General features: G+C 38.4%; 7 protein-coding genes, 3 long non-coding RNA genes and 3 pseudogenes across 13 annotated transcripts in view; 9 read left to right on the top strand and 4 right to left on the bottom strand.

Moving 5' to 3' along the window:
- LOC126600894 (mediator of RNA polymerase II transcription subunit 7a-like) overlaps positions 1-1,057 on the top strand; it is a 4,489-nt gene extending 3,432 nt beyond the window's left edge. For both annotated transcript variants that reach the window (XM_050267597.1, XM_050267598.1), the window contains 3 exons: positions 24-190; positions 277-350; positions 690-1,057. In XM_050267597.1, coding sequence (XP_050123554.1) covers positions 24-190; positions 277-350; positions 690-771 — 323 coding nt within the window. In that variant the 3' untranslated portion in view covers positions 772-1,057. The remainder of the gene's footprint in view (positions 1-23; positions 191-276; positions 351-689) is intronic.
- Positions 1,058-10,383: 9,326 nt separating this feature from the next.
- On the top strand, positions 10,384-20,914 carry LOC126600895 (pre-mRNA-splicing factor RSE1). Its single transcript, XM_050267599.1, has 15 exons — positions 10,384-10,693; positions 10,868-11,002; positions 11,098-11,177; positions 11,583-11,666; positions 12,335-12,422; positions 12,609-12,766; positions 12,891-14,814; positions 15,851-16,161; positions 16,373-16,688; positions 16,820-16,975; positions 17,142-17,283; positions 17,935-18,011; positions 18,826-18,956; positions 19,626-19,734; positions 20,332-20,914. Exons 1-15 carry the CDS (start codon positions 10,520-10,522, stop codon positions 20,527-20,529), a joined length of 4,083 nt encoding a protein of 1,360 aa, XP_050123556.1. The 5' UTR covers positions 10,384-10,519; the 3' UTR covers positions 20,530-20,914.
- Positions 20,915-32,233: 11,319 nt separating this feature from the next.
- LOC126600450 (uncharacterized) lies at positions 32,234-33,756 on the top strand (annotated as a pseudogene).
- Positions 33,757-34,214: 458 nt separating this feature from the next.
- Positions 34,215-35,288, top strand: LOC126600451 (F-box/kelch-repeat protein At3g23880-like; annotated as a pseudogene).
- Positions 35,289-43,380: 8,092 nt separating this feature from the next.
- Positions 43,381-45,601, top strand: LOC126600897 (uncharacterized). The gene is made up of 2 exons (XR_007615619.1): positions 43,381-43,499; positions 44,046-45,601. It is a non-coding gene; the product is annotated as an uncharacterized LOC126600897 (long non-coding RNA).
- An 830-nt stretch (positions 45,602-46,431) lies between these two features.
- On the top strand, positions 46,432-48,624 carry LOC126600898 (probable strigolactone esterase DAD2). The gene is made up of 2 exons (XM_050267600.1): positions 46,432-46,865; positions 48,015-48,624. Exons 1-2 carry the CDS (start codon positions 46,528-46,530, stop codon positions 48,445-48,447), a joined length of 771 nt encoding a protein of 256 aa, XP_050123557.1. The 5' UTR covers positions 46,432-46,527; the 3' UTR covers positions 48,448-48,624.
- Positions 48,625-51,934: 3,310 nt separating this feature from the next.
- On the bottom strand, positions 51,935-86,408 carry LOC126600452 (rRNA biogenesis protein RRP5-like; annotated as a pseudogene).
- LOC126600899 (uncharacterized) lies at positions 69,900-75,339 on the bottom strand. The gene is made up of 2 exons (XM_050267601.1): positions 74,436-75,339; positions 69,900-70,280 (listed from the first exon to the last, which is right to left on the bottom strand). Exons 1-2 carry the CDS (start codon positions 74,869-74,871, stop codon positions 69,970-69,972), a joined length of 747 nt encoding a protein of 248 aa, XP_050123558.1. The 5' UTR covers positions 74,872-75,339; the 3' UTR covers positions 69,900-69,969.
- Positions 86,409-92,078: 5,670 nt separating the features above from the next.
- Positions 92,079-95,134, top strand: LOC126599909 (serine/arginine-rich SC35-like splicing factor SCL33). 3 transcript variants are annotated; one of them, XM_050266375.1, is made up of 6 exons: positions 92,079-92,199; positions 92,387-92,545; positions 93,250-93,327; positions 94,051-94,215; positions 94,489-94,611; positions 94,727-95,134. In XM_050266375.1, exons 2-6 carry the CDS (start codon positions 92,397-92,399, stop codon positions 94,830-94,832), a joined length of 621 nt encoding a protein of 206 aa, XP_050122332.1. In that variant the 5' UTR covers positions 92,079-92,199; positions 92,387-92,396; the 3' UTR covers positions 94,833-95,134. The 3 variants fall into 3 exon arrangements, with proteins under 3 accessions (XP_050122332.1, XP_050122334.1, XP_050122333.1); XM_050266376.1 differs by having other exon boundaries at positions 92,131-92,199; positions 92,328-92,545; XM_050266377.1 differs by lacking the exon at positions 93,250-93,327.
- A 1,604-nt stretch (positions 95,135-96,738) lies between these two features.
- Positions 96,739-98,072, bottom strand: LOC126599908 (F-box/kelch-repeat protein At2g44130-like). The gene has a single exon (XM_050266374.1). The coding sequence runs from the start codon at positions 97,954-97,956 to the stop codon at positions 96,925-96,927; it is 1,032 nt and encodes a 343-aa protein (XP_050122331.1). The 5' UTR covers positions 97,957-98,072; the 3' UTR covers positions 96,739-96,924.
- Positions 98,073-118,002: 19,930 nt separating this feature from the next.
- LOC126600058 (uncharacterized) lies at positions 118,003-119,426 on the top strand. Its single transcript, XR_007615341.1, has 4 exons — positions 118,003-118,031; positions 118,115-118,212; positions 118,569-119,225; positions 119,339-119,426. It is a non-coding gene; the product is annotated as an uncharacterized LOC126600058 (long non-coding RNA).
- Positions 119,427-136,954: 17,528 nt separating this feature from the next.
- On the bottom strand, positions 136,955-139,023 carry LOC126600049 (4-coumarate--CoA ligase-like 6). The gene is made up of 2 exons (XM_050266555.1): positions 138,879-139,023; positions 136,955-138,844 (listed from the first exon to the last, which is right to left on the bottom strand). The coding sequence occupies exon 2, from the start codon at positions 138,841-138,843 to the stop codon at positions 137,128-137,130; it is 1,716 nt and encodes a 571-aa protein (XP_050122512.1). The 5' UTR covers position 138,844; positions 138,879-139,023; the 3' UTR covers positions 136,955-137,127.
- LOC126600059 (uncharacterized) lies at positions 138,720-139,231 on the top strand. Its single transcript, XR_007615342.1, has 2 exons — positions 138,720-138,844; positions 138,879-139,231. It is a non-coding gene; the product is annotated as an uncharacterized LOC126600059 (long non-coding RNA).
- Positions 139,232-144,179: the final 4,948 nt, after the last annotated feature.

Consider the following 144,179-nt stretch of genomic DNA (forward strand, 5'->3'; position numbering starts at 1 on the left):
ACATGAATGGCTGTCCTTTTTAGACTTTAAGAAGGAACTAAGGTCACTTAACAGAGAATTGCAGCTGCACATTTTGGAGCTGGCTGATATTCTTGTAGAGAGGCCATCACAATATGCAAGGAGAGTGGAAGAGATATCTCTTATCTTCAAGAACTTGCATCATCTTCTCAACTCATTGCGGCCCCATCAGGTAAGTTTCTTTTGAGTGTTAGAATGTGATTTATTGTTTTATCTTTTGAAGAACTATGTTAGTTTGTAATGTCCTTTATTATATAGGCTAGAGCAACACTAATTCACATTCTAGAACTTCAGATACAACGTCGTAAACAAGCTGTGGAGGATATAAAGAGGTATGCTTTAATCAATTACTGAAAATCTGGTGACATCTGATGCTGAAATATTCTCTTTGTTTCTTGTTCTTGCTTTTTTATTTTGCCTGTTGTGGGTTTTGCGATCAACCCCTTTTATGATCACTTTTTTTTTATTTATGTGCATTTTCCGTCATCGATCACCTACTCACCCCGATTTACTTTGAGCTAAATGTCCAAGATAAAAAAAGCGTTTGATTCATTTTACTTCCTAACTTCGTTTTTAATCTGCATGGTGTCATTAGTAGTGCGACTGTTAACATGACACGCGGATTGCATTTTGTAATTGCTTATGGCCGTTTGCTTAACTTTCTTGTTTAGGAGGAGAGAAGAAGCACAGAGACTTCTCAAGGAGTCTATTGGAACGTTGGAGGACAATGGTACATCTTTTGCTCTAAAGTAGGGAGTGTTCTCGTGTTTGTTCTACCACCGATAAAGGCCTCTTTGACAGTTGCATCTAATTAATCCATTAGAAAATTCACCTTGTACTATGCTTAATTCCGGCCTCTTGTGTGTTCCGGTAAAAAGGATAGGCGATTTAGTTCTCTTTGTAAACCGAGTAAAAACTATTGAATGTTGGTGGTGCATGATAGTATTCTTTCTGGTTCTACTGCTCTGCAATTTTTCTGTATATTAGCAAACAAGGAAACATAACTTTGACAAATTCAAGTGCTCGTCTACAAGAACAATGTGTGGTTATTGCATACGACTATGTTTAAGAACGGATTTGTAGACTGGGTAGTAATCATGAAGAAGAAAATGATGCACCGCCGGTACTGCCTCTAACTTTTTTCCGGCTATTAAACGGAATATCGAGTTGCCATCAATAATAGAACGTCAATTGTTTTATATGGAAGGAATGAGATCCACTCTTGATTTTTGTGTCCGAAGCTCGTGGACTTAGAAATCCGGACAATTTAATTTCAATCCTCTAGTTCTTTAATGGCCATTCCCCTACCCCCTTCACAACACCCAAAAACATGAACGGCACAGATCTCTCTATCTTTTGAACGATCCGGATCTCTTGGTCTGTAGTAGATCTCCATTCTATACAGAAAAATTGGGTAACGCTTGTTTCGCATGAATGAAGCTTTCCCATTCCATGTGATGAAATCTCACAATTTTTCCAAACACTACAAAATTGCTTTACATTCTTAGGTCCTTAAGAAGGAAATAGTTTTAATAAATTTTCTTTCCTATCACCAAACATAACGACAGATAGAGACATTCCAAGAAAATTTTCCATCAATTTTATTTTTAAGATAAAATTACATTAAACAACAAAAATCTTGAGGGCAATCGGTTACAGATTGTCTAAAAGGATGTCCTGACTAGCTATAGTGATTTTATCACTAAAAAAATTGCGATTTTAGCCATCAACTTTGAATATTTTGTGAAATCTTTTGCACTCATCATGCGAGAAGCGCAATACATTTAAATTTTTTTATTTACCTAACTATATTTAAATTATGAATATTTTGACCAAACCACAATAGTTAAGGGCCAGTTTGGAAGTGCTGTATTAAAAAAAAATTGTTTCTACTACAAGAATATCAATTGTAAATAAAGCAGCTGAGCGTTTGATAAACTATATTTTAAAGGGTAAATTACATTTTACCCCCTTAGGTTTGAGGTTGATTTCAATTCCTTACAACATATTTAAAACATTTCAATTTCATACATTTACTTATCATTTTATTTCAATTTCATACATCTGTTAGAAAATATGTTAAGTAAACCGTTAAGTGATGATGTGGCAAATATGGGGTCCCCATTTGTGCTGACGTGGCTGCCACATATGTGCCACGTGGCTAAAAACTTAATAAAAATTTTAAAATATTAAAATAATTATCCAGACCCAGATCCCCTTCTTCCTCAGAATCCCCACTAGTGCCCACCCTCCCACCCCCCATTATTCACCCCTTCCCCCATCCCCCATCACCCACTTCTTGGATGCAGCCGTACAATTTCCAGCAAATTCTGCCGCGATTGAGCTCCCCAAGTTCCGAGAAGCACCTGCATTCCGCAATGGACGAGCATGCCCCCGAACCGCATGGTCCTCGTTGGACCAAAACTCCCACAACGACCCCTCCATCATCCACATCGCCATGATATTGGACACCATCTACCTCCGCGGCTCCGTTGCTGACCTTTTCTCCGTCCTCCGTCATGCTACCTGCCCCGAAAACATAGTCTTCCACTTCATCGCTGCCTCTCACCGCAATTGCCACTCTTCCGACCTCCACCACATCATCACCTCCACCTTCATTTACCTCACTTTCCACCTCTACCACTTTGACTCCAACCTCGTCCGTGGCAAGATCTCATACTTCATCCACTGCGCCCTTGATCAGCCCCTGACGGGGTAGCAGGGTGAGGCTTCATGAAGGTCAATTGGGCCTTGGGGGGGGTTTATATGCGGGGCCATTTTCTTCCAGGCATCAGTGAAAGTCGAATTCGCTGGGATAGTCTAAGAGACATCGGTGGAGAAAGGCCAGGCCCTGAGGGAAATCGTGGATCGAGTCAAGAGGGTGATGGCTCGGCGAAACATGGTGGCGGAGTGAGGGGTTGCTCGGGTTTCGCAGGGTCAGAGAAAGATGATGGGAGGTTGGGGGAGGTGAAGAGAGTGGAGGCTCGGGAGGGAGAAGAGGTTGCGGGGGAAGTGGGGGGTGAGGTTCTGCGTTTTCATTTTTTTTTTTAGAAGATTTAGGTTTTTTTTTAAATTAAAGAATTATTTTTTTTGCCTTATGGCACAAATGTGGTAGCCACTTCAGCTCTTATCGGATAGTACTTAAGGTATGAAATTGAAATGTTTTAAAATGTTGTAAGAAATTGAAATCGACTACAAACTTGAGGTGGTAAAATGTAATTTACCCTATTTTAAAAGTATTGTGAGAATGAAAAATAGTGTAAAAACATTTGGTAAAATTTAAAGGAAAACTAATGAAAAGGGCTTGAAAACTTTGAGTTTTAATCAAAACACAAAAAGGTGTTGTAAGTAAATAGTATCAGGAGTGATTTTTTAGAATAAAAACTTCATTTTTGTTAAAAGTGAACAATACTGGGAGTGTTTTGTTAAAACTTTCAAAATTTAATGCTACAGTGACATAATTGTATATAATTACAAAAATGGACATGGTAGAGGGTGGTGGAGACAACAATAGTGGTGGTGGTGGGGGATGGTGTGATGATGACAGTTGTAATGGTGAAGGTATGCTTGTGGTGCCAATAGTGGTGACGGTGGCAAAGGTGGCCATTGTGGTGGTGGTGGCGGTGGTGGAGGTGGCCATTATGGTGGTGGTGGTGGTGGCGGTGGCAGAGGTAACCATTGTGGTGGTGGCGGCGGTAGAGGTGACCATTGCGGTGGTGGTGACAACAATGGTGATGATAGTGGTGTTGGTGGTATAAGGTTAGTGTTTATAGTGGTAAGTAATGGAAGTTACTTTATTGTCCAAAAAAGAATAAAATTTGTGTAAAAAAGTAAATAATGTTATTTTAAAAAACTCATGACTATATGAATTGAAAATATTCATTAAAAGCTCAATTCTGCGCTTTATTAAAGCTGATGTCTAAAGTTAATTATTTTTAAAATAAGCAGAATATTTATTTTTATCAAGCACTTTTTATTGTTGTATTTTGAAGTGAAGCAATTTTTTGCAAAAAAAAAAAATACAATACCTGTTGTAAAATCGACGGCGTGTGCAGTGGAATAAATAAACAAGACACAAAATTTATGAGGTTCCTTTACAGTCAATGTGACTGAAGTACGTCCTCGGAGCAACAGTGGTGCTTTCATAATAATCTGAAACAATAAGAATACAAAGATAACTCTCTCTATTATATCATCTCATCTTCCTCTCTTTTCTCTCTTTCTTTTCCTTCCTCTCTTTCCCGTGAGTCCCTCACATTCATATCCAATTCTTCTTCTTTTTATCACCCCTTTTGAACACTTGTAATGCTCTATTTATAGAGCAAACAAAACACTATTAAACTTGTGAAATGTTTACCATGTGCATGTGGGTTTACTATGTGCATGTGGGCATACATACTCACTATTTACAACACTTCCCCTTGGATGCCCACATAAGTCTTCAATTGACTCATTAAGATCTTGATCTGTTTTGGATGCTCCCCCTGATGAGTATCTCCCCCTAATTTCAAATCATTTAGGCTGATCGTTGATCATTCTGCTTCAGTCTCTTAGTAAGACGAGTTGCCGAAAGAGGTGTTTTATATATTGTTAACTTTCCACAAGCTTGTTCTTGAACTGGGCTGGAGGGCCTTCTGCTAGACTTGCTTCAAAAGTTTGAATTTACTCTTTTTATCTGGAGCAGAATTTGATTCAAAGGTGGTGGACACTTGATCTTGAATCGGACTTGTGATTTCTTCAAGGGCTTCGAGGTTTGATCTTGAATGAAATTGGACCATGAGGAGCTTCACGTGGCAAGTGATCTTCGGTTTTGTCGGGGATGAATCAGCATGTGTTTGTTGCACTTGTCTCCACATGCTTCAATGTATCATTTTCACTTGCCTTACTTGCTCCCCTTGCTTAAGTAGTATTTTCCCTGGTTTTTCCCCATGCATGTGTGACATATTCTCCTGCAGTATTTGCCCTCTGATGCAAGAGTGGAATGCAACCCTTGCATTTGGATGGTTCATCACTTCTTGGTGACTTGAGACCCAGCTCCAACAACACTTGAAGATGGCTACTCGAGAGCAATACTAGGTAAGCAATCAAGAAAGGTTTCAGGCAGTCGGTTCCTTACCGGGAGTTTGAGTGAAGGTTCCGACATATTGCTTTATTTATCCTTGTCTTTGCAGGTAAGAACAATGACAAAGGAAAGGACAGGGAGATTGCATGATATGAGATACTCTTGCTCTCGTCCTTGATAATATGAGATAATCTTGCTCTGGTGTGACTTGTTTTGAAGAGGTATTCTCGGATATGAAGAAAACTGAGTATTTTGAGATGCTGTGTGAAAGATGCATTCTCAGAGATGAGGAAGAGTTGGACATTCTTGCAAGTCTGCCTTGTTATGGAGAACAGATGTCGACATATATAGAGATTTCCTAATAGTAAGTGGTGGTGTTGTGCCTTTATTTTTGTCAGCAACTGTGGTGTAATTAGAACAGTAAGATTTATGCGTTTTCAACTTTGTCAAAGATGTTTGACAAAGTTGCACGCGATATCAGAAAAAGCTGAGATTGCGTCTGAGAAATTCCAACGAACTTTATTCAGGAAAATCTAGCTTTTGAAATTCGGAGAGCGGTGCATCTTCGATCTCTGAACAAGTGGCTATGTTGCCTCTTCTTTTATAGAGACATTAATTGTGTTTAAGAGTATGTTTAGAAAGTTGCTGCCTGTATAAATTTCCTCCTTCTTACACTTCTGAAATTTTACTTGACCTCATTTTTCCTTCATCATTTCTGAAAATGACTTGCTCATCTAACATTTGTTTAGATTTGAGTCTTATGAGTGATACAGACGAGCAGCGTCAGGATAATATATGACACCCGTCCTTCTTATCTTCTAATGGTCATCTTACGGTTGGGGACTCTGTGATGAAGAATAACATACCTGCTACTGTGGTAGCTAGGAATCTTCTCATTCCAAAGGATAACATGATCCTTTCAAAACGGTCTGATGAGTCGACTGTTCAAGACTCATTAGTTCTCAGTGTTCAGTGTGCGGGCTTTGTATCCAATATGGGCCAACGCCTACTTGCTCAAACTCGCCAAGTTGAATCATTGATGGCTGAGGTGACAAGTCTTAAACAAGAGATCAGATGGCTCAAGCACGAGAATATAGTGTTACACGTGCTTGCAAATAATTACTCGACGAGCATGAAAAGAAAGCTCGACCAGCTGCAGGAATCCGAAAGTCAGATTCAAAGTGATCACCAGAGGTTCGTTGTTAGATTCCAAAAGTAACTGATGCCTTCCCCTTCTGGTGTTTTGCCAAGTACTGGGGTGCCACATAATCAATCTCTAATGCATCCCTCTTCTGGGGTATTTCCGAGTACTGAGGCTTCACATGAGCAACCTTTGTGAAGACTCCATCTTGTTTGTTTATTTTAACTCTTGTGTATGCACATATCTGTAATTTCTCAGAGATATTAATATATAAGTTTTATTTCATTCAGTGTATTGTGCCAAATACAATAAAGTATATACTTCACTAAGATGTGGTACTTCTAGACCAAACATTAATTTATCTTTACTCTCATGAAGATAAATGATCTTTCTATATCATTTGAGTATTCAACTCATAATCTTCAATCCATATGGTTCTTTTAATATCATAGACATCATGGATAAAATTTGTGTTGGTAGATTGTTCGATCTGCAGCTCGAGACAATATTTCTCTCAACACTTTATTATCTTTCTTGACTCTTCAGGAGTCCTAATTTAATATCATCAACTCTTCAGGATTTCTAATTTAATGTCATTGACTCTTGCAAGAGATTTTAGTATATTGGAACAATATCATAATGATAGTACTCACTAAGGCAATTTATACCATCCATTGGTATTGAGTACATATTTTATGCTTTACCCTTTACCCTTCTGGGGTTTACTTCAAGCAATTTGAATCCTTCAAGGATTTTCTACACTTCATGACACATTTTCTTTTGGAATTTATACAAAGTAATTTGCTCCCATGTATACTTGAGGGATTTACTTATGAAGATATGATGTGGATGACTCACAACCCTTCGTATATAATTCTCCATTCATATGAACTCGTTTACAAGAATATAATTTCAGGTTTCAATACCTTGTGTCATATCATGTGAGTGTATTTTACTGTATTACAAATGCCCAATGTAACCTCCTTGGTTCAACATCTTTTGGCTATTTGTATTATGTTCAAATATATAGGTCCATTTTTCCACGTTCTTACAAAATTGTCATGGAATTGACTTTCTCCATTTTTGGCCAATAATTTTGTTGACGAAAAAGAACGGTACTCAATATCAACACAGCTCATTGATGAATTTAGTAGCTACTTGTAAAAACCAAAATTATCATTGGTTATCATCAATCCGTGATCCCATATTCTTATGTGCATGCGCATGCATAAAAGTTTTTCATTTCTTTGGATATCCATTGCCTCTTCAAGGGCATTATACTATCTCTTCCAGGATAGTCGTAAGTTAGAGAATGCAGATCATAACCTCTTATAGAGTGTTATAGAGCTTGGATTTTAATCTCCACTTCCGGGAGTTAAGTCATTAGAACCTATATGTCTATCATGCTCCATGCATGAGACATCAACATTCCCATGTCTGCGGATTGTCCTTTCTGGGACGTATATCCATGCGGCAACTGTTATGCTTCTGGCATGCAACAGTTATGCTTCTGGAATGTAATAGTTTAGTAGTGTCATATTCTTCTTTTTTCGAATGAATGAACCTTTTGAGTCTAAGAGTCTGCCACGCTTCAGGCGTACAACAGATAAATTATTTACTACATCATAATTTTGTCCAACAGGGACATCAATTCTTGTAGGCACATTTGCAGCAAGTGTATATGATTTCATCACTTTCGTTACATCATTCAATTATTCTTATTTCATTTTCTCATTGATTACTTCGTGAATCATAAGACAAATTCTCTTTGTTCTTCTGGAACGATCTTTTCTCATCATTCTTCTGGAATGATATTTTCTCATCGTTCTTTTGAACGATATTTTCTCCCCCTAACGACGGGAAAATTGTCTTATCAAAATGACAGTCCGCAAACCACGCGGTAAACATATCCCTAGTCAAGGGTTCCAAATATTGAATGATAGATGGTAATCAACATCAATGCCCAATCAGCGATGATGCCTCATTTCAGTACGTTGTGGCAGTGCAATAGGCACATAGATAACACAACCAAAAACTCGTAAATGTGTAATGTTTGGCTGGTGCCTAAACACAAGTTGTACTGAGAAATATCGATGGTTGGTAACTGGTCTCAACCAAACTTAATAGTGAATTATGTAAAATGACATGTCCACATGTAAAAAACTTGCAATTTCGTTTTCATGAGCAGAGCGCGGGTAATCAATTTTATCTGCTTAATAAATGCTTCTGCTAAACCATTTTGAGTATGGACATAAGGAACTTCTGGTCCTTATTAAATAGTCTGTGGATTGAGACTTTTATTTCCTTTATTACAATTAAGTTGAGGCACTACGACACTTCAAACTTACGATACTCATCAAGGAATTTCATGTCCTGATTTTCAGGATCAAGGGACTTTATACCTGATCTTTTTGCGTGATGGAACTTCCAATCATTTTATATGATGAGGATCAAGAAACTTCAGGTTCTGATCTGATCAAGGAAGTTTAGGCCCTATATATATTTATCGTAACAAAAGGTAAGTACAATAAATAAATTAAAGCAATATGCGGTAATTCCAGCCACAGTAAATCAATTGAATTTAAGTAAATAAAGCTTGTGACAAGGGCTTTAATTCAGCACCATTCACATAAATCAAAACTTAAAGCAGTAGGCAGTAAAACCGTCCATGATAAATAAATTGTTTTTAAGTAAATAAAGCTTGTGACAAAGACTTTGATTCAACACCATTCTCATAAATATCAAAGCTTTAAATCAAAGGGTAATAATTCTACCCACTGTAAATAAATTGCTTTAAATAAATATAACTTGTGACATGGACTTTAAACCAACATCATGCACATAAATATGCCAAAACAAAAAATACAATGATTAAGTCCTCATCTTTTGCTTTTTCTTTTTCTTGGTTTGCCACTTCTTTTGTCTGATTCCTTTTATTTTTATTTTTATTTCACAGTTCTGAAGTCATTTTGGTTACTCAGTAAATAATAGTAACAGTAAGTTCCAATTGGTGTTTCTCCTCCGGTGAGTTTGGAAAAAGTCGAAACGGTTCTCATAAGTTTTAGAGTTAAGAGCGTCTGCAACTTATGAAAAGATCAAACCATTAGATTTAGTTCAAATTTTAGAATGATATGGATAAGAGGATACTGAACAACTTTTGTGAAGAAACAATTTCGATTTGAGCTACCGAAATGGAGTTTTGGTACTCATAAGGTGGCTGTCCAATTTTCTGCGGAAATTGGAAACTAGTTTGGTATTTCAAACATCTGCGACGATCGCACCATTAAAGTTTTCTGAAATTTAGATATGTTGTAGATACTGAACGGACGAACAACTTTCAAGAAGAACGTATTTCAATCCGAGGTCCGCAAGTTAGAGTTCCGAGGTTGTTTACATGGCTGTCAAATTCTCTACGAATTTTGAGTCTGTACTCTTTTGCTTCTGCAAAGAATGATATACAGTCATGCAACAACATATATACATATATATATATTTGCTTAAGGAAAATCAGTAGTATAAAGATTTTAAGATGAAATGAAAAGATTTTTTTATCTGTGAGATTCCAGCTGAAGGAGGTGAACAGGATTTGTGGCGTTGTGCTTTTCCATTGGCACGAGAACTTCTCGTGCTGATAACGTATTGTAAAATCGACGGTGTGTGCAGTGGAATAAATAAACAAGACACAAAATTTACGAGGTTCCTCTACAGTCAGTGTGACTAGAGTACGTCCTCGGGACAACAGTGGTGCTTTCATAATAATTTAGAATAATAAGAGTACAAAGATAACTTTCTCTATTATCTCATCTCCTCTTCCTCTCTTTTCTCTCTTTCTTTTCCTTCCTCTCTCTCCTGTGAGTCCCTCACATTCATATCCAATTCTTCATTTTTTTATCACCCCTTTTGAACAGTTGTAATGCTCTATTTATAGAGCAAATAAAACATTATTAAACTTGTGAAATGTTTATTATGTGTATATGGGTTTACTATGTGCATGTGGGCATACATACCCACTATTTTTAACAATACCAAACGAGAACTAAGTATCAAACAAACACTATATTTACGTCTCATAAACTTATGAATTATAAAATCGTTTGAAAAAAAAATTAGATAAGGATTAGTTGAATAATTAATTAAGTAATCATAAACTCTCTCCCTATACAGGGACACCTGTGGGGTTTGCATACCATGACATACTTCTGACTTCAAAGTTGTCGGAAAACCAGAGAGCGTTAAGTTTTATCGGGAAACAAACAGAAACCCTAGCTTTTGAAAATTCCTCATAGCCATCGTCATCAATGGCTGTCTCAGAGGAAGAGTGTTCCTCCGCCAAGTCTCGATCGTCTTCGTCGGCCTCCTCCTCCAGCAGCTCTCACTACCTCGCCAAGTGCGTCCTCCGCGGAAGCGTCGTACTTCAGGTCCTCTACGGTCACATCCGCTTCCCCACCACTTACGACGTCGTCTTCGGCAAGGTCATTTCTCTCTTTCTCTCTATTTTCTGCAGCTTTTTTTAGCAGTAGGGTAGTTTTGGGGTCAAATGATTAATCTCCTCGTGTTTGATTGTAATTTTGTTGGGACTTAGGAACAAAGATAATATGCTGTTCCGAAAAGCTTAATCGGAGTGTTGAATTTTGGGTAAATTTCAGGAGACTTCAATAGAGTTGGTAATAATTGGGGAAGATGGAATTGTACAATCTATATGTGAGCAGCCTGTGTTTGGTACCATTAAAGACATTTCCATTCTACCCTGGAATGACAAATTCTGCACGCAAAACCCGCAGGTATTTCGTTCGCTTTCAAGAATCGTTTCTTCTTTCTTGTTGTTTTCGAGAATTATCTAAATTGTATTCAGTGAAATAAGTACTTCTTGTTGTAGATGGTGGGTAAAGACCTTTTGGTTGTTATTTCTGATTCCGGGAAGCTCTCGTTTCTCTCGTTTTGCAATGAAATGCACAGGTAAAGTTACGTTTTAGCTGTGTTCAATTTTTCAGTATTGGTTACTACTTTATGAGCAGTGCAATAAAATTAGTAAGCCTCTCCAGAGACCGGCAAAAGGTTTTGATAGTAAATGCTAGATTCTACGAAGTATAGAAATTGAACCTAACAATAAAGGTCGTACCCAGTGCACAAGGCTCCCGCTTTACGCAGGGTCTGGGAGAGGTAAATGTCGGCTAGCCTTACCCCCATTTATGGAGAGGCTGCTCCCAAGTCTCGAACCCGAGACCTACCGCTCATGGGCGAAGGCACTTGCCATTGAACCTAACAATACATGCTCCAAAATTTTATCTTCCAAATTGTCAACACTAATAATCGACCCTTCTTCTGCCGGTACTCTTATCTAACTTGGAAATGCTTACCTAGGTTTTTTCCTGTGACACAAGTTCAACTTTCTAATCCTGGAAATTCAAGGAATCAGCTTGGAAGAATGCTAGCAATCGATTCAAGGTAATTTTCCATTGTAATTTGAAATTTTGAAAAAGAATATGCATTCCGGCATAGTATGTGTTCCGTATTCCTTCTCATCTCCTTTCAGTTTCCATAATGAAATTTCTTTTTGAGGTGTATCTTTGCCCCTGGTCATTATTTGAAGTAGCCGTGTGATTGCATGTTATTGGAGAATGAGAAGGCTTAGGAATAATTATTACTTTTCAGTGAATTTTGATAAGTTGACTTGTTATGGTTTCCATTTCTTTGTCTTTCTCTTGTGAACTTCTTCATTTTTGTTGCCTTTGTGGTGCTATGTCTTCTTTTACGCCAGCGTACATTCTTTAATTCATGGATGTGCAGCCTGAAATAGTTGTGACAATAAATAGGTATCTTTGTTTGTTTACTAAATGTCTTGTTGTCTTCCTGGAAAATTTTGGATATTGCTTGAGAATATTAATTTTAGACTTTTTAGTTTAATTTCTCTTGCATGTTCTTATGTGGTAGAAAAGTGTAATTTTAAAATATTGTTGAATAAAACAATTAAAGTTAGTTTTTCTTTTGGTAGTTGGGGAGGGGGAGAGAATAAAACAAGAAAGAAATGAAGAATATGTGAAAATAAGCTGTTGGTATTCTAATTGTTTTTTCTGCAGTCCTAAACTCCTGATTAATCTTTTTATTTTTTGCAGTGGCTGTTTCATTGCTGCTAGTGCTTATGAAAACCGTTTGGCTATGTTCTCTGTTTCATTGTCTGGAGGCAGTGACATTATTGATAAGGTTGAGCTGCTTTCCCCCCTTCCTGTGATATGTTCTATGCTAATGTGTGTGCTAGAGAAAATTACGTATGAATTGTTTGTTTATAATGAAAAAAAAAATTAACATATCAAGCTGCTTTATTTAATTTTGGGATACCAATATATTCATGCAAAGTTATTGAGGTGTTCTGTTGTGGATCAATTTCAGAAAATACTATTTCCCCCAGAAAATGAAGTAGATGGGAGTGCTGCCAGAGTCCAGAAAAACAGTATTCACGGTACCATATGGAGCATGAGCTTTATTTCAAAGGATCCTAGTCAATCAAGTAAGGAGCATAGTCCTGTACTTGCCATTATTCTAAATAGGTATGATTATCATGTGTACTTGGAGATTCCAAAAAAGTGTGATTTCAATGCTTACATGGTTTGAGGATAGAAGTCATTTTTCTGTTCTATTTTTTGATGAACCTATATACAATTGGAATTGCAGGAGAGATGCAGTCCTTAATGAATTGCTGTTACTGGGATGGAATATTAGGGATCAGGATATATATGTTATTTCTACATACGTTGAAGATGGACCATTAGCACATAGTATTGTTGAAGTTCCTCATTCTCATGGATTTGCTTTTATGTTTAGGGAGGGTGATGCTCTCCTAATGGATCTTAGAGATGCACACAACCCCTTCTGTGTCTGTAGAACAAGCTCAAATTTCTTATCCAATGTGGTTGATGAGGCAAATTTTGTTCAAGAGTCATCTAGAGGATGTGATCTGTCTAGAGTACTTCAGGTTGATGATGAAGGAGGTTTATTCAATGTAGCTGCTTGTGCTTTACTAGAACTGAGCGATTTAGATCCAATGTGCATAGACGGTGATAAATACAATGTGAATGTGACTTACAAACATGTGTGTTCATGGACTTGGGAACTGGGGAATGTAAAAAATCCTAGAATGATCGTTTGTGCAGATACAGGAGAATATTTCATGATCGAAATTATCTTTGGTCCTGATGGCCCCAAGGTTCAAGAATCTGAATGTCTTTACCAAGGTTCACCATCCAAGGCACTTCTGTGGGCTGAAGGCGGGTTTCTTGCTGCACTAGTAGACATGGGGGATGGAATGGTCTTGAAAATGGAAAATGGAATGCTTCTTTACACAAGTCCTATTCAAAATATTGCCCCAGTGTTGGATATGTCAGTTGTTGATTACCATGATGAAAAACATGATCAAATGTTTGCCTGTTGTGGAGTGGCACCTGAGGGATCATTAAGGCTTATTAGAAGTGGTATCAGTGTGGAAAAGCTACTAAGGACTGCGCCTATTTATCAAGGAATTACTGGTACTTGGACATTACGAATGAAAGTAATTGATTCTTACCATTCTTTTCTTGTGCTATCATTTGTAGAGGAGACCAGGGTATTATCAGTTGGTTTAAGCTTTACTGATGTGACGGATTCAGTTGGTTTTCAGCCTGATGTTAGTACTTTGGCTTGTGGTATTGTAAATGATGGGTTGCTGGTTCAGATTCACAAAAATGCAGTTAGGGTCTGTTTGCCCACCAAGGCTGCCCATTCTGAAGGTATTCCACTTCCTTCTCCTGTTTTCACATCTTGGTTCCCAGAAAATATGAGTATCAGTTTGGGGGCTGTTGGGCATAATCTCATTGTTGTTTCTTCATCTAATCCATGCTTTTTATTCATTCTTGGGGTCAGAGTGCTTTCGTCACATCAGTATGAAATTTATGAGATGCAACATTTGAGCTTGCAAAATGAATTATCATGTGTTTCTATTCCTCATAAACGTTTTGGGCAAACCAATAATTCTCTCCCATTTGGAGTCGACGTAAGTAATACCTTTGTTATTGGCACACACAAGCCCTCAGTGGAAGTTTTGTCTTATGGGCCTAATGAAGGCGTGACAATTCTTGCTTCTGGGATGATCTCATTAACAAATACTTTAGGAACAGCTATTAGTGGCTGCATTCCTCAAGATGTAAGGCTTGTATTAGTTGACAGATTGTATGTCCTTGCGGGATTGAGGAATGGAATGCTACTTCGTTTTGAATGGCCTGCTGCCTCTGCAATGCCTCTGTCTGTTTTAACCAGTCAGAGTCTTGTTGGCCGACAAATATATGATAAGTTATATGAGAAGACAAAGGACTATTATCCTGTTGAGCTGCAGTTGATTGCCACTCGTCGCATTGGCATCACTCCAGTTTTCTTGGTTCCTTTGAGTGACTCGATAGATGGTGATATAGTTGTTCTCAGTGATAGGCCTTGGTTGTTACATACTGCAAGGCACAGTATCTCGTACACTTCTATCTCATTTCAATCTTCAACACATGTCACTCCTGTATGTTATGTCGAATGCCCTAAGGGAATTTTATTTGTTGCAGAGAACTGTCTACATTTGGTGAGAATTCTATCCATATTGTCATGTGCTCTTGTTGGTCTATAGCTTTCATTTTGTCGAATCTAGTCTTATATAAGAAAAATTGTTTGTTTGTAGTTATACTTTTGTCATCTTGTAATTGATATATTATCATATTAACTCTTCTCAGAAAATATTATCATATTAACTGGAGCTGCTTCATCTAAAGAATTAAGATTTAATTTTCACAGATTTCTAGATTTTCATGGTTTCATATCTAAGAGAAGGGTACATTAATTTGGGAACTGTAGATATTTTGGTCCATTTACTGGTACTTCTTGTAGCGTTGATTATTGGTAATGGCATGAGATGGGTTTTGAAGGGAAAACAGAAAAAAGTGGAATTTTTTTAGTATTACTGGGTGGCTTTGGGTACATAGGATTATGGGAATTATGTGATTAAAATTGGACTGAGGTTTGTTGCATAAATCATAATCCTATAGAAACGTCTCTTTAGTTCCCTAATATATAATTGTATGCTCACTTATGCTTTATGTGTTTGCCTGATAAACTAAGTGTCATCAAAATGGAAATCAAAATATTTGAAAAAAGACTGATGACTGCAAGTGGCCAGATCTGCGAGGTTGATTTGCTTCTAATTTATTGATTGCATGATTTATCCAAAAGTGATAAGGTGCAGTAAATAAACTAACACTTTCCTAGTAAAGTTCATATTAGTGTCTGTTTTAGGTGCTAGGTGGCTTTGCTTGTGAGGTCATTTGGCATCATTGAAGGACATGACATTGAGTTCTGCCTTCGCCACATTTGTGAGAATTTGAGACCTTCAATGGACCAAATCAACGAATTGCAAGTCTTAGTATGTTTGGATTACATGTATGTTATGTACTAGCTTATATGAGTGCTTGTGTGTAAAGCATAAAAGCTCCCAAGTCTGGGGGACTTGTGTTAGTAATGATATTATTTTTCCTAAGATTTTCTAACTAAAAGATAAATTTTTTCACTAAATTATCTTGAAGTCGGATGTATTGATTCAAGTCCATGTTAAATGATGATTCTAGGTAGAGATGGTGCACAGCAATAGGCTTAATGTGCAGAAGTTTCATCTTGGAGGCACTCCGAGAGAGGTCCTTTATCATAGTGAAAGCAGGCTATTGCTTGTGATGAGGACTGATTTGATTGATGATACATGCTCATCAGATATATGTTTCGTTGATCCTCTAAGTGGGTCTGTGCTGTCATCCTTCAAACTTGAACCTGGTGAAACAGGAAAATCAATGGAGTTAGTGAGGGTTGGAAATGAACAAGTTCTTGTGGTTGGGACGAGCTTATCTTCTGGTCCAGCCATAATGCCCAGTGGTGAGGCTGAGAGGTAAAGCATGTGTCTTTGTATTTATTTCCTCTCTGTGTCACTCGCTTTCTACTTCTCTCTGACTAAAGTTCACACTGCCTAAGTTTAAAAGGTTCAGCTGTAAACGGAAGTTTTCAAGACATAAATGTTAATTACCTTCAGGGCATTGATGGTCACTCTCAATTTCTTCAGTTTCATAGACCTGCCAATCTAACTGGATTCTTATTGGCAGTACCAAGGGCCGTCTTATTGTTCTTTGTCTTGAACACATGCAAAATTCAGACAGTGGCTCAATGACATTCTGCTCAAAGGCAGGGTCATCTTCTCAACGAGCATCTCCGTTTCATGAAATTGTTGGATATGCCACAGAACAGCTTTCTAGCAGTAGTCTCTGCAGTAGTCCAGATGACACTAGCTGTGATGGAATTAAACTTGAAGAAACTGAAGCATGGCAGTTTCGATTCGCTTATTCATCCACATGGTCTGGAATGGTACTTGCAATCTGCTCTTATCTTGATCGTTACTTCTTGGCTTCTGCTGGCAATGCTGTAAGTGTTAAATTATCTTTATTCTTCTGTTCTTTCTTTTACATGTATATTGTTCCATAAGCATGTTTTAAAAGGTAAATATGGTTAGTGCATGACAATTGTTGACAGAGATTTTGCTCTTCTTTTCTCAGTTTTATGTATGTGGTTTCCCCAATGACAACCCACAAAGAGTGAGAAAGTTTAATGTGGCAAGGACACGTTTTATGATTACATCATTGACTGCACATTTCACTACAATTGCTGTTGGTGATTGTCGTGATGGTGTCCTTTTCTATGCTTATCATGAGGTAAGCATTATGGATTTCTGTCAGTCATTTTCATGTTGTCTCTCTCTCTCTCTCTCTCATTTTACATTCGACTTGCATTAGAAGTGACATGTGATTTATATTTTTGAAGTAGCAGGAACATACCCATTATTTATATTATCTGTCTTGATATTGTCTTGTGTGGCAGGATTCCAAAAAGCTGCAGCAACTGTACTTTGATCCATGTCAGAGATTAGTTGCTGATTGCATTCTTATGGATGTCAATACTGCTGTTGTTTCAGATCGGAAGGGAAGCATTGCTATCCTTTCATCTGCAGATTACTCAGAAGGTAAAAGATAACTTCTGTAAAAATACAAATTAATGGCATATATCTTAGTTGTTCCAGCTTTTATGTCTTATAAAATCCAGTTGAGGGTTGCATCAAAAGCAGAAGTGCAACTCAAAAATGGTTTATAGAGAAACATTGGACTATCCATGTATCTGCTCTAAATATGAAGAAACAATTTCATGTCTGTTTGGAATTCAAAGTACAATTGTTGGGAATGTGGTACTTGCTTGTTGGAAAGGTTTCTGTGATTTGGATCATAAGAGAGATGCTCCACCACAATTGGCTGGTTGGTATAGTAGAATTGGTTTTGTGGGAAATTGAACGTTGTAGTTTTACAATTGGTATGTTATATTTCAGACAGCCTGAATTAAATGGTAATGCGCATAACACTTTGTTCATGTCGTGATGGATCTTCTGACACTATCAAGAGAATTTGTGCTATCACTTATGGGAAAGTCAATGTAGGTGATAATTTAATTGATAATGTTGTCGTGGATTCTGAACAGAAAAAGAATGGTTGTAGTGAAACTTGTTAGTACTTTCATATTGTTTGGTTTCCTTCATTTTATCTAGAGATTCTGTTCATGCACATTTGGTGCAGATGAAAGTGATACCATTTAACTTTTCCCTTCTTTCTAATCTGTGAACCAGATAGTGCAAGTCCAGAATGTAATTTAACAGTGAGCTGTGCATATTATATGGGGGAGATAGCTATGAGCATCAGGAAGGTACATCTTTTACACTCTAATGTTGCATATGGGCACCAATGTCTAGTTGTTTCTTTTCATATCTCATTTTTCACCAAATTGTAAGTAAACATTTACTTGGAAAAAAAATGTGAACCGTTATTTTTGACACGTTGTAGTTTGATGTTTGGAAAAAGTGTAAAGATAATGTTGTACAGCGTCTATCTCAAATTAGATTATGTTTGTTTTTCCCCTTTATTTGGATAGGAAAGAGTACAGATTAATGGACTATTATTTGTTTGTTTTTGGGGTTTTGAAGAAAATATTATTGGGTATGTTTTCAAATTGGATCTTCAAGCCTGACTTTAAATTTAAATTGTAAAAGCTCTTTTTGTCAAAATTGTGGCGGAGGTGAACACCTGGCGCACCTTGGATTTGGCTGGCTCTTGTGATCCTGGCCTGGAACAGAATCTCCCATTTTTGACAATTGTTAGGGCTGCTTGACATTTAAGAGTTTCTGTTGCTGATGACGAAGGAAACCTAAAAAAAATTTTTTTTTGAGAATATATAAAAAGGGTGGTGCTATCCAGTCCACACACCCCTCTTTTTACTTCCCACACACCTTTTCAATTTTCAGCTGTTTGATCGAATGAATTGAAGAATATCAGAGGACAGAAATTAACAAGGGGTGTGTGGAAGGTAAAAATGGGTGTGTGGATAGCACCACTCTATAAAAATGATTGATGTTATCACTATATCCATTGCCTTTGCTAAAATTCTGGTTGAAAGTAGCCATTATTTTGTTGTGGATGTCACGATGCTTACCTTGTGTTCACATTAATAATTTTCTTTCTAGGGGTCATTTTCATATAAACTTCCAGCTGATGATGTATTGAAGGGCAGTGATGGAAATATCGACTTCTCTCGAAATGCTATCATTGTGAGTACGCTGCTTGGAAGCATAATAACCTTCGTTCCAATATCCAGGTAAACAAATAGCCTTAAACTCCCATTCGCTAACCTTCTTTTTCATCAAAGTTGCCATCCTTTGAGCTCTGCAACAAACAGAAGGTGTCTGATATCTTAGATATGAATTTAAAGTCTTTAGATGTTATAGCCAGCACTCCCAATTTTCAGGTCATTTAACCTGTGTTTTATGACTCGTATTACCATAAAAACAAAGTAAATCTGACAAAAGCATGTTGATAAAAGGGAGTTAGTTTTGTTGAGCTAGATGGCTCAATGACTAATCCCCTCATTTTTTGTAATAAGGTACCAGTCGTCTATACCCTAAAGTGCAAGTATCTAGTCACAATCAACCAATATACAATATGCAATTTGTTTTTAGGCTTGGCCCACAACCCATGGGCAGGGCCTATTGAAGACCCATTGCCGAGCTAGCTCAGTGGCTGGCCTGGCGATAGCCCAATAGGCTGTCGGGCCAGGCTTTTTTGTGGGGCTAATGAAGATTAAGAAGAAAGCTTGTCTTTATCAGTTCCCACAGCCGCTGGTGTACCAAAGTTTCTATGGCTACTTCTAGAAATGGTCATTGTTTTTTATGTTGCACTGCATTGCATTGCCGTCTGTATGCTTAATAAATATTGAATTTATTTATTTTATTAACAAGAAGCTTGTTTCTTTATTTATGTTTTCCAGGGAAGAATATGAACTCTTAGAAGCTGTCCAGGATAGACTGGTGGTGCATCCGTTAACTGCTCCTATTCTTGGGAATGATCACAATGAGTATCGTGGTCGTGAAAACCCGGTAAGGAGAGTAGGATTGTAGATCTGTGTTCTCATGCCTTCATGTGCATGTTATTTGTCTTTTGGATCTTTTTTGTTCTTTCAGTTTTTCCCCTTTTGCCATAAAATTTGTTATGGAGATATACGCAGATGATGATGAAATTGGTCAATGTTAGCCATCCAATTTTGATTTCATCTGGTAGAATGGACTGTTGACAGTTCTATTTAGAATATGCGCTATATACACCATTGACAGTTAAAATTAGATTCTGATTCTAAAAGTTGATTAGAATTTGTCTCAAAGAAAAACCTAGATAAATCATGAACTAAACCCTAGTCTAGTGGTATTTCTGTTTCCAGTGTTGGAAGAGGTCCCAAGTTCAAACTTCGAATTCCCCTCCCCGGTGATAAAGAAAACCTTGATAACTTTGGTGGTTTAGTTTTCAATTCTGATGTGCCTTTGAGAGCAAAAAAAAAAAGGAAAAACAAAAAAAAATCGCTGCTATGTAGTTTCATTTTGAAAGACGGAGTGCATCAGATGTCTACATATTTAATATTTTCGTTAGCATGTCCCTATGCGCGTGGTTGTGAGCTTTTTGTGCAATATTTGTTGATGCAGGCGGGAGTACCTAAGATACTTGACGGGGACATGCTCTCTCAATTCTTGGAGCTCACAAGTATGCAACAAGAGGCTGTACTATCATCACCCTTTGGTGCACAAGGCACACCAAAGCCCTCTCTGAAATCACGACATGTACCAATACCTGTTAATCAGGTTGTTCAACTCCTCGAGCGGGTTCATTATGCCTTAAACTAAACGTTAATTTTCTTTTGATTGTGAGCTGGAAGTTGGCTTTCAAGCCTCCCAACTGAGGAAGCTAACAGGCGGGTGGCGACCGTGCACATTTGAAAGACCATGTTGCAAGATCTCAATTCTCAACTGTTAATACTGCGGAGCTATCCATCATGCCGATGAGGCGTAACATCTTGGATTCACAGTGAGTGGGGCAACTGCTGCCCTCGAAATGCAACTGTGGAACACGGATGAAAGTGCTTTCAGGTAATTCTGTATCTGGGTAGATGTGCTTGCTCATATGGGCTGCTGGTAAATAAAACAATCAATGTAACAATATATGTTACTTAAAACAATCCGAAAATTTTTCTTAATGCATTTCGACCGTAAATTTCATTCTTTTCCGGAAGTACCTGCCTTGTGCAATTCTCTGTTTTTATGTGAAGCTATCACAAACATTCCATTAGTTTTATATCTGCCAACAAAAATACTTGTATGTGCCAAAAACCCCAGGTTCGGCGAGGTAAATATATTAAAAAGGGACAAATTTTAGCAGATGGTGCTGCTACGGTTGGCGGCGAACTCGCTTTGGAAAAAACGTTTTAATGTGCTTGATGGATAAAATCTTGGATATAACCGTTTCACTATCCTTAGTCAAATGTTTAAATCAAGGGTTAAATGAATTTCATGTTGCTGATACACATGATTTTTATGTTCAATCACTTGAAAAACAAGAGGTGTGAATGTGGAAAATTGGAGTGCGAAAATGCTATTCTTTTCTTGTAAGAAAATTAAAATGATCACCTGTCACGTGTCATGTAAATTTTTCAATTTTATTTATTTTAAAGCGTTTTCAGCCAAACCAAATAAGTCCATCGGACCATAAACGTTCTCAAACTGATCATAACTTAAGCTCACCCACTTCAGGATCAGTAACCCGAATGAGTTGGTTTTGGGAACCTGTTGATCCTAATTAATTATGACCCAATTTAGAACTCCTCCGAATGCCTAATTATGACCAAATTTCATTATTTACCAGAAGTACTGTCTTGTGCAATTCTATTCTTTCCTGTGAAGGTATCACAGGTTAGTGTGTTTGATGGAGAAAAATCTTGGATACAACCGTTTCACTATCTTCCTCTCCTTTATCTTTTCATTAGTTGATCACTAATGCGATGAGAGAGACTCACTCTTGTTATACCACGTGGAATGGTTATATATTAGTCTACAACTTAACCCCCTTTCACCCATTGTAACTCATGCATTAGTAGTATCGAGTTGCAGTGTCAGTACCATGCAATTTCTTCCTGTGCTTTGTGCATCTACTCCAATTCCAACTCCGATACTCTTTTTCTATATGAACTCTTCCATCCCAGTTCGAGACTCACTACTATTTGCCAAACATGTGTCGCGTTTCATGCCTCACATTATATATTAATCATGATTACACTCACATTATATATTAATTATGATTACATTCCCAATTAGAAACGCCTCACATTATATATTAATCATGATTACACTCACATTATATATTAATTATGATTACATTCCCAATTAGTGTTAAACATAGGTGATTAAACTAGAAAACGACAAAATTCAATCAAATAATCAAATGAAAATTAATGAAAATGATTTGAAAACTTTAAGTTTTATCGATAAAAACAAAATAAAAGGTAAAGTGAATAACATCATAATTGACTTTTTAGCTATGTTTCTGATGTCTTCTTTCTGATTCGTTTTGTCTTTGTAATACTATTCCTACTCCTACACATATTAGAACTGTCTTTGTAGATCTTTACTAGAGTTACGTACTGAGTCATTTATACCAAAACTTTTATACCGATGCATTCGTACCGAAACTTATGTACCGATATACTGGTACAAATATGTACCAATACATTCGTATCAAAACTTATGCACGGATACTTCCGTACTTATGAGTTTTTTTTTTATTTTAAATAAATTGTTTTTGTATTGGTGTTGACTTTTTTTAATTGTAAGAATTTTAATTTTGAATAAAATTTTCTCTTTTAATATGATTGGAGCATAAAAAATACATTAATTATGGAATGGTAGAGAGTTTCGGAGGGTAAATTTATAAATAATAGATATGCTATAATTGAGACTTGAATTAGATTTAGAAACCATTCACGTTAAAATCTAAAAAAAAAATTATTTAAACCCTAAAATCCAAAAGCCCTAAAATTTATTTCTCTAAATAATAAACTACTTTTTCTATGAACTCTTCCATCCCAGTCCGAGACAGATACGGAGTTGGCTAGTCCTACTCCTACACGTATTAGGATTGTCTTTGTAAGTTTTGTATATATGTCTGCAACTACAACCTCAGACTGCGAGAATCCCCGCTCCTTAGCCATGTCTGCAACTGAAAGATCTCCGTCAGCGTGCAACAAAATCTGTGACGGCGTCACTATCATTATGTTTTTTGCTGCTGTGATTGGGATCTTGTTGTGGCTCATCATACCTACTTCGGGGGACAAATGCCCCGACTTCACCATCAACGGTGCTTATCTCAGCTAATTCGGTTATACCGAAAGCAATCTTACTCTGCCGTACAACCTCGCCCTCAACATCACCCTCACAAACCCTGAGAAGAAACTTTTCGACACGTTGATTGACGTCAAAGTCAGTGCATACTATCAAGACAAGAGAATTGGTCAGGTGACTTTGGTGGATCTGCCGATGTCGACGTCCAAGAAGACAACCGTTTTTCAGAATGTAGTGGTTCGAGCGCACGGCATGTTGTTTGAGGAATTTGTGACCCCTGCAGCTGATCTTTACAGTATCGACGTGGCCATTACTTTCCAGGACAAGAACAATGTTCCTCGGCGAGGGGTCATCTCCAGGGGTGAGGTCATCTACAATCTAAGGCTTCCTTTGAGTTTCAACGGGACATCTTGGGATGCTGACAAGACTACACACTGCCCCATTGATGCTTAATTTAGGGAGACTAAGATCCATCAATGTTAATTTAATTTTTCAACTCGTGTTTTTTGTTTGTTATATAAGATTGTTTTTTTCATAAAAATTAATTATTAAATTACTTATAGTCCTGATATGAAATGCATTAAGGCCACATAGATTTTTTTGAAAATAAAAAAAATTCTGAATACACCCCTGAATTATTTTGAAGCTGACTAAAACTAACAGGTAAAAGACAATGATTTGAAGCAAAGATGAGTGTTAAACATATAATCCTATTGGGTTACCCTATCCTATTTGAAGACTGCAATTGAAAATATCATTTTTAGTTGATTAACTAACAGGTAAAAGACAATGATTTACACAAGAGGTCTTTACTATAGTTTTATATCTGCCAACAAAAGTACTTGTATGCGCCAAAAACCCCAGGTTCGGCGAGGTAAATGTATTAAAAAGGGACAAATTTTAGCAGATGGTGCTGCTACGGTTGGCGGCGGACTCGATTTGGAAAAAACGTTTTAATGTGCTTGATGGATAAAATCTTGGATATAACCGTTTCACTATCCTACTCGCTTTTAACTTTCTCGTTTGTTAATCACTAATGCGATGAGAGAGGCCCACTCTTGTTATACCATGTGGAATGGTTATATATTAGTCTACAACGTAACCCTGTCTTTCATCCATTGTAACTCTTGAATTAGTAGTATCGTGTTGCAGTGTTTCAGTACTATGCAATTTCTTCCCGTGCTTAAATTAACTAATGTTTGCTACGACCACAAAAATGAGAAGGTTTGTTATAACGACTTTCATTAGGGCTTTAATCACTAGAACAACTTGGGGTTTTTACGACTTGAAATATACGGCGTAGAGTACTGGCATGTCTTAAATAATATTATTCATGACATTCGTAAAGTCTGTTGTAATACTTGCACATAATCTTGCATTCACGGCATCACTTTTATACAAGTCATTAAATAAAAATATATACGGCTTAAGCGTTGTGTGGCATTTGACAATTTCATACGACACACTTTTCTTCTCTTTTTAGGCTTTCCATCAAGTCATAAGGTGAATTGTCTATATATTTAGGTCCCTACGTTCTACGGTACAAATGACATGTCGTAAATAATAGTTTCTAACTTTGGGCTTAAATTTTCCCACCCAAACGTGCTTTTATTTTTTCTTGGACCAAGATCCCGCGCCCATTAGTTGCCCAGCATCCCCTTTGTTTGTTTTAATATAGTTTCAATTTTTCAATGCACCAAATGAAACTTTTTGGCCTTCTTCACCCTTCCATAACCACCAAGAATATTGTCTTCAAACACTTTTTTTCTTTTTCTATAACTACGTACGAGTGTTTGGGGTTATATAATCATTAGTCAAATGTTTAAATCAAGTGTTAAAGGAATTTCATGTTGATGATACACTGATATATGATTTTTATGTTCAATCACTTGAAAAACAAGAGGTGTGAATGTGGAGAATTGAAGTGTGAAAATGATCATCCTCTTTTCTTGTAAGAAAACTAAAATGATCACCTATCTTGTGTCATGTAAATTCTCAATTTTGTTTATTTTAAAGCGTTTTTGGCCGAACCAAATAAGTCCATCGGACCATAAACATTCTCAAGCTGATCATAACTTACCCATTTCAGGATCTGTAACCTGAATGAGTTGGTTTTGGGGTTGTTAATCCTAATTAATTATGACCCAATTTAGAACTCCTCTGAATGCCTAATTATGACCAAATTTCATCATTTACCGGAAGTACTGCCTTGTGCAATTCTATGCTTTCCTGTGAAGGTATCTATTGATCCTAAAAACTACCAAGCCTACATGGCGCGCAGACCGAGTAATTAAAAAGCTAACTACGTCCTTTGATTGTGTGCAGGGCATGCCAACTCGTTGGCCGAGCTTGGCCAGGAAGTAAAATATGTTGATGTTGCGTTGCTGACTTCTCGATCTTACGACTGCGGCCGAGGAAGGAACACGTCTCGACCTTTGAGTTCTAGAGCCTGAAAACAACGCTGCTAGTATTGCGAAGTTCACAGATCGTCGACGCCGGGTTCGGTCACGGTGATTATATCCGTAAGAGTATAAGCATGTCGAACTGGCACCAAACTATACAGACACAAATACTCGAAAGAGATGTATGTCTTGATGGTAAATGTGGTTCGACCGTCAGAATGCCGAACTCTAAAACTTACTTGCGAGTATCCAATAATAAACAACTCGGCGTTCAATGTGTCGAGCTCAATAACTTGTAACACCTTAGTTTGCCGAGAAGGCTAATGAGATGACTTCTACCAACAAAGACTAAAAAATCCTTATCGGCCGAGTGTTGGATAGGTAATCAGTCGGCCTCGACGCAGTGCTGTTTATCCAAATTGAAGGTGCTCTTCGATCGGCTGATGCTACGGCTCCAGTGCTGTTTATCCAAACTGAAGATGTGTTAGCGAAAAAGGAAAACAAAAATCTCAAGGTTGTTGAGAGGTTTCGAGTAGAGCGAGAGTTTGCGCAGGGCAGTTTGTGTGTTCAATTGGAGGGCCTTGAATGATACACTCCCTTCTATATATATAGCAGCGAACCTATTCCTGGCCGAACCAGGGATGTACCCGGACTAAAACTCCCAAATCTGATCTGATTAGGGTTCGGCCAATCCTAGTTCTAATAGGTTTCTGAACCAAACTCTATAATGAAACAGATTCACTCCCAAATTCCCAATGCCTTCAACCCTGGAACCTTGTTGTACCAAGACTCAACTTCTTCACTCTTATCCAAATCAATCATTCCTGCAATAGGACTCGGCTGACCTGATTGGCCGCTTATGACAACCTGGACCGCCTATAGTATTTCCGGAAAAGCATTGGACCGAACACAAACCTAAACCTAAGCTCGGCCCAATAATATCATTTTGGGCCCAAACAGTATCACATGTCAGTGTGCTTGATGGAGAAAAATCTTGGATACAACCGTTTCACTATCTTCCTCTCCTTTATCTTTTCATTAGTTGATCACTAATGCGATGAGAGAGACTCACTCTTGTTATACCACATGGAATGGTTATATATTAGTCTACAACTTAACCCTGTCTTTCACCCATTGTAACTCATGAATTAGTAGTATCATGTCGCAGTGTTTCAGTACCATGCAATTTCTTCCTGTGCTTTGTGCATCTACTCCAATTCCAACCCCGATACTCCTTTTCTATATGAACTCTTCCATCCCAGTTCGAGACGAATACAGAGTTAGCTATGTTTCTGATGTCTTCTTTCTGATTCGTTTTGTCTTTGTAACACTGTTCCTACTCCTACACACATTAGAACTGTCTTTGTAGGTTTGTACTAGAGTTGACATCCAAAACTTATGTACTAATATACTCGTACTGATATTTATGTACCAATACATTTGTATCAAAACTTACGTATTGATACTTCCGTACCTATGAGTTTTTTTTTTTTAAATAAATTGTTTTTGTATTGGTGTTGACTTTTTTTAATTATAAGAATTTTAATTTTGAATAAAATTTTCTCTTTTAATATGATTGGAGCATAAAAAATACATTAATTATGGAATGGTAGAGAGTTTCGGATGGTAAATTTATAAATAATAGATATGCTATAATTGATACTTGAATTAGATTTAGATACCATTCACGTTAAAATTTTAAAAAAAAAATCCTATTTAAACCCTAAAATTCAAAAGCCCTAAAATTTATTTTTCTAAATACTAAACTACTTTTTCTATGAACTCTTCCATCCCAGTCCGAGACAGATACGGAATTTGCTAGTCCTACTCCTACACGTATTTGGATTGTCTTTGTAAGTTTTGTATATATTAACGCCCAGCCTCGTTCTCATTATTCAGTCCAGTTCTCACAACACCCTCTTTATTCTCTCTTAACTTCACGTATATATCGATCTTCGCAGTGTCTGCAATTTATACTCTCTGTCCTATCTTCACCATGCCTGCAACTACAACCTCAGACTGCGAGAATCCCCCCTCCTTAGCCATGTCTGCAACTGAAAGATCTCCGCCAGCGTGCAACAAAATCTGTGCCGCCCGCACTATGTTTATGGTTTTTTCTGCTATGATTGGGCTCGTGTTGTGGTTCACCATAAAAAGTACATCGGGGTACAACAAATGCCCCGACTTCACCATCAACGGTGCTTATCTCAGCCAATTCAGTTATACCGAAGGCAATCTTACTCTCTCGTACAACCTCGCCCTCAACATCACCCTCACAAACCCTAAGAAGAAAATCTTCCACGCGTTGATTGACGTCGAAGTCAGTGCATACTATCAAGACAAGAGAATTGGTCAGGTGACTATGGTGGATCGGTCGATGTCGACATCCAAGAAGATAACCGTTTTTCAGAATGTAGTGGTTCGAGGGCACGACATGTTGTTTGAGGAATTTGTGACCCTTGCAGCTGATCTTTACAGTATCAACGTGGTCATTACTTTCCAGGACAAGAACCGTACAAAGTCAACCGATCTTACTGAATCTAAAATATTATGGCTACCCATACCCACTAGTACAAAAACATGTTTGCACGACGTAGCACATTTCGTCGTGCAAAGTATGTTTGCGTGACGCTAACACACAAGGCGTCGCGCAAGTGGTCTTTGCGCGACAGTACTTTGCGTGACGAAGGAGTGCATCGCGCAAAACAGTTTTGCGCGACGTAGTTGTACCTTCGTCGTGCAAAACGGTTTTGCGTGATGCACTCCTTCGTCGCTCAAAGACCACTTGCGCGACGTCTTATGCGTTGTGCAAGAGTTTGGCACCAAACCAAGCTTGTTTTACCACTTTTTTTCATCTTTGCGCGACGCCTAGATTCGTTGCGCAAAGTCAACACGAAAATATACCTTTTTGTCTTTCTTTTCAGTTTTCAGTGTTCTAACACAAGTCAAAAACTCCATAGCTCACCTGCAAACCTCCATAGCCGCCTGATCACACTCAGGTGATTTAAAAACCTCTATGTCATCCATTTTTTTATATATGATTGTATTGAAATTTTGGTTAATATTACCCAATATATTGAAAAATTTGATCTTTTTTGTTCTTATCATGCATATATGATTGAGGGTAAATACCCAATATATTGAAAATTTTGATCTCCTATTGATGATGGCAGTGTAGCACAAAGGGACTCCTTCTCTAATGTGAGGGTAAATACTCAGTTTAGTGATCCCCCTGTTGTTGCACCTGCACTAGAAACTCTAATGTATTATCTGAAGGCCAAATTAATGACTCTATCCTGAGAATTGAGAGGAAACACAAGGTATACTTGTTCAGTTAACTTTAGTATATTAGTATATTAGTATATTTTCTCAACCAAGGACTTAACCAGTTGCACCTTGTAGAGTGAAGAAGTGAGAATCGCTAAAGATGTTGAAGCTCATGAGTTGCGGATCCGCAAGGAGCTGGAGAAACAAGAAATTCTGAGGAGAAAGGTTCTATTTTTAAGTCCTAAACAATTGTTTCTGAAGCATAGCAATTAATATGCTGATATTTTGATTTTTCTGTTTATAGAATGAGGAAGGAAATGGAAAAACAAGAGTGAGAGACGAAAAGAAAAGAGAGGTTGATGCGTGAGAGGCAACGCAAGGAAGAGAGATTAAAACATGAGCAAAAACTTAAAATTGAACGAAGGGACAACTTTTCATTTTATAGCCTAATACAATCATACATGTCTTTTGCGAATCTACCAACAATGGAAATTAAAATGACGTTTACTTCAAATCATCATAAATTAAATTGACTTGAAAAAGTCTTGAAAATTAACGTGATTGCAAATAATGGGCTCTTTTGAGTTTGCGTAACCCAATTAAACAAAAAACAATAGCATGACATACTTAAGGCCCTGCAACACATAATGCACAGAAACAAATAAAACTAAGCAACCACTAAACAGCTAAAAGCTTATTCACAAAAGGCACAAATAATAATGGGTATAAATCTACCCAGTCATAGCCTGTGCGGGATTTAAGGGTATCAAAGTTTGTCGTCCTTTAGGCCTTCGCATCTTCACCAACAAGAAAATCACACATATGACACATATTAGTGTCCCTCAAGAAAATCTACCTGTCGAATACCATTACATGAACAAACAATCTGAATCAAATGAAATGATCACTGGACTACTGATAAATCAAAACTGACATTATAAAATAGCTGTCTAGTTCGATATATGAAACAAGAAGGGTCGACAAACAGGACATTCTTTGGAAATTTATGAACAATCCTTTTATCTTTACAGATTATAACATATCATATCATGCCCTCTATGAAGATTTACTGAATCTATTAATGGTGCAAAGGAGCTTTTAATCCTCATGGATAGGAAATTTTTAAAATTACCATAAAAAAATAAAAGCAAAAGCAATATTTTAAGGAAGATTGTAAAGATCTAAAATTTCGGTCAAGAGTTTGGTTTTCATTTTAACCTATTTTCTATAGCTATATAATTTCCCCTTATCACATATGAACACCAATTTTTGAGCAACTTCTATTGTGTACCTTTGCCTGCGTGCTATGCCCTTTTCCGGTCACGTTGGAGTTTTTTGGGATTGAATTTGTAATTGATCTTTATTAATTTTATCTATTTTATTTAGCTTTAGTAATTATTGTGATTTAATTTATTTGTATGCACAAATTTTTGTACATCACGTACAAAATTGTTTTGTGTTGTACGAAATTAATACTACTTAACTTTGTACAGTTTTTTCAAGAAAAGCTTAGTTTCCCGTTTGAGAATTAGTTGAATTTCGTGTATGGATGTGAAAGCATGACTGCGGTTCAATTAATTCTTGAATTGTCCCATTTTATGGACAATTTGGGAATGCATAGTTATGTGTTGTAGTTTGCGGTTCACGAATTAGGTTTCGATAGTGGAAATTTTGGTAACATATCCTGTTGTTCTTCGAGTACACGGTGGATATTATGTATCTACAGCGTGCACTTGAAGAACTGTAAGGAGATGCTGCCGAAATTAGCCCATGTCGAAATTTAATCCATTGGAATCGTAAATTACGACACACAACTGTGCATTCTTGAATGGGATAAGGCCCTTACCGGAGGAATAAGGTGACAATACAGTAGTTGAAGTTGTTGTAACTCTTGTACTTTTATTGGGATTGCAGACAAAATGGATAGACAGTGGATACATAATCATAATAGATGTGATGTTGAGTACTTGGATGGAATAGATAAGTTCACTGAATTCGCAACTAGACACAACCCAGGTTCAACTCATATCCGATGTCCATGTAGAAGGTGTAACAACTCAATGTGGGAGACATTTGAAAATGTTCGATTTCATTTAGTAAGAAATGGGATGATGGAGACCTATACTACTTGGTATCATCATGGAGAACGATTAGACCAAGCTTCGTCTTCATACGTGACACAAGTGGAGACTGTTGAATCTAATGTGGATCCTAGTGAATAAGTTATGAATATTATAAATGACGTTTATCCATACGCCTCGAGCAACACCAATCAGGAAGGGGGAGATGACGGTCGTCCAACCATGGACAGTGAGGAATTTAAAAACTATGAAAAACTATTGAAAAATGCCAAGCAAGAATTATATCCGGGTTGCGAGAACTTTTCGGTGCTCTCAGCAATTGTGGAGTTAATGCATGGCAAGATCAAGTTTCGTTTGTCAAACAAGTGTTTTGATTACTTTTTGAGAGTTATCAAGAGGATGCTTCCAAAGGAGAATTGTTTACCTGAAGATCAAAAAAATGCCCAAAAAGTGTTGAAGGGTCTCGGATTGGGGTATGAAAAAATTCATGCATGTGTAAATAATTGTATATTGTTTTATAAGGAGAACAAACAGTTGGATAAATGCCCTATCTGCAATGAGCCGAGGTTTAAAATGACATCACAGAATAGAAAGACCAAGATTCCACAAAAAGTAATGCGTTATCTTCCATTGAAGCCTAGGTTGCAACGATTGTACATGTCGATGCATACGGCAACCGACATGAGATGGCATAAAGAAAGACGAGTAAATGACGATGTTATGAGGCATCCTGCAGATGGAGAGGCATGGAAAGAATTCGATCGGATGTACCCTGATTTTGCAGTTGACCCACGCAACGTCAGATTGGGACTTGCCACCGACGGATTTAATCCGTTTGGGGTTTTAAACCAAAACCACAGCACTTGGCCGATCGTCGTGTTTCCTTATAATCTGCCGCCTTGGAAGTGCATGAAAAAAGAATACATGATGTTGACTCTAATAATGAGCGAAGATCTAGGAAAGTCCATTGATGTTTATTTGCGGCCGTTGGTTGATGAACTAAAAGATTTATGGGAAAACGGTGTTCGTACATACGATAAGTATACTGGGCAAATGTTCACCATGCGAGCGGCAGTGATGTGGACAGTAAACGATTTTCCCGCATATGCAATGGTTTCTGGGTGGATGACTAAGGGTTATTTGGCATGTCCAATATGCAAGGAGAATGTAACATCGTCTTGGCATGCGAGAAAAGTTTGTTATCTTGGTCATCGTAGATGGCTCCCTTGGGACAACGAGTGGCGTTAGAATGATAAAGTCTTCCACGGCACAAAAGAGACTCGGCTAAGACCAAGAGAATGGTCTGGAGATGAGATTTTGGATCAGTTAAATCGTTTGGAATTTGGTCATTTCGGCAAAGGGGTCAGTACGCCCAGACCAACTACACATCTAAACTAGACACACAAGAGTATGTTATTTGAGCTCCCGTACTGGTCAAAGTTAAAATTGAGACACAACCTAGATGTTATGCATATTGAGAAAAATGTGTTTGATACTTTGGTTGGGACAATTCTAGACATTGAAGGAAAAACGAAGGACACGATCGAAGCTCGCCTCGATTTGGAACGAATGGGCATTAGGTCATCCTTGTGGATGCAGAGAGTCGGTGGTACATTGAAGAAAGGCCATCCTTTTTTTACAGTTAAGCCGAATGGGAAGAAAGAGTTTTTCAACTTTATTTCTTCTGTAAAGTTTCTAGATGGGTATGCTTTCAATATCTCACGTTGCGTAAACGTGAAGGGGTGTAAATTTTCAAACATGAAGAGTCATGATTGTCATGTGATACTTCAACGCCTTCTTCCGGTTGATATTCGACACTTATTGCCTCTTGATGTGGTGAAACCAATCATGTTGTTGTCGAGATTTTTTTCGCAGTTGACAGCAAGGTGTTTACGAAAGTCGAATGTTAAACAATTGCAGGACAACATTGTGAACGTCTTATGCAAATTCAAACAGATATTTCCCCCAACTTTCTTTACAAGTATGATTCACTTGCCAGATGAGGCATTGCTTGCAGGACCAGTGAACTGTTGCTGGCCAGATAGCTCGGGAGTCAAAGACACTTCTCCACCATTCTGGTTCGAAGCCCTTTTCGTATAGGCTTGAGGAACGACGTCAGGTAATACTATATTAACTTTGAAATTTTATACAATTTATTTATTATTATTAATAAAATTTTCTTAATGTTTTTTTTCTTTAGGAGGGTTCTAAGTTCCCAGAGATCGACATGTTCAAGGACGTTTACGTTCGACCTGGTAATGAAATCGCTGAGCAGTTTTATGTAAGTATATGTAATTATTATTATTCTTATATGTATGAATCGTTCAAATATTATTTATATTTTGTTATTAAACATTATATGTTTTTTCTTTATTATTACAGGATACTATGGTGGAAAAGAGCACTGTTGTTCTCTAAGAAGCAGCATTGCAGCTTCCCCCGGAGACTTCGATCGAGGACGTCATGGTACCAGAGGATGTAAGTTTTCAGATCATGACTGAAGTCCTGGATCAGAACCTTGGTCGTCGTCATGGCCAGGTTGTTCGGGGTATGGGGAAATCACGGGTTCGTGAGACGGTTGCCTCTTCTTCCAGATTGAACACATCATTGATGGATGAAGTGACAACCTTAAGAGGTAAGCTTGCGATCCAGGAAGAGCAGATGAGGGCCCAGGGCGAGCAGATGAAGGAGCAGATGAGGGCCCAGGGAGAGCAGATGAAAGCGCAGCTGAGGGTCCAGAGCGAGGAGGTGAGGACCTATGTTGAGACGGTGAGAGACCTTGTACGAGCTATACAGACGGCCGGCCTACAAGTCTCGCTACCAGCACCTCATCTTGATCCACCTTTGACCTTAGAGCCACCTCACCCTCCCGATACTCAGTAGCTTGATGTTTTAAACTTAGTTCACGTGTACTTTTTTCTTTTTTGTTTGGACGTCTTGTATGTATACATTTTTATATATTTTATAATTAAATACTTTTGCTTGGTTAATTAATTACTCTTTACAATTTAATTACAATATTTATCAAAAATTTCAAAAAAAAATTAGTTTTGACCAAAACATTAAAAAAAAAAAAAAAAAGGATTTGCGTGACGTAGGTCGCGTCACGCAAGGCAAGCTTTGCGTGACGCAGGACCTACGTCGAGCAAAGCGGCCTTGTGCGACGCAAAGCCTACGTCGTGCAAAGTTGCCTTGCGCGACGCAGGACCTACGTCGTGCAAAGTTGCCTTGCGCGACTCAGGGCCTACGTTGTGCAAAGTTGCCTTGTGCGACGCAGGACCTACGTCGAGCAAAGTGACCTTGCGCGATGCAGGACCTACGTCGTGCAAAGTTGCCTTGCGTGACGCAGGTTATACCTTGGTCAAGCAAACTCTCAAATATCCCGCCAAAATCTTGTAAATCAGGTTTGCTTTACTTCTTAAATATCTGATAAACTTTATTTTTCAATATGTTTAACCACACTATACCCGAAGAAATCTTGTTTGATATCCTTGCAACATTGCCGGTCTAATCTCTTTTGAGGTTTAGATGCGTTTGTAAATCTTGGAAATTTTTAATTAGCAGTTCTATTTTCAAAAATGCCCATCTCAAAAAAAACGTCCCGGAAAATTCTTGTGAGTATCTACTCATCCAGACAGACAAAAAAAATTGTTTGTCACTGTTTGATGCTGAAACATTGTCCAAGTGTTTGGATATAGAGCTTCATGAGAACAAATTAGGTTTCAGATTCTTTGTGCATGGTTCGTGCAATGGATTGGTTTGTATCTCTGGTTGTAATTTCTTTAGTTTGAATAGTCCTATAAACTTGTGGAATCCATCAATCAGAAAAATCAAGAGGCTTCCTAATGGCTGCATTCGGCAATTAATAAATTTCGTTAATCTTGGTTTCGGGTTTCACAGTGGCGAAAACGACTATAAGGTTGTGAGGCTTGTTGGGGCTTCACTTCCATGCGAGAATGTCATCTTTGAAGTTGAGGTTTACAGTCTTAGATCAAATGCTTGGAGAAGAATAACTACGATGCCTTCTTTTTCAGATAATGCCGTTTTTTGGGAATCCAGATGTACCTTCTTGGATGGAGTTGTGTATTGGATTATAAAAGAGCATTCTTGCACTTCAATCCTTGCTTTCGATTTGGGCAGTGAGGTTTCTCGAAAGATTATGTTTCCTGAAATAGTACAAAATCAAATGCGTATTGGAGTGTTTGAAAAATCACTTTCTTTGTTCCATACAAGAACTGGTCTTGCTGTGATGGATTCGTATGTTGACATATGGGTTCTGGAAGTGGATGCTTGGAAAATGATCTGGACGATTTATTTGCCTAGTAGTACTGGATTTGTAGCCTGGCCATTGGGAATTAGAACAAATCTTGGCAAAGTTCACATGATTCAGGATAGTTGGGACCCTAAGTTTGTTTTATATGATCCAGAGTCACACCAAGTTAAAGTTACTGGAATCAGAACGAAGTCAATTTACTTTCCCTATGTTGATGCTTATTGCCAGAGTTTAGTTTTACTCGACTGATGGTCGATCTAATTTTAAGTCCTGAGTCATGAGTTGTGTTTTGGGTGATTGGAGATGTTTTTAGTTAGTAGAATATTGTCTTCAAACACTATTTTTTTTTCCTACAATTATGTACGAGCGTTTGGGGGTTATATAATAATTAGTTAGATGTTTAAATCAAGAGTTAAATGAATTTCATGTTGCCGATGCACTGATATATGATTTTTATGTTCAATCACTTCAAAAACCAGAGGCGTGATGTTGTGGAAAGTTGGAGTTAAAAAATGATCATATTTTTTTCTTGTAAGAAAACTAAAATGATGATCATCTATCATGTGTCATGTAAATTCTCAATTTTGTTTATTTTAAAGCGCTTTATGCCGAATCAAATAAATCCAGCGGACTATGAACGTTCTCAAACTGATCATAACTTAATCTTACACACATCTGGGTCTGTAAACCTAATGTGGTTGTTTGATGTCTGTTAATCCTAGTTATGACCCAAGTTAGAACTCCTCTGAATGCTTAATTAATGGTTCACTTTGGTGCATGCAATATCATCATAAACCCTAAACTCTGTGTTGGCCTATACCGTATGCAACAAAGTTATTAGTGGGAGGTTATTTTCAATTTGTTTAGCTTCTCATTCACTCCTTTAATCCTAGCCGTTGGATTGAATAAATCAAACGAAAACAACGGACAAGATTAAACAAAAGCGTGTAAGAAGCCAAAAAAAGTGTGTTTATTATTTCCTTTATACATTTTGGCATTCGCTTTTTATTATAGCTGATGCTGAGATGAAAAGGTTATATCCCAAAAGGGCAACATATTTCAAAGTGGATTAGCCATTGGACCCAAATATTTCAGCTAATTGATCATCTTTTCACTTGAGTGGTTTAAATAAACTTTAGTTTTGAGTCTTGTGACCTTGTAAGCAATCACACCCCAAAGCCCATTTTTTACTTGATGGGCCTGGGGACTCTTGGGCTTGGGCTTTAATAATTAAATTCAGTAATTTATTAAATTTATTAAATTAATTTCAGATTAAATTAATTTTTTTTATTTTTCAATAGACTCATTTTTTTAGATGAAGTCTGTTGGTGCATGAAAAAGTCTGAGAAAAATATGGAGCAACTCACCCTTTGCATTGGATAGTCGCCTTCGAAAAACATGTCTATTGCGAATAGACATATGACTACTATAAATACATGCATCTGCATATCATTCAACTCACTGAAAAAAACATCAATCCATACATACAAAACATACTCAGAGTACCACAAAGATATTCACCAGAAGTCTAGTTTTTCAATGCTGGAATCTCGACTTAGATCGTTGAATCCTGGTGAAGCAGACGTCCATCGAACTACAAGCACAGAGTAGGGACGAAATTCTATTTCAAGGACATTGTGGTATGCAAGCCTCGATCTTCAGTTTCTCTTATTAATATTAATTTCGTTTTATTTATACTCTGCTTAATTATCTATTTGCATTTATTATTTATTAGCATATATAAATTTATCATTGATTGTTGATATTTATCCAACAATTTGATTATAAGAAGAATATTGTGAGCATTGATATACCTATCAACTTTAAAGTATGCAATATTGGCTACAAGGGGGAAATTTTCAAGATCTAATAGTTGGACTAGCAGCCCACAACTAATCACATTGATATTGTTCAACTTAACCACTTGTAGAGTAATAATATATCATCTGCATAATAGTAATATATTTTGTCAAGTTTTTGATGTTATTAGTGGGCTGCACATGTAACCAATTCCCCATAAGTAACCTTTTTCGATTGAAGATTCACCGTCAAGGTCAGGGTCTTGTTCACAATTGGAATAGTCAGGGTTCGCGGCGCCGGGGGGGGGGGGGGGGGGTACACTCTATGATGCCATGTCAAGGTCTCAAAGTCGAGCTAGAGGTCCACAACTAATTAAATCGATATTGTCTCAGGGCCAGCGGTCCACAATTAATCACACCAACACTTTCTCAACTTAACTACATGCACAACCTGACATGTTTTAAATTTTATCACAAAATGCCTAAGTATTATTAGTCTTCAAACCATTCATTTATAGTAGTAATATATCTTGTCACGTTTCCGATATGGATTACATTCTAAAAAAAAATGTATAATTCACCTACTTCCTTTACTTATGCCGTTACTCATCAAACAATATATCTTCGATTGACTCATTCACGTATACCACTAAAACTCAATATAATATCGGTATGAAAACGAAGTAGGCAGATGTTTCTTTCTTGCACCTAAGCTATTAAATGGGAATATAGATTGTAGAACAGCCTCTTGCATCTTAACCAATCGACAGCACCGAAACTAAATTATTTTCATCATTCAATTAAAAAAACGTATGAACAACCCCCACAATGACTTCATGGACGGCAAATTTGTTGAATTGCATTTAACCAAGCTTTTATTTTGTCCATAAGAATGGAGATATCCAACTGCATCGATGTCGGTTTGACTTGACTCACATTAAATAATTAATAAATGGAGTCTAAGGAGTTGGAAGGGATATAATATTGCTAATGCTGAAACATATACGCAATTAAAATGTGACACATATTTTGATTTAACTTACTAAGACCAACACCAATGGTGGGCTAAAAGCCAAATTACCCCCCAAACCCACTCCAACCCAAAGGGAAAATTTGGGCTAAATGCTAAATGTTAAACCAAAGCCAGATTCCCCCCGAAATTTAGTCCAGAAATCGGAATTTAAATTTTTCAATATTTATCGGAATTTAAATTTTTTTTAGATTAAAATGTTCATAAAATTAATTTACGATAGTCTACATATTTATTTTTTTAATTTAATTTAACAAAAATAATAGCCTAAATTCATTCTTTAAATAATCCCGGGCTAAAATTTTAGGCTAGAACGGTTAGAGCAGAAAAGCTGTTTCTGGGCTAAAAGCTAAATTTTCAGGGCTAAAATATTTGGCTTTTAGCCCAACAATTGGAGATGTTCTAAGTACATGTAAACTCTTGTTTATTTTTTGTTATTTAATTTTTCTCTCTTTACTTTATTTTTTATTAACTCCGCCTATGTCTTACATGGCCGGTCCCAAGCCCGGATAAAGGAGGAGGGGGAGGGCGTCAGGTAGTCGACAGCCGGCACTCCATGATCACGTCGAATCCTTATGAAAATGAATCCAGAACAAAATCGCGCTAAAGCTAGGGCGTCACCCGTAAGTGGCGCGCTGTGTGGCCCGAGCACAGTGATAAGTGAGCAAGGGTCGCTGTATCTCCATCGGCACCCGGATGCAGTGTTAAATGAGCAAGGGGGCCATAGAAACTTCTTTTCGAACGACTCCACTCAAAGTTGTTTGGGAGCATATGCTCCTATCAACTTTACCCGGGACACACAAAAGAAGTACTTTGATCCTATTAGACGGGGGAGGGTGAAGAAGCTAGGACAGAAGGGTAGAGTTCAAGAGAGCAAAATGCGTTTAGGAACGTGGAATATAGGAACCTTAACGGGAAAATCTATGGAAGTAGTGGAAGTTATGGTGAGGAGAAGGATAAATATTATGTGCCTACAAGAAACTAAGTGGGTTGGTAGTAAGGCAAAGGATCTAGAAAACTCAGGGTTTAAACTTTGGTATTCGGGCACAAATAAAACGAGAAACGGTGTTGGCATCATCGTGGACAAGACCTTGGTACAAGATGTTGTAGATGTCAAGAGGGTAGGAGATAGAATCATGGCAATCAAGATTGTAATAGGACAAGAACTTATCAATGTGATTAGTGCGTACGCACCTCAAGTAGGGTTGGATACGAGTTCGAAGGAGAAATTTTGGGAAGATCTTGGAGACTTGGTGCAAGGAATTGCTCAGACGGAGAAGTTATTTATAGGAGGAGATTTAAATGGACACGTGGGCAGGGAGACAGGCAACTATGGAGGTTTTCATGGTGGCCATGGTTTTGGGGAGAGAAACGAGGATGGGGAAGCTATCTTGGATTTTGCAATGGCATATGATCTCTTCTTAGCCAACACCTTCTTTAAGAAGAGAGAAGAACATGTGATCACCTACAAGAGTGGGTCGTCAAAAACACAAATAGATTTTCTTCTAATGAGGAAAGGGGATCGTATAACTTGTAAGGATTGCAAAGTTATACCAGGAGAGAGCGTGGCTAATCAACATCGCTTGTTGGTGATGGATGTACATATCAAAAGAGTAAGACAAAAGAACAAGACTTGGAAGTGCCCAAGGACTAGATGGTGGAATCTAAAAGAAGAAAAACAAGCCATTTTCAAAGAGAAGGTAATCACCCAATGTGTGTGGGATAGAGAGGGGGAAGCTAGCCAAATGTGGGATTCCATGGCTAGTTGTATCCGAAAAGTAGCAAAAGAGGTATTAGGAGAGTCCAAGGGCTTTGCCCCACACCAAAAGGAATCTTGGTGGTGGAATGAGGAGGTACAAACAAAGGTGAAGGCTAAGAAGGAATGTTGTAAAGCCTTATACAAGGAGAGGACCGATGAAAATGGTGAAAGGTATAGAAAAGCGAAGCAAGAGGCGAAGAAAGCTGGCAGAGAAGCTAAGTTAGCGGCTTACGACGATATGTATAAACGACTAGATACCAAAGAAGGAGAGTTGGATATCTATAAACTATCTAGAGCAAGGGAAAAGAAGACAAGGGACCTAAACCAAGTGAGGTGCATCAAGGATGAGGATGGAAAGGTTCTTGCTACAGAGAACGCGGTTAAAGACAGATGGAGAGGTTATTTTCATAATCTTTTCAATGAAGGACATGAAATGAGTGCTTCTTTAGGGGAGTTGAGTAACTCAGAAGAGTGTAGAAACTACTCTTTTTATCGTCGAATCCGGAAGGAAGAAGTGGTTGTAGCTTTGAAGAAGATGAAGCATAAAAAAGCAATAGGCCCAGACGATATACCAATCGAAGTGTGGAAACTTTTGGGAGAGACAGGTATAACATGGCTCACTGACCTTTTCAATAGGATTTTGAAAACGAAGAAGATGCCAAATGAGTGGCGAACGAGCACTTTGGTGCCTATCTACAAGAATAAGGGCGACGTACAAAATTGCATGAACTATAGGGGTATTAAGCTAATGAGTCATACAATGAAGCTCTGGGAGAGAGTCATTGAGCATAGATTGAGGCAAGAGACACGGGTTTCGGACAACCAATTCGGGTTCATGCCAGGGCGCTCAACCATGGAGGCAATCTATCTCTTACGAAGATTGATGGAAAGATATAGAGATGGGAAAAAGGATTTACACATGGTCTTTATAGATTTGGAAAAAGCGTATGATAGGGTCCCAAGAGACATTCTTTGGAGGATTTTAGAGAAGAAAGGAGTACGAGTAGCATATATCAAAGCTATAAAGGATATGTATGAAGGAGCAAAGACTGCCGTAAGAACTCATGAAGGACAAACCGAAAGCTTTCCCATAACTGTAGGATTACATCAAGGCTCATCCTTAAGCCCTTACCTTTTTGCGTTGGTAATGGATGAGTTAACAGGACATATTCAAGATGATATTCCTTGGTGTATGCTTTTCGCAGACGATATAGTGTTGATAGATGAAACTCAGGAAGGGGTAAATGCAAAGCTTAACCTTTGGAGAGAAGTGTTGGAATCTAAAGGTCTTCGCCTAAGCCGATCAAAGACAGAATATATGGAGTGCAAGTTCAGTGCAAATGGAGGCCAAAACGAGTTAGGGGTGAGGATCGGAGATCAAGAAATACCAAAGAGCGACCGTTTTCGTTACCTAGGATCTATCTTGCAAAAGAACGGAGAATTAGATGGAGATCTCAACCATAGAATACAAGCTGGATGGATGAAGTGGAAGAGTGCATCTGGCGTGTTGTGTGACCGCCGTATGCCACTGAAGCTCAAGGGAAAATTTTATAGGACGGCAATAAGGCCGGCGATGCTGTATGGCACAGAATGTTGGGCGGTGAAACATCAACACGTACACAAAATGGGTGTAGCGGAGATGAGGATGCTTCGTTGGATGTGTGGGCACACGAGAAATGATAAGATTAGGAATGAGGATATCCGCGGTAAAGTAGGAGTAGCCGAAATTGAAGGAAAGATGAGAGAAAATCGGTTACGGTGGTTTGGACATGTGCAAAGAAGGCCTACTGACGCTCCGATTAGAAGATACGACTATGGGACAGAGGTTCAGGGCCGAAGGGGTAGAGGAAGACCTAGGAAAACTTTGGAAGAGACTCTAAGAAAAGACTTAGAGTACTTGGATCTAACGAAGGACATGACACAGGATCGAGCACAATGGCGTTCTAAGATTCATATAGCCGATCCCACTCAGTGACTTGGATTTTCCAAGTCTCCAACCGAGAAGTTTTCCTCACTCGGGAAATTAAGGGAACACTACCCCAACCTACATGCTCCACTCAGAAAGCTTCAACATACAAGCTTCAACAAAAGAAATTTCAAAGAACTTAGCGAAGAAGGCTTTGGTGTATTTAACACAATACGTTGAAATGAAGGAAAACTTATTTATTGATATCCCCGATAAGCTACAAATATGTACATATACATGAGTCAAAATAAACACACAAGAGGGAGCCTTCACAAAGGTTGCTTAGGAGAAGTCTCAGCAGTCGGTAGAGCCCCAGAAAGAGAAGGCACCGGAGGGGGATCATTTGGAGCCTCAGTACTAGACAGAACCCTAGAAGGAGGAGGCATCAGAGGTTGATCATTTGGAGCTTCATTACGCGGTACAGCCCCAGAAGACGAAGGCAATAAATGCCTTTGGAACAAACCCACAAATCTCTGATGATCAAGTAAAACCTGACCATCAGTTTCCTTCATCTGGTCAAGCTTCCTCTTCATGTTTGTAGCATAGTCATGTGCGAGCCGGTGCAACTGTTTATTCTCATGCTTGAGCCCCCTAATCTCCTGTTTGAGACTCATCACTTCAGCCGCCAATGATTCAACTTGGCGGGTTCGAGCAAATAGGCGTTGGGCCATATTAGACACAGAACCTGCACACTGAACACTGAGAGCCAGCGAATCCTTAACAGCTAACTCATCAGACCGTTTGGAAAGTAGTCTGTTATCTTTGGGAGTGAGAAGGTTCCTGGCCACCACCGCAGCGGTCATATCATTCTTCATCACGGAATCCCCAACGGTAAGAGGACCAGTAGGGGAGACGAAGGATGGGCGCCATATGTTGTCTGGAGAAGGCGGGGCTGCCTCTTCAACAAGGTTCAAGTCAAAACGACGGTCGGAGGGGCCAGACATTTTCAAAGGTGTTGAAGAGAGAAGAGGTCGGACAAATCAAGATCTTAGAAGTGCAAGAATGAAGCTTCTACTGGTGGAGATTCAAGTGTGCTTTGGAACTTAATGCCAGCCCCTATAAAAATAGGCACTCGATGGAGCTTCAGAAATCGAAGAGGCGTTTGCTTTCTCAAAAGCTGGGCTGCTTAGAGATCACGAGGGTTGATCTCAGAAATCGAAGAGGCGTTTGCTTTCTCAAAAGTTGGGCTGCTCAAAGACCACGAAGGCCGATATCAGAAATCGAAGAGGCGCTCGCTTTCTCAAAAGCTGGGCTCCCCAGAGACCACGAGGGCCGATCTCAGAAATCGAAGAGGCACCTACTTTTCCAGCCTTGTCAGCACCTGTCACACGCACACTCAGCTTTGCGGAAATTATGGGCATTCTGTCAAAGACTTCTGGGGAAGTAGAAAACACATGAATCTTACTGTTCAATCACCCACTTCCCACACGCAACAATAGCTCATGGGTACCACAGATAACTTTGCCAAAGTTCTCTGCCAAAGTTGAGCACGTGAAGCTTGCAGCTCCCACTACATCGCTCTGACCAAGAAGGGTAAAAGAATAGCAAAGAAACAGCACTAACAAAGTTTAGACCCATAAATTTTGAAGGTCTAGCTACCATATTATTACCCACAAGGGTAAAGGAACAGTACCACTGCTGGATAATTGGAAAGTCCCTGTGTGTCAACCTCTGTGCTTCGTGGCAAGGTAGACTAGCAAACATGTCCAACCTTTACTCACATTCGAGAAAACACTCCTAATAAGATTGCTTGCTCCAAAATCGAAGAGGCACCGTCCTCTGAATCTCAAGAGCCAGACTCCCAACATGACTACTTTCTTAAAAATCGAAGAGAGGGTAAAGGAACAGTACCATTGCTGGATAATTGGAAAGTCCCTGTGTGTCAACCTCTGTGCTTCGTGGCAAGGTAGACTAACAAACATGCCCAACCTTTACTCACATTCGAGAAAACACTCCCAACAAGATTGTTTGCTCCAAAATCGAAGAGGCACCGCCCTCCGAATCTCGAGAGCCAGACTCCCAACATGATTACTTTCTCAAAAATCGAAGAGACACTGCTCCCCGAATCTCGAGAGCCAGACCCCCAGCATGATTGCTTTCTCAAAAATCGATGAGGCATCGTTCTCCGAATCAATCGAAGAGGCGCTCGCTTTCTCAAAAGCTGGGCTGCTCAGAGACCACGAGGGCCGATCTCAGAATTCGAAGAGGCACCTACTTTTCTAGCCTTGTCAGCACCTGTCACACGCACACTCAGCTTTGCAGAAATTATGGGCATTCTGTCGAAGACTTCTGGTGAAGTAGAAAGCACATGAATCTTACTGTTCAATCACCCACTTCCCACACGCAACAATAGCTCATGGGTACCACAGATAACTTTGCCAAAGTTCTCTGCCAAAGTTGAGCACGTGAAGCTTGCAGCTCAGCTCCCACTACCTTTGTGCTTCGTGGCAAGGTAGACTAGCAAACATGCCCAACCTTTACTCACATTCGAGACAACACTCCCAACAAGTTTGCTTGCTCCAAAATCGAAGAGGCACCGCCCTCCGAATCTCGAGAGCCAGACTCCCAACATGATTACTTTCTCAAAAATCGAAGAGACACTGCTCCCCGAATCTCGAGAGTCAGACCCCCAGCATGATTGCTTTCTCAAAAATCGAAGAGGCATCGTTCTCCGAATCTCGAGAGCCAGATACCACAGACCACTTTTTCAAAGTGCTCTGACAGAGTTAAAACATGTGAAACTGGCAGCTCCCACTACCGTGCTATGACCAAGCAGGGTAAAGGAATAGCATTACTACTTGTTGTTAGGGAGACTCCTATATATGTCGACCTCCATCCCCAACGGACAGGCAGACCTGCAAAAATGCTCAACCCTTCATCATATCTGAGAGGGCACTCCCAACGAAGCCTTTCGAAATATTCAACTTTCTTTCCCCCCGATAATACCTCTGCAAACAAGCTATACTAGAGCAAGAATATCTCATATCATCAGGGTTAAAAGCAAGAGTATCCCATATCATGCTTTTTCCCTGTCTTTTCCTTTGGCCTTGTTTTTACCTGCAAGACAAGGAGAAAGAGAGCAATCAGTCAGCACTTGGAATCAAGCTTCCAGCCAGGAACTGACTGCCTGGAACCCCTTACCTGATTACTTACCTGGCATTGCTCTCGAGTACTCATCTTCAACATCTTATGTTTCCAGGGAAGATTCCGCATCTGCTTGAGGAACAGATAGGGCAAGTGCGAAGGATACAAGGAAGCATGTGGAGACAAGCGTAACAGCACACGTGCCGATACATCCATTACTCTGTCAAAAGCAAAAGTATCCCATATCAGCAGGGTGGAACGTACTCTAGATTTGATGGACTTGTTTTGACCCTCAAATTCTTCAGTCGGCCTTATACTTTGGAGGAAACCAGAAAACCCTCCAGCTCAGTTCAAGAATAAGCCTGTGGAAAGTTACTTCTTCAAAAGCAAAAGTATCTCATATCATCTCTTCTCATTTTTCTTCTCTTTATCCTTCATGCTGCTGCAAGATGGGGAGAAGGTGAACAATCAGTCGGAGCTCTGATTGCTTACCTTGTCTGTCACCTCTTTCAGCAGACCCCCTAGCTCGGCGACTTGGGGGACTCCTACTACATGGTTTGTATCGCGCTTGACCAAGCCTGAAACTACAAGTAAGCTTCAAGTGAAATTGATACATTACCTTGTGCATCTCCACCAGTTAAAGATACCACCCTTGGATGGAGGAAGAGTACTTCCAGAGAAGATGCCACATCTACCTATGAGACAGATAAGGCAAGTCAAGACGACACCACACTCCGATACTTAGAAGTTTCGTGATTACGAGATCATTCTCCCACAATATTTCCTAATGTCATTTGTACTAAATCATTCACTTGTAATCACTAAAGGAGAGCTTGAACCTATGTACTTGTGTAAACCCTTCACAATTAATGAGAACTCTTCTATTCCGTGGACGTAGCCAATCTGGGTGAACCACGTAGATCTTGTGTTTGCTTTTCTATCTCTATCCATTTATATACTTATCCACACTAATGACCGGAGCAATCTAGCGAAGATCACAAAAAGCGACCGTTTTCGCTACCTAGGATCTATCTTGCAAGAGAACGGAGAATTAGATGGAGATCTCAACCATAGAATACGAGCTGGATGGAAAGAGTGCATCCGGCGTGTTGTGTGACCGTCGTAGGCCACTGAAGCTCAAGGGAAAATTTTATAGGACGGCAATAAGGCCAGCGATGTTGTATGGCACAGAATGTTGGGTGGTGAAGCATCAACACGTACACAAAATGGGTGTAGCGGAGATGAGGATGCTTCATGGGATGTGTGGGCACACGAGAAAGGATAAGATTGGGAATGAGGATATCCGAGGTAAAGTAGGAGTAGCCGAAATTGTAGGAAAGATGAGAGAAAATTGGCTCCGGTGATTTGGACATGTGCAAAGAAGGCCGACTGACGCTCCGGTTCGAAGATGTGACTACGGGACAGAGGTTCAGGGCCGAAGGGGTAGAGGAAGACCTAGGAAAACTTTGGAAGAGACTCTAAGAAAAGACTTAGAGTACTTGGATCTAACGGAGGACATGACACAAAACCGAGCGCAATGGCGTTCTAGGATTCATATAGCCGACCCCACTTAGTGGGAAAAGGCTTTGTTGTTGTTGTTGTTGTTGTTGTTACTTTATTTTTTATTCAAAGACCAAAAATAAATATATATCTTTATGAAAAAAAAAAAGTGTGTACGAATACCATTTCTGGATCTACATATTTATGCAAACAGTATCCAAAACCCAAATATATATATTTTCATCCTACTATTTTAGTTTCTTAGTTTCTACATGTGTATATATACATACACACACAATCCCTCACTCAAATATTTGTTGATTTTGTTTCACTCTATTACATAGAGATCGATGGAAGCCTTATGTCAGGGAGGAGGGATTGTCCAAGCCCTAAACACTCATGTGTACGGAAATGGAACTCAGACGTTAGTTCTTGCTCATGGGTCTGGTTCAGACCGCACAGTTTGGCATTTCCTCATCCCCTTTCTTGCATGCTACTTCAAGGTTGTGGCTTTTAGGTACTCCAACTTCAGTGCTTATGCAGACGACCTAGTCTGCCTTCTTAATCATCTCAATGTCGGTAGGACTGTATATATGGGTCACTCCATGGCTGCCATGGTTGGATGCATCGCTTCTATTCAAAGACCACACCTCTTCCAGCACCTTATCCTGCTAAGTGGCTCTCCCAGGTCATAACTCTCTCTCTCTCTCTCCCCCAACAAATAAAGGAGCAGTTTTTTAGCAGGATTCGTTTTACTATTGCAAAAACAGGACAATAATAGAACCGTGTATTCACCATGTAAGACCTCTTATATATATACTTCATTGTTTATCCCTTTTTGCTCTCTAATACTAGCGTCCAATATGGTAAATACATGCAGGGCGGATCTTGAGGTTTCGAGGCCCAAGACAAGCCACTAAAAAAGGGCTCTTGAGTTCTTAAACACTTCAATCCGTTGTACATTTATGTAGGTTTTTTTAATAAATAATTATTAATTATTATTATATCATGCTCTAGATAATTAACAATCAACAATAAGTTAAAGATTTCAAGATAATAAAGAACAATAAAACCATATTAAATAAATTTAATAGTGCCAATTGGTTCTCTTATATTCTTTCTAGAATCAACATAATAGTAACGAATATTAGAGTCATCCAATATTTGAATAATAAAATTATTGAAAAACAAAATATAAATTTATAGTTATGGTTACCTCATGTTATAATCTTCAAGACCATATGAGAGTTGATTTACAAATTCAATAGAAAATGAGAGATTGAGAATTTGAAAGAAAAAAAGGATTGCAAGGGACTTAGGTTTTATAACTTTATATGTTGTAGAGGAAAGCAAAATATGGTACATGCTTTTCTTTGTCTTACCCTTCGTGGTCTAACAATCACTTCAAGCAGTGGAAATAAATAACTCCCCACCCCTCCCCCCAATTTGGGGGCCAAGGCAATTGCCTTATTCGGCTGCCATTAGGGCCCCCATGGAGTACATGGTCTCTACAAGAGCCTTATCCTTCGTTTTTGCTACATCGAAATGAAATTCTTGTTAAGAAGGAGCTCGCACGTGCACGCACGCACAATAATTGTAAACTACTGGTTAAGTTTATCTTAAATGAATATAAATGTAATAAATTTAATAAGAAAATATTACTTTTATATATATATATATATCATACTCATCATTTTCCTTGTTCAATTAAATTCTTTGTATTAACCATATATTCTACTCAAAGAAGTCTAAGTTTCTCTTCGTGTCATATGTCATGTAAATAATACCACATCTCGTCGAGACCCGGCACTTCCTTTTACGTTTATTTTGCTTGTAGGTACCTCAACACCACAGGATACAACGGAGGCCTCACCAGACCACAACTGGATGCACTCTTCAGTCAAATAGAAAACAATTTCACAAGTTGGGTTTCAAGTTCTGCACCAACAGCAATAGGTGTAAACGACACAAGTGCGATCACCGAGTTCGAAAACAGTTTGGGAAGAGTGAAGCCCAGGATTGCTGTCAATGTAGCTAGAGTTGTGTTTCTAAGTGACTACAGAAGACTTCTGCATCAAGTCATTGTTCCTTGTAGCATAATCCAGTCCAGGAAAGATTTTATCGTTCCGAAATCGGTTGCATTTTACATGAAGAAACAGCTTGGTGGTCCTGCAAAAGTCAAGATCCTAAACACAGAAGGCCATATTCCTCAGTTGACAGCTTACCCTTTGCTCTTGAAAGTTCTCAAAAAACAACTTCACATCAAATAGATAGATAGATAGATATATGTATAGGTGATTTTGTATAAAATCAATAAAATGTTACAATATATCAACAATATTTATGTTAATGATAAATAGGACAATCATGTTTTGTAATACTTAAATGCATGTAAAATAAATAAAATTTATAAATCTACCACTATAGCTGGCACCCACTTCAACTGACACTCATTTCTCATATTTTTTATATTTTGAAATAAGTCAATACAGATCAGACACTGTACGCAGTGTCTATTTCCTGATTCTGTTTTTTACATTTGAATTCAGACACTACATTGTAGTGTTCATTCACTGGTTTCATTTTTTTCTATCACTTACACGCCTCCTACATGTTCTTTTTTACATTTAGATTCAGAAACTGCAATGCAATGTTCATTTCCTAATTCTGTTTTTTACTTTTCGATTCAGACACTGCGTTGTTGTGTCCTTTTTCTGATTCTTACATTTGGATTCAGACACTGTAATGCAGTGTCCATTTCTTGGCTTTGTTTTTTATATTTGAATTCAAACACTATAATGCAGTGTCTATTTTCTGGCTCTATTTTTTACATTTGGATTCAGACACCTGTAATGCAGTGTCCGTTTCCTAGTTTCGTCTCCTTGAGTTATGCAGACTCTTCTATGTAAACAAAGAGAGAGAGAGAGAGAGAGAGAGAGAGATGGAAAATGGTAGAAGAGTCAAGTTCTAACTATTTATAATGACTTAAAGCCTTTATGATATTCATAAAGGGAGAAAGAGAGAATGATATTTAGAAGAATCAAGTTCTAACTATTTATAATGATTTAAGGCTCATACGACATCAATCATTGACCTATTGCCTAATTAATAAAAATATATCATCGATTAAGTCCAAAACAAAAATATGCCATTGATATATGGCTAAATAGTAAAAAAAAATTATTGATTTTTAGCTAAATTATCTTATATATTATTTATTCTTGCTGACCCTAAAAACTACCAAGCCTACGTGGCACGCATTGCGAGTAATTAATAAGTTAACTACGTCATTCGGTTGTATGCGGGCGTGCCAACTCGTCGGCCGAGGAGTTTTGTTGATGTTGTGTTGGGTGCACGGCTGACTTCTGAATCTCGCGACTGCGGCCAAGGAAGGAACACGTCTCGGCCTTCGGGTTCTAGAGCCTAAAAACAAGGATGCTAGTTCTACGAAGTTCAATATCAAATTCAGCTTTCAATGTACCGAATGTAGTAACTTGTAACACCTCACTTCGCCGAGAATGCTGATGAGAAAACCTCTGCCAATAAGAATTCGAAAATCCTTCTCGACCGAGACTTGGATAGATAGCCAGTCAACCTTGTCGCAGTGCTGTTTATCCAAACTGAAGGTATTTCGCGGTCGGCTAACTCTACGACAACAGTGATGTTTATCCAAACTGAAGATGTTCGCCGGTTGCCTTCACAGTGCTGTTTATCCAAATTGAAGATGTGTTGGCGAAAAATAAAATAAAAAAAATCTCAAGATGTTTGAGAGGTTTCGCGTAGAGCAAGGGTTTGCACAAGGCAGTTTGTGTGTTGAATTGAAGATCCTTTTTTCCGTTGCCATTGCATCTGTATTTATAGGACTGACGTACTTGCTTGGCACGACTAGATAATCGTGTACAGTCCCTTTGCAATTCAAACTCTGTAGAACATCACTTCAGAACTGGTGTCTAATCATCTTAGCTGTCAAATATCTCTAAGTTATGATAAAGGCTATCTCCTAATTTCCCTTAAAAATATATATATTTCCGCATACGTGACCTAAATAAAAGCATCCTATTCCAACTGAAACTTCTCTTTTTCCACCATGTTAGTCCAGGTGCAACTGTGCATGCATACTAAATTGCATTTTATCTGCAACACAACCTGCTCACTTTAAGAGACCATTCTCTATCAAAACCCATCTGACAAAATCTCAGGATCCTTTATGATTATCCATGACTTTTCAAAAAACAACACCTAGGCTTATCACATCACCAGGCCTATCACCCGAAACCATCATCTTTATTGTTGCATTAACCCGCGCATGCATTCATCCATCCTTGCATGCATCATTACCGTTCGTATTCCAATATCCCAAATGGTTAAATCAATGGGGATTTAGACAAATATTAGGTTTAAATAATTTAATATATTACTAAGAGATAATATCATGACTAAAATCACAACATTATTTCTCAATAATAATTGAAAATCATTTGAACCACCCTATCATTTAACGGCACTTGATTACTCAGGCAGATAATGTAAAATCGGGTCCAAACAATTTTGTATTTGGTTAAAGCTTGGGGACTACTCTAAAGTAAATTATTTTGTTGTTTTTCTATGGGACTGCCGATTTTATTGTAATTTGCTGCTTTACCAGATACCATATTTGCACTCTTTCACAAGTCGTAAATGGATAAAAAAATATTAGCTACAACAGGGGTGTAGACTGAATCTCATAATTTGGATCTGAAATCAACAATCCAGGCTGGGTACCCATTCATCATTTTTTTGGATCCGCTCCACCCCGCCCTGCGAGTCCAAGGCCCGTGTTGCCTTTTAATTTCTTTTAATTACAAATGCAATGTTTATGCATTTCAAAGGGGTCAGCTCGGCGGTTTTGGCGGAGACTATGGCTGCCCGAGCAGCAGTTCTTTTTGCTCGTAATCTGGGAGTCATGCAGGGGATGCACTAGTGGTCATCTATGCTTTGCAAATGGACACGGCAGCTCTAGGCAATGGTCAGTTTGGGAATATTTTGCAGGATGCCAGTCAAATGTTAAATCTTTTCTGAATTGGAAGGCCACGTTTGGTCGACATGAGACAAACAAGGTTGCACATCGGCTCGCAAGATTGGGCTTAACGCTGGATGCTCAAGTTTCATGGTTTGAAGAACCTCCTGATGTAATCTTTGATTTGCTTTTAGAGGATAGTATTACTACTTAATTTAGAGGTGCGGACGCTCTTTTTCTCTTGAACCGGGTTGAAAGCCCCAGCAAGGTTTTTATTGAGGCTCATTGTAAGCATCCTATCCTCGTTGCTTGTACGGTTCCTTTCTCATATATGGAATATTGTATTTCTTCAAAAAAAATTCATTTTCTTTCATTACAAATGCAAAGAAAATAAATATGAATTTTTATTTTATGTTTAAAATTTGACATATTAACTGGAGAGCAAAACTTTAACAAATATCTAAGTGTCACATAAGCTGTCAAATTTAAATTTTTTTGTTTAAAATTTGACATCTCCTTCAAATATTGAATCTTCCCAAAAACAAAAGGGGGCAAAAAGAACTGAAATATTCACTAGAAAACTATACTCAACTGGAGAATTCTATTAACTTACAACTCTCAAGGGGTACAAATGAGATCAAAACTCCGCAGGCCGCTGGAAAAATGATAAATTTCAGTTTCAGGGTAACAAGAAACAAAGCACCAAACTTTCCTACGTAAATTTTACCTAGTTGTCAGTTGTTTCTAACAACCATGGACAATTGACCACACCTTCAAATCTCTCAATCCTTCATCTATCACGACCTTTCTCCGTCTTTATAGTGGCACCCTTCTACATCCTGCCATGTCAACCTCCTCGTAGAGCTGAAAACAACGTTGCAAATGGGGCGCATCATATTGTCGTGACGGTGGTAAATTCGCCATCACCTCACCTCTCTTGTACAAGGCCAACAGCCAATTTGGGTAGCTATCTGAAGATTCTGAACCAGGAATCAAGCTACTGTATTCTCCACATACTCCATTGCCTTCCGTTTCACAGACTCGATCTTCTCTTCATCACCACGAGACTTCTCATAAGCCAGATACTTTTTGAATAAGAACTGCTGATTGAGAAATGAAACACCTGTATAAGCTCTAACAGAAAAGACAAAGGGAAACATTCTCAGTTGAAGGGGAATATAATTATACATACCTTCATCTTTTTTGCTGGGAGGCTCAAACTAGTTGCTCTCTCAAATAGTGCATGAATCAGATCGCTATTTCCAAGTCGAATTTCCTGCCACGGTGATACAAAAAGAGTGTCAATTACTGCCTTGAATTTGACACAACGAAAGAAATAATATTTAAATGCTAGAAAACACGCATTTACTTGATCAAGATAGACGCTCCACAAGTCTGTTCTCTTAGGGTTATTCCGCAAAATATTCTCAAACATAGATCGCCCTCGCTCGGGTTCTCCACATTTAAACTCAAGGATGGCTGTCTGGGAATTGAATTTGATAAGCTTATGCTTAGGAAGGACTTTCTCAGCACGACTGATAACATCCTGAATCCCATCCTGCTGTTACGTTAAGAGCAGCTTTACCCGCCTTAGCCAAACCTAAAAGTCCATTCAATATAGTATTTATACATCAAAAGAGCCTTTTAAAAGACACGCGCATGCCGGGATAGGAGAACAAAAATGTAGGAAACCACTACCTTGCAGGATGTCTTGAACTTCTTTGTCATTTTATTTAGTAGCTCCTCAGCCAACCTGTGTTGCTCAGTCCTTTCATAGAGTCCTAAAAGTGCTAAATGAACCATTCTGGAGTCATTACACTGTACCGCTCTTTGAAATACTTTCCTTACAGCTTCCTGCAAAGAAATAAAGCAAAAACCAGGTAAAAGGACTTCATATCAACATAAGAAAGACGAGGACAGCTTTCACTATTTTATTACCTCTGGAGGACTTCCGTATTTGTTTTCCAAATTAAAATAAGCCACCCAAACATTGAGCTTCTCCTTCTCTGTCTCTTTATCCAACTTTATTGTTGCCAAAGCCCTTCACAGAGAAAAGATAATCAGTCGAGCTTATTTATGTAAACATGGGTTATCAGAAGAAGCACATATATACACGCAGAGTCGCAGACACACACATTAGAGAACAAAGGGCAACAGTTATAAGCACCAAATAGGAACTTTTGATTCAGTTTTAAGAGAATCTACAATGGGCTCCCTAAATGAGATCCTAGTTAAAATTTAGGGAGGATTTGGAAAAATTCATCCCGTCACTCCCTATCCACCTCCTAAAATAAGGATTCTACTTGGAGCTCCTAAATCTAGGGAGGGACTCGGGAGAAAGGAGCTCCTAAGGCTCCTAGCACTAATTAGTGATAACTAATGCTGTTTTAAACATTTACTATTATTCTTTTATTCTTTTTTTATTTGCAAACAAAACTTATAAAAAGTAAGATTGAATTCAAAAGGAATCAAGACATCTACTAATCCTTAAACTAGAGGGTGATTGGCGATGCTCTAAGTGGCTACAATCGTTCGTTCAAAACAAGGTTAGCATCGACAATCTTATTTTACAAAACTTCTTTTAAACAAACCAAAAACCTCTTGTTCCATACCCTAACACAAGTTTTCAAACCCTATAGCAAACTACATAACTAGATTAATTTCCAAATCAGGTCAAGTTGCATGCAATATTTAAATGATTCAGAAGCATATGACTGTCCCATTAGCATATAAGCAATGCGTGTTTTTTGCTAAAGAGTACCTTTCAGCAATTGAACGTGCCTTCTCAACATTAGTTGTAGAGAGCACAAATTCCATATATTTTATCCAGACAAAACTGCTATTTGGAGAAGTCCTCACAAGTTTCTCATATTCCTCATTAGTTCTCGGTATATCATTTGCCAATAGTCTTTCCTCGGCAGACCTTATTTCGTGCTCCCTGAGAAAAAATTGTTTCCAAATTAAAACCAGAAGGGTAACGGAGGAGGGTGGTGACAGCCTTAGAAGATAAAAGAAAAGTTAAGCGCACACAAATAAAAAACCAACCTCTCCTCCTTAGCTTTTTTCTTTGTCGGCTGCATTTTCTTTTCATTGACAGTGTCTACATCAAGATTCTCTTTATCTTCACCGTTCCATTGGTCTATGTCATCAAGAGTGACTTCAAGCGGAGGAACAAAAGCTCTAGATTCTGCTTGTGCAAAAAAACTGGGATTCTGCATTTTTAGTATCGACATCCATGTCTTGGGTAAAAAATGAGTTGCTTTCGGGACATATTTCTGACATAGTAACATCTATAAAACCATTCTTCACAATGGTTTCATCAGGATCTTGTTCTGAGGGTGTCTCAAGGTCATTATTGGCCATGGTATAAACATCATTCATCCCAAGAGAAACTCGATGCCTCTCTTTGTCCACCTGATAAAGGAAGTTGAATAATTAACATTCTTCATGAATGCATAACACAGCCATAAACTTATCGCATTGCAATTATTGAATGTGTAAACAGAACAATTTTTATGACAACTTACTTTTCTTCTGGTGAACATAACAATTTTTTATTTGAGGAAATGTGTAAACAGAAACACAGTGAACCAAAAACACAATGTGAAGTTAAAAGTATTTTCATACAAATGTTCTCATAAGTTCAGTGTCATGCAGTTAAAATGATCGAACAAATTGTAAAAATATAAAATACAACTGTTCAAGAATGGGAATTTTCCCAACCATAACAGACAAAAGAATACCTTCAATACTTTTGCTGTCACCCTCTCTCCTGTTTCGTATTTAGTTTCAATATTGTCAACTTTATCTTCTGAAAGCTCAGACATATGGCATAGTCCAACCTAAGCACAAAAGAAAAACATATGAAATCCTTTCAATGAAAACAGGTACATGAATTATAAATGCATTCCCGCAAAAAGATGAATTTTATTACAATGAACCTTGCTTTCAATTTTTAAATTTGCCGGTGTAAGTTTCTCATCAAAGAATAATTTAAAGGCTTAAACGGAAAATGGAATTATATCAAAATTCATAAATGTAGCTTTGATAACGTGAACTTTGCTTGATGTGATTAGGGATGGGCAAATACCTATTGGTTATGGGTAACCGCGGTTACCCGTCCATTTAAATTAAATGGTTACGGTTATGGGTAATCGTTTAGATAAATAAATGATTATGGGTATAACCGTTTACCCGCGAAGTGTAAATGGACGGTCATGGGTATTAACCGCGGTTATAAACAGGTAACCGTTTACCCATTTATTTTATATATGTAAAATTAACACAAAATATGTTCTCTATTAGACAAAACTTAGATCAATGCTATTGACTATAATGTGATTTATATAGCGGTGTTTTAATTAATTAAAAAGTAATCAACGATAATTCGTGGAATATTTTTATACTTAAATTGAATAAATCAAAAGAAATTTAAGTGAGAAAAATAAACGGGAGCGCACTAAAATCATTTCCCTTGCAGTATGCATGCATTAGATTTGTTTATGTGTTTACTGTAGCTATCTGTTGATCTTGGATCGAACAAACTGGAAATCGAACATTCTTACAGGGTTATTGATCCCCTACATTTTCTTTACCCTTCCTTCAATATTGTTCAACATCTTCAGGTTATTATCTACACATAGTTACCATACAAGTTATATATTTCCTATTGTCCGTGTTTTTTATTTGTTCTACTCCCTAACAATCTTTATTTTTCTAGGGGAGAGATTGGAAAATGGATTGCTCTCGTTACATTGGCATATAAATAATCCACGTAACAGTGCCCGCCGTTGTATCTTTACCGGCAATTATTTCAATTATTGGAATGGTATAAGGACTTAAAAATTTAAAATACAGAAATGGATTATGAATGTACCTATAACAGTGTTTAATTGTCAAAAAAAAAATTATAACAATTTTTTTTTAATTTTCAAGTTGTTAAAAAACATGTAGACAGATGAAAAATGGGTAATGGTAAAAAAAAAAAAAAAAAAAAAAAGATAAACAGGTTAAAAATGGTAAATGGGTAAACGGGTATTAAACGGTTACAGTTAAATGGATATGCGGTTATGAGTATGATTAACGGTTTATAAATGGTTATGGGTATGGGTATAACCGTTTAGACAATTACCCAACGGGTAAACGGTTATGCGGGTATGAGCATAAACGGTTATGGGTAAATAACCGTGGTTACCCGCCCGCCATAACCGTTGCCCATCCCTAGATGTGACTCATCCATTACCATGTTTGTGTTGTCAATCGTGATGAATAAACCATATGACTCCATCCTTTTTACCCTGCCAGAGATTATATCTCCAACATGCAAGCTATCCAAATTATTACTTCCAAATTGGGGCACACTGCTTGCGTTCAATGACTTTAAGGTGACTTCAACTCGCTTCGATAAAGGCTCCACAGATGACACCCTGCACTATAGCTTCTTAGTAACAGTACATCACTGCTTTGAATTCTACCAATCAGTGGAACTTTTTTTTTCAAAAACATAGGAAAAATATTTACTTACCTGCCAGTTACAAGTTTTCCAGCTGGGAATTGCTTTTCGAGATCTTGAACATATCCATCGGATAAATTGGAGACGAGAATTTTTGCATCAAGCTTCCGCGAAAGCAAAATAAAACAGCCTTTTGGCGTGACATTTTTCACATAACCCTATCATTCAAGAATAATCATGACCCGCATAAGACACTGCTATATCCCAATCAAATTAGAAAGTACATAAAATAAAAATAAAAATAAAAAACTTGCAAGTAGAATGAGAGAAAAACTTGCACACCTGAACCACCATGTTAGGATTAAGATCTTCGATCTTTTCCACACGTTTGGTTTGAGTCTGCCTCAACAGAAAAAATATTAGCAAAACAAAGAAAACAGGAGCCAAAGCAAGCAACAAACAGTGAAATAATTGAAAGTTATGCATGTTGACAAACTAGAAGTGTGAACAGTAGTTCGTCATTCTGCACTCATCAGTGAGTTTTTGAAATAATTAAATATAGATTTGGTAGTGCATTTTGACAAACTAGAAGTATGAACAGCAGCTGTCAAACAAAAACTATTAGAACATGTCATGATATTGTAGTACATGATGACTCGTCGTGACTGATACATAATTCCAAGATGTTTCAAAGAATGCCATCAGCGTGGCAAATGTAAATGTTATACACACACATGTACCCTATTCATTAAGTGTGTACCCTATTCATTAAGTGTGTTGATGCACAAAATCGGAGGTCTTAGAACAACGTAAATCCGACCGTGAATCTGCAAGTAATGTAAATAACACAAGATGTATGGTGGTTCACCCCAAGGTTTGGGGTTACGTCCACACTGATATTGTATTTCTCTGTTTGTGAGAGAGAGAGATGGAGAGAGCTTCTGAGAGTCAGAGCTTTAAGAGGATGAGGGGTTAGGCCTTAGAATTGGCCTCTGAGGGTGAGAATGAGGCTCCCCCTAATTGTGAGGGTGAGGGATCCTTTTATAGAATAAGGGCTCCTCACTTATTACATATTTGCCTCTTCCTTTATTACATAATTACATTTAAGTCCCCCGAGTATTTATACGAGATCTAAATACGGAGGCCCTAAGTATGGTACAAACGGTAGTCCCCCAAGTCTTCAGTCAAGAGAGTCTTGGCTGGAGACTTGAAATTCAGTCCATGTGTGGGCCGAAGTAACTAGATGTCGTCTTGAACTGATACTTGATATGAGGCGTTGCTCAAAGTGAAATGATGCTCAACAATAAGTAGCACATGATGCGAGGCCGCTCGGCTTGTGGCGCTTGAAGGTGAGGGGGTCCCTTTTATAGAATAAGGGCTCGCTCCTCAATACATAAATGATGGGCTAGAGTTGATGCTCGCGGCGAGGCGGTTGCTCAGTAGGCAGCGATGCTCTCTAATGGTGGTGAGGGGGTCCCTTTTATAGAATAAGGACTCGCTCCTCAATACATAAGTCATGGGTTAGGAGTGATGCTCGCGGCGAGGCGGTTGCTCAGCTGGCGGTGATGCTCTCTAATGAAAGTGAGGGAGTCCCTTTTATAAAATAAGAGCTCGCTCCTCAATACATAAACGATGGGCTAGAGTTAATGCTCTCTAATGATGGTGAGGGAGTCCCTTTTATAGGATAAGGGCTCGTTCCTCAATACATAAGTGATGAGCTAGGAGTGATGCTCGCGGCGAGACGGTTGCTCAGCTGGCGTCGTTGCTCTCTAATGAAGGTGAGGGAGTCCCTTTTATAAAATAAGGGCTCGTTCCTCAGTACATGAATAATGGATGCTCTCTAATGAAAGTGAGGGAGTCCCTTTTATAGAATAAGGGATCGCTCCTTAATACATAAATAATAGGCTAAGTCCCCCAAGTATTTTTCATGAGGCCCAGTTGAGGCCCAATATATGGTACATAATGTAGTCCCCCAAGTCTTCGGTCAATAGAGTCTGTTGGATGGAGACTTCAAATTGAATCCATGTATGGGCCGAAGTGGTAGTTGTTCGGAGGCGGTATTTGTATACCTTGCACTAAAGCTTTGTAGGTGAAGTTTTGCAAGTGAAGCTTTGAAGCTAGAGCTCTGTAAATGAAGCTTTCAAAGCTGGAGCTTTTGTAAATGAAGCTTTTGAAGCTAGAGCTCTGTAAATGAAGCTTTTAAAGCTGGAGCTCTGTAAATAAAGCTTTTAAAGCTGGAGCTCTATAAATGAAGATTTCGAAGCTAGAGCTCTGTAAATGAAGCTTTTGAAGCTGATTGACATGAGTGATGCTCATGAATGTTAACATGAGTGATGCTTATGAATGTTGACATGAATGATGGTCATGAATGTTTATGTATGATTGTCATGAGTGATGCTCATGAATGTTTATGTATGAATGACATGAGTAATGCTCATGTATAATTTGAAGTACTGGGCGTACTTTTGATCACCTGGTTAATGGCATGAATGAGAGTACAGGTTGTACATTTCATCACCTGGTTGGTGGTAATAGCGGCAGGTTGCCAAATAATTTTGGAGTACTGGGCGTACTTTTGATCACCTGGTTGGTGGTGATAGCGGCGGGTTGCCGAATAATTTTGGAGTACCGGGCGTACTTTTGATGACCTGGTTGGTGCTATTTTAGGCTTATGGGCCTTCGCTCTCCACACAACATTCCAGCCCATTTATTTTGGGTTTTGCCGTTTTTTTTTTTTTTACCCTCTGATGGGGTTTATACAGATTTCTCCGAAAGATACGGAAAATAAATTACATCAGTCAAAAACAAGAAAGTAAATCACATCATTCTGGAGGGGTGTTTATTCCTTGCTTTTGCAGATTTGCGTGCCTGCTATCCATAGCTTTTCTGTGGGTGGTCGACAAAATGAAGAAAGCACCAACTTGCTTCAGCTTTCAACTAAATAAAGCATAATTCTTTCTTTGCTCTTTTACTTTTTGCTTTCCTTTTGCTTTGGTTTCTATTTCCCACTGCGTTTCTCTGTCTCTCTACTTCCCTGCAGACTTGCTTTTCCTTTTCCTTTCCACTGCGTTTTATTTTTGCTTTTGCTTTCTCCAGACATCCGTTGCTTTTTCTTTTCATTTCAGCTATTGATGGTGAAGGCCAACAATGTATGGTAGCACCAGCATGCACTGTCCCCATGGCTATTCGTTACTTAGGCTGCCTGTGAAGAATTGAGAAACAGCAGGATGTTCTTAAAGCTTCTGGAAGCTGTTTTGAAGACTGGAAACCGAATGAATGTTGGGACAAACCGTGGTGATGCCCAAGCCTTTAAACTGGACACACTCCTCAAGCTGGTTGACGTCCGGAGGTTAAAATCTCGAAATGGTTGGGAAATCTCCGCTCGAATTTGGAAGTCTCGTACCCCCTTAGATTTGAGCATGAGTTTGCTCGAAACTGAGCCTAAGGACGTTGGAAAGTTATCTGGTGGTCAAGATCCCGTCCAAAATCGATAAGAACAAGTCGAAAACTCGTCGGGTTTCTCTGTAGTTTTCGCCAGAGTTCTGCAGAGAGCTTCTTCCTTTGCTTCATCGGAAAAACGGTGGGGCTCGTCAAAAAGTTGAACTAAACTGGGTTTGAGGCCCTCGACTTTCTCTGTTGTGATAGGTTTTGCTGGATGAGCTGAGAGATGAGACTGAGAAAGAGAGAGAGAAAAATCGAGCTGTGTTTTGAGCTTTGGAATCGAGAGATTGTCTCTACTTTGGAATCGGCCATGTTTTGAGCTTTGATCTTTGAGCTTTCTGTCTCTCAGGGAAAATAATTGTGGATGAATGTTGACCCCCAGTTGCAGTAGCTATTTGGGAGCACAATCCCGGTCGCCTGAGAAACTGATGAGGCGTCGTTACTCTTAAACTATTATTGGAAACACTCCCACTGTCGCTACTCTAAAAAACGGCATGTTTTCCTCTTCTTCCCTCGGGGTCGGTGTCGATGTCGGGGTCGACCTTCAATTATCAGTTTTTTCTCTTTTCGAAAACAGGACCACCCATCTTGATGCAGATCTCAATCACTAAAAAGCACACAACCCCATAAACGAGAGAGAGAAAGAAAGAAAGAGAAAGAGAATGAACCCGTTGGGTTTTCTGGGAAAGCTTTGGGTTGTTGGGTTTTTGCAGATTTTGCAGATTCACGGTGGAGGCGAAAAAATGAAACAGAACCGACATAGTTTTTCGTGTCGATTCCCACAGACGGCATCAAATGTTGATGCACAAAACCGGAGGTCTTGGAACAACGTAAATCCGACCGTGAACCTGCAAGTAGTGTAAATAACACAAGATGTATCGTGGTTCACCCCAAGGTTTAGGCTACGTCCACACTGATATTGTATTTCTCTGTTTGTGAGGGGGAGAGATGGAGAGAGCTTCTGAGAGTCAGAGCTTTGAGAGGATGAGGGGTTAGGCCTAAGAATTGGCCTCTGAGGGTGAGAATAAGGCTCCCCCTAATTGTGAGGGTGAGGGGTCCTTTTATAGAATAAGGGCTCCTCACTTATTACATATTTACCCCTTCCTTTATTACATAATTACATTTAAGTCTCCCGAGTATTTATACGAGATCTAAATACGGAGACCCTAAGTATGGTACAAACAAAGTGCATTACACCGTTTACATGCATATCCCTCATCAAAGAGAACGTACAGCAAACAAATTCTAGACCGCAAGCATACGAGAACATGAGTTTAAAAAATAAGTATTTTGGACAATTCATGCTCTAAAGATGAATTATATGCAACTTATTAAGAAGACAAGCAACAACAGTTGTAATAAAAGTCCCCTGGGGTTCCACAGAATCTGGACCAAGCCCGCCAACTACAGAAGCGCACAAAGACAAATCAATGTGAAAAGTTCCCTTCACGGAGCGAATAAGTTCAAGGACCTTGCATTTGACAAATTGCCCTTCATGATATCCAAACAATGGGTCAGACTCCCATGAGTCGGAAAGTTCAGTATAATGGACCCTGCCATGAATATGGGGTCCAATTTGCACAGTCAACCCACTAACACCTGGAGGTTTTTTAATTATTCTCCCACCTATAACATGTCCCTCACAAATATGAGCAGTAATATTCTCATTTATAATATGTGGATCATCCGCCTTTGAAACCTCATGATCAACAATTTTATCAGAGATGGGAGAAAAAAGATGCAGGACCAGACGCAGTAGCTTTTTCTCCCTGTTAACACTTAACACATATCCAGATATAGCATTACCCAGATGAAAGTGTTTCTGAAACCCTTTAAGCTCACCAGGCTCACAAGCACTGTCGAGTATAAAAAGCTGAGCCTTAACACTTCAAGATATTGTCAACAAAACCCATTCGCCATCCACTTTATAGACGTAACCAGAAACACATTGCCCAGTTGAGAAATCAAGATCTTCATTTATAATATTTTCCCCTATTTCACAGGAACCTGAAAGGAAATTGCACATTCCAAACCTGGTAAGACCTAAATAACGATTGAGGCACAAGTAGGTAATATAACCGAAACAAGACTTAGCCAGAACACCATTAATTAATAATTAAGAGTAGTCTATAGAATCTAAATGGACATAGAATTTGCAGAGAAAAAAGGTTATGACCTAGAAGCTTCAACCAGATAAAAACAGCATATACATTTAGGGTGTGTTTGTTTGGGCTCACTAAGGTCTCGTTTGGCAGGTCGGACTGTACTGACTATTTCTGTCGGATAGGATAAATAGTCACCAGATAGTACTGACTAAATTAGTCGGGCGTTTGGTGCAGTATCGGACTATTGACCGTATTATTTATATTGTGCTTGGTATTATATCGGATAGGAGAATCAAACTTAAAATAAAATTAAAAAAAAAACAGAAATCATCTCTTTTCCCAGATCTCTCCGACACAACCCCCAAATCCCTCATTCTCTCCATTCTTCTTCTTTGTCTGCTCCGCCATTTTCAGCACCACCATCGACAACTCCAGCTACAACTTCTCCAAATCCTCCACCCCCTCCTCCGTCGCCTCCCTCAAATCCTTTAAATCTTCCCTCCCTCAAAACCCTCAAATCTACGACCTCTCTGAGATCCGCTCCGCGACCTCCAACTTCCTCCCCCACCACCGCCTCTCCTCCTCCTCCTGGCGCTACTCCATCTGCTCCGAAGACGCCGTCGTCTTCCAGCCCAAGTCCCGCAACCTGAAGAACCCGAGCTACACCGTCATGTGGTCAAGTTCGAGAAGGCGAGAGAGAGGGGGTCGAGTTCGAGAAGGCGAGATAGAGGGTCGAGTTCGAGAAGGCGATAGAGAGGGCGAGAGAGGGGGTCGAGTTCGAGCGGAAAGGAAGGAGAGCGAGTCCGACTAAATTATACCATGAATTTGGATGGTATAAGCAGTCGGGTAAACACCGGATAAAAAACGTGGGCCCGAATTATTTAATTCGGTGCCTATTTAATCCAAACGGCACCAAACATCGTACACCGTATTATTAGTATTATCCGGTGCCCTATACGGTGTGCCAAACAAGGCCTAAGTTTCATTGGACTCGACTGGACTATAGTCCAGTGTTTTTTTGGTACGGGGATTAAGTTTAATGGGATTAGCTGGTACTCGCTCTGACTAACCCCTTCGCTAAACGTTCTTAGCGAGAACCCCCAATTCTCACGGGATTGCTAAGCCCGTCTTCGAGAGTGTTGCTTGCTCCTCATTCTTGGTCGTCCTCCTTTCCGGTCCTCCTCGCTGGTTCTTCTTGCTCGTCCTGCTCATCTTCATCTGGTAAATTCCAAATTCGACGACCTATTTCTATGACTTTGTTTTGTAGATTGTGAAATCATTATTGGGTTTTGATTGATTTTGTTGTTTTGGGTTCGAAATTATTAATGGGTTCTGATTGATTCCTCGTATAATCCTTCTAGTTGTTATGCTTATATATACCTTCTAGTTGTTTGGCTTGGGTTTTTGACGAGTCGGGGTAGTGCTAGTAACCCCAACAGGAGTTCTAGCTGGCGATTCCCATGTGGCTCTCAGTGTTGGTGTTGATGGCCACGACTTGCGTGTAGCCGGCATGGGTGATGTTCTAGGTGAAGCCTTCTTTGTAACAGAAGGCTTTGCATTTTCTTTTCTAGGATTTGCAGGTTGAGATACTTTTCCAACTGATTTTTTGGGCTTCTGCGTAGCACATTTTTTATTAATATCATTCGCCTTTGTAGACGACATTTCGGCTTTCCTTTCATCAAGAATTCGCTGCATGGCTATAAACTGTGCTTCTTTCTCTGCTCGCTTTCTAGAATTCTCACCTCGTAGTTTTTCATCTCTCTTCTCCTTGTTGTGGTCATAAAATCCACCTCTCTGTTCAGAAGGAAAGCTTTGATTTCTGGTAGCTTGAGGCTTTGTAGATTTAATAGGCTTATCAAGTTTAGTTTCCATCATTTTCATCAGCATTTGGTTCAATTATGCTTCCCTTTCTTGACTCCATCCCATTGAAGCTATTGATTTTCGATTACTTTTCTCTCCCAGAGTTATAGTAGAGTCTACTTCAGTATCAATTAGACTAAATTTTTTCTCAAATCTTCCTTCATTAACTGCCGGTTTAGGAGCTTCAATAGTACTTGATATGTGGGTAAAAGATCATACTTTGGTTTCATTTCTTCTGAAGATGTTGGCGCCACACCATTCTTTATATCATTGGAAGTCACTGGACCACTGTCTCCAGAGGCAATTTCAGATTGACTTTAGGTGGAAGTTTCCCCCAAACCTGAGCTCCATCTTCTTAATATAGCTTTATTTGTACTCACAGAGATATTTGTTAACGAGCTCCTTTTTTGAGCATCCGCAGCAGCTTGATCTCTTTGTTTGCTTTCGAAAAGACTAACTACATCTTGAACACTTATCCTTCGTGCATTGCTCTCAGATTTCTTGTTTGAGTGTTCAGGTTCACCCTCTTTTGAAAAAAGGCTTTTCCCTAGAAGGAAAGTAATTGAGGCTCTTAATGGTTAATGCAACAGCTCAGCGATACCTTGTTCTTTCTATTTGAATCCTCCGCATTGGAGATGCTGACCTTCTAGGTGCGGCACTTCTCATAAGACTCTGACTTCTCATGTGCAAATTAAAAAGGAACATATTGTATTGAATAAGTTTACAACTAAATGAATCCAATGCCTTTGCTCTAAAAATATTGTGCTATTGTTGAGACCCCTGCTGATTCTATTGATGGGGTTTCAGTTACATATTCTCACATAAAGCAATATACTTAAGACTAGGACAACATGAAGTTTTGCATCTTTGTATATTTCTCATAGTTTACTTTCTTTTGATATAGTTGCCTTGTATCATGCTTGCTTCTTTTGTCTAAGCTTAATTATGATGTCTAGTGGAAGAGTAAAGTTTTCTTGGCATGTGCTTTCACTTTCTATGTATTTAACAAGGACTTTTGTTGGTTTACATGGAAATGACTCGTTAGCATTCCTGAATTCTGTGAGACAGGAGTTGTTGTTGTGCTAAACTTGGGAAATCTTGAATGCCATACACTCAGTTTCGAGACTCAATTCAGCTCATAACAACAAGACTTCCGAAGACATCCTTTAACAACATTTTTGCATCAAGTTTATTGTTTTATTTCTTATTGTAACATTTGCTTGTAGAATATCTTATATATGTTCACACATGGCTTTTGGTGCAATATTTATTGTATTTATTTTCAAGTAGGCCTTTAAGTTTCAAACATTGGGTGTAAAATTTATCAATTGATACATTTTTTCACGGCGTGGTATTCAACATTATTTAGGCATTATATTTTCTTTAGTTAAAAAAAGATCCATTTTTCACATATTTATGTTATTCTACTTCTTAGTCCGACACTGCACCAAACGTTTCCCTAAGCTAGTCCAGCTTAGTCTAGTCTAAGCCAATCCAGCTTAGTCCCTACAGTTAGTCCAGTCCGAGACAGTCCAGTGCAACAAACGCACCCTTAGTGGATTACGATGTGGAAACTGCTCTACTCCTAGCCTATAGCAAGACTTTTTTGGGATGAAATGATTTCACCAGGGAGAATCAAACCTATATCAAGTTTTTAACCTTTTCTTTTCAATTGATTGAATCTAACAAGCTTGCACATCGCTGTTGCATTATGCTATCAAATAATATCCATGAGATGATGGTTACTAAACTTCAACATGGCAAGCTATGCTCATGGTGCTGAACATCACATAATGAAGAAGGTATCCAGGGAATATGTGCAGCTAGAACAAGGTATATAATTCACAGTATCATTGAAGTCAAGGAAATTCCTTAAAATAAGAGTTTATTAGGCTATGGCCCAAGATTTTATGCTCCATAAAATAACTACGCATCAAAGATACAGAGTTTCATTTTTAAGGGGAAGAGAAGATAGACATCCATTCAAGAGGATACTTGGAGTAGCATTAGTAAATTTAACAAACCATCAGTTAGTGCAAGAAATCACAATCTAAAGAAACAGACTAGTTCAAGCAAAAATTATTAGATATAAGCTACCCGCTAGCATTGTAGGTTTCAAGGAAAGATCCCACTGGTAGCTCTTTTTGTTCTTATCTGAATAATTAGTCTTGCCAACGATCTTTGCAGTCACTGTTTGCCCAATTCTGAACTTATTAAATGGATCTTCCAGCAGCTCATCATTTACCTGCACAAACAGGGCTCAGGGAAACAGTTATATCAGACAACAATTAGGAACACTCGAATAACATGCATATGATGGGTGAATGCATACAAATTAAATTTAAAAAGGCTTAACTCGAAGAATTCATAAAATGTACCTCTGTTATGTGAACCCGCCCATGAAAGCCAATTCCAAATTTCAATCTTAGTTCAAGAGGTTTTACTGCAGTAATCTGGATGGTGACAGAGGGTGATAATAGCAATAAATTAGTACACAAGCAGTCCAAAGGATATTATTTGGTATTAATAAATATGTAACAGATACAACAAACTAAAAGAACCAAAACTCATGATAGCTTGATACAATTGAAGAACAGTGGCAAGTTGTAAATAAAATCACCAGAAACGGATATTACCTCTGCCTCAACCATAGATCCCACTTTATAGTTGGATTTCTTCTTTGCCCTTTTTGAGCTGGATGTTTCGGACTCACTTATAGATTTAAGAGTAAAAGCAACCTCCCTGCTGTTGTAAGGCTTGGAAGAGCCATGACAGTGGCATTGACACTACATAAAGAGAAACAATTAATTTCATGCTACTGGCCTATTTCTTTAAGACAACAAGACTACACAATCTTTCAAAGCCATATGAGGCAACAAACAGATTGAATATACACGAGGATAAAAAGGTGTCGCATCACCAAGACAATGGTCACCTTTGTCCATTCAAAAACTGTTTCTGAGGAACTTTTTGAGTATTGTAGTCAGAGATTGATGCGTATCCTACAGCATAATTATATTTGGGAATTGAAAGAACCTGCGATGAAGAATATAAAAATCAGATAAATAGAGGTTGAAAACATGTATAACAATAATATAAGGTACAACTTATGTTAACAACAAAACTTACCAGGTAATTCTCCTTCACCATCTCAACAACTGCATTTACTGTCTGATGCACCTCCAGGTCATCCAATGCTTCACTTTTTCGCTTCTGAATTCAATATGTAATAAAATTGAGCAAAACAAGAAAGCTACAAGTTACAACATAAAACGCAAAAACAGAAAATGATGAAAGTCTTCACTACTAAGAAATAAATGCTGTTTTAAGAAAGACTACTGCCAGAAGTAAACTCGAGGTATGGAAGAACAACAAACATCTGTGCTTATCTTTCCTTCTCTATTAACATATTCATTACTAAGTTCACACATCAAAATAGAAAATTAAGAGATAGACAAGGAATGCATTTAACCTTCTTATGACTTTTCTTGTTAGAATTTTCTTTTAATTTATTTGTGAACTCTTCTTTCATCGATAAATCAACAATGTGCTCCGCCTTGGCAACATCAAGTACAACTGCATGGATGCTAGAGCATGTTTCTACAACGGTACCACCTACTGTGGAGATTGTGAAGTACAAAAAAAAAAAAGGAATTTTATCACTGACTGAGAGAAAATAAGAAATCAAATAATGGACCAACCATCAGTGAAATAACTTACATTGGTAGTGAGTGATGAAACCAAAGACATCATTGTATTGCTCAAAGCTGATAACAACTCCAATATCCTTTACCTCCTGTACTTTTCCCTCAACAACAGTTCCAAGTGTAAATCCTTCCAACCAATTTGACTTGGATTCTTCTGAGCCTAACAGTTGGAGCGCAGCAATCTGGATAAAAAGGAACACTTTCAAGGCATAGAACTATACAGTAAATAAAATCTAGCCAAAAACCTTAACAGAGCATTCTGCAATGTAATTTAACAATTACGTGATTTGAAATAAATAACAACCTATATAGGAAGACAGACAATCAAAGAAGATAACTCAAGAAAACAAACAGCAATTGAGCCAACTCAAGATAAAAACGGTGCAGATGATCTTTACCTTCTCCTCCAACATAAAGTATTCCTGAATAAATGACGAATCTGTTGAAGAGCAAGACAACTGCTTCAACGACAGTGTTATTCGACCTGTTTCACTATTGACCTGGAGAGGAAATGAGTAGTTAAAAATCTGATTACCACTTACTAGTCTCGTAGCAAAAATAGATATTAGAATTTCAGTCTCGAACAGTTCACCAGCATCAAGTACATTGCTGCGAACAGATTGTCCAATGAAATAGGTTTCTGAAAGATCAGTTTTATGGTCATCCATTGCCTGCAAAACGAAGAAATAGGAAAAATTATTAGATTCAGATGTAACAGAGGTAGAGGGGGAAGAATATGGAAATCTTGGAGGAGAAGGAATGAACCTTATGCCTGGGGGAGAAACCAGTTAAACGCCCAAGAAAGCGAACAAAATACCCAGTTTCAATTAAGTTACAAATGTAGCCCTAGTTCAATCTAACGACAAACATTGTCACTTGTAAGTACTAAGTAATCACGTCAACCAATAAACAGAAGAATATAGCTTGAACAAAGTGTTCCCACAAATAAAAAATAAAAGCAGAAGTCCATACACATTGAAAACTTCAGTTACTTACATGTACTACAGAGTTAGGATGGATTTGACTGAGTTCTGAGGGAAGCTGCTGAGCTCAATTAATCAGAGAATATTTTGCAGAAAGGATCAAATCGTTCCCTTCAATGTCTACATCAATGCAAGAAAGAAATTCAAGATTAAAAGTTATCAAAGATGATACAGATTTCATCTGAGTGTAACAAATTGAAAACTACAATGAGAATACCAATTGAAATAGCAACAACAACAACAACAACAAAGCCTTATCCCACTAAGTGGGGGCGGCTATATGAATCCTAGAACGACACTGCGCCTTGGTTTTGTGCACCAATTGAAATAGCCAAAAGAGAAAATTGCCATAACCGCATACAGAGAACGTAGAAATAACAAATGAATATGATTTCAAATTAGACACTTCAAGATCAGATATTTAAGGAATAAAACCTAGAGGAAAAGATATGATCCCGGAGTAAAGGACTCCCAATCATGGGAATATGAAAAAAGGTTAAGAATTCTGGATCGTTGAATAAAATATTTTTAATTTCATTTTCTTATAAGTTTACGGGTGACTCCAAAATTTATCCTCATAATACTAGTATAATTAAGACAGGGGACCAAGTCGTCGTATACTCAAAATATGACTATAAGTGTCAAGGCTACGACCCTAGAATGACCATAGATATCCCAAACTAACTGCTTCAAATATCAAACTTCTTATGCCTGCATGTGTCCTCGGAGTTTTGGTTAAATCTCTGAAATGGCTAGTCACAATGCACACTTTAGCCCGACTCAACTGGCCAAGCCTATGACACAAGGCTGACATCTTGATATGAAAGAACAATTTAGTTGAGGTAACTTTTAAATTCTTTGCTCCAAATTTTGGGGTGTGTTTTATGAGTCAACACCGCAGGTCAGCAAAAGAGACCTAATTCTTGTTTTCTGAAAGGGGTAGAGGAAACAAGGAGAACAAAAACTAAAAGAAATTCCACCCCTATTGAACATTTTCCATAGATTCTCCCATTAAATCGAATATTTTCTTTTTAAGCCCATATTGATCCACCCTTCTCACTGTTCCGTTACCATTGTTTTGTTTCTACGTGAAATATTTTAGGGAAAGGTAAAAGAAGTTAAAGAACACATTATAAAATACTTTCTCTAATTGTAGGTTTAATAAGTACAAAATGTGAAACAATACAACAACAACAACAACAAAGCCTTTTCCCACTAAGTGGGGTCGGCTATATGAATCCTAGAACGTCATTGCGCTCGGTTTTGTGTCATGTCCTCCGTTAGATCCAAGTACTCTAAGTCTTTTCTTAGGGTCTCTTCCAAAGTTTTCCTAGGTCTTCCTCTACCCCTTCGGCCCTGAACCTCTGTCCCGTGGCCACATCTTCGAACCGGAGCGTCAGTAGGCCTTCTTTGCACATGTCCAAACCACCGTAACCGATTTTCTCTCATCTTTCCTTCAATTTCGGCTACTCCTACTTTACCTCGGATATCCTCATTCCTAATCTTATCCTTTCTCGTGTGCCCACACATCCAACGAAGCATCCTCAGCTCCACTACACCTACGTGTTGATGCTTCACCGCCCAACATTCTATGTCATACAGCATTGCCGGCCTTATTGTCGTCCTATAAAATTTTCCCTTGAGCTTCAGTGGCCTACGACGGTCACACAACACGCCGGATGCACTCTTCCACTTCATCCATCCAGCTTGTATTCTATGGGTGAGATCTCCATCAAATTCTCCGTTCTTTTGCAAGATAGATCCTAGGTAGCGAAAACGGTCGCTCTTTGGTATTTCCTGATCTCCGATCCTCACCCCTAACTCATTTTGGCCTCCGTTTGCACTGAACTTGCACTCCATATATTCTGTCTTTGATCGACTTAGGCGAAGACCTTTAGATTCCAACACTTCTCTCCAAAGGTTAAGCTTCACGTTTACCCCTTCCTGCGTTTCATCTATCAACACTATATCGTTTGCGAAAAGCATACACCAAAGAATATCATCTTAAATATTAAGTTTGTGGTCTTCGCTAGATTAATCCGGTCATTAGTGTGGATAAGTACGTAAATGGATAGAGACAGGAAGCAAACACAAGATGTACGTGGTTCACCCAGATTGGCTACGTCCACGGAGTAAAGGAGTTCTCATTAATTGTGAAGGGTTTACACAGTATATAGGTTCAAGCTCTCCTTTAGTGAGTACAAGTGAATGATTTAGTACAAATGACATTAGGAAATATTGTGGAAGAATGATCTCGTAATCACGAAACTTTTAAGTACCGAAGTGTGGTATCGTCTTCACTTGCCTTATCTGTCTCATAGGTAGATGTGGCATCTTCTTTGGAAGTACTCTTCCTCCCTCCAGGGGTGGTATCTTTAACTGGTGAAGATGCACAAGGTAATGTATCAATTTCACTTGACGCTTACTTGTAGTTTCAGGCTTAGTCAAGCGCGATACAAACCATGTAGTAGGAGTCCCCCAAGTCGCCGAGCTAGGGGATCTGTTGAAAGAGGTGACAAACAAGGTAAGCAATCAGAGCTCCAAGCAATCAGTCCCAGATCAGAAGTTTGATTTCGAGTTCCGGCTGATTGTTATCCTTCTCCTTATCTTGCAGGTAACATGAAGGATAAAGAGAAGAAAAGGAGAAAATGTGATATGAGATACTTTTGCTTTTGAAGAAGTAACTTTCCACAGGCTTATTCTTGAACTGGGCTGGAGGGTTTTCTTGTTTCCGCCAGAGTATAAGGCCGACTGAAGAATTTGATGGTCAAAACAAGTCCATCAAAACTAGAGTACGTTCGAACCTGCTGATATGGGATACTTTTGTTGTTGACAAAGTAGTGGATGTATCGGCACGTGTTCTGTTGCGCTTGTCTCCACATGCTTCCTTGTATCCTTCTCACTTGCCCTATTTGTTCCTCAGGCAGATGTGGTATCTTCTCGGGAAGCATAAGATGTTGAAGATGAGTACTCGAGAGCAATGGGGTTCCAGGCAGTCAGTTCCGGACTGGAAGCTTGATTCCAAGTGCTGACTGATTGCTCTCTTTCTTCTTGTCTTGCAGGTAAGAACAAGGCCAAAAGAAAAGACAGGGAAAAAGCATGATATGGGATACTCTTGCTTTTAACCCTGATGATATGAGATATTCTTGCTCTAGTGTAGCTTGTTTGCATAGGTATTCTCGGGGGGGAAAGAAAGCTGAGTATTTCGAGAGGCTTCGTTGGGAGTGCCCTCTCAAATATGAGGAAGGGTTAAGCATTTTTGCAGGTCTGCCTGTCCGTTGAGGATAGAGGTCGACATATATAGGAGTCTCCCTAACAAGAAGGAGTAATACTATTCTTTTACCCTGCTTGGTCATAACACGGTGGTGGGAGCTGCCAGCTTCACATGTTTTAACTCTGTCAGAGCACTTTGAAAAAGTGGTATGTGGTATCTGGAAAGCTGATGTTACGTGTGAAGATTACAGACAAGCTTTATCCAAGGAGATCTGGCTCTCGAAGTTGAGAAAACGGTGTGAGGATTACAGACAAGCTTTATCTAAGGGGCTCTCAAAGTTGAGAAAGCGGTGCCTCTTCGGTTTTCGAACAAGCAATCCTGTCGGGGATCTGTCTCTCGAGATTCGGAGAACGGTGCCTCTTCGATTTTTGAGAAAGCAATCCTGCTAGGAGTCTGGCTCTTGAGATTCGGAGAGCGGTGTCTCGTCGCTTTTTGAGAAAGTAATCATGTTGGGAGTCTGACTCTCGAGATTCGGAGGACGGTGCCTCTTCGATCTTGAAGCAAGCAATCTTGTTGGGAGTGTTTTCTCGAATGTGAGTAAAGGTTAGGCCTGTTTGCTAGTCTACCTTGCCACGATGTAATGGGAGCTGCAAGCTTCACGTGTCTAAACTTTGTCAGAGATTTTTGGCAAAGTTATCTGTGGTACCCGTGAGCTGATGTTGCGTGTGGAAAGTGGATGATTGAACAGTAACATTTACGTGCTTTCTACTTCACCAGAAATCTTCGACAGAATGCCCGTAATTTTCGCAAAGTTGAGTGTGCATGTGACAGGTGCTGACAAGGCTGAAAAAGCAGGTGCCTCTTCGATTTCTGAGATCGGTCCTCGTGGTCTCTGAGCAGCCCAGCTTTTGAGAAAGCAAGCGCCTCTTCGATTTCTGCGATCGACCTTCGTGGTCTTTGAGCAGCCCAGCTTTTGAGAAAGCAAACGCCTCTTCGATTCCTGAGATCGGCCCTCGTGGTCTCTGAGCAGCCCAACTTTTGAGAAAGCAAACGCCTTTTCGATTTCTGAGCAGGCGCCTCTTCGATTTCTGAAGCTCCATCGAGTGCAGATTTTTATAGAGGCTGGTATTAAGTTCCAAAGCACACTTGAATCTCCACCAGTAGAAGCTCTCTTATTGCATTTCTAAGATCTTGATTTGTCCGATCTCTTTTCTCTTCAACACCTTTGAAAATGTCTGGCCCCTCCGACCGTCGTTTTGACTTGAACCTTGTTGAAGAGGCAGCCACGCCTTCTCCAGACAACATATGGCGCCCATCCTTCATATCCCCTACTGGTCCTCTTACCGTTGGGAATTCCGTGATGAAGAATGATATGACCGCTACGGTGGTGGCCAGGAACCTTCTCACTCCCAAGGATAACAGACTACTTTCCAAACGGTCTGATGAGTTGGCTGTTAAGGATTCTCTGGCTCTCAGTGTTCAGTGTGCAGGTTCTGTGTCTAATATGGCCCAACGCCTATTTGCTCGAACCCGCCAAGTTGAATCATTGGCGGCTGAAGTGATGAGTCTCAAACAGGAGATTAGAGGGCTCAAGCATGAGAATAAACAGTTGCACCGGCTCGCACATGACTATGCTACAAACATGAAGAGGAAGCTTGACCAGATGAAGGAATCTGATGGTCAGATTTTACATGATCATCAGAGGTTTGTGGGTTTGTTCCAAAGGCCTTTATTGCCTTCGTCTTCTGGGGTTGTACCGCGTAATGAAGCACCAAATGATCAACCTCTGATGCCTCATCCTTCTAGGGTACTGTCCAGTACTGAGGCTCCGAATGATCCCCCTCCGGTGCCTTCTCTTTCTGGGGCTCTGCCGACTGCTGAGACTTCTCCTAAGCAACCTTTGTGAATGATCCCTCTTGTTTGTTTATTTTGACTCGTGTATATGTACATATTTGTAACTTCTTAGAGATATCAATAAATAAGCTTTGTTTCATTTCAACGTATTGTGTTAAATACACCAAAGCCTTCTTCACTAAGTTCTTTGAATTTTTCTTTTGTTGAAGCTTTGTGAGTGGAGCATGTAGGTTGAGGTAGTGTTCCCTTAATTTCCCGAGTGGGGAAAACTTCTCGATTGGAGACTTGAAAAATCCAAGTCACTGAGTCGGGTCGGCTATATGAATCTTAGAACGCCATTGTGCTCGATCCTGTGTCATGTCCTCCGTTAGATCCAAGTACTCTAAGTCTTTTCTTAGAGTCTCTTCTAAAGTTTTCATAGGTCTTCCTCTACCCCTTCGGCCCTGAACCTCTGTCCCATAGTCGCATCTTCTAACCGGAGCGTCAGTAGGCCTTCGTTGCACATGTCCAAACCACCGTAACCGATTTTCTCTCAGTTTTCCTTCAATTTCGGCTACTCCTACTTTACCTCGGATATCCTCATTCCTAATCTTATCCTTTCTCGGTTGCCCACACATCCAACGAAGCATCCTCATCTCCGCTACACCCATTTTGTGTACGTGTTGATGCTTCACCGCCCAACATTCTGTGCCATACAGCATCGCCGGCCTTATTGCCGTCCTATAAAATTTTCCCTTAAGCTTCAGTGGCATACGATGATCACACAACACGCCGGATGCACTCTTCCACTTCATCCATCCAGCTTGTATTCTATGGTTGAGATCTCCATCTAATTCTCCGTTCTTTTGCAAGATAGATCCTAGGTAGCGAAAACGGTCGCTCTTTGGTATTTCCTGATCTCCGATCCTCACCCCTAACTCATTTTGGCCTCCATTTGCACTGAACTTGCACTCCATATATTCTGTCTTTGATCGGCTTAGGCGAAGACCTTTAGATTCCAACACTTCTCTCCAAAGGTTAAGCTTCGCATTTACCCCTTCCTGAGTTTCATCTATCAACACTATATCGTCTGCGAAAAGCATACACCAAGGAATATCATCTTGAATATGTCATGTTAACTCATCCATTACCAACACAAAAAGGTAAGGACTTAAGGATGAGCCTTGATGTAATCCTACAGTTATGGGGAAGCTTTCGGTTTGTCCTTCATGAGTTCTTACGGCAGTCTTTGCTCCTTCATACATATCCTTTATAGCTTGGATATATGCTACTCGTACTCCTTTCTTCTCTAAAATCCTCCAAAGAATGTCTCTTGGGACCCTATCATACGCTTTTTCCAAATCTATAAAGATCATGTGTAAATCCTTTTTCCCATCTCTATATCTTTCCATCAAACTTCGTAAGAGATAGATTGCCTTCATGGTTGAGCGCCCTAGTATGAACCCGAATTGGTTGTCCGAAACCCGTGTCTCTTGCCTCAATCTATGCTCAATGACTCTCTCCCAGAGCTTCATTGTATGACTCATTAGCTTAATACCCCTATAGTTCATGCAATCGATCAAATTCATATCCAGGCTTCAAAACTGACTTCATCAAAGCAGCAACCCCTGCATAGCAAGAGAGAATAAGAGCACCAAACAAGAGACCAAAATAACCAATACCATGCAAATAAAAATTTACCATGGTGATCTGACAGGTGATCGGTAAAAATCGTCCCCATCGAGTAACCTTTTCCACTAACATAAACAGCATTGGGGGTTACTCGATCAACAACTCCAGAAACAAAGCAACCCAACTTGGCTATCACATCCTCAGAAACCCTGTAAAATGAAATCGAATTAAATTAGTAGAACAAATAATCAGGATTGTCTTCTTTTTCTTTGGTAATTGAAATCAACATTGATGCTCTGGTCTTAAATTTTCAATAACATAACCCACTATATAAATCTAAATCACTCAAAGCCATCAAGGATCTAGCTACAGCATACAGCTCATTAGAAATACTTTCGGCATCTTTCCAGGCAAAGATACATTACAGCATGTGTTTTTCTTTTCTGAAAGAGAAGATACATTAGGGCATTTCTGTTCACTCCCAAAACCAAGCAAAAATCACTGATACATTTTAAAGAGAAGATACAGCTCATCGAAGGAGGAAAAAAAACTCGTAGTATAAGGAAACAAACCTTGGAGGCCTTATTACAAAGCTAAGTTTGATCCGCCTTGATGTAGGATTGGAATTGATAACTCTACATTTGACAACTTGGCCAACATGATACATAGAACTTGGGTCAGATCCTGGTTCCAACCCGATTTCAGATCTGGTTTCAAATAAGAACAAGTAATAACAAATAAATATGAGTACAATTAAAAATAAAATAAAAAACAAAAAGCAAATAGTTCATGTTCTGCATAGAATAAAAGAAAACTTAAATGTTTTTGTGTATTCAACAAAGATATATATACTACACCTTACTTTGACATCTCCATGTCAAATAATTGATATCCTACTTCCAATTAATACAAAATAACGAGAAAAATCCCCTTGCTGTGGCTAGATCCATATTTATATTGAAGAACAAACATACAACAATTGGAAGACATTCATTTAGAAAGTTCATATATGAACAAGAAACCTTTTTTCATAGATTGTATATTTTCTTGCACAATGAAACCATGCAATACATTCATCTCCATTGTCAAATAAATACATTCATCTTTGTAGACTAAAGGTACAAAAAATACCACTTTCTTTTACTTATCCTTTCCTTTTATTAACATGCATATGCCTTCAACTAAACTTTTAAATTCTCATTTAAATCATGTCAAGCAAGTGCCTGAACGTTAACACCAAAACAAAGTACTGGTCTTGCCTTTGGTTGAGCCTAAAATTTAAGTTGGTCTTAGCAACAAGTACAATGCCAACAAACGTATACGTTGAAACATCGATGCAGAGGAAATGAAACATCTATAGTAAGGAAATCACCAACCACGCAGGGGAAAACAACACATGCAAGTAAAATTAACACCGCCAAATGAGAAGACATCTTTAATATACCAAGTATAGACTTGCATTAATCGAGTTGAGATTTTTTTATAAGAGCAAAATCAAGAGATTATTTAGATTGCAAGCTAAGTGGTCAGGGCCTTGCCTTGGAGCAAATCCTTGGACTCCATTCTAAAAATGGACAAAGCATCCATGTTCTTCAATCTTTCTTATCCACCCATGGCTGATTAATCCATCAGCAGCATCAGCATATGAACTAACAATCCCATGTTTTTATTTCACCTGTAAATCAACCACATGAATAATACTTGTAGAAGACTGAAAGACAATACAAAAAATGTATGAAAAATAATAGGAGGGGCAGGAAACAAATAGTTTGTCAACAATTGATCTTTTGATGTCTCTCCAAATTTATTCCACACGGTCATGTCTTTTTCCAGATCAAATTCTGTATATAACAATAGTGAATGCCCCTGGAACACACCACATAGAAAGGAAGAGGAAAACACAACCATATATTTGTTAACTGAATTCCCACTCACAACTCACAACCAATGTGCTACATCAAGGAGTGTAGGATAGCTCATAAGGCCACCAATGTATAAAATATTCATTAATAGATACATCTTCCTATATCAGGTAAAAGTGCTTATAAGGTATTCATAAGAAGTCAAATCAATTTCTCCCTATATGTTCTGTCTGACGAATGAGTTCCTCATCTGATGCACACTCTCACCATTTACTGCAGTCCTGGGTTACTATTGTTACATATTAACCATCCAACAATAGAGGGCATATGAACATATCAATATACCCTTATCATATCTAACAGTTGAACTGGATATTTAAAGGAACAAAGGCCTTTTTTTGTATAAAGAGACCAAGGCTCTTACGAGCCTTTTCTGTTCAACCTGTAGCCATAGAGTTAAAGCCAGCAAATAAAACTCTTCTGCCATGGTATTGGCATAAGTACCATCAATTTTATGCGTTAAGAGACAAGATTAACATTTTGAAATATGCACACTACATTAATGAGGTAACTCCCTTGAGTTCAGTGTAGGACTGGGTTGCAAAGAAATCCACAAGGTGTGCAATGCTGTAGACATCGAAATTTCGGTAAAATAAATGTTGATCAATAATTAAAATTTCAATGTTTATGTGTCACATAAATTTTACACATAGCATGTGACTAAACGAAAAATCAAAATAAATCGGAAAAGTCATCAAACAGGACACGTGTCAACACCTGGCAGAAATGATTTATTTCATCTAATTATTTAAATCCAAAAAAATCAAGTTTTGGAATTCTATAAATAGGAGGCCAAGGCATTCATTTTGGGAGACCAATTCATAACCAATTCACCTTACACCACAACCTTGAAGCTTTGAAACTCCAAAGCTCCCAAGCAAATCCCGAAGGATCAAGAAAGCTCTCTTCGTTCTTCGTCAAATCCTCATTCAAAAGCAAGCCCCAACGGTCCTTGAAGAACTTCCACTAATTCAAGATCAAGCCCTCCCCCACGGCCCTTGAAGAAAGTGTTCATCATTCAGCATTCGTTTATCCCTAGATCAAGCCCCGACGGCCCTTTGGATCAACGACGTCAACAAATCCGCACAACTGTTTATCCCAAGATCAAGCCCCGACGGCCCTTTGGATCAACAACATCAAATCCACCCATTACAAAGATAGAATCAGAGGCTAAATTTGTAGAAGAGATTGTAACCCCTAAATCATCAATATAAATATTATTTTGTACACGTTTCTTGTCTCGTTCATTGCAGGAATTTCCGTGTTTACAAATGCATCTAAAGAAATGCTAAGCCAACCAATGAAAAATATAGTAGATTCAAAATTTAAAACAAAGATGTCACATACAAGTGTTTTCTTGTGTGTAACAGTTATTCTCTTGGACTTGCAACCAAGCACATGGAACAGAAGTTCAGCTCCAATCTGCAGAGTGAACACGGGAAATGGGATGAAAAAATATCAGATGATGATTATCACTTCAATGTCACTAACCTGTACAATAAAAATAAAAAGTAAAATCCACAGGAGAGTCCAGTGAATATATACCATGGCTGAAAAGAGTACACTTATGAGATACCTTAAAAAAAATTTCCAGGGTTTGCAATTTCAAATTCAGACATATGAGTAAGAGCGCAAAGTGCCTTCACACCACCAGGAAATTGCACAATGGCACCAAAGCTGTCCACAGCTATGACTTTACCCCTCACCACCATCCCAGGCTTGACATCCGAATGAGTGAAGACTGTCCCTTCCATAGCGCTTGCCTACCTCACAGAAATCCAATTAGACAAACTTGTAAATCCATAAAGGCAACACCTAAAAATGGACATCATCATCTTAATGTGTGTGTGTGTGTGTGAGAGAGAGAGAGAGAATCTTGATTTTTATAGATGGTCAAAGGTATAAAATCAAAGTCTATGGTATGAAAGGCTACAAAAAGAGAGCTATAAGCATATATTCAGTTAGCAACAGATGGCATTTGGTTGCTTCCTAAATCCTAAGACACGAGGATATCCACAACATTTAGCTCAAAGAAATTTTACACAACATATAGTACAAGGAACCTTTACATAACACTAAAAGGCTCATTCAGTGAACAAGATCAGGGAACAGGGTTACCACTACCATTGGCATTCCTAAGAAAAGGAAGTTGTTCATTTTTTGGGGTCTCGAAGGGGCGTGGAAACACATAAGTCTGACTCAAACAAACAAGATGAGGCTCTAACTCAACCTAATCCAGTCAAACCAGAAAAATTCTAATTGCACCACTACTTGGTAAATACAAATATACTGAAAATAAAAAATTACTCAGTTCGGTTCTTTCTTGATTAATCCACTTGTATATGTTAAACAGTTAAACGTGAAGGAAAAAAAAAAGAAACTGGCTATAACATTATGTGTTTATAGATTGTTATATCAACAAGTTGTCCCTGGGACCCTAAGCTTTGCAGTGGACTGTAGAGGTTGTTCCTATTTGGTCTGTCTATGCAACAAGTCCTCCTTAGATCCAATGGTGGACAACTCAAATTTGGATGTTTAAGTGTGCAGAAGTTTAACTGAAAGTGAGATGACACTGTCCTCTCATGCATATCCATCTTTAGTTGCCCATACAACTTGAGCATCAATCTTCAGATTGGGCTAATATGATCATATGGCTAAATGACTTCTGGATTCAACATTTTAGGAAATAATGCAAAACTTGTTTTTGATACATGTTAGATGCTATTTAGGCTCAGGCTTTTTCAGCAGAAGAGCCTGAACTTCAAAGTTCATGTCAAAGTCGTTCAGTAAATGATCATTCCAACACAGGGTAATATGGGTATTCATGGAGAAACTCTGCAGCTCCCCTTCTACAATACAATACTGCAACGTGTAATATTAAATAAGTGTTCGTCACCAAAAGTAAGGTTAAACATAGAAGCATCACCTTCAAAGTCCCTGTCGAAAGCCCTTCTAGGTGTCTAAAACCAAGAATTCTTACACGAACACGACTACCTTGCTTGAACTTCTTTTCAAGCTTTCGAGCATCCTCTTCAGCCACATCGGATATCTATAATTAGTACAATTAACGAAAAAAAGATTCATCATCTAAATGACAACAAATATGCAAGCAAAAGCAGCATCACAATTATAGCCACAGAATGAACATACACTGACGCATGCCGGAGTTGGAACTGGGGTAGATGGTATTTCAAGCAGAAGGCCTAATCCTCTGTCAACCCTAACTACTTTTGAGGCATCACATAGGTCTCCAATTTTAACACTCTGATCATCAAAGCAAATGATGTTAGTCTCAAGAAATTAGGGTTGTCGCAGACCACGTGTTGTGCAGCAATTTTAACATTCTGCACATCCAATTGGAGACATGTAGATCCTTGATGGCTTTCAGTATTTCTAGTAAGCTGGCCTGGAAAGATGTTGAAAGTATTTCTAATGAACTGTATGCTGTAAAAGATCCTTGATGGCTTTGAGTGATTTAGGTTATAGGACATAAATCTCAGATACAGAGTTAAATCTTGCTCAAAGATAGGTTACAGGACTGACTACAGCTGCACAACACACAATAGTGAAAAATGAAAAAGGAAAGATAAACTTCTGACTCCAGAATTTAATCTCAGAGCATAAAGTGCACGACCTTAGAGATTTATGAATGCAAAATAACTTACCGAAGTAGGAGCCTTGCTATGGACAAGATGCGGATTCAATGTCAAACCAACAGCTTTAGTTGAAGGATCAATAAACAATATTCGGGCATTAACCTACAACAAAATAGCATAAAACACATTTAAGAACATCAGAAACACACAACTCAAATGAAATGAAGTAACAAACAAGACCCCAGAGAACTCAATCAAACCAAAATTACTTGGATAACAGGAGTCATTAAGTAACTTACTAAAAACCATAAGATCAACAATATTAGAAGATTATGCAAGCAAAAAAAAACCATATCAAGCCACCATGCTAAGGAGTTGTCGCAAACAATGTGTCAGATGCAGACAATATATATATATTTATAGTAGGGCACCTTTATCCTTAAATGGCTAAAGTTTGGCAAATACACATAAAATTCATGTTTCCATTTTCCATTAAACCATTAACGGCACCAAGTAAGGATTATTGAGATTAATTGACTCTGGATTTTAACACTTGCCTTCCAGTTTATGGTAAGGCAGCTATTTTGCAGATGGAATAAATCAACCTGCATATTTGAAATGAAGAAAAATATACAAAACGCCAAAAAACTTCAAATTTCTACACAGCCCACTGTCATGTTTTGCTTATATGATTCTTGTAAGCAACTCATATAAAAGGAATACATAAATGAGAACTTACAGTTCCCGTAAAGTAAGTTATAAATGATAACATAACGCCATTTTCAAGGGTGGATAGCACACAAGCATAAACCATCATGCCTGGAACGAGTAGATCAATTGAAATTCCCTTGAGATCCTTGGTCTGTATATGATTTCAGAAAAGAAAAGAAAAAACAATGCTTAAATAAGAAGGGAGAATGTGAAGATGAAACAAAAAGCATATAAGAGTACAGGGGGCATACCACAGATTTTGATACGGTTTCTTGGTCAGAAATCAAATACACAACCTTGCGGATTTTATCAACACTTTTAACAACGCCTTGAAGTAGTTGCCCAGTTTTCACTTGAATCTCCTCGCTGTCTGAAAAGACAACATAATGAAAAGCAAATAAAAAGGATGGGAAAAAAACCTTGTAAAAGAGTTTTCTTATATCAAATAGAAAAATCAGAAATTGCACCTGCAGCATACAGAGAACAAACCACAGAAGAAACCTGAATTGTGAACTTCAGACATGAAACAAATACCGATTCTTGCAATCATATTTTGTGTGGGGTAATACCAGACAAGTATTTAATTATTTATCCAAGATCCTCTAAGAAACTAAAAAACTAGGAACTATGTACAAGCAAATGCAACCTCATGTATAGTAAATTCAATTAGACATCATGTGGCCGTCAAAAATACTTCAGAATCTTATACTAAGTTTAGAATGTTGCATGTGTTGACTCCCTTTACTCTTCATTAGCACAGAGGACCGAGAGTCATGAAATAACATTTTACCAGCATCAGAACATAGTATACAACAGCAATAACAGAATATCCTTGTCCCACCCGCCTATTCCTTAGAAATATACACATTTAACTTACATGCATGTTTTTCCTAATGAACTCTATCCATGTTTTTTTTCCTTCTTCCTCAACCTCTACCCGCTATGATTATTAATCACCCTAACTATTCTACTCATCTTGACTTCATTTTCATTTTCAATAACAACTAAACATTTTTATTGATTAAAAATGAGATTGAAACACAGGGTTGATTATTTTTCTCTCATTTTATCTCCAATAAGTAATATTATAACCTTCTCCCAGGTCATCTGGAATACTTGTTGTGCTTTTATGGGCAAGCGAAAGCGAATTCTAACAAAATACCAAATATCAATGTCATACGCAAAAACGAAGAAACAAACAATCTCAAAAGAACACGAGATTACGGCGTTTGGTGTAAAGTCTACGTCCACAAGCGACGCACAACAAGGAATTTCACTAAACAAATGGAGATTACAAAAGAGTTTTTAACCTCTCACAACCTAGATCCCACAAATTATAAACCACAAACCAAACGAGTAGAGAACTCGAAACAAACGGAGATGATTCCCCAAATTGTTCTCTAACTCACAAATTGATTCTCACAAAATTGCCAAATCAATGAGCCATGAATTTGCCACACATTCAAACGGTCACCTCCACCCAAAACCAAAAGAGAGAGAACTCTCTACACCATGATAAGAGTGCATAGGACTTAGGTTACAATGAGAATCCTAATCCTAATTGGAAGTAAATCCAAATCATAACAAAATAGGTAATTAACAAAATCTCTCCACCAAGCAAAGAATCCAACCAAGAAGTCAAATTCTCTAACTCACCAAATTGCCAAACAAATGAGCTATGAATTTGGTGATTAACAAAATCTCTCCACCAAGCAAAGAATCCAACCCAAACCCAAATAGAACACCAAAACGAAATAGGTAACACAAACCTAATTTCTGCATCAGCCTAATTTTGAGACGTATTTCACAACAATACTATCCCTCATTGGTTCCTCAGAATACAGTAGATAAAGTATGCAGGAGAATTTTGGTTCAACATGTCATCCTGCATGTTGAAAGGCTTTGAGCATTAGTGACAAGAACACAAACACACATATGCACACTGCCATGTTTGGGCTCTATGGAATCACTGCTTTTTTCTTTTGATAAGTATTAAGAGTAGTATCCCACACTGAAGAATGAGAGCATTATAGTAATGATAAAAAGATCTTGAGCCTACCCATTGCCAATTGGTTTTGGGTTGAACTTCCTTTCGGTAGTTATGAACTGTTATGTACTTAATCGGCACCCATACGCAGCTTATACTTGGTTATGTTTACTCTTACACAATGGCTTTCTTAACTAAAAGTTGGAATCGTCTTATCTAATTCTAATAGCAGGAAATATGATCTCATTTACGGATCTTATTTAAGGACCTTCTGAGAGAATGATGGGTGAAGGTATAGATTTATATAGGGTTAGAAAGAGTAAAGGAGAAGGTACTAAAAGTAAGTGGTACACATAAACCTGTACATGTGGACTTACCAGATTCACGATGTTTTGGCAAAAACCCCGTAAATGAAGATAAACCAAAATGAAGAATATAACCATGATCTTCAATGCTTTTAACATATGCAGTAAGGACCTGAAATTTAACAATTACAGTGAAAAAAATTAACACAGTACAAAATCAAATAATTAAACAATTAAAATAGATCATGAGCCAAACAGAGAGATTAGCAGCATTCAACTTTAAAAGCAGTGAGGCCTTCCAAAGGCACAGCCTGGCTTTGGTCCAAATAAAAAAATTAGAACAGTCATCGTAATAGATTGCTTGTCTAGCCTCATTTGGTTAAGGTTCTAAATGACGCTAGGCGCTAGTCCGGCGACAGGCTGGGGCTTAACGCCTAGGCTGCTAGGCAGGACCTAGACAGATTTAAGTAATCTATTGTGAAGTATACTTAAAATATATATAATTTCATCATAAATTACAAAATAGAATGACATATATATTATGAAGTATTGGAACATAATGAAAACATGGGGAACAAACATATAATGTACGTTCATTTAAGTATTCAACAAGTCTCTTACAATTTATTGAAAAAAATAAAATGCAAAATGAAAGTTATCCATTTTCTGTCTAAGTGAGTCGCAACCTAGGCGGGTTTGGGCAGGCTAGGCGGTGCTAGGAGGGGATTTTTATATATAATATGTATGTATTAGATACTTCAAATAAAATAAATGATGTTATTAGGCTCTGGTGAAGTGAAACATTTTGTAATCGTAAATGAAGGATATTGCATTAGATACTAAAACATATATAAAGTATGAGTAATGGTAGAGAGATTAAATTTGTAGACTTAATTTGAAAACTAAAGGACATGGAAGTTAATGAATAGTTTATTACTTAAGCGTTGATAAACGTGCTCATTTCTATTAGTGACACATCATTTATTTTGCAAATTTTGTCACCGTATCATTACCCATAAAGTATTTTGCAAATTTCAGTATTATTTTGGGTTAAAAATTGTTGATGTACTATTCCTTTATGTCTGGTCAGAATATATCTGTTGGAATGAAGGTCTGGGGAGTTGTCTCTGAAGTAAGGTAGATTTCGTTCTTCCAAAAATTACAGTACTTTATGTTTTCAGCTGGATACCTTCATAGTGATCTTGTTTGCATATTTAGGTAGGTTTCCGGAAATGCCATCACCGAAAAGCGACCCCAAATCATCCTCCGTCACGACGCTCTTCTTTGCATCCCTTTCTTCTTCCTCTTCTTCAGCTCCCGAGTTCACAAACGGTATTGAGACAATTTTCTTCTCCAGCTTCTCCTTAATAAAATGACGATCAACCTCCACATGCTTTGTTCTGTCATGTTGTACCAGGTTCTCTGCAATCTCCCGTGCGGATTTATTATCATAATACAAACATGTAGCCTCCTTTGCTTTGAAACCTAGACCACCAAGTAATTTACGTAACCACAAGACTTCACATATTCCATGTGCCATACCTCTGAATTCGGCCTCAGCTGACGACCTTGACACCACGTTTTGCTTTTTGCTTCTCCAAGTAATTAGATTTCCGCCAACAAATGTAAAGTTACCGGAAGTAAAGCGTTTATCAGTTACATCACCTGCCCAATCAGCATCAGTATATCCTTCAATTCTCAGATGATCAGAATTTTTATACAAAATTCCTTTTCCTGGAGCCGACTTCAAATAAGCTAAAATCCGCATGACAGCTGTCATATGATCCACACTTGGCGAGTACATAAACTGACTCACCACATTCACTGCATAGGCTATATCTGGACGGGTATGAGCTAAGTAAATTAGTCTTCCTACCAGTCTCTGATATTGCCTTTATCCACTGGTTCTTGATCCGGATAAATTCCCAAGTAATGTTTCTCCACAATGGGAGTATCCATAGGTTTACACCCAAGCATACCTGTTTCCTTCAATAAGTCCAAAACATATTTCTGTTGAGACAAGAAAATACCTCTGGACGAACGAGCAACTTCCACACCAAGAAAATACTTCAAGTCACCTAAACTCTTCATCTCAAACTCGGCTGAAAGGTTCTTTTCCAGTTTGACAATTTCATCTGAATCATCACCTGTTATTATCATATCATCTACATAAATAATCAAGGCTGTTACTTTACCGTTTCTTCGCTTCACAAATAAAGTATGATCAGAATGACTCTGATAATACTCATTCTTTCTCATAGCCCGAGTGAACCTCCCAAACCAAGCACGCGGTGACTGCTTAAGCCCATAAAGAGACTTCTGTAATCGGCACACTCCTATTTTTTCTCCGTTACTATACCCTGGTGGGAAGTCTATATACACTTCTTCCTCCAGATGTCCATGAAGAAATGCATTTTTTACTTCAAATTGTTTCAATGGCCAATTCAAATTTGCAGCTAATGAGATAAGGACTCGTACCGTATTCATCTTAGCCACTAGAGAGAATGTTTCCTGGTAATCAACTCCGTATGTTTAAGTATACCCTTTCGCCACCAACCTTGCTTTGTACCTGTTAAGTGTTCCATCAGCCTTGTACTTCACGGTAAAAACCCATCGACACCCAACTGGTTTTTTCCCTTTTGGCAGCTCAACTACTTCCCAAGTATTATTTTTCTGCAATGCCCTCATCTCTTCTTCCATTGCTTCGGTCCATTCTCGACTCTTCAAAGCGTCTTCTAACCGAGTTGGTACCTGAATTGAATCCACATTATTCACCCACGATTGACGTTCGGATGAAAGATTTTTACAGGACACATAATTGGCTATGGGATACTTCACTTTTCCTTCTGGAGAAAACCTGTCAGGAGGTACACCACGATTTTGCCTTGGTGGCAATTTATATGTACTTATAATATCATTAGTTACATGAGTATCACTAGTGCTTACCTCAGGGATATCCATAGAAGAATTGGACGACGGCACTGTTGAGCTAGAGAGAGATGGAAGAGCTTCGGCAATACCCTGTTGAACACCAATGCATTCTCCTTCGGCAACACCAATACATGGACTAGCTGTCTCTTCTTCGGTAAGGCGTTGTGGGATACTTGGGGTAGGTTCAGTGAGAGCCTGTTGTCTACTCACAACAGTAAGCTCGACATCTGCATCACTCGGCACACCATGCACTCCCCCTAAAGACTTTTCCTCTTGTACATCCAACCATTCGAGAACACCATCAAGATCACAATTAGAACTCTCCTCCTGGTGATCGAAAGGTGGTGATATGGGAGTATAAAAATATTCAGACTCAGAGAAGGTCACATCCATGGTGATATACATGTGACGAGTAGCGGGATGGTAACATTTGTAACCTTTCTGGTGGGATGCAAAACCCACAAAGACACATCGAAGAGCACAATGATCCAATTTAGTACGATGAATCTTGTGAATATGAACATAAGCCACACAGCCAAATACTCGAGGAGTGAGTGTATTGGTAGAAATAACTTAAACATGCTTCGTCAGCACTTGGAGTGGAGTACGAAAATCTACAACTCGGGATGGCATGCAATTGATAACATACACGGCATAGGTGATGGCGTCTGGCCAAAAACTTTTGGGGACAGACCCACCAAGAAGAAAAGCACGAGCAGTTCCCAAAATATAACTGTTTTTCCTCTCTGCAACCCCGTTTTGTTGTGGGGTGTACGAACAAGTTGTCTCATGAAAAATTCCTTGATCACGGAAAAAAGTAGAAAACTCATAGTTAAAATATTCTCCCCCATTATCAATATGAAGAACTTTAATAACGGAGGAATATTGAACAACCACCATCTGAGAGAATGACCGAATAATTGCACTTACATCACTTTTATGTTTCAACAAATACACCCATGTCATACGAGTGCAATCATCAACAAATGTAACAAACCACTTAACTCCTGAAACTATATGAACGGGTGAAGGCCCCCAAACATCTGAATGCACAAGCTCAAACGGAAGCAATCTTTTATTCATACTAGAAAGAAACGAAACACGATGACTCTTAGCAATAATACATACTTCACAATGTAAGTCTGATTCCTTTATTTCATGAAACATACTAGGCAACATACGCCATAAATAACCAAAAGAAACATGTCCTAACCGACGATGTAACAACCAAACTTCTTGCAGATTACTAGTACGGGATGCTCAAACTGCATTAGCTCTGCCAGGAACGAAGTCATCCACATAGTACAACCCTTCTCTCTTAGTGCCACGCCCAATTATCTTCTTGCTCTGAATATCCTGAAGCAAACAAAAAAATGGATACATAAGTACAACACAATCCAATTGCTCAGTAACTTGGGGAATAGATAATAAATAGTGGGACAACGACGGAACAAGCAAACAGTGGTGGGGAGAAAGAGATGGCGTGAGGTCCACTGTGCCAGCCCCAGTCACCACAGCAGTGGTGCCATTTGCCGTGGCAACACACTTTTGGTGTGTCGTTGTCATATACTTAAATAACCGTTTATCAAACGTCGTGTGATCAGTTGCTCTAGAGTCCAGAATCCAACATATATGATGTTCAGTACTATAAGCTAAAAGAACATGCCCATCAGTACCTGTATTGGACGAAGACTCACTGGATTGAGTCGGGTCAACAAGGCTTGACTCGGATCCCCCTGAAGAGGCATGGCATCTTTGTTTCCAGTTGTTGCGGTAGCCATAGGTGGACGTCTTCCACTAGCTCCGCTAGAAGCACGCTCTTTAGCACGTAATTTCTTCTTCAATTCTGGAAACCATTCAGGTACTCCATATTTTTTAAAACATGTATCTTCCATATGACGGGTTTGCCCACAAAAAGTACACTTCAAATCATCCTTATTCTCTCGAGTGAACAGACGAGAATCAGATGGTGAAGATGGGCCATAGGGTCGGCCATAAGTGAGCCGTGACACCATATCCATGGGAAGGGTTCCTTTTTGGTTCCCAGCGACACTACCTCCCATCATAGTAGCATGGCGTTGAGCTTCCCGTCTAACTACTGAAAACACTTCCTCCACAGACGGTAGAGGCTGAGTTCTCAAAATATCACTACGGACCTTGTCAAAAATATCATCGAGGCCCGCTAAAAACGCATACACACGGTCTAGTTGAACTTCTTCCCGAAGTGTCTTCAAGTCAAGAGCACACTCCATCTTGATTGGTCTTCTCTGATCGAGTTCTTGCCAGACAGCTTTAAGATAGGCATAGTATACACCGATAGGCCTCCCTTATTGGCGAAGTCGGAATGACTTCACTTTCAATTCATAAATCTGAGAAATATCAGATCCATCATAATACATCCTGGCAACTTTTTCCCATACTTCTTTAGCAGTACGAAGATGAATGAAAAAACCCCATGATAGTAGGATCCATAGAGTTAATCAACCATTTTTTCACAATTGCATTCCTAGTTTCCCAAGCATCATACTTGACACTGTCTTCATTGGGCTCATTAATACTCCCTGTCACGAACCCTTTTTTTCCACGCCCAACAATATGCAACTCTAATACTTTGGACCAAATAGGGTAATTTGATCCATTGAGTTTTACAGTATTTGGTACGTTTGAAGCATCACTTTGAATCACCCCAGGGTTGACAACTGATCCGTGGGTAGAGGCCGATGTCCTACCCTCCAATTTTAACACAGAGTCTCCTTTATCACTTGCCATTAGTCACAATACACACCACACAAGAGGTACGGAGCAGAAAAAAAGGTTTTGCTGTAGGGATGCAGCGATAGCTACACAGCAGCAGAGAACCGAAGTGGTCATTGTCTCTTCCAACAGCAACACAGCAGCCTTGACTTGCTGCAGGGACGCAGCAGAGATCACAGGCGTACAGGGGTTTTCTCGAGGGTTTCTTTACTACAGCAGCGACACGGTGGGAAAATATTGTTTTAGGGTTACGCTTGGCTCTGATGACAAATTGAATTTACGACTCAATTTTCATTGTATTGCATAATAGACAATATATACAAGACAATCCTTGTTCTAAAAGGAAACAAAAAAAGGATACACATATATCCTTCCTAATAAAGGACTTTAATATATACAATATATTTACATCCCCTTTTTTTCTTTTAAACAAACACTTACGGCAACATCCACCCCATAAAAAATGCGCTAGCACCAGCTTATTTAATTCACTCAATAAACAATGATAAACCTCAATGATCAAATGCATTTTCATCCCTAACAAAAAATAGGCTAGTCAATTTTATTAAAATTTTATTATTTTTTATTATAAAATAATAATTTTATTTTTAATGTTCATCACCATATTTCCAACTCCACCATCAAAATTCCACCACCATACACACACTTCCCAAAATCTTAGATAAATCCAGTTGACTTCAACCCTAAATTTCCCAAACCCCCCACCAAGTTTTCATTTTTTCACCCAAAAATTCATGTTTCGATCCTAATTTTCCCTTGTTTTCCTTCATTTTCCCTAAAAATTCCTCACACCCCCAATGGTCGCGGCATTCATATCCAAGCCCTCGTCTGTCTTCCCCCAATTCAGGTACTTCGTCTTCAACTACACGCACGCCCGCCGGGTGGCCAGCTCTCACTATGCCTACCGCACCAAAAGTGACGACTTATTCGTGAACACTCCCTACCACTTCACTTCCTTCAAGCCGATGTTGCTTGGCAACAACTTTGTTGAAAAGGGTTCGCAGATTTTTGATCACCCACGAGCTTCCCAGAGTGTTAGCAAGAATAGTGATAAGAATTGAGGATGGAAATTAAGCAGCAGCAGGTGTAACACTATTGTGGCGTCAGCATCGACAACGTGGATCTGGCTGCGGCGACTGAGTTCGGGTGCTTAGTGGTGAACCCCCACACGGCCAACACCGTTGCGGCCGTCGAGCACAAGATTGCTCACGTCAGATGGCCCCGCTGTTGGGTCTGTCGATTATGGGTCGGTCTTTTGCCTGGCTTGGGCTATATGCCAGCCTATTAGGTTGGGATAGAGTGATTTGGCTAAGGGCCGGCCTGTTTTGGGTGATGGGCGCCGGGCAATCCACTCCAGGGTGGACTTGCTCTTAAGGCAAATGGAGGAAGAGAATCAAGCCAAACGACGTCACATCGTTATTATTGTATTATTGATCTTTATGTTAAACGAGGTCGTTTGGTGGAGTTTATTGGGTTGTGTTGCATACACCAAATTTGTGCACTAATCACATTTGAATTTAGCTACAATACTTATAAATATTTAGTACAATCACGTCAGGTACTATGTTAAATACTTGTAACTATTGTAACCAATCTACTTTAATACAAATTGAAATTTGATTAATGTAATAAAAAATTGTATGATGTAGAGTGTGTCTCATCATTTGATACACAAATTTAGTATATTTAAGGGTTAGGGTTGGAAATTAGTAAGAATGTGTGAAAAATAAAAATGGATATGTGGAGCACTATCCAAAGTTTATAGGACAGATGATAAATTGCTTTAGTTTTTCTTAAAAAGGAAACTAGCTTGTGGCTTTGCACTACCGTCCACCTTTTTGGGGACCATGAAGACACACGAAGGCATTTTAGCCTTCGTTGGCCAGTGATTCACCAATGCTAAAAATTAAATTTAAGACGTATCATATGAAATACGGGACTGAAATTCATCCATGGTCACTAATTGCTTTAGTAAATTGAGCATTTTTTTCTTTTCAAATTCACGTTCAAACCGTTTTTTTTTTAAGGAAAACTAATGAAAATGGCTTGAAAACTTTAAGTTTTAACAATAAAGACAAAATAAATGATAAATTCAATAGTATCATGATTGAATTTTTAGTGTACAAATGTGATTTTTCGTTAAAGTAAACAGTAACATGAGTTTTTTGTTAAAATTTCTTATTTTTAATATCGGTGTAATAAGTCAATAACTAAAGAAAGAAGAAATTTAGTGGTTCAGGGCCCACTATCGGCGTTTCGCTCTGGGCCGCATATGAAGCAGCCATGAGGTGAATGTTTATGGCCAGCCCACGAGCTTCATACCTTACGTGAAAGTTTATGAACCATAAATCTTTAAAAAAATAAATAAATAAATAAAGATTGGACCATATATCACATCCGTGAAATACATTATCAACGGTCGGATTTCTCCAAACCTCATTAAAACCCAATCCAAAGACACACATATTAACATATCTCTCCTCAGCCGAACCTTCCCGAATGTTAGTATTTAAACCCACCCAACCTTCCATCTGATTCCCTAAGCTTCGATTGCGTTCCCAATCAATATACCGTAAGTTTCCTTCTCCTCTTCTTTAATCTAATTTTTAAAATTTTATTTAAATTTATTCTATTTTTTTCGATCAATTACATAAATAATTATGTGCTGATCTTCAATTTTGGGTTTGTGATTTGTTACAGTGAAATTAGGGTTTTCGATTTCAATTTCGGTTTGTAATTCGTGGTGGGGATTATTGCAGGTGAAAGAAAATGAGGGGCAGGAGCTATAGTTACAGCCCTTCGCCGCCCAGGGGTTACGGCAGGCGACGCCGTAGCCCTAGCCCGAGAGGTCGCTATGGAGGTCGTGGTAGGGATCTTCCCACCAGTCTCTTGGTCCGCAATCTTCGCCGTGACTGCAGGTATTTTATATCTAATTCTTTATTAAGTTGTAATTTATAAGTATTTCATAACTTTTGTGTATTAATTTTGTTTCTTGAAAGATATGGATTGGCGGAAAATAATTGTAAATGCTTAAAATTTATGGCTGATAGATTAAGATTGTGGATTTAGTTGTTTATTTTATACGCTGTTAGAAGTTTTCATCATTTCTCAAAACATGTCTTAAGAACTTCTTTGGTATGAGATTAACAATAAAAAAGAAAAAAAAAAAAAAAACCTACAGCACCCCGGTGGAGTCGGGAACTGCTAGGTTCAATCGGACAGACAGATGGATCCGAATAGAGGGGTCGGAGGATAGGGGAGCTGACAGATGAGAGAGAGCATTGGAGGAGAGAGAAGAACTGAGGGGAGGACACAGAGAGGATGGAGATGGAGAGCTAGCAGAGAAGATCCGGAATGAGAGGAGAGGAGAGAGAAAGCAGTTGGCTTTGAGTTCAAAAACCCTAAAAGTTCACTTTTGTGTTTTCAAGAAGTAAGGCCAATTTTGAGTTAGTTTTGGATCCAGTTTTTTAAAACAATCCTACCAAACAAGTATTCAAATTTCAAGGTGTAAAACTTAAAAAGTGTTTTTGAGTTTAAAAAGTTGGATTCAAGTAGAGGACCAAACGGGCCCTTGTATTCTGTTGCTTTTGTGAAAAAATTATATTATTTTTGTTGTTTGCAGGCCTGAGGATTTACGCGGGCCATTTGGGCGATTTGGCCCACTTAAGGATGTATACTTGCCTAGGGATTATTATACTGGGTAAGCTTTGCTTTCTATCTATGCAAATTATGAGTTTTTGTTATTAAAGATTTGTAAGGATTGTTTGAGGTTATATTGTTCTTGATTTGAGCTAGAAGTTCCACGTGTGTGAATTTTGTCGGTTGTTTTGGTTTTGATCCCGAGTGTTTGTTGGAGTGCACTTGTTTTTGTTTTATTTTATAATGAATTATCTTCAACTGCTTTATTGGAATTTGGTTGTTTTATTGAAAGTGTTGAAGACACCCATGAAGTAATAAGAGTACTATGTTGAAGACAAGAATGAAGTAACAAGAGTGTTTATTCAAGAGATCAATGAAGTAAGTAATTGTTGAAGATGGTTTTAGTATACACGAATGTTTTGAAGAAAGTTGGTCTTAGTGTACATGAAGATTTTGAAGAAAGTTGTTCTTAGTATACACGAAGATTTTGAAGAAAGTTGGGTTGAAAACATTGAGAAGAAGTTGAAGTGTTGAAGAATTTCAACTCAATTTTATCTTTGACTCCAACAAGGTTAGCAGCCATTGATGTTTGCACTTGAATTGTATAAAGTGTCTGGTAATTATTTGTGCTTATCATGCTGCTGACTAGAGCTTCGACCATGTATGAATTTTCCAGAATACAATATGTAGTTTCGGTAACATTAGTATAGTTAATGCTATTATATGGGTTTCTTTCTTGTGTAGCTTATTTTCTTGTTAAACTTAATGCTATTATATGGTGCAGGGAGCCACGTGGCTTTGGATTTGTTCAGTTTGTAGACCCTGCTGATGCTGCTGATGCTAAATACCATATGGATGGTCAAATTCTCCTCGGACGGGAATTGACAGTTGTATTTGCTGAGGAGAACAGAAAGAAACCCTCGGAAATGAGGGCAAGAGATCGTGTTAGGTGAGATACCCATTAAACATTACACGGCAGTGTTCTTATTTCAAATTAGCTCTAGTTTGGTATAGGTTGACTACTATTACAATGGTGTGTATACTTCATTGCATCTGAATGACTCAGTTTTGTTTGCAGTTTTAGATAGTTGATTTCCCATCTAATTAGTTTATACTTGTTGAACGTCTTATACCCCACCCATTTATTTCAAATTAGTTTTGGTATAGTTTTGACTATAATTACAATGGTGTGTATTTTATCTTGTTTGTTTAATGTTTTTAGGAGTCGGTCATATGATAATAGGCGATCCCACTCTCGCTATTCACGATCACCACGCTATGCTCGAACATTTTCTCGAAGTCCTGATTATTATTCACCTTCCCCCAGTCCAAGGCGATACTCTAGGTATGGTGCTGACTTTAGTTTAATATATATGTATTTGAATCCTTGTTTCCTTTATGCAGGACAGACAGAACAATCAGTAAGAGGTAACCGTTTTGGTGTTTTGATGTGGATGCAGGTCAATTTCACCTAGAGATAGAAGGTACCGGGACGAATCACGCTCAAGGTCTCCCTATGGTTCAGGAAGCCGTAGCCGCAGTCGAAGCCTGGACTACTCTCAGTAGTGCGGAAGATAATAGAGGTATGCCTAATCAGGAGCTAGAGATCTATCTAAGTTAGAAGTTGGGATATAAATAAATGGTAATTAGCGATGGTAACCATGGATATCACGTCGACATTAAAAGAAGGGGCTGCCTTGGTATCCTACTCTAGGTTTCTTTGTTCCGTCATTTGGTTGAATGCCCGTTGTAACATGATGAACTCATTTTCGAAACTAGCTGTTGTGTTGAAATGATTTGGTTGTGTAATAGAGCTTTTTTTAAGTACCATATCAAAGTTGGTATTAGTTTACCATTTAAGTTCCTAATAGTATTTATTCCTGCGGCGGATTCCGAGCCATCGAGTTTGAATTCAGCCTCTCCCAAAGCGTTTGTATAACAAAGAAGAAGAAAGAGATCACTCTGTAGAGTGGGATTTCTCTTTTGGAAGTGCTAACAGCATCGGTGCACGATGGATTGTTTTCTCATTGAGACGTGAAATCTTTCATCCGGGGCAATCCTCTTTACCACCAGACTAGCCCGTGAGTGCTCTCTGAACGTACCTAGATCGTTTTTTGTGTCAAATTTGATTCTTCTATGTTATGTAGCATCTTCTTCGTTGGACATTAGCCCTAAACTCGATCTTGAACAAGGAGACAACCATCATTTGCATTTTTTTTTTTAACAAACGATATTATTTACATTAAAAGATGGGGATTTGGTTAATTTTCACAATGAGTTTGCAATAATGTGGTTTAAATTTGTTTTTGATGAGAATTGTATCTCAGACCTCTTATTTATAAGTAAAGAAGAATATCACTAGATCGATATATGAAGTGGCACAACTATTTGTATTTTAAATGTTTTCTCTTAATTTACACACTGGAGAGTGGGGAAAGATTCATGTATCATACGTGCAAGCCTATCATGGCGTCTCGTGTGAATAACAAAATAGCTTTTTAGCCCAACTAGTTCATGAGATTGATATTTCTTCTTATTTTGATTCTTAAAATTGAAAACCAATGTAAATGATCCTGAGTTTGTTCATTGTAAATTATTATGGTTTTTTATGAAAAATTTATGTTAAATGAAAAAGCAATTAGAAGTGTTGATTGGACCCAAAAAAAAAAAAAATATTTTAGTAGAATTTTTTCATAAAATGATTGACAATTGATAACACTCAAGAATCACTTGTATTTATTTTTATTTTAATGATCAAAACGAGAAATTATGTAAGTTATGTGGATTATTTTGTCTAAAAAGTCATTATATTATTCACATAAGACGCTATGATAGCCGTGTCCTACACCCTATTCTCCATTTTAACTCGCGAGGGAAGTGGAAGAGGTTGCCGTCATTGGAGGAGGGAAAGAAGGAAGTGATGGTGGAGTACAACCGAAAGATTGCGGTCCACGCAATCTTTAAATTCACACCGTTGCTTGTAAAGTAACTCGGCCCATCTTCAGTCATTACCTTTGGCGATATTTTATCCTTTTAAAAATTAAAAAAAAAAAAAAAAAAAAAAAAAAAACCGTAGACTTAGATCTTTTCACCTCTGTTCGGCATGCACACATGTTAAGGCTCATGATGTCCATTTTGGCAATTATTAAAAGACAAGTTTACACAAATTCATACTAAAAATAACCCAAGGTTGTAAATGGTCTAAACTCGTCATTCACTCTTCACTCAAAATCATATGTTTGTTCACTCAAAATCATATGTTTGTTTATTTGTCACTCTTCACTCAAAATCATATGTTTATTATTATCTACCCATCTGATGATTGTGTGTTATTGTATAAGCAAATGCGATTATCTACCCATCTGATGATCGCATGTTATTATATAAATAAATACGAGAGTAGCTACATTGGCTAGAGCTGATATGCTCGGCCATTGAACTCGAATTTGAATTCTTTGAAAGAGTGATCGGATAGTGTAAACAAAATTTTAGTGCCATTGAGATTTTATAAAATTAAACAGGAAGACCACAACAAGTATGATATTTTTACAATTTAGCCCGACAAAAAGCAAAAGCTGCATACAACTTCACTCATACATACACGCTCATATATTTCTTTTTCCAAAAAAAATAAAAGAAAAGAAAAGAAAAAGAAAATTCAAATCTCCACGCAGCACCCGGACTGCACGAACCCAGAGAACTCCTCAGGCGTTTCCATTTTCATCAATTTACCATTCTGCCCTTCCACCAAAAAAGCCTCCTGCGACGCTCCCTGGAAAGCCGACCCCGCCAAAAAGGACCATTTCCCCAACCCGAGCGCGCAAGGCCCGGCCCGGACTCTCGGATCGCAGTCGCCCCAACAGAAGAACTTCCCGTCTTTCCCAACCCCGACGCACGACCTCGGGCACTGACCCGCCGGCCACACGTCCTCCTCCAGCCTCCACCGACCCGACCCGGTTTCATAGACCTCCGCACTCCCCACGAACCTCCCTTGCATGTCCGTCGCGTACCCGCTGACGACCCAAAACTCCGACCCGGATACGAACCCCTCGCACTCGTCTCGGCCCTGACTCATCTCGGTCAGCTCGCCCCATTCGTTCTCCCTCACATCGTAAACCATCGCCGATTTCATCGCGTTCTTGTTCTCGTCGTGGCCGCCGGCGATGTATATCCGCCCGTTTAGCTCACAGGCGGCGAAGAACGACCGGGTCTCGGGCATGTCCTTCCCCCGAGTCCACCGCTGAGTCGTGAACTCGTACACGAACACGTCCCGAATCGGCTGGTAATTCGACGGGTCCCACCCGCCCATCACCACCAGCTTCCCCTCCGAGCTTGTCACCTGACAGAACATCGGAAGTCCGTGCGGGTACTTCGGAACCGGGTCGATCCGGTCCCAATTCGCACTCACGGAATCAAAAATGGAGACCCCATAACCAGGCGGTTTAGCCGGTTTGGCCTCGTCCGATCCGGTCTGAACCAGAAGAGCCTGGACCAGGCAGGCAGCCTTGTGGGTCCGCCCGGATTGCTTCCGGTGGTTATAAAATTCCCGACTTTGGACAAGGTGCTGCCATCGGCGGCAGACTTGGGAGGCTACTCGGTGAGTGGAATAGTGCAGACGGGTCAGGCACTCGTATCCGAGTTCTTCCGGCAGACCGGGAATTAACTCGGTTAGTAACTCGGCCATTTGCATTTGGCAAATTGACAAATTTTGGGTGATCAAATTGGACTTATAAAGTTTGTGTGTAGAAGAATTTGGATGGGATTGGATAGGATAGGATGGTGGTCGGGGTGGGGATTCAGTTGGGTATTTATAAGCAAACACCACACTCATAAATGAAGTCCTGGGGGCTGGATTTGGGGCTGTGGTTTGTAATCAACGGCTACCACGCGCCACACCACAGACTTGAACTAGGGAGATTAAATTTGTAGATAAAATTTTGTAAACTAAATAACATAGAAATTGATGATTGAATTATTACTTCAGGGTTGATAAACGTGCTCATTACTATTGGTGTCACATTATTTAGTTTGTAAATTTTATCAACAAATTTAGTCTCCCCAATACTATCCTTTATAGTTACTGCTCTTTTGAGTATTACTTAGGTATTCACTGGTGACTAACATGTATTCTCACTTTTTGATTGGCCCTATTAAAATATGACACGTGTTTATTGTTTCTGAAAGTCGGAGAAAAATTAAATAGCATATACACTACTTTTTTTTAACAATAAAAATCTGTGTTAAAATATTATGAGGCTAAATGTAAAAGGTGAGTATATAAATTACTCAATTGTGAATGCTTAAGTATAACGCCACTCTTTTTTTGTATGAATTTTTACAAATCTTGAATCAAATAATACAATATTCTTAATATAGGAGTGTGGGAAATAAATAGGCAATAATCAAAATTTCAAAGTGAAACTCAAACGTAAATATCAAGAACAACAACTCCAATCTTAATTAAAAAACACATAAACAAATCGCAATCATTGGGGAACAATGCAAGAAAAAAAAAACCCTCAAATAAGCATGTTATGTGTCTAACAATGTAAGGCCACACAAGTTGAGAATTGATTTAGCTTCCTATAAGCATTTTGTTGTCAATTAAAGCAAACCATAAATAAAATAACCAAATCGATCGATGGCTTTGAGTTTGAGAAATCTCCTGGCAGTTTTAATTAATTAATGTTTATCAAGGGTTTAAAAAATTACACTATGTTTGGATGAAGAAATTTAAGATTATTAAGGAATTTTAAAATGACGGAAATTTAAATGATGGAATTTTATTCTATAGAATTTGTGAATTTTCTTGTTTGGGTAACCTAAAAGAACAATGGAATTGAATACGGAATTTGTTGTTTTTAAACTCTCAATCATATAAATTGGAAAATGACACCTATTTATATGGAATTTAAATTTGGGAATTGGAGGTCCCAAATTCCAAGTTTTTTTTCCATGCTGAAATTCTAAATTTCTATATTTATGAATCTAAATAAGGGAATTGGTGCATGTCAATTTATAAATTGTCTTTAATCCAAATTCCAAGTTTATTTCCCTCATCCAAACATAGTGTTAGGAAGTTTTAACGAAACACTATCGATACTGTTTACTTTAATAAAAAAGGAAAACTAATGAAAATGGCTTGAAAACTTTGAGTTTTAATGATAAGGACAAAATAAAGGGTAAAGTGAATAGTACCAGGATTGACGTTTTAGTGTAAAAATGTGGTTTTTCGTTAAAGTGAACAGTACCGGATGCTTTTCGTTAAAGTTCCCTAATAAAAAAGATATTTTTATTCACTTACACATTTATTTATCATTTTTTATTAAAATTAAAGATTTTATAAACTTTTCATTAGCATTCTTAAAAAAGTAAAGATGAGGAGCTACGTTGAGAAGAGGTTATGACTGGTTGTTTTAAAAGTGGGACATCCTGCCAATAAGGACAAGTGGGGTTGACTGAGTGTGGAAACCAGGGAAAGGGTTCGTGTCGCACGTAACCATGTTGTCGGGTTTTGCGGGAAAAAAAAGTAAAGAAAATGTTCTGGAACAAATCCAACGTGGAAGGGTGGATGTACAAGATCAGTGTTATCTACATATTTATTTTTATTTTTCACACATAATTTTTGAGTTTTAGCAGTTGAATCGATAGAATTGAAACAGATTAATGAAAAAAATTAATAAGAATGTATAGAGATAAAAAGGTGTGCGTATATCTTATCTGGATAAAGACTTGGTTCATATCATCCATTTCTTTTGGTTATGTGAGCAAGTTACATAAAACAGATGTATAGCATTCTGATCTAATATTATAATGTCTTAAAAAATTTACACATATTATTATTTTATTAAAACAAAATGTTACAATGGCGGATAAATGAATATGTTTGGCTTGATATTATGGACGAAGAATAAATGATTATGTTTTCGAACCGTCTCCTTTGGAAATCATAAATTTTAGATTTGACAGCTTACGTGATATTTTGATATTTTTTAAAGTTTTTTTTCCACTTGATATGTCAAATTTTCAAATATGAACTTCGAATTTTACTAAGGGTTGTGAACTAATGTAGATTGATTTGTTATCTATGAGAGTCAAATGTAAAAACATTACCTACGATTAAAAAAACATACTATTAAACTAGGAGTGTGTTATTTACACACCTCATTTTATTTCTTACAAACTCTTTTAAATTTCGATTATCGAATAGAATGAATTTAAGCATATCAAAAAATAAAAATTAACAAGAAACTTATGAAAAGTAAAAGACGTGTTAAGATTAAAAACCGACAATATCAGTGATATATTTTCAGCAAGTTTGTTTCTGGCTTTTAGTAATTTCGTATAGATGTTGAATGATTGATGTGAATACCATTCAATATCCATCGAAGCTGTGTGAAAGGCCCACGGACTTGGATTGTCTGCCCTCCTAGTTGTGGTGCCTTTCCATGCCACCCTATTTTGTGCGGTCACGGTTAAGCCACGTCAATATTTTATATTTTTATTATTTTTTGTCTTATTATCTTATTAAAAAATTAATATAAAATATTGACGTGGCTTAACCGTGACCGCACAAAATAGAAGGGCATGGAAGGGCACCATAACTAAGAGGGCAGACAATCCAAGTCCAAGGCCCACACCCATTGAATTGTACAAAGTACAAACTTTGTGTCATTGGGTTTCAAACAAATGTCAGAAATCTGTCGATTTGGATCTATCCGAATTCAAATTGCGGAGATTTTTAGGAATTTTTACATTTTAGTCATTTATCATGCATCGTGCAATTCGAAATTATTTGATTTTTTTTATTTAAAATTAAATATAAATAGTACTTAACAAAAACTGACCGAACAATATACGATGAACGGCTAAGATGTGGATCTCTGGATCCGGAATGGATCTCTTCCTTTAAGTTGCACCTATTGCAGAGGTGGATGTGCCACCAATTGACACGGAACTGAATGTTGCCACATGGTGTCGCCGGATTGTACCATAATCCCAATAAGTTATTGGAAGTGGAATTGGATCCTCTTCGAGGCAAAGCCTCGGGATCCTGTTGGCCTACTAACACAGGTCGTTAGATTTTGATCTAACGATTACAATTATTATAACTTTAGGAGAGTCTTCTTGTTTGTAGCCGTTGGATCAAAATCTGACCCTTGTTATTAGATAAGGAAGATCCCAAGGCTTTGCCTTGGAGAGGATCCAATTCCATTGGAAGTGGACCTGGATGATGACTGACGGAGAAGAACATATTTCATGAGTATGCAACATTTGTGGTTAGCGGTTGGACTCCATTTTCCATGTGTCCAAAATTTGGATAATCACGAGAGATTTTTCAGTGTAAGCGATACATCGAGTAGTATATCATTTGTAATTATACAAATTGAGAATGTGTATGTTAAAAAGTTAGTAACTTCAAAAATAAAAATTTTCACTACTTATATAAAAACACGTAGTATATCACCTACGTTCCAACCACAATGAAAAGTTTCTTGATAACCACCAAACTTACCAAAATGGAATACCAATCAGATCTCTTAGCCGACAACAATAACTATTTTCTAAATATTTATGATGATTTTTTTTTTTCAGACATGATATTATATAGTGAGCGCCTAATGAGGTTAGATAGCTAGTTGTTAAAGAGAAATATAATCTACGAAGATGAAATTCGTATCATGATGCGTCAGTACAATTGCCTTCAATGATGGAGCCAAAATTTCATGGGATAAGGGGCCTCTCACAAATATAAAAGAAGAAGAAATAATGTATAGCAAAATTAGTCGTGAAATTTAGATGGTTCTCATCCTTTATGGATACTTTATTATTCAGTTAATCTCTTTCAAATGTACAGTCTAGTGAGTTGAGTAGCGTTTTAAGTTAAATTGTTTAGTTTTAAAGTTAAATTGTTTATGAAATAACTCCTAGCTTGTATAAAGGACTGCAAAACTAGTCATAAGGATTTATGCTTCATTTTCTCTTATAATTTCTTTTAATGAGAATATTGACTTTACTCTCTTCAAAATCATTCTTCACCTCTTCCTTCACACTTTTTGTTTATTTTATTTGGTGTTGAATTGTTACCGTAAAATATTGTAGTCACTATCACTTTTTGATCCATGTACACAGTTAACACGAAGTTTTGAATTCAGTTATCACTTTTGGTACAGGGTTGAAGCGGGAAGCCATGAAAGATGTCGAGTTGCATTAGAATCGAGTTTAATCAGTACGACACTTTGGGTTTAATAGGTGCAATGATGTGGCTTTCAAATGTTCAAATGATGTGGAAGCGACATGATTTTATCCTCTTTTTTTTGTTTTGTTTAATAATTTCCAGGAATTGTTTTGGAGTTTGGTTTGATTTCTCTCTATAGGAGAGTTCAATAGTTTGATTGCTCTCTATAGGAGAGTGCTGGTTTTAATTTTCGTTTGGTGGCTATCTTTTTGGATCTATGTGTGAAGGGTGAAGCTATTTTCATTTGCTGGATCTACTTCATTTAGTGTTCTGGGATCATGGTGGTGATTAGGTGATGCGATCAACCCATGGGCTTCGTACGCCTGGTCCCAATTTATGGTTTGACATTTTGTTCTCACATGATCTCCCCCTGACACAAAGTTCAACAATTTTACTGATCGTAATCATGCGGTTCCTGATGAGGTCGGACGAGCACTAAAGTCTACTAATTGTTTTGTGATTAGTGTTGCTTTATTGTAATATTTTTAGGCCAAGTTTGTAAGGACCTTTTTGTGGCCGAATTCTTCCTGATATATATCTGTAATGTCCTTTTATCAACGAATGAAATATCATACTCTTCTTCAAAAACCTTGCATAATTCTTTAATCTGAAGATTGTAGTTTTCTAATTACAAACAAATAAATTTCACTATTCAACCACAATTCAGGAAGACAAAAGTGTTTCTCTGTATTCCAATTTTAACTGATGTCCCCGAAGGGACAAGACAAAAGTGTTTTTACACGTTTTCACTTTAAAATTTATTTATTAATTTGACAAAATCTACATTAAAACATAGCAATGTACAATTCAAATATAATCACAAACCAAATCAAAATACATAATATTATCACATTTTTTGTTTCATTGAAAAAAAAAGTACTTAATAAAGTACGGTAAGATCAACATTGCACAGTAAATATTAAGAACAAAAATTCCAACCTTAGTTAAAACACACATCCACTAATCGCAATCATTAGGGAACAAAGCAAGTTTTTGACCAAAAAAAGAAAAGAAAAACTAATGAAAAATGTTTGAAAACTTTGAGTTTTAACGATAAAGACAAAATAAAGGATAAAGTGAATAGTACCAGAATTGACTTTTTAGTATAAAAATGTGGTTTTTCATTAAAATAAACAATACTGAGATTTTTTCATTAAAGTTCTCAGTAAAAAAAAAGGAACAAAGCAAGTAAAAAAACCTTAAATAAGCATGTGATGTGTCTAACAGCGTAAGTAAAGCCACGCAAGTTGAGATTTGACTTAGTTTTCTATAAGCATTGTTGTTAATTAATTAAACCATCATTAAAATAACCAAATCGGTGAATGGGTTTGAGTTTTGGAAATCTACAGGCAGTTTAATTAATTTGCTTAAGAAAGGTACAAAAAATTGAGGATGAGATACGTGGAGAAGTGGTTATGACTGGTTGTCTCTATATCACAGTAGTAGAGAAGAGTGTGGCTTTTACATTCCGATGTGAGGTTCGAATCTCATCGATTTTTTAATTTAACATCTAATCTAACAAACAGATTGTTTGACAAGAAAAAAAAAGAAAAAAAAAGAAAAAAAAAGGGCCATCCCCCTGCCAACGAGGATAAGGGTGTCAACTAGTGGAAAGCAGGGAAAGGGTTTGTGTCCCAGATAACCATATTGTCGGGTTTTGTAGCATAAAAGTTAAGAAAATGTTCTAGAACAAATCTAACGGGGAAGGATGGGTATATGGAGGGTTGTGGTGTCCACGGATCATTTTTACTCTCACAGACCTCATTCAATTTATTATCCACTGATCGAACAAATTGAAAAAAAATCAATGATGAAATTTAATAAGGTTGTGTGGAAGGTAAAAAGAGACGAGTGAATAGTACTACCATATATAGATAGAGACTTAATTCATAGCATCCATTTCTTTTAGTTATGTGAGCAAGTTACATAAAACAAATTTATAGCATTCTGAGCCAGTATAATGTTATGTGTTAAAATTTTTGACATGTTATTGTTTTATTGTGATGGAAAGTCACGATGACAGATGAATGAACTCATTGGACTTGATATTATAGACGAAGAATAAATGAATGTAATTTAGTGTTCTGATATTAACACTTGATATCAAATTTACAATGTATAGCCACACACTAATTGATCACATGCTGACTCGAATAACAGTTGTATTAATTCATTTTCTTCTTTGAGTTTGAATTACTTTATAGTATGTAAATACGTGCGCTTCACTTAGGTCGAAAATTGATTTTATTTTATTTTTAACTTGTTATATAGGTAGAAAAGCAAAAGAATATCAACTAGCGAAGATATACATCCCATATACACTTAAATTTGAATCTTATTGTTATTAGTATAACAATAAATGTACTAAGAGTGGTGAATTTGCGCTAATGTAACAAAATGGACTCGCGATAATAATTTATAATTGAATTTGTTATCTACGAAAGTTAAATGTAATAACGTTTACGTACAAATATAATATATAATATTCAGTGCATAATTCAAATTCTCTTTAAAAATGTATAAAATTAGTTTAAATTAAAATATCGGCGACATATTTTCACCAAATTTATTTCTTATTTTCTGTAATTTTCGATAGATGTGAATAACGATTTAAGCACATCCAATAAAAGTCAAGACATTGAAGAATGTTTAGTCTGATACTACCTCTATTCGTTCTGTTTGAAGAAAACAAGGATTCTCAAAGAATCAATCTTTCATCCATCGAAACTGTGTGACCATCTGTCAGAGAAAAAAGAATGAATGGATCTTGTAGGATTCTCAAGAAATTCTTTGATTTCTTCCGGAAGCAGATGCTTATTCATCTGCTTCTCACGTTCCGTGAATAGTCAGGACATTGAAGAATATCTAGAAAGGCATTTAGGGAATCGGTCTGATTCGTTCCGTTTGAAGAAAAGAATGATGTGATTAGTTTTCAAACGAAGGTTAGTAATCTGTCAACTGTGAACATTCTTTTTTTTTTTAAATTTCTTTTTAAAGAAACGATAGATAATTTCATTGAAGGTTAAACCGACAAAAGAATACAAGTCAGGATAATTAGGGTAGTTAGCTTCCGCATTAAGCAAGTCTAAAATTAGACTAGGAGTAGACTCAACCCAGGTACAAGTATGAGTGATATTTAAGCTGGTACGAGCCAAACGGTGAGCAGCTTCATTAACTTGGCGGCGAACATGGGGAAGGGAAACTTCAGTGATTGATGGAAGCAAGGCCTTAATGTCCACTATAAGTTGTAGCCATTGCTGAGGTGGATGTGCAAGCAATTGACACGAGATTAAGTTCTGACAAATGGTGCCACATGGCCTCCATGGATTGGACCGTACGGTTATCGGAAGTGCGGTCTGGATGATGACCAAGGGAGTAGGGACTGACGGAGACGGATATATTCCTGACTACACATGATGTGTGTCCAAGTTCGGATAAGTACCCAATCTGGCATGGAATACCAACAAGATAATCAGATCTTTCAGCCGACAAAAATGGGGGCAGATTGTCTGCCTTCTGTTTGGATGTCCTTTTCATCTCTCATATTTATACGGTCACGGTTAAGTCATGTTAATATTTTATATTGTTATTATTTTTTATTTTATTATCTTTATAAAAAAATTAATATAAAATGTTAACGTGACTTAACCGTGACGGTACAAAATAAAAAGGGATGAGAAGAACATCCAAATAGAAAGGCAGACAATCTACCTCCAATAAAAATAGCTATTTTGTAAATAATTATGATAATTTTTTTAATAGAGCGTACGCGTAAGTGAGTTCGATATGAGTAAAATATACAGAAATAAAACTTACAGGAGGATGTACAGAGCTAGAATTTCATGTGATTAGGAGGCCCCTTACAAGTATAAAAGAAGAGGAATAAAAATAACGAATAGCATAGTCAGTTGTGAAACAATCGAGGATGACAAGGTATGTTAAGAAGACTGTTTTTTTTTTTTAACAAACAATATTATCTACATTTAGTCTTACAATGAGTCAGTAATAATGTGATTCAAATTCACATTTGGTGATAATCGAATTTATGATTCATCACTTACAAGTAAAAAAAATACTATTAAACCGTATTATTAAGTTGTGAGAAGACTAGTTGTTTAAAAAGAGGGACATGACATCCTGCTAATAAGGAAGATAAGGGTTAACTACGTGCGGAAACCAGGGCAAGGGTTCGCGCCCCAGGTAACCATAAGGAAAGAAAAGGTTCTAGAACAAATCCTACGTGGCAGGATGGGATGTATATATGGATAAATATGAGGGATGGGGATTCTGTTTCTCCATTTTTATTTCCTCCCTCTCATAGTTTTTTTTTTTTCTTTTTTCCCTACAAAAATGAAAAAATAACATGAAATCTTAAACGTTTAAATAAAAAGAGAGGAAAGAAACGGAAAAAAAGGAAGAAAAAAATAAAGAAAGAAAAAAAGAGAGAATCCTTGTCCAAATTAACAACTTAGATTGGGAATATTAATTCTTACCGTCCATCTTTTGATGATTTAGTGGTGAACAAGTTATATAAAAACGAATTTATAGCTTTATGATCCAATAGTACACTATTATGTGTTAAACTTTTTACACATATTATTGTTTTGTTGAAACTGGACACTACGCAGGTAGATAAATGAATGTGCTCGACTTGAAAACATAGACGGAGAATGAATCAGCATCTTTTTAGTATTCTGTTATCAACTCTTGATATAAAATCTGAAATGTATAACTATACACTCTTTGATTATATTGTGACTTGAATGAAAGTTGTGTTAATTTATCTAAGAAATAAAAAATAAGGCGTCTATATCAAACTCCTCTAATTAAAATCAATCACATTTAAAAATCTTTTATTTCATGTCACTTAATTCTACGATCTAGTAGTCATCTTCAATTATAAGTGATAGGTCTTAAGTTTGATTATCGTCAAAGATAAATTTAAACCACGTTATTGCTAGCATATTGTGAGGTTTAATTCACCCCTTCATTGTTTTAGTATAAATAATATCATTTCTTCAAGAAAAAATTTATTTCAGTAAAAAAAATACTTAATAAACTACCGTACAATCGACCATTCATGGTGAAATCCGAACTTAAATATTAAGAGAGCAAATATTCCAATCTCAATTAAAATAAACACATCAACTAATCGCAAATCATTAGGGAACGATGCAAATAAAAAAATCCTTAAATAAGCATGTGATGTGTCTAACAACGTAAGTAAAGCCTCACAAGTTGAGATTTGACTTAGATTTATATAAGCATTATCATTAATTATAAATCACCATTAAATTAACCAAATCGGTGGATAGCTTTGAGTTTGGGAAATCTACTGGCAGTAATTAACTTGCTTACAAAAGGTATGACAATAGAGGACGAGGTACGTTGAGAACAGGTTATGACTGGTGGTTTAAAAAGAGGGACATCCTGCTAATAAGGATAACGGTTCACTACGACGTCGTTTGGCGGATGGAATTAGATAGGTTGTGATCAATTAAAATTGATAGAGTTTAGTCTCTTGTTTATTGTGTCAAAAGGCAAGATGAGCAAGATTGGATATGATGAGTTTGAGTCCCTACTTGCTCATATTTTTTAATTATAATTTCTTTTCAGCTATTCTTCATATTGGGCATGTGCAAGGTAACCATTCTGACACTTTTTAGCTACACTATTTTTTTTCTTGTTTGAAATATATGTAGATAATTAATTTCATTCTATTTGAAAACCATTTAGTTTTCCATATATCAGAAGGAAAATTATGCTTCTGAATAGTCCTACAAGGCTGACAGACAACAAGACTAAAGAAAAGGGCGGAAAATTATGTCACTTAGTACTACAGTCTAGTGTATTCCTCTTCACTTGTAAGTAAGAGGTCTTAGGTTCAATTCTCATCAAAGGTAAATTTAAACCGCTTTATTGCTAGCCCTTTGAGGCTAAGCCCAACCCCTCCTCCTTAGGATATGTAATATCGTTCCCATTGATCACCATTAGATTAATTCAGTTTAATCATTTTTAAAACATAAATCTTGAAATTTTAACTAATCTGATGACAATCAAACGGGAAAAGGAGGGGGTGAGAACGATTTAGTAAATCAATATACATTGGAACTGGAACTTCCATTTACTTGAAAGGAGACTTGTTTGGCAAGTGAGGATCTTTTCCAAATTCTCTTTGTAAGGATCCTTACATTCTATCCGTTCATCGTATATTGTGCAGTCATATATTATTAGGTATTGTTTGTATTTAATTTTGAATAAAAAATTTAAAATAATTTATAACCACATGATGTACAGTAAACGAATAAGATATAAAGATACCTAAAATTCTTACAAAGAAAATCCGAGTAAGATCCAAATCCTTGCTGCAACTTGAAAAAATAAGGTAGTAAGGCCCCCCCCCCCCTCCCCCCAACCCATTGTATTCTACAAAGTAGAAACTCTGTCATTCGAAATAAAAGTCAGTAATATTCTAAAAACATATAAGTTGCAGCCATTGCTGAGGTGGATGTGCCAGCAATTCACACGTAATTGAGTTTTGACACATGGTGCCACATGGTCTCGCTGGATTGGACCGTAAGCTCAATCGCTTATTGCAACATGGTGCCACATGGTCTGGCTGAGAAGAATATATTTCACGCGTACACATGTGGTTAGCAGCTGGAACTCATTTTCCATGTGTCCAAAAGGGACAACTAGTGGGATAACGATTATCCACATTTTTCCAACGCGGAGAGATTATGAGAAATTTCACATGCTCGTGATCACAGTTAAGCAAACTTATTAGTTCGGAGTGTCAAACTAAAAACGTCTCACAGTCAAACATACTCACCAAATAATTAATTGTTCAACAGAAAGAAAATCGTAAAAAAAAATATGAAACTTGTGCATAAGTATAATTGCGTTTAGTGATTGAGCTACAATTTCACATTAAGGATGCGATAAAGCTACACTTTCACATCATGGTGGTTATTAGGTGATGCGATCGACCCATGGGCCTCGTACGGCTGGTCCCAATTTATAGTTTGACATTTTGTTCTCACATGATCTCCCTCTAACACGAAGTTCAACAATTTTATTGATTGTAATCATGCAATTCTCAATGAGCTCAGACAAGCGCTAAAGTCTACTCATTGTTTTGCGATTAGTGATGCTTTATTGTAATATTTTTAGGCCAAGTTTGCAAGGACCTTTTTGGGACCAAATTATTTAATGATAAGGACAAGAAATAAAAAAGAAAAAAAAAAACAATCCAACCCAACCGTGTGTAAGCATGCGCCAACCAATTCAATTATCAAATCAAGCCTCTGCTATGACTATGAGCTGATAGAACTAATAAGAAGACTAATGCAGTGCAAAATAAGTTGGGAGTAGTACAATGAATGATGAGATGGAATGGATGGAAGAAATAAATTATTTTTAAAATGATGAGATGGAATGGATTGATGAAATAAATTATTTTTAAAACATTTCATTGGCGAGGAAAACGTGAGAGTGAAGCTTCAATGATTTTTTTTCTTTTAGAGAGGGAGAGAGAGAAATCTATTTGCGTACAGAAAGAAAGAAAAGAAAAGTAGTAATTTTCAATAGAAAATCAACAGGAAAAGGTTCAAAGAAGTAGTGGCAGCACCCAAATTACTTTTAAATATTTCATCAGGAAGGAAAAGGTTCAGAGAGAGAGAGAGAGAGAGTGTGTGTGTGTGTGTGTGTAAGGAAGAGATTGTGAGGGTAGAGCCAACCAAATCCTTTCAAACTGATATCAACAAACTCCAAAAAAATTTAAAAAGAGAGATAAATTTAAGATAAAAAAAAAATATATTGCTGACAGTAATTTGTAAGGAAATAGTTTAAAAAATAGTGATAGTGCTAGTGTTCGATTTTAAGAAATAGTCAGTGTTTAGTTTACGAAATAATTAGTTTTTTGTTTAAGAAATAGTTAGTGCTTAGTTTACGAAATAGTTAGTTTTTTGTTTAAGAAATAGTCAGTGCTTAGTTTACGAAATAGTGATAGTACTATTACTTGATTTAATATATAGTCTATTGTGTTCGGTTTAAGAAATATTCAGTGTTTAGTTTACGAAATAGTAATAGTATTAGCGTTCAGTTTAAGAAACAGTCAGTGTTCAGTTTACGAAATAGTCAGTGTTTAGTTCAAGAAGTAATGATAGTATTAGTTTTCCATTTAAGATATAGTTAGTGTTTAGTTTAAGAAATATTGTTCAGTTTAAGAAGTAGTTAATATTCAGTTTAAAAAATAGTGTTCGGTTTAAGAAGTAGTCAATGTTCAATTTAAGAAGAAATATATTGCTGACAGTAATTTGTAAGGAAATAGTTTAAAAAATAGTGATAGTGCTAGTGTTCGATTTTAAGAAATAGTCAATGTTTAGTTTACGAAATATTTAGTTTTTTGTTTAAGAAATAGTTAGTGTTTAGTTTACGAAATAGTTAGTTTTTTGTTGAAGAAATAGTCAGTGCTTAGTTTACGAAACAGTGATAATACTAGTGTTTGGTTTGAAAAATAGACAGTTCTTAGTTTACGAAATAGTGATAGTACTATTACTTTGTTTAATATAGAGTCTATTGTGTTCGGTTTAAGAAATAGTTAGTGTTTAGTTTACGAAATAGTAATAGTACTAGCGTTCAGTTTAAGAAACAGTCAGTGTTCAGTTTACGAAATAGTCAGTGTTTAGTTCAAGAAGTAGTGATAGTATTCGTGTTCCGTTTAAGATATAGTTAGTGTTTAATTTAAGAAATACTGTTCAGTTTAAGAAGTAGTCAATGTTCAGTTTAAAAATAGTGTTCGGTTTAAGAAGTAGTCAATGTTCAATTTAAGAAATAGTGTTCAGTTTAAGAAGTAGTCAATGTTATGTTTAAGAAATAGTCACGGTATTAATGTTCATAAAACTAAATAATGAAAATTTTCTTTATTTTTGATTTTGTAATATTATTACTGAGTTTGTTCTTAAACAATTGAAAGAATAGTCAAATAATAAAATAATAAAATAAAAAAATAAAATGTTTATGGAGTGAGGTGAAAGGAGAGAGAAGAGTAGGGAGAGGTGAAAAATAAAAAAAAATAAAAAAAAAATAAAAAGTTGATGTGGATGGGTGAGGTGAGATGAGAGAAAAAAATGGATGGGAATATATGAAAGAGGAAGAGAGAGAAAGAGGTTGAATGATTAAGTAAGGAAGAAAGTGTGTTGTGTGTGATGTGATGCGCAGGACCGCGCGTTAGTATATGTTTTTTTTTTGTTTTTTTTGTTTTGTTGTTATGTAAAATTTTTGTTCTTTTCATTAAAATTTGAATCCTTTTTAAACCTTTTTTATTAAATAAAGTTAGTAGTTGATTTTTGGTTAATTAAAAGTTTTGAGAAGTCCTTTTTATTAAAGTTCTTAAAAAAAAAAAGGAAAAAAGCAAGTAAAAAAAAACCCTTAAATAAGCATGTGATGTGTCTAACAACGTAAGTAAAGCCACGCAAGTTGAGATTTGACTTGGTTTTCTGTAAGTATTGTTGTTAATTAATTAAACCATCATTAAAATAACCAAATCGGTGGATGGGTTTGAGTTTTGGAAATCTACTGGCAGTTTAATTAATTTCCTTAAGAAAGGTACAAAAAGTTGAGGATGAGACACGTTGAGAATAAATGATGTTATTGAGTGTTCAGATATTAATACTTTTGATATCAAATTTACAATGTATAGCCGTACACTTCTTGATAACATGGTGACTCGAACAACAGTTGTGTTAATTCATATTTTCTTCTTCGAGTTTGAATTACTTTCTAGTATGTAATGTATGCACTTACGTCGAAAATCGATTTTATTTTATTTTTAACTTGCTATATATGTAGAAAAGAAAAAGAATATCTACTAGTGCAGGTACACTGTATACACTTTAAATTTGAATCTTATTGTTATTAGTATAGCGATATATGAAATAAGAGTGGTGAATTTGCTCTAATCTAACAAAATAGACTAGCAATAATAATTTATAATTGAATTTATTATCTACGAAAAAAACGCTTATGTATAAATATAATATATAATATTAAGTGCCTAATTCAAACTCTCTTTAAAAATGTATAAAATTAGTTTAAACTAGAATATCGGTGACATATTTTCATCAAATTTATTTTGTACTATATGTAATTTTCGATAGAAGTGAATGACGATTCAAACACAACCATGAAATTCGGGACATTAAAGAATATTTAGAAAAGCATTTAGAGAATCAATCTAGGAGCTCGTTTGGATGTGTTTTTAAAATGACTGAAAACGTTTTTGATGAAAATATTTTTAGAAACAATCCTTAGTAAAAATATTAGTAATTCCTGCAAAAGCACTTAAAGTGCTCCCTAGAAGAAGTACAAAACTGATGCTTCTTGTAAAAAGTATTTTTGTGCTTCTTCCAAGAAGCACTTTAAATGCTTTTGGAACCCAAAAACATTTATTTTAAAAACGTTTTCAGTCATTTTAAAAGCACATCCAAACGAGTTTTAATTCTATCTCTGTTCGTTTAAAGAAAAGAAGGATTCTCAAAGAATCAATCTTTCATCCATCGAAACTGTGTGAAAGCCCCCCCATTGAATTGCACTAAGTACAAACTGTGTGTGTGATTGGTTTTCAAATGAAGGTCAGTAATCTGTCAACTGTGAACATTCTAAAGGAAGAGGATCTTTTCCGGATCTACTTCGTGAGGATTATAGGTGTGGAGCTAAAAATAATCACAAGGCGACACGTGGATTTTTGGGTGAAGATGACAAATTTACCCTCAAGGCATACCGGGTCTCCTACACGCGAGCAGTGAAGAATCATCCATCAACCAAATCAGGAGTACCCAAAATAGGTAACAAGTTCAAATTTGTCTCATCCATCCTCATTCCATAACCTCCAAAAACCTCTCAAAACATTTCTTTTATTATGATAATTAGCTAATTAATATATTTATACCTAATTAATATATTAATTGCTAATTGAATCACCAAATAACACCCCAAAACACACTTAAAGGCCGGCCACACCCCATTCCCTATATATATGACCCTATTTCTTCTAAAAAGCTAAGTTCCATACTCTTGCAAAACTCCCAAAAACTCTCCAAATACTTTTCTCTCTAAATTCTAACTTTGACATCGGAGGTTCTTCGGCCAAAGCCCCCCCATTCATCGTGGCGCGTGAGGCTCTTGGCCTTGACCCGAAGGTGTTAATTGTTTTGTAGGTGCAATTTTGTCCAAGAAGAAGAAGGCGAAAATTTGCATCCAAAAATTTGTGCTTTCATTGAGAGTTGAAATCCATACTCGTATAAGACTCTCGCATAAAAAAGTTTTTTCTCTATTTTCTAGTCCATTTGAATATTTTTCATACGTTCTTATTATTAGAATTTGTTGATGCACAAAATCAGCGAAGACTTTGGTACAACAGAAAGTGTCAGGTTTTATGACCTTCGCTTGGTTGCTTCGGTCACTAGTGAGGATAAGTACGTAAATGAATAGAGACAGAGAAGCAAACACAGGATGTACGTGGTTCACCCAGATTGGCTACGTCCACGGAGTAGAGGAGTTCTTATTAGTAGTGAAGGGCTTACACAAGTACAAAGGATCAAGCTCTCAATTTAGTGAGTTCTTGTGAATGATTTCACACAAAATGGCATTAGGCAATATTGTGGGGGAATGACCCCTATTTATAGAAAAACTTGTAGCTTTGTCACATTGACATGTGTCATGTTATGATTGGTTCTTGATGTTGACACGTGCTGCGCTCTGATTGGCTTCTAATCTTGACACGTGTCGAGTAGTGATTGGCCTCCTGGTCGGAGGGGAACTCTTCTGGGTCCTTGACAGTATAGCGTTGGCCGGTGCTCGGTAGTTTCGGGATTGGTCAAGTATGGTACAAACAGTGCTCCCCTAAGTTCCCGAGTGAGGGAAACTCCTCGGTTGGGGACTTGCAAGATCCAATCCCTTGAGTAATCACGAAACTTCTAAGTACCGAAGTGTGGTCTGATCTTCATCTGCCCTTCTCTGGAAGTACCTTTCCTCCATCCGGGAATGGTGTACTTAGCTGATGTTGACGCACAAGGTAATGTATCAATTTCACTTGAAGCTTAGTTGTAGTTTCGGGCTTAGTCAAGTGTGATACAAACCCTATAGTAGGAGTCCCCCAAGTCGCCGAGCTAGGAGATCTGCCGAAAGAGGTGACAGACAAGGTAAGCAGTCAAACTTCCAAGTAAGCAACCCAGGATCAGAGGTTTGACGTCGGCTTCCGGTTGATTGTTCTCATTCTCCTTGTCTCTCATTCAACTGCCAGGATAAGGAGAAGCAAATGGATAAGAGATGATATGAGATACTTTTGCTTTTGAAGAAGTAACTTTCCACAGGCTTATTCTTGAACTGTGCTGGAGGGTTTTCTGGTGCCCTTCAGAGTATAAGGCCGACTCAAAAATTTGAGGGTCAAAACAAGTCCATCAAATCTAGAGTACGTTCGACCTTGATGATATGGGATACTTTTGCTGTTGACGGAATAATGAATGTGGTATGGAAAGGTGTCGTGCTGTAGTGATCTGTTTCAGCTCACCGTTGAACCTTCTACTTCAATCTTTTGCATGGCAGAAGTGGTGTGCAACCTTTGCATTTAAATGGTCCTTCAGAACATTCCTTCATAGTGACTCATCCACGCTTGGCAGCTTCAGTGTAAAGAGCCAATATCTGATCAACTGTCATGAGGTATTTGCCGGTGGAATTCGTGACCTTGACAGCAGTTGAGGATGAGTACTCGAGAGCAATGCTAAGTAAGCAACCAGGCAAAGGCTCCAGGCAGTCAGTTCCAAATTGGAGGTTTGATTTCAGGTTCCGACTGACTGCTCTCTTTCTCCTTGTCCTGCAGGTGTGGACAAGGACAAAGACAAAGACAGGGAGAAAGCATGATATGGGATACTCTTGCTTTCGACCCTGATGATATGAGATACTCTTGTTCTTGGTGTGGCTTATTTGCTGAGGTATTATCGGGGGGAAATAAAGCTGAGTATTTCGAGAGGTTATGTTGAGGGTGCCTTTTCGAATGTGAGAAAGGGTTGAGCATTTTTGCAGGTTTGCCTGTCCGTTGAGGAGGGAGGTCAATGTATATAGGGATTTCCCAATAACAAGTAGTAATGCTATTCCTTTACCCTTCTTGGTCACAGCAATGTAGTGGGAGCTGCCAGCTTCACGTGTTTTAATTTTGTCAGAGCACTTTGAAAAAGTGGTATGTGGTATCTGGAAAGCTGATATTACGTGTGGAGATTACAGACAAGCTTTATCTAAGGAAATCTGGCTCTCGAAGTTCTGAGAGTTGTGCCTCTTCGGTTTTCGAACAAGCAATCCCGTCGAGGATCTGACTCTCGAGATTCGGAAAGCGGTGCTACTCCGGTTTTTGAGAAAGTAATTATGTTGGGAGTCTTTTCTCGAATGTGAGTAAAGGTTGGTCGTTCTTGCCAACCTGTCTTGCCACAAAACACGGAGGTCGACACACATAGGGACTTTCCAGTTGTCAAGCAGTGGTGCTGTTCCTTTACCCTTATGGGTAATAGTAGGGTAGCTGGCACTTCGAAATTCTCGTGCCTAAACTTTGTCAGAGATCTTTGACAAAGTTATATGTGGTACCCGAGGAGTTGATGGTGCATATGGAGAGCGGTGATTGATCAGTAAGATTCACGTGCTTTCTACTTCACCAGAAATCTTCGACAGATTGCCCGTAATTTCCGCAAAGCTGATTGTGCATGTGACAGGTGCTGACGAGGCTGCAAAAGCAGGTGCTTCTTCGATTTCTGAGATCGGCCCTCGTGGTCTCTGAGCAGCCCAGCTTTTGAGAAAGCATTCGCCTCTTCGATTTCTGAGATCGGCCCTCGTGGTCTCTGAGCAGCCCAGCTTTTGAGAAAGCAAACGCCTCTTCGATTTCTGAAGCTCCGTCGAGTGCAGATTTTTATAGAGGCTGGCATTAAGTTCCACAGCACACTTGAATCTCTACCAGTAGAAGCTCATTTCTTGCACTTCTAAGATCTTGATTTGTCTGACCTCTTCCTTCTTCAACACATTTGAAAATGTCTGGACCCTCCGACCGTCGTTTTGACTTGAACCTTGGAGAAGAGAAAGCCACGCCTTCTCCAGACAACATATGGCGCCCATCCTTCATATCCCCTACTGGTCCTCTTACCGTTGGGGATTCTGTGATGAAGAATGATATGACCGCTGCAGTGGTGGCCAAGAACCTTCTCACTCCCAAAGATAACAGACTACTTTCCAAACGGTCTGATGAGTTGGCTGTTAAGGACTCTCTGGCTCTTAGTGTTCAGTGTGCAGGTTCTGTGTCTAATATGGCCCAACGCCTATTTGCTAGAACCCGCCAAGTTGAATCATTGGCTGCTGAAGTGATGAGTCTCAAACAGGAGATTAGAGGGCTCAAGCATGAGAATAAGCAGTTGCACCGGCTCGCCCATGACTATGCTACAAACATGAAGAGGAAGCTTGACCAGATGAAGGAATCTGATGGTAAGGTTTTACTTGATCATCAGCGGTTTGTGGGTTTGTTCCAAAGGCATTTATTGCCTTCGTCCTCTGGGGCTGTACCTGGTAATGAAGCTTCAAATGATGAACCTCCAATGCCTCCTCCTTCTGGGGTTTTGTCAAGTACTGAGGCTCCGGATAACCACCCTCCGGTGCTTTCTCTTTCTGGGGCTCTACCGACTGCTGAGACTTCCCCTAAGCAACCTTTGTGAAGGCTCCCTTTTGTTTGTTTATTTTGACTCATGTATATGTACATATTTGTGGCTTATCGAAAATATTAATAAATAAGCTTTGCTTCATTTCAACATATTGTGTTAAATACACCAAAGCCTTCTTCATAAAGTTCTTTGAATTTTTGCTTTTGTTGAAACCTGTATTGTTGAAGCTTTGTGAGTGAAGCATGTAGTTTGAGGTAGTGTTCCCTTAATTTCCCGAGTGAGGAAAACTTCTCGGTTGGAGACTTGAAAAATCCAAGTCACTGAGTAGTCACGAACTTTTGAGTACCAAGGCGTAGTAGCATATGGTGGGAGTCCCCCAAGTCTCTAGTCGAGGGAGTTGACGAATGAGGTGTCTTGCTAATAGTCCATGTCGTAAGTACCAAAACTTCATTCTTTTGTTTTCTAAGTGGTAGCCCCGGACTTTTTCTTCATAGATTTTGTTGATGAAGGTTGCTAGGCCCGAATAAGTGGAATTGCAGAAGGTGTAACCGTTGGTGCATTAACATCATAATGGAAGCATCACAATGATGGAAGCATCACAATGATGAAAGCATCATAATGATGAAAACACCATAATGATGAAACATCATAATGATGTTTCTTTGGTGGAATTGTTTTTCATTTCCCCTAACAACCGGAATTGTTTTTCAACATAACACCATCATCTGTAGGTCGAATCACAAAGTTGTCTTCATGAAAGTTGTTCGTTAATTCCTTAACTACAACATATCCAAATTGGAGAGCCATCGGAGCAGTACAACTCCAGAAATCCAGGTATGATGAGTGACTGTTTATCATTTGTCTGTCAACCCGTCAGATTTGTTGTGAGCTTTGAAACTCTATTTTCTCTTGCTCAGATCAGCATGCTTTCTTCATTGAAGTTGTTCCTCAGCTTGTGAACTACAACATATCCAAATTTGAGATCCTTCGGAGCTGTATAACTCAAGAAACTCAGGTATGATGAATGACTGGTTATTATTTTTCTGTCAACCCGTCAGATTTGTTGTGAGCTTCGAAACTCCATTTTCTCTTGTTCAGATCGGTATGATTTCTTCATTGAAGTTGTTCCTCAGCTTGTGAACTACAACATATCCAAATTTTAGATCCCTCGGAGCTGTATAACTCAAGAAATTCAGGTATGATGAATGACTGGTTATTATTTGTCTGTCAACCCGTCAGATTTGTTGTGAGCTTCGAAACTCCATTTTCTCTTGTTCAGATCGGTATGCTTTCTTCATTGAAGTTGTTCCTCATCGACTCTTTCATAACATATCAAAAATTCAGGATGAACTAACGGTTAAATATTTCCAGATCTTCGAAACATCACAACAGCTTCGAAATCTGCAAGAAGCCGACTATCATGTTTGGAGCTTCAACACTTTAATTTCCGTCGCTCAAACAGAAATGGTTCCTTCTTGAAATTTGTTCATATGCTCAAGAACTATAGGGTGTCCAAAATTCAGCTCCATTGGAGAAGAGCAGAGGTTGCAGAAATTTGATAGATGAAAGGAGGCGGAAGAGGGAGAGAGAGAAAAAGTCTCTTGGGTTGGATTTCTATTTTGGGGCAGATTCCAATTTTTGTAGCACCTTCATTATTGATGAATTGCTTGTACTTTTGTCCATTATGAAATTTGGGACTTTGGCTTGTTGTTGGATCTATTATAATATGTTTGGGAACATATATAAGTGAATAAATAAGAAGGAAAATTTTGGGCCCTTGTGGGTGTAAAACAAAAAATGTTTATGTTTACCCAAGTGTTTTTGTACAAGTTCAAGGGCATCTTGGGTTTTGTGAACAAAATTTGTTTATTTGGAGCAAGGTTTTGTGTTGAAGCTTTGTAGGTGAAGCTTTGGTGTTGAAGCTTTGTGGGTGAAGCTTTGGAGGTGAAGCTTTTCGGGTGAAGCTTGTTGGGTGAAGCTTTTTAGGTGAAGCTTTGTGGGTGAAGCTTTTTAGGTGAAGCTTTTCGGGTGAAGCTTTTTGGGTGAAGCTTTTTAGGTGAAGCTTTTCGGGTGAAGCTTTTTGGGTGAAGCTTTTTTAGGTGAAGCTTTGATGGTGAAGCTTTTTGGGTGAAGCTTTTTAGGTGAAGCTTTTTGGGTGAAGCTTTTTTAGGTGAAGCTTTGATGGTGAAGCTTTTTGGGTGAAGCTTTTTAGGTGAAGCTTTTTGGGTGAAGCTTTTTAGGTGAAGCTTTGATGGTGAAGCTTTTTGGGTGAAGCTTTTTAGGTGAAGCTTTGTGGGTGAAGCTTTGGAGGTGAAGCTTTTCGGGTGAAGCTTTTTGGATGAAGTTGTTTTTTTTTTTTTTTTTTTTTTTTTTTTTTTTTTTTTTTGGGCGCTTGACACGGTCTTCATTTGCTTGTTTTGTAGTGACTGTGGAAGACAGATTGCTTTCTGATTGAGAAGGGTTCCGGCATCGCTTGCTATGAATGTAAAAGAGTGAGGGCTGAGTTGGCTAAATTACCTCTTTATTGAATTCATTGCCAAATGGCCTTCATTACATAGGATGCCGAACGGCTATAGCTCAACACTTGTACATCGTGAGTCTATTTGTAGTAGTACTTCAAGTGATCAGCGTTCCATGGATGGCCAAGGGTCTTGCCATCGGAGCTTCTAAGTGTGTAAGAGCCAGGGCGACTGATGCCAATGACTTCATACGGTCCATCCCAGTTTGGACTAAGTGTGCCTTCACTCGGGACTCTGTCGCAGAGTAATCTTTTCTTTAAGACCCAGTCTCCTATTTTGAAAGAACGAGGCTTGACCCTAGAGTCATAATAGTTGGAGATGCGCTGCTTGTAGGCGACATTCCTCAAGTGAGCTTGGTTTCTGTGTTCCTCGACTAAATCCAAGTTGAGGGTGAGTTGTTTGTCATTTTCACTTTGAATGTAGTTCTGGACTCGGAATGTTGCTTGCTCGAGCTCAACAGGGACAACCGCCTCTGTGCCAAAGGCAAGTGAGAATGGAGTTTCTCTTGTTGAAGTCCGATATGACCAAAGAACTTGGGGTACAAATTCTGGCCAACAGCCTTTAGCTTTGTCCAAGCTGGTTTTCAAAGTGCGCTTGATTATTTTGTTGATGGCCTCAACTTGTCCATTAGACTGGGGATGAGCTGGAGAGGCAAAGCATAAGTTGATGTTGAACTTAGAGCAGAACAACCTGAACTTCTTGTTGTCAAACTGTCGCCCATTGTCAGTGACTATCGCATTGGGAATGCCGAATCTACAAAGGATGTTCTTCCACACGAAGTCTTCTATCTTTGCCTCAGTAATGGTTGCCAAGGGTTCTACTTCGGCCCACTTTGTGAAGTAGTCCACTGCAACGACTGCGTAACAGACTTTGCCCTTCCCCGCCGGCATTGGGCCGATCAAATCAAGTCCCCACTGGGCGAAGGGCCAAGGGCTGATCATAGGAGTAAGAGGCTCTGGAGGGGAATGAGGAATAGCCGCATATCGTTGACATTTGTCACATGAGCGGGATACTTTGATGGCATCCTGGTGGAGTGTTGGCCAGTAATATCCTTGGCGAAAAGTCTTGTGTGCTAGGGACCGAGATCCAGCATGATCTCCACAGACTCCCTCATGTATTTCCCGAATGACGATTTTCGCCTCGGCAGGCGTAAGACACCTTAAGTATGGCAGGCTAAAACCTCGCTTATAGAGTTGATCATTGATGATCAGGTAGCGGGTAGACTTGTATCGAATTTGCTTAGCCTGGACTTTATCATTTGGGAGGGTGCCATGAGCAAGGAAATTATAGATCGGGGTGATCCAACTATCCCCCCGTTGTAAGTTGCATACTTCTGCGGCCATGGTGCTTGGTGTTGCCAACAGTTCGACATGAATTTTTCTTCCAATCTTGTCTTCCACAGCTGAGGCGAGGCGAGCCAGGGCGTCTGCATGACTGTTTGCCGCTCGAGGAACTTGGGTGATCTGGTAGTGGAAGTGCTTGAGCAAAAGTTGTGTTTGCGCAAGATATGCTGCCATGGAGCTGTCCTTAGCATCAAAGTTGTTGGTAACCTGGTTGACCACTAATTGGGAGTCACTGAAAATATCAATTTGTTTAACCCCGAGATGTTTGGCCAAACGTAATCCTGCTAGAAGGGCTTCATACTCGGCCTCATTGTTTGATGCCTTGAATTTGAAACGAAGAGCATACTCCATTGCTACTTTGTCGGGCGTAGTCAAGACTAGCCCCGCTCCACAGCCCTGTTGGTTGGATGAGCCATCAACATACAGACTCCATGCTGAGGTCGTTGATTCTACTTTCTGAGCTTCCGATGGTAATGAAGCTACTGCTTCAGGTGTAGAAGCAATGTCAACAGGATATGTGAAGTCGGCGATGAAATCTGCTACTGCTTGGCCCTTCTCAGCTGGCTTTGGTTGGTAGGAGATGTCAAACTCACCCAACGCTATTGCCCATTTGATCATTCGCCCTGAAGTGTCAGGACTTTGGAGTATCTGTCGAAGAGGATAATTGGTAAGCACGATGATGGAGTGCGCTTGGAAGTAAGGGCGGAGTTTTCGAGCAGACATGACCAATGCCAGAGCCAATTTCTCAATGTTAGAGTACCGTGTCTCCGCATCTTGTAAGGCTTTGCTAGCGTAGTAGACAGGTCGCTCAATATTCCCATCCTTTCGAATGAGAACGGAACTTACGGCTGAAGCTGATACCGATAGGTAGATAATGAGAATGTCTCCTACCTCGGGCTTGGAGAGTAGAGGGGCTTTACTCATGTACTCCTTGAGGTTTTTGAATGCCTCGGCACATTCATCAGTCCATGTAATGTACTTCCTACTTCCCTTAAGTGCTTTAAAAAAGGGAGCACATTTGTCTGTGGCCTTAGAAATGAACCTGGTTAAGGCTGCCACCTTGCCAGTAAGGCTCTGGATGTCCTTTGAAGTTACCGGTTCCTTCATGTCGAGGATTGCTTTGATCTTCTCGGGATTAGCTTCAATGCCTCGTTGGCTAATCATGAAACCTAAGAATTTGCCAGAGCCTACGCCGAAGGCACATTTGTTGGGGTTTAACCTCATTCGATACCTCTTCAAAATAGTGAAAGTTTCATATAGGTTGGTGATGTGTTGGTCAGCATGTTTGCTCTTGACTAACATATCATCAACGTAAACTTCCATGCTCTTCCCAATCTGCTCGGCGAACATTGAGTTGACTAGTCTCTGATAAGTCGCTCCTGCATTCTTTAGGCCGAAAGGCATGACTTTGTAGCAGTATAGTCCTCTGTCGGTAGTGAAGGCTGTGTGTTCTTGATCCGAAGGGTTCATGAGGATTTGGTTGTATCCTGAGTAAGCATCCATGAAGCTCAGGAGTTCACACCCGGCCGTAGAGTCTATAAGTCTGTCAATAAGAGGAAGAGGGAAGCTATCTTTCGGACACCCTTTGTTTAGGTCGGTGTAGTCAACACACATTCTCCACAAGACCTTTTGAAGCAAAAGACTTTCTTTGGTCGGATTTTTCTTAACAAGGACCACATTTGCTACCCATGTCGGGTAATTGACTTCGCGGACAAAGCCTATGCCTTTGAGTTTTTCAACTTCTGCTTTCATTGCCTCGTATCGTTCAGCGTCATAAGATCTTCGCTTCTGTCTCACCGGCTTGATCTTGGGGTCAATACTCAAACGATGACAGATGACATCGGGAGAGATGCCTGGCATGTCCTCGTATGACCAGGCGAAGACTTCAGTGTTCTCTTTCAAAAAAGATATCAATGCTAACCGAAGGGGTGGTGACAATGTGGTGCCAATCTTCACCATGCGATCTGGATAATCTCTTGAGATAGGTACCTTCTCCAACTCTTCAGCAGGTTGGGCTTGCTGGGTGAAAGAGTCATCTCGAGGATCATCGGGTTGATTGTTGCTATCAGGAAGATCCAAGTTCGCTTCATCTAGGCTGGTCTTTGTGACTTGGTCATGTACAGACAGGGTTTCCTTGGGTCCGGGCAAGTGTTGTTGCTTAACTGAAGTGTTGTAACATGATCGTGCACTAAGCTGATCTCCTCTGATGTAGCCGTTGCCATGGGGGGTTGGAAATTTCATCAACAGCATATGCGTGGATACCATAGCCTTGAGATCATTGATGCCTGTGCGCCCAAAGATGACATTGTATGCCGTTGGGCAGTCAACCACTAGGAAGTTAGTGGTAATGGTAGCCGTGTAAGGGCCTGTACCAATAGTAAAGGGTAAATGTATGCTCCCTAAGGGTTGCACGATATCACCGGAGAAGCTTATCAGAGGAGAAATCGAGCGATCGAGCAAGTGTTCAGCTACACTGAGTGCCCTGAAAGCTTCGGCAAACATGATATTGACCGAAGCCCCTGTGTCTACGAGGATTCGTCGAACATCAAAGTTGGCTATGTGAGCCTCCACGATCAATGGGTCGTTATGAGGGTAGATGATGCCTCTTTCTTCCTCAGGGTAGAAACATATCGGATCCCAGTTAGGCTTTTGATACTTCCCTCCCCTGATGTCTTCCACGTGAAACACTTGGTGACCAGGCCTCAGAATTCGTTCACTGTTTTTCATGGCCCTATTGGAAGATTCAGATATGGGTGTGCCGCCGCTTATGGAATATATGACATTCACCTGGCGTTGGTTACGGTTATCCCTTTGAGGGTGAAGGAGGAATTGATCAATTTTTCCTTCTCGTGCCAAAGCTTCAATACGATCACGGAGGATGATACATTTCTCGCTATCATGGCCTTTATGCTCATGGTAGCAACAAAACATGCCCGCGTTATTCGGGGGCGTGTAATCTGGGTGCCTCGGCTTTGGCTTTGGTATCAGGTGAGCTATGCTGGGGTAAATGGCCGCGCATGTGGCATTCAAGGGCGTGTATGTCTCATACCTTGGGGTAGGGGGTATCTTGACGCGGGTTTGACCCACTGCATTGACTGCCTGGGGGCGAGCGTTATTGTGGCGATACCCTTGGTTATCGGGATAGTGTCCCTTACTCTTTTTACTGAAATGAGAGTGGTGAGGATGGAAATCCTTCCTCTTGCCTTGAAATTGATATGTCTGTTGATTCGGCGAAGCATTATGCAAGGCATGGGGAGGTGCCACTGCTGTTTGGAAAGTCGAGGTCTTCTCATTTAGGTGAGTCTGGCTTCCACCTCCCACTTGTTGATAAAGGATGGTTGTAGGGGGTTTCTCCTGATATGTCTTTGCCTCGGCGGAGGCATGGTTATAAGCCTGCGCCATCACCTCAGAGTAAGTCTTCCAAGTATTGGCATTGATCATGTATTTAAAGAAACAATCACGTAGGCCTGCCGTGAAGGCTTTGAGGGCAGTCTTGTCGTCTGCCTCGGCACACCGGGAGTATTCATGGCTGAAGCGGCCAGCATACATACGTAATGACTCGTCTGGCTTCTGGCGGATAGTGTACAGGTCATCTGCAGAGTGCAAGCGATCGGTTTGGAAAATGTGTTGGGAAACAAATAGTTTCCTCAATTCCTCAAATGAGTCTACCGTCTCAGGTGTAAGACGACAATACCAATTTAGAGCTCCGCCAGAGAGGGTGGAGGGGAAGAGAAGACATCGCTCTTCGTCGGTGTGCATCCGGTATGCCATGGTGGACTCAAAGAGGTTAAGGTGCTCAATCGGGTCCTCTTTTCTAGTATAAAGTTGCAAGCCAAGCTTTTGCTTTGTCTTTGCTTGAAGGGGGGTGTTGAGGATCCTCCTTGTAAGAGGGCCAGGCCTGGGTTGGTTCCAGTCAGGTATTTCAGCCTGACGTTCAGCCTTCAACTTGTTTACTTCCTCAATAAGTTGTAGGACAAGGGGGTCCTGAGCGGAGTTATGTGCCACTGGAGCTTTCTTTCGTAAATCTCCATCTCCTCTTGGAATTAGGAAGGTTTGATCAAGGGCATGTGATTTTTCCCTGGACTCGTTGTACTAGCTTCCAGGGTATGTCTGTCGGAACACCTCTGAGTCCCCTGTACCCTCATGTCTCTCTAGGACTTGTTGCCCCTTCCCCAAATTGGTGGCCGGCTCGGGCCGTGGCAGGGGACCGAGTCTCTCAGAAATCCTTGGGTCATTGATCTTTGAGCTTATATGGATGGAATTCTCTCGACGTTGCTTCAGGAAATCCCGACAATCGCGAAAGACGGCTTTCGATCCTTCTGCCCCTTCAGCAAAGAGGTGTCTCCCTCCACTTCTCATGGTTCGGGTCGAAGCAACTGGGTTAAGAGAAGCCTCATGTTGATTATCAAGTCGAGGGGTAATCTGTTCCCTATCAGGGATATCTATGTCGAATGCATGTGACCCTCCATGTTGGAGGGCACCCAGTTGATGGTTGACTTCCACGGGGGCAACAAGCTCGCGTGTCTGAGCTTGCCTAGCTTCGTGGAGTGTCTCGAAGAGCTTCTCATATTGCTCCTGGAGGACCTCATTCCTCATTGCTATCTTGTTGTTCTGAGCTTCCAACTCATCGACTTTAGCTTGAAGAAGAACTCGTTTTCCTTCCTTCTTTCGTTGTTTCGCACTATGTGCAAGGGGGGTGTCATTCTGTGTGCTGTGGCTTCCTTCGCTTCCCATGTTGGAGAGGGATGCCTGATCAAAAGAAAGTGTACAAATGATAGAAACCAGCTTGACACAGCTGAAGAGAGTAGGAATAAGTGTCGCTTCCCACAGACGGCGCCAAATGTTGATGCACAAAATCAGCGAAGACTTTGGTACAACAGAAAGTGTCAGGTTTTATGACCTTCGCTTGGTTGCTTCGGTCACTAGTGAGGATAAGTACGTAAATGAATAGAGACAGAGAAGCAAACACAGGATGTACGTGGTTCACCCAGATTGGCTACGTCCACGGAGTAGAGGAGTTCTTATTAGTAGTGAAGGGCTTACACAAGTACAAAGGATCAAGCTCTCAATTTAGTGAGTTCTTGTGAATGATTTCACACAAAATGGCATTAGGCAATATTGTGGGGGAATGACCCCTATTTATAGAAAAACTTGTAGCTTTGTCACATTGACATGTGTCATGTTATGATTGGTTCTTGATGTTGACACGTGCTGCGCTCTGATTGGCTTCTAATCTTGACACGTGTCGAGTAGTGATTGGCCTCCTGGTCGGAGGGGAACTCTTCTGGGTCCTTGACAGTATAGCGTTGGCCGGTGCTCGGTAGTTTCGGGATTGGTCAAGTATGGTACAAACAGAATTTTTTATTTGCAATGGTTCTTTGATAAAACGTATAAGAAAAATATAATGGCTAGAAATTTAGAAAATTCTATAAGTGAAAATTCCAATGCTCAAGAAATGGGATTGCGGAGATCCATGAGGCAAAATGCGGTCGTAAGTAGAGTGGCACCACCATTACAAGGTTCCACCATGGCCCAAGCCATGCCATCCAAGCTTGCATGGGCCCAAGTCCAAGCCCAAGCCCAAGCCTCGCATTCTCATGCACCACGCATTGAGCAGCCTGCTCCCGCAGGCCTGCCTGCTTCCGCGACCCAGCTTGCTCCCATAATCACATGCCTGCTCTTGTAATCCAGCCTACTCATGCAACCCTTCTTGCTCCCGCAACCCTACCTTCCATGGTTTCCCAAGCAGCTTAAATTGGCCTAAGAATATCTTAACTATCTAGAGCAACCATTGAGCCGGGGGCATTTTCACCATATTTTTCCACGGATTTGACATTTCCCAATTCAAATCTTGCAACCGGAGTCTACCACACATCCACTGCTCAAGGAGGCACATTCCTTCCAAGCTCTTCCACTCCAAATGGTGAACAATACTTGTCTCGACAAGTCATAGAGTTGACAAGTGCCCTTGCACAACAGACAAGCTTGGTGAATCAACTCTTGCAACACACCGAGATCCAACGTGCCCCGGACGAGGTGTCCCGAAGTAGGACAAGGGCAGACGAACCTCTCCACCAGCGTCCAGGCAAATAGCCCCTTAACCAGCCACATTCTAAGCGTTCTAGCAGTTTACGCTCTCGCTTGGGTCCTTAGGATAGCGTATACTCTCGTCTTAGCGTGCAGATGAGCGTGCATTCCCAATCAAGCCCATGGACGAGCATACGTTCACGGTTGAGGTCACACTCTGATTATCAACATGGACAACCTTCCAGGTGAAATGTTTATTCACAACTAGGCTCGCAAGGAGCATTTTCCACCTCACATCATAGTAGGTAGCACGGCAGACGGAGAGAAGTAATCACTCAATTCGACTCAAGTTTAACTGGCAGCCTGTGAATGGCCCGTTTGCCTGCCAGGTACATGCCACATGCGCCGCAGCCGCGACATGGATGAGTCGAGCATAGGGAAAAGCGACCTAGACCCATAGGTCACGATTGTAGGCAGCCGAAAGTTCCACTGCCACAACAGAGGTAAATTCAAGAAAAAGTTAAGAGACTCATAACCGAACGATTGCACAATTTCCAACATAATGAGGCTGCTGACGATACGCTTCGACGAGACATGATCAACATAAGCATGTCACCATTCATGAATGGGATCGAGCGGACAGATCCACCTCGCGGGTTCATTATGCCTCACTTCATTCTGTACAAGGGAGACGAAGATCCAGATCGACATCTCAAGCACTACCGCAATACCATGATCCTTTAGAGGAACAATGATGCGCTTATGTGCAAAATTTTTGCCACAACTCTACAAGGCGAGGCGCTAAACTGGTTTCACACTCTGTCGCCGCAGTCGATCCGGAGTTTTAGCAAACTTTCCTTTGTTTTTACTAAGGAGTATTCGTCTAATCGCTCAATCAAAATAACATCCGACCATCTCTTCAGCATCGTAAAAGACCCTTGGGAGACAATTCGTGACTATGTCAAGAGATTCAAAGTGGAGAAAGCCAAGATTGTTTGTTACAAAGAAGACATAGCAACGGCAACATTCAGAAATGAACTTCCCACCGAACATCCTTTATTCGAAAAACTGATCATGGGAGAAGAACTGACCCTAGCAGCTTCGTATGCTTTAGCAGAAAAACATGCACTATAGGACGAAGCTAAGCAGTCTAACAAAAACGAGTCGGAAAAGAAGCACATGGAATGTTCCCCAACCAGAGAAGACTCAGCGCTTGAAACATTCACCAAATTCACAGTTCCAATCGGCTAAATTCTCCGCAAGCTTAAGAACGAACCTTGGTTCGAACTGCCGCCACCCATGAAAGGCGATCTTACCAGGCTGGATTATACAAAGTATTGCGCATTCCATCAAGGACCAGGCCACGCTACCAACGGCTGCATGAAGTGGGAGCAATATCTTAAAAAGCTGAGAAATGAGGGCCGATGCGACGAGTATCTTGACAAGTCAACGAAACAGCCTACACAAGCAGGGGAAGTATCCATCACCCCCTAAACCTCGTTTGGGTTTTTTCCAAATAAGTTTGAAGTCTCAAGAAGCTCGACGAACAAGGCTTTACAAGCCGAAGATTATCTAGTTTGTTATGCAGTTTCAGCCTTCCAGCACAGTTGATTTATTTCTTTATTCTTAATGAAGATTCAAGAAGTTATTCACAAGCATGGCTCAACTGCTATCCACAACGACTGCTAAAAACCCATACGGGTTCGCTCTTCAAAGCGAAAGGATAAACTAATTGCTCTCCAGTGTGAGAGGGTAAACCAATTCCCCGACACCTAAAAGGGTCTGCTCTTCAGCACGAGATGATAAACTAATTGCTCTCCAGTGCGAGAGGATAAACTAATTGCTCTCCAGTGCGATAGGATAAACCAATTCCCTGACACCCAAAAGGGTCTGCTCTCCAGTGCGAGAGGATAAACTAATTGCTCTCTAGTGCGAGATGGTAAACCAATTCCCCGACACCCATATAGGTTTGCTCTCCAGTGCAAAAGGATAAACTAATTGCTCTCCAGTGCGAGAGGGTAAACCAATTCCCTGACACCCATATGGGTTTGCTATCCAGCGCGAGAGGGTAAACTAATTACTCTCTAGTGCGAGAGGATAAACTAATTGCTCTCCAGTGCGAGAGGGTAAACTAATTCCCCGACACCCATCTAGGTAAGCTCTCCAGTGCGAGAAGGCCACATAGCTTAAAAGATCGAATGCTTGAAGATCAACTAGGCAGCAAATGGTAAGGGGCAGTAGCCACTTTTTCACTTAACAGTTCACTCATCCGACACTTTATCTTCAGCAGCTCCGATCTTGGCTACTATATCCTTGACTGCTCTATCTACGGTAGCTGAGAAATCAAACTCAAGTAGTTTTCTCATTTTTTACAAGTAGCCCAAACATAGCAGCTTAAACCGTTGCCCATGCCACGCCACTTCCTCGACCCATGCCGAGCTAATTTTTAGCTTCAATCAAGCCGAGCCACACCACCTCTTTGGCCCATGACAAGCAGATTCCTGGCCCCTGCCAGCTGATGCGCTGCACCACCCCGATGGCTGCCCCGTGGCAGCACCTCCCAAGAAGAAGACAAGAAAAAATTAAAATTTTCTTACGTCGGTACGACACAGAGAAGAAAAAGAAATCAACGAAAGACGGTCATTTGCACGGGCAAGATGTAGAAGATTGCTAAAGGAAGGGGAACAAATATCCTTTAAGCTCTCTCTCTCTTGTAGGGTAGAATAAATCGCTCTCCAAAGTTGATTTAATAACCCATTTAAGGTGGACTTAAATAGGCTTTCAAAGAAATTTATTTCTCTTTCTTAGAAGGACCTAATTTCCTATTAAAGAGGGAATCTACATCAAAATAGGAAGCAGTCATGCGTTTCCTAAAGCAAGAATATCTTTACACCTGCTGCCCTTTCCTATGAGTAGCCCAGCACGTGTGGGGGCATTTGTGGAGTCAAAAATAATCACAAGGCGACACGTGGATTTTTGGGTGAAGATGACAAATTTACCCTCAAGGCATACCATGTCTTCTACACGCGAGCAATGGAGAATCATCCATCAACCAAATCAGGAGTACCCAAAATAGGTAACAAGTTCAAATTTGTCTCATCCATCCTCATGCCATAACCTCCAAAAACCTCTCAAAACATTTCTTTTATTATGATACTTAGCCAATTAATATATTTATACCTAATTAATATATTAATTGCTAATTGAATCACCAAATAACATCCCAAAACATACTTAAAGGCCGGCCACACCCCATTCCCTATATATATGACTCTATTTCTTCTAAAAAGCTAAGTTCCATACTCTTGCAAAACTCCCAAAAACTCTCCAAATATTTTTCTCTCTAAATTCTAAGTTTGGCATCGGAGGTTATTCAGCCAAAGCCCCCCATTCATCGTGGGCGCATGAGGCTCTTGGCCTTGACCCGAAGGTGTTAATTGTTTAGTAAGTGCAATTTTGTCCAAGAAGAAGAAGGCGAAAATTTGCATCCACAATAGGGACCCTCATATCCTAGTTGTTCATCATACATCGTGCGGTCAGTTTTCGTCAAGTACTATTTTGTTTAATTTTAAATAAAAAAATCAAATGATTTCTGACCGCACGATGCACGATGAATGACTAAGATGTGAGGATCCTTAGGATCCCCACAATTTGGATAGGATGGGATCCAAATCCCATTCTAAGTTGCAGCCATGGCTGAGGTGGATGTGCCAGCAAATGACACGTGATTAAGTTCTGACACATGGTGCCATATGGCCTCGCTGGATTGGATCTTAAGTTCAATCGGTTATTGGAAGTGGGACAAGGATCCTCTCCGGATCATTTCCACCTAATCCTCCTCATCAAACAATCCGGCCCCTTGAAATTTAATCCAATGGCTAAAAACACGGGCCCACTTTAAAAATTATATTAACTTTAGAACTTTAGCCGTTAGATCAAATTTCAAGGGTCCAGATTGTTTGATGCGGATGATTAGGTGGAAGGGATATGAAGAGGATCTTTTTCCTTGGAAGTGGGTTTGGATGATGACTGAGGGAGTAGGGACTGACTGAGAAGGATATATTTCTGACTACACAACATGTGTCCTGGTTTGGATAAGGAATTTGGATCCCATTCGGATCCAAATTGTGAAATCCTAGGAATCCTCACATTCTAGCCGTTTATCATACATCGTGCAGCCAGAAATTATTTTGAATTTTTTTATTTAAGATTAAACACAAATAGTACCTAACGAAAACTGACCGCACGATGTACGATGAACGATCATGATGTGAGGATCTCTAAGATCCCCACAAAGGGATCCGGAGTAGATCCTCATCCTTGGATAAGTAGTAAGTACCCGATCTGGCAAAAAAATGGAATACCAACAAGATAATCAGATCTTTTAGCCGACAAAAAAAGCAATTTTGTAAAAAATTATGATTATTTTTTTTGTGATCGAATTACGATAATTTTTTTAATAAAACGAAAACATAAATGAGTTAGATAATTAGTTATTAATAAAAATAAAACTTACTGAGATAAAACTCAAATCCCAATATATAAATATAATTATTTTTAATGACAGAGCTAGAATTTCATCTATAAAAGGAAATAAGGAATAGCTGAATCAGTGTGTGAAATAATTGAGGATGAGGAGGTACATTGAGAAGTGGTTATGACTGGTTGTTTAAAACAGGGACATGACATCCTGCTAATAAGGAGGATAGGGGTTGACTACGTGTGGAAACCGGGGCAAGGGTTCGTGTCCAAGGTAACCATATTCTCAGGTTTTGCAGCAAAAAAGGAAAGAAAAGGTACGTGGTAGGATGGGATGAATATACGGATGAATCTGAGGGATGGGGATTCTCTCCCTCCATTTTTGCCTTCCCTCCATGCCCTTTCTGTCCAAACCAAGTAACGCACTGTGAATGGTTCTGACAAGTTATGATTTAGACGAAATTCAGCATTTTAAACCACAAAACACTCGATTTCCATTTCGGTTGTCCCTCCTTCCTTTCACAGTTGTTTTTTTTTTTTTTTTTTTCTCTCTCTCTCTTTAAAGATGATAAAATAAGATGAAATTTTGAACCTTCAAACATGAAGGGAGGGATGGGAGGAAGAAAAAGAGGAGAGCCTTGTCCAAATTTGAGACTTGGATTGGGAAAATTAATTCATTCAGTCCATCTTTTGATGATCTAGTGGTGAGCAAGTTACATAAAAAGGGATTTATAGCTTTATAATCCAATAGTACAATATTATGTGTTAAATTTCTTTACATATATTATTGTTTTGTTAAAACTGGACACCACGCTAGTGGATAAATGAAGGTGTTCGACTTAATAACATAGACGGAGAATGAATGAGTATGTTTTTAGTACTCTGTTATCAACTCTTGATATAAAATCTAAAATGTATAACTATATACTCTTTGACCATATTGTGACTCGAATAAAAGCTGTGTTAATTTATCTAGAAAATAAAAAATGAGGCGCCTATATCAAAACTCCGCTAATTAAAATCAACCATTTAAAAATCTTTTATTTCATGCCATTTAGTACTAGGATCTAGTAGTATTTCTAGTCACTTGTAAGTGAGAGGTCTTAGGTTCGATTTTCGTCAAAGGCGAATTTGAACTACAATATTACTAGCATGTTTTGAGGTTTAGCCCACTTCCTCATCTCTTTAGTATAGATAATATCGTTTGATAAAAAAAAAATGTTTCAATGAAAAAAATACTTAATAAACTACCGTACAATCGACAATTTATAGTGAAATCCAAACTTAAATATTAAGAGAACAAAAATTCCAATCTCAATTAAAAAAAACCACATCAACTAATCGCAATCATAGGGAACAATGCAAGTAAAAAATCCTTAAATAAGCATGTGATGTGTCTAACAACGTAAGTAAAGCCTCACAAGTTGAGATTTGACTTAGATTTATGTAAGCATTATCATTAATTAAATAAATCACCATTAAATTAACCAAATCGGTGGATGGCTTTGAGTTTGGGAAATCTACTGGCAGTTTAATTAACTTGCTTACAAAAGGTATAACAATAGAGGATGAGATAGAGAAGAGGTTATGACTGGTTTTAAAACAGGGACATCCTGCTAATAAGGATAACGGTTAGTCTACGGCTTCATTTGGTGGGTTGGATTAGAGACGTTGTGATCAATTAAAATGTATTAAGTTTAGTTTATTGTTTATTTTGTTAAAATATGAGGTGAGTAAGACTGAACATGACGGGTTCAAGCCCCTACTTGCTCATATTTTTTAATTACAATTCCTTTTCAGCTATGCTTTCATATTGGGCATGTGTGGAGTAACCATTCTGGCACTTTTTAGCGACACTATTTTTTTCTTGTTTATATGTAGATAATTTTTTTCGTTATAAAAGATAACTTTTGCTAATAAATATATAATTCGGAATATAATAAAAAATTAAAATCCTAAAAAAGTTTGAAGATATAATCTTTAATCTTTAATTTTTAAGTCACTATTTATAGGTCATCTAATTTTCATTTCATTTGAAAACCATTTAGTCTTTCATATATCAAAAAGAAAATTATAGTGCAGCTTTCGTCACACCCCTAAAGTACCCCTCCCACCTATGATCACAATTAGATTAATTTGGTTTAATTGTTTAAAAACACGAATCTTGAAATTTTAACTAATCTAATGACAATCATACGAGAAGGAGAGTGAACGATTCAATAAATCGGTATACATAGGAACTGGTAATTCCGTTTGTCTTGAAAGGAGCCTTGTTCAGCGGATGAGAATCCTAGAGATTCATACTTTTTATCCGTTTATCGTACATCATGCGATCAAAATTTATTAGTTATTGTTTGTGTTTAATTTTATATAAAAAAATTCAAAATAATTTACAGCGAGCACATAAAATGTAAGAATCTCTAGAATTCTCACAAAGAGGAGTCGAATAAGATCCAAATCCTTGTTCGGCAGGTGCGCAGCAAGTATTCTATGAATGAAAAACATAAGTTAGTAAGCCCCCCACCCATTGTATTCCACAAAGTAGAAACTCCTGTCATTCGTTTTCAAATGAAGGTCGGTAATCCGTCAGTTGTGAATATTCTAAAAACATATAAGTTGCAGCCATTGCTGAGGTGGATGTGCCGGCAATTCACACGTAATTGAGTTTTGACACATGGTGCCACATGGTCTCGCTGGATTGGACCGTAAGATCAATCGCTTATTGCAACATGGTGCCACATGGTCTGCCGAGAATAATATATTTCACGCATACACACGTGGTTAGCGGTTGGAACTCATTTTCCTTGTGCCCAAAAGGGACAACTAATGGCACCACGATTATCCACTTTTTTTCGAACGCTGAGAGATTATGAGAAATTTTACCTGTTCGTAATCATAATCAAGCAAACTCATTAGTTTAGAGTATCGAACCCGAAATATCGCACAGTCAAACAAATTCACCAATTAATTATTAAATAGAAAGAAAATCGAAAGAAATGACACTCGCAGTATAGTGTATAAGTATAACTGCTTTTAGCGATGGAGCTACAATTTCACATTAAGGATGAGATAAAGCAACAAGAAAAGCCCATGGAAATGTTAAAGCTTTCGGCAAGCATCAAGTTTCACACGTTGTTTTTGCCGGCCCAACGAAAAAACGCACATGTTTTCATGTCGTTTTCACATTTATTTATTTTATATTACGCACATTGGTTTAGAGTTCAGTCATTTTAATGGCCAACAACGACACTCATTGTTTAAAAGAGAGTTTTAACGAAAAGTCCACGATATTATTTATTTTAACGAAAAATCACATTTTTATATTAAAATGTCAAACTTGGTACTATTTATTTTACCCTTTATTTTGTCCTTATCATTAAAACTCAAAATTTTCAAACTATTTTCATTAGTTTTTGTTTGTTTATAATTGTAAATTTCAAAATCTTTTTCCCATGACAATTGACAAATGATGGTACTTATACTTAACTTTGGCAGATGATTATCATAATTAGGATATAGAAAGGGAAGGAAGTTACGCTTCCATTATATAAATAATTAGCAATAGAAAAAATAGTTTAATTTACTTGTAAGCATAAGTAAGGTTCTTCCTTTTATTAAAGTGGGACACGTGAATTTTCAAGCCTAACTTGCGAACAATACAAACGAAGTGACTAATGAACATGTGTGGTTGTTGGACTTCATAACCTACCTTGATTTCAAGAAGGAGTTGAGGTTCTACCATAAAACCAATTAATAATATGAAGAACAACTCAACTTACCATATGGGAATTATACAAAGTCTCCTCTAATCGGAAGATCAAAGTTGAACCGAAAAGTGTAAACACTATTATGACTAGCTGACCTAACACTTGTATGCTAACATGAAAAGAAATCTAATCAATAAACACATAAATACACTCTTAAAACTAGAAGACATTTGAATCCCAAGGTTTTCACCTCATGTTTGGTTTTGTGCTTTGACCAGCCACATAAGCTCTCGTGATAAAACCTTAAGTTATACTAGATGTTCATGGCATACGATGCAATTTGAATTGAAATGATGAATTTGGCCATTTCATGTGATAGTTACGTGAGTTTGTTTAACAGAAGATTGACGGAAGTTTGTGTTTAAACCTCAATTGCTAACAAACCTTATCACAAGAATTTAATTTATAATTTTTTCACCACAAGAGCAACATTGAAAATAACGTGTCACCGCACGGACCACCAAAAAAATTTGGCCCAAGCTAAATATGTGTGTATCTTGGTTGGTTTTCAGTGCTTTCAATGTGTCCAATTTAGAGCCATTATCTTCTCCCATTTCTCATTTCTTTATTGCTCAACATTGGTTTAGGTATTCTGATGGGCAACGCCCTTTGATATTTTCCAATTGTCACATTGGGTTTTTCATTGTTTATACATTATTTTCCATTGTTTTTCTCATGTTAACAAAGTATGATACATGATTATCCTGATATGGGCTGATTTGGTATTGCTGTGCTTTGAAAAAAAGCTGTTGTGAGAATAAGCGGCTATGAAATAAATCAACAGAGTGTTTGGAAAACTTTTTTGTAAAAGTGCTTTTGGAAGAAAAAAAACAGTCTGATAGTGAGTCTTTTCATTAAAGGAGCATTGTAGCTCCGTGTGCTTTGAAAAAAACCAATTTTCCAAAGCTGCAAATAGTAGCTTCAGCTTTTTTTTTTTATTTCAACTTATTCTCACAGCAGCTTCCAAAATAAGCCCTTTTTTTTTAGTTTACCAAACACCTAAAACCCTCACAGCTTTTTTTCATGGGTGCTTTTTTTTTAAACACCTCACTCCCAAACCACCCCTAAGATATGAAAAACATTTTAATCACTAAACAAACAAGTCCACATGCTTAAGATTAAATTTTGAGCTCGTTATTCGTTAACAACATTCGTCTTGTGAAATCGCGGTCCAATTCGATTCCCCGATCCTTCAATAAATAAAAAAATGGTCAGTATTAGAACTCTTATAATGTGATTTTTCAAAACTGGACTCATTTTGTAACTTGTTCAAATAATAGAAATGTATAGGACACGTAAAGGCGAAGTTATCCTTTACTCGTCGACACTTAATCTCTATATTGTCAATCTTCAGTCATTATGCCATCATTATTTCGTTAATATTTCGTCAATCATCTTTTCACTTCCAAAAAACTTGAAAATTGTTCTATTTCATCAACATTTAAGCCGCATATGGCCAGCCCAGCAATCCTTTAGCTTGAAATCTTTTACACGATTCTATTTAGTCCACTATTGGAGATGGATTTTTTTGTAAAAAAAAATAAAAAGATATAATAAGCCCCTTGGCTCTCGATTGAAGATGGCCAAAGAGTTTCAATGGTAAGATAATCACAAATGTTGGATACAAGAATCTCAAATCATATTATTTTTTGTGCTTTGTTCATCTACAAATATATAAATTGTAATAGTAAAAACTAGAGTAACAACAATTAACAACTCTATCGTTTTCGGTTTCCAATGCTTTCAAAGTGTCCAAATTTAGAGCCATTTTGCTAAACAAATGAACTAGCTAGTCTTAGAGTCTAGAGGTCAGGACCTTCCTAAGCTCCCTTCTTAGGATCTTCCCAGCTGCGGACTTTGGAATCGAATCTGTGAAAACCACCTTCCTCACCTTCTTGTACGGAGCAACTTGTGCAGCCACAAAATCCATCACGTTATCCTCCAAAATTCCACTTCCGTGCTTCCTCACCACAAATGCCACTGGTATCTCTCCACTTTCCTCATCCACCACACCTGCCACTGCAACATCAAGTATCTCAGGATGGTTGATCAGCACGCCTTCTAAATCCGCCGGTGCAATCTGAAACCCCTTGTATTTGATCGCGTCTTTAAGCCGGTCTTGTAGGTATAAGTATCCGTCTTCGTCAAAGTACACAATGTCCCCTGTGTGCAGCCAACCCTCTTCATCAATTGTCGACATTGTTGCGTCGGCATTGTTCAAGTATCCATTCATGATCCCTGGCCCGCGCAGCCACAGCTCACCGCTGCTTGTGGGAGGCAGAGGGGATCCTGTTTTCCAATCCACCACTTTGGCCTGCATGTTTGGAGCTAAAAGCCCGATTGAAGAGGGTTTTTTAAGGCTTTCGGTGTTGAAACCGCGAGTTCCTACTGCCGTGGTCTCAGTCATTCCATAACCCTGAATCAAATCGACATGAGGAAGAGTCCGAACAAAGTCCTCTATCGATTTCGCGCTCAAAGGGGCTGCTCCGGATGAAACCTGCTTCAAACTCTTGAGGCTTTGTTTGGCCAAACCATCCTCAGCTTTTGCTGTCAATGCTGTTAAAATCGGCGGAACAACCGGAAAGTGTGTAACTTTGTACTTCTCAATTGCTTTCACCACCTCACTGACATCAAATTTCTTCATCACAACAATTCTTGATCCTAAAGAAAACAACCCCATCACGAAAAGCAACAACCCATAAATATGAAACAACGGCAGAACATCCAAGTACACATTGCTCAAACTCGAACCCTCGTACTGTGAAGCCTCAAACCGCACGAAAAGCTCCACTGCAGCTATGAAATTCCTGTGTGTGATCACAACACCTTTGCTCGCACCAGTAGTCCCGGAAGAGTACATTATCGCCGCGGTGTCTTGCTGCCTAATCACTGGTCTTGGAGCCAAACCAACATTACCATTAACAAGCTTATAAAAAACCGAAAAAGCCTCATTCTTCGAATCCAAAACTGCATTTTCCGGAACCAAAACTGCAGGAACACCCAATGCTTGTAGTTTACCAACATATTCAAGTCCAGTAAAGGCATGACACGCTTTCGAATCGCCAACCTGTTTCTTGATTTCCCCCACACTGCTGAGAGGATTCATCGTCGTGACAATTGCACCAGCGTACAAAACTCCCAAGAAAACAACGGGATAATAAATGGAATTCGGCAAAAGGAACAGAACAACGTCACCTTGTGAAATCCCCATTTGCCGGAGGCCGGAGGCAAATGATTTGACAAAAGAGTAGAGCTGGGAGTAAGAAAGTGAGGACCCAGATGAGGAATCAATGAGGGCAGGCGAAACCCCGGCATGCTGGTGTGAGAAGATGAAGGTGACAACATCCAGAAAATGGTATGTGGGGAGGGTAATTTCTGGGTGTTTACTGCAATAAATTCCGGTTTCTGGTGAAAACCACCATGGGTACTTGTGATCCGGAGTGCTATCCTGAGTGCTCTGTTTCTGTGAGATATGGTTGTCGAACTTCTTGGTTAAGGTAGTCATGGCCATTGTAGAGAGAGGGAGGGGGAGAGAGAGAGAGAGAGAGAGAGAGAGAGAGAGAGAGAGAAGTTGGTGCAATTGGTGGGCATTTAGCATGGGAGTTGTGTTGGTCATTTCCTCAAGCAGTTGGTGGCCACAATTTTTCTTGGTCAAGAGCGACTACGAAGAGATCAGAGATTCGTTGGTGCTTTTGCTATTTTCCCTCCTCATAATCTTGCTATGGTTAGTAGACTGCCTTTTCTTCTTTCAGTAATTGAAAGTGACTCATACTAGCCAAGTCACTTATATCTTAATTGGTGAAGAGTATTCGCTCCTACACCTGAGATTCTCTGTTAAATTCTCTTTTGTAGTGTAAATTATCCTATTGTTTGTGAAAATAAAATAAAATAATAATTGACGATGGTGTCTTTTTTTTTTTTTTTTAAATTTTTTAATTTTGTAATTAAAATTGAAATTGTGTGACCCCTTGGTTGAAAATGAAGGTTGTAATCAAGGCTTAAATGGCGTACCAAAATTAGTAGTCTCTAACGCATCAAAATACTAATACTTTCCAAAATTAGGGTATTAATGTAACAAATTAGTGATACGTTATGTTAATTACATATGTGCATTCATGTCATATATCATGTACATATGTGCATTTATATCATATGTCACTTAATACTACGGTCTAATGATATTCCTCTTCATTTGTGAGTAAGAGGTCATAGGTTCGATTCTTGTCAAAGATAAATTTGAACTGCATTATTGTTAGCCCATTATGAGGTCTACACTAAAGGGGAGCGGGTGGGCATAGCCTCACAATGGGCTGACAATAATAAAGTTCAAATTTACTTTTGGTAAGAATTGAACATAAGGCCTCTCACTCACAAGTGAAGAGGAATACTACTAGACCGTAATACTAAATGACAAAAATATATCCTATTAAAGGTTGTATTCCTAAAATTTTAATTATAGTTTTTATTTAATGTTACTTAAATAAACTTTTTTTATTAAAAGTTTAAATAAAAAATAGTCTTTACATATCATAATAGTTGTTGGTTGTTAATATATGTTGACATAAACTTCCATCTAGTGTTAACAAAAATCAACATATTCTTATTAAGTGCTCAACGAAATAGTTCATTAAGATTTTTTTTTGTCGAATTATTGACTTTATTATTTTAAAATTCTGACTCCTCCCTGTCGACACATGGACTTGAAATCTTTTGTGGGGTTTTAGTTTTGGCAGCTTTTCTATGGGTCATTAAATATTTATGGAACATAAAAGTCCTTGCGAGAGACTTTTCCAACCAGGAGGATCTTTTTCCAATAACCCAACCCACCATGTAGCTGTGTGGGGAGATTTTTTTAGTGTGATCGGTATACGGGATGATATATTATGTGTTATAGAGTATATGTGCTAAAAAGTTAATAAGTTCAAAAATAAAATTTTCTACTATTCTTATTAAAACATGTGGTATATTATTTGTGTTTTCGTCACAATTAAAAATTTCTCGTACTTGTAGAATGGGACAATAATAACTGCTGCTCCTTAAACGCCCTTTTCCTCAAATGATATGGATTGTTTGCTCTCTCTATCTCATACCCTTCCCATATTCTCTTATTTTTATTGTCACGATTAAGCCACGTTAACATTTTATATTCTAATTGCTTTTTGCCTTATTATTTTTATAAAAAAATTAATATAAAATATTGATGTAGCTTAATCGTAACTACATAGAAGAGTATGAGAAAAGTATGAGATGGAGAAGCCAGAGAATTCAAGTCCTTCGTCAAAAGCCGCAAGTACTTGATGAATCCTTTACCTTTTTCCAAAAAGTCAAAATCCGGATTTCAGTGTTTGGATCCTTTCTTTCAATAGTGAGGAGAAATAATTTAATGGAAATTTAACGAAAAAATCAATTAAAATTATTAACAGATTACTCTATAACATTATATTTGGATGAGGGAAATAAATTTAGAATTTGTGTAAAAGTCAGAATTTATAAATTGATATGCACTAATTCCCTTGTTTGGATTAATAACCATAGAAATTTAGAATTTCCGCATGAAAAAAAACTTAGAATTTGGGACCTCCAATTCCCAAGTTTAAATTCTATGTAAATAGGTATCAGTTCTCAATTTCTATGATTGAGAGTTTAAAATTAACAAATTCCGTATTCAATTCTATTATTCTTTTAGGTTAACCAAATAAGAAAATTCACAAATTCTAGAAAATAAAATCATGTCATTTTAATTTCCATCATTTTGAAATTCCTTAGTAATCTTAAATTTCTTCATCCAAACATAATGTAAGTGATTTGTATCTTAATTGATTAAGAGCATTCGCTCAAGCACCAAACGTCCAATGCTCAAATACCTTTTCGGAGTGTAAATTCTCGTTTCATTTGCTAAAAAATAAAATAATAATTGAAGTTGGTGTATTTCTTTTTTGGTAATTAAAATTGAAATTGTGTGTTAATTGGTTGTAAGGAAGGTTGTAATCAAGGTTTAAATGACGTACCAAAATTCGTAACCTCTAACGTATCAAAATACAAACCTATATCAAAGTAAGGGTTGTATATGTAACAATTATGTACCAAATCATTGGTACGTTTAATACATATGAGCATTCAAATATCATGAAATCACATTATGGTTAATAGGATGTTAATTGTACTTTTAAGTTTTTATAAATTAAAATTATTAAAATTATAAACAAAAACTAGGCTCTGTACATATGTTGTTAATATATGTTGATATAAGCATATATTTAATGTTGGCAAAAATCGACATATTCCTATCAGGTGCTCAACGAAATTGTCCAATAAATCTTTTTTTTTATTTTAAATTTTGACTCTTTTATTTAAAAATTCTAACTCCGCACTGTAGGCTTATAAACTTAAGATGCATTTGTTGCACCGGATTATTTCATGACTGGACTAGTTTTAATGACTAAGCTGAATTGACTTAACATGAACTAAGTAGTACAAGAATAATAGAATATTTGGTGCAGTGTCAGACTAAATCGTAAATTAATTTTGAGATACAAGTATTTTTTATATTTTTAATTCACTCTCGCTCTCTTCTCTATACATTTCCTTACAATTAAATGATGTGTCACCAATAAGAAATAAGCACATTGATCAATGCTTAAATAAATTTTCATGTCTCTTTATTTACAAAATTTGATCTACAAAATTTAATCTCCCTAACGTTACCTTTCGACAATTGCTTCTCTTTTTTCTTCCATTCCCTTTTTGCTTCCTCTTCTTTTCCTTTCCAAACACTTATGGTTCTTTCTCTGCTTTGCTTTTCTTTTTCGAATTCGGCAATCGGCCACAACCATATGAACCCCAAGCAGCACTTGCCCATCGGTTCATGAAGGAAGGCGCAGAAGATTTGTGGAACGAAAAGGACATTTCCAAATCTGATTTCACAAACAAAGCAGAAGCTTTTTCGCACAAGAGGTTGAAGAGAGCGAAGAGGAAGACGAAGTCCATACGGGATTGGCAAACGACGCTCAGACGATGCATGTGCAAGCGACGTAGCTCAGACGGAATTAGCAATCCCATATCTTTCTGGAGGTCTTGCTAAGCCGACCTAACGGAGCCCTTAGGGCTAGTTTGGTATTGCTGTGTTTTGAAAAAAAAAAATTGTTTCTGTTATGCTGTGAGAATAAACTCATTTTTGCTACTTCACGTTTTCAGTTTTTTTTTTCATCCAAAACTATGAAAATAAGCTGTTTTTAAGTGTTTACCAAATATTTTTTTGAGCTCAGCTTTTTTTTATACCTAATTTTTATAAAAGCACTTTAGTACTAAGTCAGTACTTAATTAGAACGAGTTCAACTTAATCTCATTTAAGTTATAGTCTATGTTCGCACGACGAACTAGTCGTCTTAGCTAGGTAATTCAGTCCAATGAAACTTTAACTAGGGCAAACAAATACGGTCTTCTTTGGGGTTGTAGTTTTGGCTGTTTTCTCCGGGTCTCCAAACGTTTGTGGACCATTGAAGTCTCTCGATGAGACTTTTCCATTTTTTGTCCCACGCACCCTCCTAAATTCCAGACAGGGATGTGTTTGACCAAATACTTTTTCAAGAATAATCACGTTGAAAAGTAATTTGGACCCACACACCCTTATATCTGATCACAAGACAACATTCTTGGCATATACCATCATCATCATGTACATGAATCCGCATGGGAGTATTCTGAGTCTTCAATCATGAAGGCGTGACATGCATAACTTATTGCAATGCAACACCCACATCAATGCCTACTCTCTTATTAAAGTTTGCATTTTTTTCTCGTATATTAAATTTTAATTATTGTAAAAAAGAAAATTAGGCGGAGCTATTGTCAACGATGACATTGATGTGCAACGTAAGGGAATGGAGATGACATTAATCCGCTTCAGAAAATAAGACGAAAACGAGTGCTTTCGCTGTTGGTGTTCTTTCTGATATCTACGCATTTCACTACTCTACCGGAAATTCAATGGATTATTTGCTACTCGTGCCCGCTAACATAAAAGACGACAATGAGGCTCCTACTTTCTCGTTTGATTCATACGGTAGCCCATCTTGTAAGGCCACATGAATTACAAGTGTGGGTTGGGCCGACCATAACTGCCCAGCAACATATGATATGGCTTTCAATTTGCGTCGTGTGTTGATTGAGCGACCTAGCTCATCTCCCCATTATTTTGAAGTCAAAAGTTTTTGGCAAAGGCATTAAAAACAGACTCGATGGAGAGTTTTGACAGTTCAAGTGAGACAACTGGAGTTAAACGGGTTTAAGCAAGACTCAAATTGAGTTTCAGGATGCGTAAGTGTAATTGAAACAATTTTTATAGAAATTTGACGGTATATTGGCATGTACGTTCATTTTCAGACACTATATACATTGCTAAAGAGAAAAAAGAAAACGAACATATCACTAAACTAAGAACTAGCTGATACAAAACCCTCGTCTCAAGGCCTTTAATCTTCAATTGCACATAAACACGTGGTGGTGCACATATTCATAGCTCTGCCAAAACTTGCTGACACGATTACCAGAAGCACCCAAAGAGGAGTAAAAAGGAGGGGGACGGGAGTTTCCCTATTTGCACCAAACCATTAGAAACTCCATAATTGCAGATAGCCCACGATTTCGACACGTTACCTTGCAATTTCCTTGCCACCCTTGAAAGCTCCTCCTTCTCCGTACACTACATATATTTCCCCAACCAAGAGAAGTGTATTTTGGTAGAGAAAACAATGTCTCACGCGCAAAGGGCATGCAAATGTTCCTTCGTAGTTATTATGTAACATTCTGTTAATTAGGCCTCCACCAGTGTAATAATGGTTGGGGCTG

The sequence above is a fragment of the Malus sylvestris genome, chromosome 14 (genome assembly GCF_916048215.2).
Source record: "Malus sylvestris chromosome 14, drMalSylv7.2, whole genome shotgun sequence".
Taxonomy (NCBI): domain Eukaryota; kingdom Viridiplantae; phylum Streptophyta; class Magnoliopsida; order Rosales; family Rosaceae; genus Malus; species Malus sylvestris.

Coding starts and splice junctions, on each gene's coding strand:
- LOC126600895 (XM_050267599.1), top strand. CDS start 10,520: ATGGCTGTCTCAGAGGAAGAGTGTTCCTCCGCCAAGTCTCGATCGTCT. Junction 12,423..12,608: donor GCAGTGACATTATTGATAAG/GTTGAGCTGCTT, acceptor GATCAATTTCAG/AAAATACTATTTCCCCCAGA. Junction 19,735..20,331: donor ATCGTGGTCGTGAAAACCCG/GTAAGGAGAGTA, acceptor TTGTTGATGCAG/GCGGGAGTACCTAAGATACT.
- LOC126600898 (XM_050267600.1), top strand. CDS start 46,528: ATGGAAGCCTTATGTCAGGGAGGAGGGATTGTCCAAGCCCTAAACACT. Junction 46,866..48,014: donor CTGCTAAGTGGCTCTCCCAG/GTCATAACTCTC, acceptor TTTTGCTTGTAG/GTACCTCAACACCACAGGAT.
- LOC126600899 (XM_050267601.1), bottom strand. CDS start 74,871: ATGCTTTTCGCAGACGATATAGTGTTGATAGATGAAACTCAGGAAGGG. Junction 70,281..74,435: donor TCAACACGTACACAAAATGG/GTGTAGCGGAGA, acceptor ATCAACACGTAG/GTGTAGTGGAGCTGAGGATG.
- LOC126599909 (XM_050266375.1), top strand. CDS start 92,397: ATGAGGGGCAGGAGCTATAGTTACAGCCCTTCGCCGCCCAGGGGTTAC. Junction 93,328..94,050: donor CCTAGGGATTATTATACTGG/GTAAGCTTTGCT, acceptor TATATGGTGCAG/GGAGCCACGTGGCTTTGGAT. Junction 94,612..94,726: donor AGTCCAAGGCGATACTCTAG/GTATGGTGCTGA, acceptor ATGTGGATGCAG/GTCAATTTCACCTAGAGATA.
- LOC126599908 (XM_050266374.1), bottom strand. CDS start 97,956: ATGCAAATGGCCGAGTTACTAACCGAGTTAATTCCCGGTCTGCCGGAA.
- LOC126600049 (XM_050266555.1), bottom strand. CDS start 138,843: ATGGCCATGACTACCTTAACCAAGAAGTTCGACAACCATATCTCACAG.